The sequence below is a fragment of the Poeciliopsis prolifica genome, unplaced genomic scaffold (genome assembly GCF_027474105.1).
Source record: "Poeciliopsis prolifica strain line A6 unplaced genomic scaffold, Auburn_PproV2 SCAFFOLD035, whole genome shotgun sequence".
Classification (NCBI taxonomy): domain Eukaryota; kingdom Metazoa; phylum Chordata; class Actinopteri; order Cyprinodontiformes; family Poeciliidae; genus Poeciliopsis; species Poeciliopsis prolifica.
The window spans coordinates 1263190-1378313 of record NW_026562410.1 but is presented as its reverse complement, the minus strand read 5'-3'; the positions used below and the strand labels follow the sequence as shown (position 1 = coordinate 1378313).

At 39.2% G+C, this 115124-nt stretch overlaps 5 protein-coding genes across 13 annotated transcripts; 2 read left to right on the top strand and 3 right to left on the bottom strand.

Moving 5' to 3' along the window:
• Nucleotides 1-28413: 28413 nt before the first annotated feature.
• LOC129374327 (beta-1,3-galactosyltransferase 9) lies at nucleotides 28414-30049 on the bottom strand. Its single transcript, XM_055052697.1, has 2 exons — nucleotides 29987-30049; nucleotides 28414-29892 (listed from the first exon to the last, which is right to left on the bottom strand). The coding sequence occupies exons 1-2, from the start codon at nucleotides 30020-30022 to the stop codon at nucleotides 28798-28800; spliced, it is 1131 nt and encodes a 376-aa protein (XP_054908672.1). The 5' UTR covers nucleotides 30023-30049; the 3' UTR covers nucleotides 28414-28797.
• A 1627-nt stretch (nucleotides 30050-31676) lies between these two features.
• Nucleotides 31677-35891, top strand: psmd5 (proteasome 26S subunit, non-ATPase 5). Its single transcript, XM_055052251.1, has 10 exons — nucleotides 31677-31875; nucleotides 32739-32883; nucleotides 32959-33072; nucleotides 33164-33292; nucleotides 33509-33618; nucleotides 33735-33877; nucleotides 34087-34278; nucleotides 34687-34796; nucleotides 34913-35053; nucleotides 35158-35891. Exons 1-10 carry the CDS (start codon nucleotides 31703-31705, stop codon nucleotides 35413-35415), a joined length of 1515 nt encoding a protein of 504 aa, XP_054908226.1. The 5' UTR covers nucleotides 31677-31702; the 3' UTR covers nucleotides 35416-35891.
• A 3450-nt stretch (nucleotides 35892-39341) lies between these two features.
• kcnt1a (potassium sodium-activated channel subfamily T member 1a) lies at nucleotides 39342-69113 on the top strand. Its single transcript, XM_055052668.1, is given in 33 exon segments — nucleotides 39342-39355; nucleotides 39431-39461; nucleotides 39464-39633; nucleotides 41621-41785; nucleotides 48118-48197; nucleotides 48340-48487; nucleotides 48848-48895; nucleotides 49903-49951; nucleotides 50071-50130; nucleotides 50462-50536; nucleotides 51239-51322; nucleotides 51575-51669; nucleotides 53147-53327; nucleotides 53405-53569; nucleotides 53654-53790; nucleotides 55351-55414; nucleotides 55538-55646; nucleotides 57607-57715; nucleotides 58547-58696; nucleotides 59181-59410; nucleotides 59514-59730; nucleotides 61100-61205; nucleotides 61339-61511; nucleotides 63590-63661; nucleotides 63800-63934; nucleotides 64085-64196; nucleotides 64281-64382; nucleotides 64645-64728; nucleotides 65483-65611; nucleotides 65702-65996; nucleotides 66090-66152; nucleotides 66230-66314; nucleotides 67487-69113. Coding segments are annotated over 33 exon segments (3855 nt in total). The 3' UTR covers nucleotides 67605-69113.
• Nucleotides 69114-70312: 1199 nt separating this feature from the next.
• camsap1a (calmodulin regulated spectrin-associated protein 1a) lies at nucleotides 70313-88190 on the bottom strand. Of its 8 annotated transcripts, none has more exons than XM_055052502.1 (22): nucleotides 87973-88190; nucleotides 87752-87869; nucleotides 87546-87648; nucleotides 87208-87404; nucleotides 81942-82204; nucleotides 81179-81340; nucleotides 81014-81094; nucleotides 80364-80396; nucleotides 79677-79818; nucleotides 78765-78904; nucleotides 78001-78097; nucleotides 77705-77831; nucleotides 77235-77317; nucleotides 76732-76816; nucleotides 74355-76587; nucleotides 73510-73646; nucleotides 73191-73399; nucleotides 72984-73046; nucleotides 72665-72752; nucleotides 72449-72570; nucleotides 71785-71903; nucleotides 70313-71656 (listed from the first exon to the last, which is right to left on the bottom strand). In XM_055052502.1, exons 4-22 carry the CDS (start codon nucleotides 87401-87403, stop codon nucleotides 71366-71368), a joined length of 4671 nt encoding a protein of 1556 aa, XP_054908477.1. In that variant the 5' UTR covers nucleotide 87404; nucleotides 87546-87648; nucleotides 87752-87869; nucleotides 87973-88190; the 3' UTR covers nucleotides 70313-71365. The 8 variants fall into 8 exon arrangements, with proteins under 8 accessions (XP_054908477.1, XP_054908478.1, XP_054908473.1 ...); XM_055052503.1 differs by having other exon boundaries at nucleotides 87495-87648; nucleotides 87785-87869; XM_055052498.1 differs by having other exon boundaries at nucleotides 87785-87869.
• A 1232-nt stretch (nucleotides 88191-89422) lies between these two features.
• On the bottom strand, nucleotides 89423-114760 carry notch1a (notch receptor 1a). 2 transcript variants are annotated; one of them, XM_055052567.1, is made up of 34 exons: nucleotides 114532-114760; nucleotides 113392-113473; nucleotides 106089-106351; nucleotides 105669-106007; nucleotides 103816-103938; nucleotides 103474-103707; nucleotides 103228-103383; nucleotides 102945-103130; nucleotides 102547-102660; nucleotides 101818-101931; nucleotides 100886-101119; nucleotides 100683-100793; nucleotides 99183-99375; nucleotides 98944-99089; nucleotides 98725-98838; nucleotides 98019-98138; nucleotides 97757-97909; nucleotides 97441-97669; nucleotides 97145-97346; nucleotides 96667-96820; nucleotides 96372-96556; nucleotides 96127-96259; nucleotides 95772-96029; nucleotides 95565-95677; nucleotides 94888-95459; nucleotides 94362-94802; nucleotides 94125-94270; nucleotides 93799-94012; nucleotides 93633-93717; nucleotides 93357-93519; nucleotides 92947-93245; nucleotides 92695-92842; nucleotides 92493-92590; nucleotides 89423-91899 (listed from the first exon to the last, which is right to left on the bottom strand). In XM_055052567.1, exons 1-34 carry the CDS (start codon nucleotides 114587-114589, stop codon nucleotides 90643-90645), a joined length of 7437 nt encoding a protein of 2478 aa, XP_054908542.1. In that variant the 5' UTR covers nucleotides 114590-114760; the 3' UTR covers nucleotides 89423-90642. The 2 variants fall into 2 exon arrangements, with proteins under 2 accessions (XP_054908542.1, XP_054908543.1); XM_055052568.1 differs by lacking the exon at nucleotides 98725-98838.
• Nucleotides 114761-115124: the final 364 nt, after the last annotated feature.

Here is a 115124-nt window from a genome sequence, read left to right as displayed (position 1 = left end):
ATTTCTAGAGAATTGGGATTCCAGAGAACCACATTGAGAACCATTATCCACAAATGGAGAAAGCAAGAGGTGGTGATGAAGCTCCCTGGAAGTGGCCAGCCAACCAAAAGAGGACGTCAGCCACTCATCTGGGAGGTCACAAAAAAAACAATGAGCATCTAAAGGCCCGAAGCCCTGCTTATGATGAATGTGTGTGACTCAACAATAAGAAAGAGACCAGACAAAAATGGCATTCATTGGAATTACCAAGATTATATTTATTGTTGACTACAAATAAACATAAGCACTTGTCTGTTAGATGTTTGGTTTACACTGTTCTGTATTTGAGCTTCTTGGTTTTAGAGTTGTACTCTTTAGTCTTCTGTTTCTTGGTATCTGTTTTATTTTACCTACGTTCATGATCACCTCTTTTTTTAAAAGTTAATGATCTGGTCCATTAACTTGCTTCTGCTTGACTTTGCTGTCTGTTGGTCTACTTTTTATGCCCATGTTTTCTTATTTTATTTCCCTCCCTGTCGCCTTTTTTTGGTCTTTGGACTCTGGACTTTTAATTGGAAGTTTTGGTTTCACTTCTCAAACATCCTTACTGCATCCACCATCACATCCCGTATCTGCATTTGATCCACCACACTATAGCATGACAATGTGCTTTTAAAACATTGCCTTGATATTTCCCAATATTTGGGGGGGAAATATTTTGCGGACTGATGAGCCAAAGACACACTTTTTGGACCATGTGTGTGTTAATCGCTTAAAAACCACAACTAAAACTCTAAATATATTTTTTAAAATATACTTTTTTGTAAATAGTAAAGGGACAGCAGATGCAAATTAGTTAATGCTATAATCTGGTATAGATCATGACATTTATGTTTGAGTTGTACATTGTCCCTTTTTAGATTAAGTTTATCATTAACATCAAACAAGATTCATGTGAAAGTCAAAGATGGCGGTGGTATTGCCAGTGTCTGGGGCTCGTTTGCTTCCTCAGACTTGCAATAATTGGTGGAGTCCCAAAAAGTGCAGAGAGAATATGTTGAATTATGCTCCAGAACAATGGGTCATTGCATGTGGCTCGTGCCATATGCAATGCTATGTTTAGCATAATGCTATATTTAAGGGGCAGGTTGATGTGGATAGCTTTTTTCCCCTTTAAAATATTAATTTGAATGTGCGCATGCACACCCAGTGGCAAATACTCCTTCAATAAACTATATTTTTCAAGCATATATTTCTGCAAATTTTTGCTGAATATAGAAAAATTGATCTACTGAAAATTTTTCATGTACTCATTTTTCTCTGAACAGTGGACAGTATTAGACTCTCCACAGGAACTGCTTGAACGCTTTAGGTCAGTTTTGCTGGCCACTCAAACACAGAGACACCATCAGTGAATAATGTGGCTTTCCAAATCATCACTGACTGTGGAAGTTTCCCTCTGGACTTCCCAGAAAGTCAGATGCTGTGTCTCTCCACTTTTCCTTTTAAGACTCCAGGATCTTGATTTCCAAATGATAGGCAAAATTTACCTTCATCGTTATCCTTTCCCCAGCTACGAGATTTCTGATGCAGTTTCTGATTCAGGAGGAGATAAACTCAAGGGACTGACACATGATGTGCACTGACTCCCCTCCACATCTTATTAATCTCCCCAAAGTGGAGCTGTATCTTTTTTTCATCAAATCTTCAGGATAGTTTTCATTCAGCATACGGAAAAGTTGAACGACTTTGGGTTAGTTATGCTTAAATGACAGAATAAATGCAAACAATAACTTCTAAAGGAGATATTAAAAATGTCAATTAGGAAATAGATTCACAAAAATATTAAAATAGAGAGAATAACCTATTCACAGCTACTTACATAGGCTATTTTCTAATTGGAGGAAAGATATTATGTAAGTATTGAATATAACTAAATATTTAAAATGATTCAATATATCAATAACACAATGAGTTTACCTTTTTGTGAAACTTCATCAAATGGGAAGCATTTTTAAGAAACACATATTTGATTGGGCTCCACCAAATCACAAATAAGCCCAAGTCAAGATCTACGTAGACGGTAATTTGATCAAAGAGATTAAATTGGAATGACGCCTAGATAGGGAGGAATTAAAGTTTAACTCTGTCTAAATGTTAGCGCTCCGAGTCTGTTATTACAGCAAAGACCCAGATGAAGGGTGTATTCTCCAAAATTAGTGGATAAATAGCAAAAGAGGTGACGCGTACGCACGTCCTGCTTACTATTTGAGCTGACTGGCTGCAGGTATTTTGAACTGAAAGGTTGTCTTCAGTGACACAGTGAAGGTGAGGCTGTCAGGCTGACTCAGTGTTGGTGATCTTCACTCGTTTCGACCTCAGGGCTGCTGGCCAACCAGCCACAAGGGTGGGTGATAATGGACACAAGTCATTAACATTTAGTTTACAGGCCTTCACACCCACGCACACACACACACTGGGCTTTGTGCTTCAGTACTGGGTGCCACCTGACCCTCCCATGCTCTTCCAATGAGCCACTTTGCCTCCATCTTCAAAATTACAAACTCTGTGCTTGCTAGTGCGCTCACTGCCACCCCTTAAAGCAGCTTAATTATGGTCATTGGCACCAAGTATGAAAGCTCCCTTTATCCCCCCCACGCTCCCGAAATAGGTCCTCATCGAAGCTCACAGGCAGCCCAGATCAAACGCTCCCCATAGGGAAGGGGTCATTACTGGTACGCAGGGCGGACACAACCCAATGGGTGCCGGGCCACGCCTTGAGCCCAAATTGCAGCCTGGGCCTGGTGAGGACACAAGCCTCTTCTTTGATGAATGACAAGAGTAACAGCAACACAGCCTGTTTGGATACCACTGTTTACAGTCGACTATGTGCTGTACATACAGATAAACATCCAATAAAGTGTTTTGCGGATTTGAAGCAAAGAAAACTAAACGCTGGGCTTGGTCGGGTGTTCACAAGTTTCTCATGGTTTATATTTATCTAAATGCTGGTGCTGTTTTAAATAAGTACCGTGCCCAGTTCAGATGTTGAGCGGATGTCTCCTCGATGGGAAGTAGTCAGGTCCATCCTGAGGCCTGATCTGAGAGGAAGTATCAGATCTGTCTGTGTATGAGTGATGCCTATTTACAGTTATATGTTGTAGAAAGTGTGCATGGATTTGAGGTGGGCGGATTGATCCAAAATACTGATACCAAATCGGTATCAGTATCGGATTGATACTTTAGTTTAAGTGTTTCCTCTTGAAATTTTGTTTTATTTTTGTATTGTAGTTTCTCAACTATACTGCAAAAATTTAGTTGTGATTTGCTATCAAATTATGAGTTTTTGCATTTGGTTTATTTATTTTAAAAAAAGAAATCACACAATTAAAATATTCTGTAGACACCTATAAACTTTGTCCAAATTCTGTCCTACATTTGAACAAAATAATTTACAGAAAAAAACACAAAAAAAAAACTAGTAAGCTCAAACTTACTGAAGGTCAGAAGTTTGATGATATATCAAACTTAAGTAACAAATATCAGTGTTAGTATTGGTATTGCTGCATGTTACTTGGTATCAGATCAATACCAAAATATGCATTAATGCACATCTCTAGTTTAGGCTTTGCAAAGGACGCTGAAAGAATGATTTTTGTGTATTAGGATTTCAGGTGATAGATAAATCCGTACTCTTACACGTATAACAGTTGTAAAATGAATGAAAAATGATGAATGCTTTTAACTATTATCTATGAATAAAAATATAGGTGTGCCACGTATTTGTCCAACTCTGAGAATGCTTCCCTCACCTGCTGAAGAACGGTGTTTGTGTTCAAGGTCAGGGACACGGTCACTTTGCATGAAATGCACACCAATCTCCAGATCTTTTTTTGCAATAATATTTTCCTTTTCATACATAAATAAATAAATTGCAAGACTCCCAGTAAATAAGTCTGTAAATGAATTGAAAACTTTTACAAGGCTTTGTAAATATGAAAGACACGTTCTTTTAAATACTGTTTTTTTTACTTGGGTATAGAAAGTACACAAAATTACATATGTAATAAGTCATATTATTTTTGTTCATATTATTATCTTTAACCAACTTATTTTAAGTCCAGTTGCATATCAAAATAGTGTAATGCCACCCAACAAATAAACATCGTATAAATACAGCCCCCTCTGTGTACATGGATTTCCATGGTGGGCATTTGCAGAGGTTACCAAGGTGGCGGCACGAACCCAGACAGTGCTGTCTCTCTCAGCTTCATGGAGCACAAGAAGACTGTTCATACAAGGAATGAGTGTGAAACTGACAGTTTGGAAAGCACGCAGACGTGTGTGTGGAGTGTCTCAGTGGTTTGTATTTTTCCCTTTACAGGTGGTTCAGTCCGTTTGCTTGTGTTCCTGGTTTTGTCTCCTTCCTGTGGATGGTTTGATGACACACTGCGGTGTGGAAAATGGTCAGACACACAAATAATCACAGTCACACCAAGCTGCATCGACTTATCCTACATCTACTTCTCTTTTCTTTACTGTTTAATCTTTCATTATATTCCTCACACTAACTTTTGTCTACAAAAGTCACTCACAGCTTCTTTCTCCCTCATTATGTTTATCTTTCTTCCTTTTGCTGGCATTTCTTCAACAAAACATTCCCACTGTTGGCATGATGAAGAAGATAGCCACCCCGAAAATCTTCGCCACAACCATAATGAGCACGTTGACCTCTCATAATAACACCAGAATAACCTGTAGGGGGGAGGAAAGCTCTTGTGGGGTAGGCTTGGAGACTGGACTGGCCTGGACTGTCAGCACTGTGCACAACAGCAATTGCTGAAGTGTGAAATATGTTCCCGAACATTGTTGTTTTTCTTAGTTTGAATTCTGCAGTGTTGCAATCTTCCTACTTTTTGGCAGAATATGTTGCAAGGATCTAAGTTGAGCAGCGTTGTAGGTGATATGCTGCCAGCTTTATGTGGAGGTGAGGGAGTCTTCATAAAAGGGAGGGCTGCTCAATGCAGGATAATGTAAACTTATTGAGTAACATTTAACTTTGATCTTTGTCAACCTGCATCTGCTTGTTAACAGAAGCAGAAAATCTGACAAACGACTGCATACATACATAAACTTTTACATCAATTTTGACAAAACTAAATGTAATCAGCCACATTTTTCAAGTAAGCAAACACCATTTTGATTGTTTATTTAACACAATGCTCCATGTATGCAAACTGAACCAGTTAAATATAACATTTTGTAGTTTTAAAAATTGAAAAGCTGAAACGTTACATTTGCACAGAATAGTGAACCAGACACTTTGAGATGTGGTGCATTCAATTTCTGTCAGCTACTTCCAGGTTTTCCTGCCCTGACTGTCCATCCTTTGACTCCCTTAAAAAAGGAACACATAGCAGTGCTGTGAGTTTTATGGTTTATTTAAAATGGGAGAAAAGGGGAGACACAGTGTGGTGTGGCAGTTTTATCTCAGCTGAAAAATGATCTGGCTTACTAAAGGTGAGAATATACTAGAAGCTTTTTTTTTCTTCATTGGGCAAAGTTTGAACCAGTCTGCACTAGTTGGGGCCAGTTGGCATTGGAACAAAAATCTGTTAGTTTGTGAGAGGAACATACCAAACCCATCCTTATTTGAATTTTTAAAAGTCAAATCTGGATGTAGTCGACCAGTGTGGACGAATCACTTACTCAGCTGTAAAACTTGCTGCCAACAGCCAATGAAAAGAAAGAGAGGGGTATAAAATGAATTAGGCCAGTTTTTTTTTTATCTTGACGTATTTTTGCCAAAGTCTCACAAATGTTTATCTTGAAAAAGAACAAAACAAAAACCTGAAATATTAACAAATGTATTCATGTCATGTTAAAGAAAGTACTGAAAAGCCCAGATAGTGTCATGTGAACTTCTTCTACTGCACAAAGTTTTATTGGCTGTTGGCAAGCAACAAATTGGTGCATTACTGCAACAACTGGTATGTTCTTATAACTACCTTGTTGCTGAAATGTGGTATACAAATAAACTTGACTTGACTTGACCTAAACTATGTGTCTGCAACCTGTGGTTCCTGAGCCTCAAGTGGATCTTTGGACCTTCACCTTCTTAATAACTTCCACTAGAAATGATGAAGAACTAGGTAGTAGTGTAGCTATTACAGTAAACAGAGGTTTTGGTAATTTTTTATGAAAAAAATAGTAAAAAAAAAATAAAATAACATAAAAAGAAAATCGCATTAAATTTTCACAATATAGTAATACTAAAAGTACCAATAATATTTGTTTAGAGCCATGCTTCTTGTCATTTGTTTAAAAATGTTGGTCTTTTTTCTTTACATAATTTTTCACAAATATCAGCAACCTAGAAAAATCCAACCCCTAATGACAAAAGTTTAGTTTTTCTGCATTTTAAAACTTAAAATATAAACAAAAAAATTATGATTCTTAGAAAAGGACACACATTTCCTATTGCTGATGTCAGACGTTCTCCTTTCCAGAAAGCCATGCAAAATATGTGACTCTAAACCAATTTTATTTAGCTAAATACAGGGCAAAACACCTGCCTTAAACTATCACTATCCAGAGTTTGCATGAAAGTCTTATGCTTTAATTGGTGAAAGCTGAATTAAATTGTGTAGTCTGATGTAAAAACGGTGTGCTAGTGAATTCTTTAAGGCTTCTTTAAAATCAGAAAACCTGTGTTTCTTTTGTGTGCCGTGTTCCCACTTGCAGAAATTCACAATATATTAACAAGTTATTGGCTCCGACATCCCACAAGGTTGTTTGACACACGTTTGAACTCCAGCATACTGTATAAACACATTCAAATGATTTACTTTGAAATTAAAACTTTAAAATTGAACTCCTGAAACTGCTCCTCCCTCTATTAACAGGACACACTATGACTGTGTTCAGTGAAAAAAGACCCTGGTTTAGTTTAGGTAACCTTCTGTGGAGTCTATTGTATAATTCTCACTTCATCTGCTGACAAAATACACATTTATTTGACAGTTTTTCGAATGCACTCATCATATGTCAAACAGAGCCAGAATTCATTCTTATTCTGAAGTTAAGGTTCTATATTCAATTTGCTCTGGGCCGCTGGGGAACAGGGTAGTTGAAACAGCAGAGCCCAGTGAAACCTGCTCTCCCTGGCATAAAATCAGTGTCCAGATTCCAGTGATGCCTTCTGTAAAAGGACTTCATTATGCTCTCAGAATATGAACTACACAAATATTTGGCTTGGTCATTATGATGCTCTGTCCACACCTCCATGGTTCTCCAGGTCTTACACCAGGTCCAGTGTTTCTGCATCGCAGAAGCCGCCACGAAATGCCTCCATTATTTCCTCTTGAGTCAAATGAGAAATACAAAACAAAGAAAGACAACAATTTATTTTTTTGTTTCAGCAAAGTCAATAATCGATTGTGGAAAGGATTTGTTTGAGGATTTCAATCTATTTTATTATTTCTGAGTAAAAATTTTATGACAATGTACTTAATAATAACTTATCCCAAGCCTTTGCTCTCTCCGTCCTGTCTGTGCAAGCGAACAATTTTATTTTCATAGCTTCACAAGACACTGTATCTTGTATTTTTGCAAATTATATATTTTACCACGTGCAGCTGCCTAACGTTAAGCAGGTCTGTCCTTTGCCATCAAAACAGTCATGATGTCTAATGATATGTCAGGAGATCAAGGGATCTCCTGCCAATGGACGGGTTTCTTCAAATATCATCAAGCCTGGAGATTTTGTAAATTGAATATGCCCAACGAAATATATAGCTAAAGGTTTTCTGCAGTGATCTGAGTTATCACTCTTTTTTGTAACGTGCAAATACATTCTTTTTCACCATCCAAAAACATATGCACATTTTAAATGTCATTATGGTTCTAATAGTTTGTTTTTATTTCTGTGCCCTAATGTATTGGGTTCTTTTTTCTGAACAGATCCATGTCATATTGTCATTTTGTGTGAACCTTCAGAAGAACTGATCTTAATCTGGAAACACCTTGTCTTCTTAATGAATCCTCGCTGTGACAGTATTATTTTCAGCTGCGGAGCAGTGGAATTATTATCTGACTTACTGCGCCGCAGAGACTGCAGGAAATTGTGAGACTTTTGCTATAGGCCAAGTGATGAGTTTTTTGACCTGGTGTCCTGTCACTGAAAATACATTTTCCTCTTCTGACATTAGTCATAAGTATGAGCAAGGCCCAAGTGGGTTATGCTTCTTATTGAAGAGACTTTCTTGGAGCCTTACATTCTTACTCAGCAAAATGCGGCTTACTGAGGCTAACTTAGCTCTGAAGCGCTCATATTATTATAATAAATCTACATGCATGAATCTACTTTTTTGGCAGAAACTTGGCTTAACTTAGTTATTTTCAATTCATCTGTTTATTTACATATCATTAATATGGAGTAGGGAGCTAAAAGGAAATAAAGCTTTGAACATGTTCAGAATTTATCCAGTGGAATGAAAGCCTCCAGGCAAAGAGCTGGTTAAGTTTTATTTGCAGCAAAGTTATCCAAGGTGTATCAACTGGCTTGGTCTAAGAACTTGTTTTAAACATTTTCATGCCATCCACCTCCACCAGTGCTTTTGCAAAAGACTGACGATGCAACATGTATTCCACCATTTAAGGCACTGCAAAGGTTGACTTAAAGATTGGAATCTTGATGATCAAATGCAACTAAGACATAGACAAAATCAGACTCAAACGGACGTAATTTAAAAATTGCGAAGAGCAGTAGATCTAAATAGATTCTGTAGGACGTGCAGCATTTGTGTGAAACAAGGATAATTAAAAAAAAGCGGACCATAATGAAGGACAGTGTAGTTCTGTGTGAATCATCCTTTGATAGGATTATTTGCAAAAGACAAATTTTCCTTCTCGAGATAAGACTACAACTACATTGGTTTGTGTAACTAGAAAAAGATGCAGAGTTTTAAACATGATCTGTAAAACTCTCTATATACCTAACTATGTATGCCAGCCATAATGCTCCTAAAAGGACATGTTTTAAGGCTTGAATGACAGTTTTTGAAGAAATCCATCCATTGGCAGGCGATCCCTTGATCTCCTGACATATCATTAGACATCATAACTGTTTTGATGGAAAAGGACAGACCTGCTTAACGTTAGGCTTATATTGTTTGAAAAGGGAAAATTTGGGGCATGAACATGACTGATCTACTGCTGTGCTCTAATCCACTACAGCATTGCTATCGGATGAGTGCAACCCAAGCCTGACTGATATGGAGTTAAGCTCAAATCACAGTAAACACCATAAATAAAAATGACTCAATAGTGGTCAGGGATGTAATACTATAAAGAACACTAGCAAACAGTTTGTGTCAAAGCCAGGATCTACTACTGCATCAACACAACAAGTTTTTCATGACAAAGCATTCTGCCGAGTTAGCAAATTAAACCTTTTTATTCTTTGGAGCCCAGCCTCTCTAAAACAAACAAAAAAAAAAAATGCACCACTATACATGGATGAACATGTGGCGTATTTAAAAGCAGAGCATGAGTTCCCACAACCACAAAACCTTTTCTTTCCCAAAACAGCCATTCTAATGGAAATACGGCAAATGGATCGGTGCCCAACACTAAACATTCAACCTGTTTGTGACTAATTTCATTCACAGTTTAGATTATGACAAGACTGAAATTGCTTCTCTAAGAGAAGAAAAAACAAGCCTAAACAGAAGTAGGAGCCCACAACAGAGGCCAGGCCGCAACGTTGACAGATAGCTCGAGTGTACTTGAACCACAATTGAATGTGCAATTGAACCACCAAAGTGATGGTAAGGGACATGTTGGTTGTGGGGAAGGCCAATAATTTTTGGGGCAAGAAAATGCAGTGTTTCTCAAGAGAGTTTACATGTAACACGTCCTGTGCCAGTACTAAACATCTCCTTTAACCTGTTGCATTGCTCAACTTTATAACCTCTAACTTAAGTTTAGTTCTACAATATAATTTAATAGTTAGTTGTAGGAGTTTATTTGTATTTAAGTGTTTTTACAGCACTTTCAGCCCTTGCATGTGCACTATTAACTTGGAGTCAGAAAACATGGTGTAAGAAAACTACAGTCAAATAGGGCAATTTTACATATTCTTCTTAGGCACATAGTGGCATTTTATTGCACACTAAAGCAACTATGTTACCTTCAGTTGTTACAAACATGACTTTAAAAAAATTACTTTAGAATTGGATGCTTCTGTACCCTAATTGGACATTTTTAATAACTGCTTTATTTCAGGTACATTTTCTGTTCTACATGTTGTAATTGTTATCGCTGCCTTAATTCACCAATGAGTTTTGGGAATCTAAATTTCCACTGAGTGAATTTAAGATCAGCATTCTATTCAGGCCTCAATCTTTATCCTGTCTTGCTGCTCTTTCATTGTAATTTCTGTGACCCTGCCTCGACCTCACGTCTCTTCGGTTCCACAGGAGGAAGCCAAATTTAGAGGCTACGAATTGAAAACCTGTCCTTTCTTTAAGGCAACCAAAATTCTCTGCTAAAGCCCCTCAGTTACACAATAAACATTTCATTTCCTCTGGCAAGTATTTCCTCTGGGTAGGCTTACATGATGTAAAAATTCAGAAATGGCCAACACAAAATTGTTGTCATTCACTACTTTTTTTGGGGTGGTTGGCGAGAGTCTTTCTTGGACCATAAAGCCTAAATCTATTAATGAGGATTTGATTCATATTGCAAAAAGGATATAAATGCTTTATTATAAATAGATCATGCAAAAAAAAAAGAATGTTTTATTCAAAGAAGGAGGCAACAAAGAGTAACTCTGGAGGAAATAAGGGATATATCTGGTTAAATCCAGACCAACACTCTTGCTTTGGGACATGTTTTGATTTTATGAATAAATGCACAATCAGTTCAAACAGATGTGTTTAGAAAAACAATGCAACAAAGCAGATGTGATAGCATGCCTTCCAACCAACTGATTGTAGATGACTAATGGTTGTGACGAAGCTTATTGTGCATGGAGAGAAGATAAAACTTTCCAGGATAGTCTGTCCAGTTTCTGTTCTTTTCCATTTCAGGTGTAGAAATGGGTTGGCTTAACTAAATAGCTCTTCACCATGTACTTGATTCTTGATGTTTGAAAATCAACACACTTTTGACTTTTATATCAGCATATGTTTTTTTTTTTTTTTTTTTGATTTTTCCAATTTCAGAAAGGCTTAAAACATTGGCATCTGTGTCTTGTCATATTTATACTTCAAGGACACAGGAAATCAAATCATAGCATGCAACACACATAGGTTCACTAGAGGCATAAACCTATTATCACCAATATCGCTTTAATAAAGCAGGTCATTAATTGACGGTTTTCTTTTTCTCTGGCTAGACAAGCGCAGAGCCTCTCAGTGCCAGACTGCCAATTACTCTAACAGACTGTTACATCCAACCTATGCTACCATATTGGAGCCAAAGATAAATACGGCCAAAGTAGGTTTTCTGCAGGAGGATGTCGTCTGTTCATGAATGAAACACACTAATCTTCCATGTCGCTCTTAAATTGTCATCCAGTCCAGTGAACAGTTGCAGGATGAAAGGAGGAAAATGGGATAATCTGTTTATTTTTCTGAAGAAATGGGCACCTGTTCCTGTTCCTGTTCACACCCCTTTGTTCATTCTAATCAAAACTCTTTGCGCTTGCTTTCTAATCCACGTTCAGGGTTTGATTGCTGACTTAGGTCGCCTCTATGTCTAAAGCCTTGTGTTTTGGTTTACAGACTATGTTTCAGTCACGAAGTCGGCATAGCTTTGAGGTCAGAAGCCTCTGTCTGCTCGTCACCGGACGAACAGACACACCTTCAACCCACCAAGCCAGATTTATGGATTTCCTTACGACTCTGGAAAAAGTTGGAGTCAATAATAAAAGTCTCCAGGTTTTAAATGATCATCTCTTTCCTACATGTTGGACTAATGTCATAGGAACATATCAAATCCTTTGTCAAAGAGACAAACAGCATTAAAATGCAGAAAGGGGGCAAGAAGTCAAACCTGCTGACTTGGAGAAGGTTTTCCTGAAATAGTATCCTGGAGGAGATGAGCTGGCTTTCTCCCAAACCCTGAAAAACGTCCTTACGTGAGCTTGAATGACGCTGCAGCTTTGGTGCCTATTCTTGGAAAAGAATTAGTTTTGGCAGTTCTTGGCGGTATATTGGAGAAGCGAGATTCAGCAAAAACCATGGAGACAATTTGCTGAAACTTACCTGGCTATTATTTAGCAGTGCAAAAAATAAATTGCTTAGAATGAGAGAAACCCAAATTTTATTTCACAAAGCCAAAAGTGTGAAGCCAAGTCTTCTCAGCTTTGCACATTTCTTTAATACCATTTCTGTTTTATGAACTTCAACTTGGGGCATGCCAGAGGAATGGATAGCTTGAGAAATAAAAAAAAAGAGAAAGAATAATAATGTCAATGATGTCAGACATCCTCAAAGTGAGTCACCTTCTTGTGTGAGAAAACCCAGGATTTTCTCACTTTCAGCAGAAGATATTATAGTTACTCATACTTTTTCTTGATAACACCTCCTCTTACTTTTTCCAAATGGAAATTTGGGGAATTTTTATTTAAAAAAAAAAAAAAAAAAAAACTAGGCCAGTGTCTTGGTGAATTTAGTTTTGATAAAAAACATTTTTGCAGTCTAGAAGTTAACAAAAACACATTGCATTTTTAAAATATACTTCATAAACATGATTTGCAATGTGTCATGTGAATGTATGGAGGAGGCAGTTAAATATGCTATTGGCTTGCCACTAAGGCCTATATTTGCCATTTTGTCAAAATTCGCAATTTCTAATCATTTCTTGGCAGACCCAGAAGGTGGCGCTATGTCAGACCCAGCATTTTACCCAGCAGAATGGTTGCCATGGGAGATTGAATGAAGTTAACACCCTAGGTATGTTTTTGATGTGAGAGAATAACATTATAACATGATGTAAAGCTCAAAACGTTAATTTTACATAATATTGCCTCTTTAAAAATTTCTATACCAGATATATATTTTTGAATCCCTAATCAGCTTCCGTGCTCAGTTCCTTCAGACTAGTCAGCAGAAATGAGCAAACATCGGGTGAAATTGTGCATCTGCTGAGCTCATTATATGAGCTGCTTCTCACTGAATCGCTGGCAATAAAGTTGTTCCTGAAGACAGGGTTTCAGAAACAGCAGGAGATTTTAAAGAGACAGAGGCCCAATTTCAAGTTAGTAAATCAGGAAGTAAAATTTCTTTCAAGCTATAAAGCATTTGTTTAACAAATAAGGGTAATATAGTCACCTGATCATGCTATAAAATGGCACCAAATGTCTGGAAAACACATAATACTGTACCTTAAAAACAACTCTAATTTGAATTATTCAGATTTTATTTTTTTTCTGTACTGTGTCTTTTCATAGTGAAAGAATGACGTCCACGGGCATGCAGTCAAAATCTGCAACTCCCAAAAAATTTTTATGTGGAACATTTATTCATTAATTTTTGCTATAAAATTGTTTGGATACTGTATGGTCAGTCTCTGCAACATTCCCTTTGGCAAAAAATAACTTGTAAATAATTTTTTTCTGGCCCTTCAGGGGATTCTTTATTTGTTTTTGGGGAAGCTTTTGCCCATTCTTTCAGCAGCAGGTGCCAGGTTCTGAGACTCTTGGCCTTTCTTTTTTGCAACTAATGACAGAAACTTTAGCTTTAGGCTTCTAGGTGGGATTTGGATCATAATCCAGAAGAATCAGCAAATCACCTCTGTGATCTTACCTCAAAATATATAATTGCTTTGAAAGCATTGTATAGGTCTGCTCATCATAGTTGCAAATTAGAACATTGTGATTTTTTTTTCAAAATCTATCATTCAAGATTTTATCAAGTTCTCTCATTCCAGATATCAGCATCCTACAAACACTACATCCCTAACGTTTTAAAGTACAGATAGTTAAAAAAAGAAAAGAAAAAACAAAGAACTGAAATGAAATGATTTGTGTAATAAAATTTTTTTTGAGAGTTTATTTCTACATTTTGTGACTCATTCATTTAGGTTTTCTGTGGGGATGTTTAATCATCCCCACAGAAAAGTTCATCTAACTTCTGGAATATTTCAAAAGACATTTCAGAGGTTTGAGCTTGCCTGTTCTTGCACAACGCTATCTGCAGTTTAGCAGTAAAATACGCATCATGTAAGAAGACATATCTAGACGTATCTCCTCTACAAATATTAATATGTACACTGTAGGAGCAGTAGTCCACTGTTGGCCTGGATCCATCTCCACTCCCTTTCCTCTAATTTGATATTAAAAACTCCAAAATCAACCGAGCCTCATTTTCCCAATTCGTTGCCATTTTGCCATGATGACAAACGGCTGATTTTCTCTCAAACAAACAATCGCTCAACACTCACAACTCACTTTGTGCTGAACTGGACCCCCTCTGTATACAGAGCCATGCTAATCTGGTGCTCAACCACACATGAGCGAATATAGCGGGAGTGACTTGTACTTATGTTGAATACCGGCTCTATGTGCCTCTGTTATTCCAATGGGAGGGAGCTGAGGAGAGGGACAGGCCATTCCAGTGGCATTTCCAGCAGCAGTCAACAAACGCTTGTCCTCTCAGAGCTTGTCCTCTCAAGGCTCGCAGCTCCTTGCGTGTACAAGTAAACACTTGCTTTTGGTCAAGGGCCCCTCAAAGGGTCAACACACTGTTGCATCAGAAAAGCTGTATTCATGCGTCGAGGAGATGCTAACTCTTTTGTCCTCTTCCTCAAAACTACATTTTTGTCTTCTTACTTAAGCTTACCATTAGCTACGTGCCTGTAATCTCCCACTCTCTCTAATTACTCGCCTTTTCTTTCATTTTATATTCATGGTGTCTATAATTCAAGCTAATTCTACATGAACTCCCTCACTCCTCCTTTTTCCACCTTTGTTTAAAACGTTGCGCTACCCTTTCACTATTGTGTCTTCAGCGTTTCTAGGATTAAAGTAAATGAATGTTCTGAGAGAGTGTGAGGTGATTATAGCCACTGGCTCAACTTGACACAAATGCTCAAACTCTTTTCTCAGGTGAGAAACTGGATGTGTCAACCTGAAGCAAATAAGTTTCTACAATTTTGTTTCCGACATGTGTCTCAACTGTGGAAAAAAAATAAAAATAAATTTCAGATAGATAATACATAAAAGCAAATGCTTTTCAAGTTTAATTAACTAAGTTTTCATATGAAGCCACTGAGATCTGGGAGCAATGCTACCTCTGGTGGTTGTTTGTGCATAATGCATGCTGCAGAAAATAGTCCTGTTGGTCCTGTTAGGTCTCTGAATTTGAAAAATTGGACAGAATCGGTTTAATAAAATTGATAGACTTTAATGATCCATGGATGTAATTTAAACAAGGGCTGTATAAATGATGGAAAAAATAAAAAACAGTAAAAAACAATAAAAAACAGTTATAAAAATGATAAAATTTTCATGAATTCCTTTCATCACTCGCTATACATGATGAAGTTTCTCAAACTTCTGCTAATGAACTGTCATTTGATTCAGGCCTATTGGACCAGAGAAAGAGCTAAAATATACAGAATAACAGCACTGGAGGAATAAATTTTGGCACCGCTGGCTTTGCTCAAGGCCTTTTGATGTGTTAAAGCCCTGAGACCTTAGTTAAATAGTGAATCTGTGTCGAGACTTGAAAATTAACTCCACATACACTTTTTATTCACACTCGATGAGCTCAAGCAGATTAAGAGTAACTCCAGTCTGGTGGAGACACACCCACTAGAACTTCAGTAAAAGTAAGTTCCACACAGTATTGGCTCAGAAAGTCTGAGCAAAAACGCATGACACACTTTCATTTTTTTTTGTTCTTTTACAGACAAATATATTCTTTTGCATTATAATGTAAAATTTCTCAGCATAATTATTGCAATTTAGAGAAGCAATATATGCAATACAATGGCAAGTTTTAGAAATGCCAACTTAGTAAGTTGGCACACAACACAAGATTTTATTGTTTTTTTTAACTTGAAATCATGTGTAAATATGGTTCATATTTGATAATACTGTGCTGTATGAATAGATGTAATCCAATGAATGTCCCGCATAGCCCCTTAAAAGAGCCAAAAGATCAGCTTCTGGTAGTTATGTGCATCATAGCAGATCTGCAGGTTTACTGGAACTGGACTCTTTCAATGGCTAATGATTTACTCAATATTGGGAACAGTTTTAAAATGTTGCAGTCCTTCAGATTATATTAGTGTATTTTCATGGTGTATTGTGTATTGTAAAAGAGATGCAAGACAGAACAAGGAAAAGTTGGCAACATATCTGCAACAAGGACTGACTAAACAAATCCAATCCCATAATCTGACTTTACAAGGAGAGGGCTTGTTACTTAAAATCTAATAGTCAAGAGAGAGAAAGAAAATTAGTAGCTAGCTCCAGCCAACTATATTTTTCTTTGAGCATATACAATAATTAACTTTATATATATGTTCCCAGACCCGGTCCTTAGCCATCCCCAGCTGTGTATTTTTGGTGCCAGCAACCAGGCTGAGGCCACTGTCATTTCCCAACAAGGATTCAGTCTTATGCCGTCTCGTCTCATATGAAGCCTACTGGCTTTAAACCACCACACTTGTCTCAGTAAACCAAACCTTAATGACAGGATTGTCTAAACTTGGAAACTGTAAAAATGTCTCTGGGTACTTCCATTTGTCTCTGTCTATTTCCTATATCTATTTTTCTGAGTTTAAGTGTACTTTTGTTTTATATGTGTGGTTTATGCTTCTGACTATGAAAGAAAATGTTATTTCAGCTTTCAGTTGAAAAAAAGAATGGTACTAGTACAATCTTGCAACTCTGCTGCCTCCTGCAACTGGATTAAAAGACAAATGTGAAACTGATACAATTTAAATTCTTTCCTTCCTTGTTTTTTTGCAGGAGCACACAGGATGCCAGTTCAAGTGAAATCACAGGGAAGCTCTGTTTTTCATCTTTCTTTCTACTTTGAATGGAGTCCTTCAACAAAACTCATTAATATCATAGCAGTCACACCTATATTGGCTTGCTGAACTTCCTGCAGAAATCCAAACAGGGTATGAGGAGAAGAAGGAGGCAGATTGACTTGAGAATTTCTCATATTTGCCTCCTGTGCAGAGCCAGTGCCTTGCTTTATGAAGGGCGCTCACTAAGGCATCACTGTGACTCATTTCACAGAAATCATCCATCAAAGGGCTTCATTTAACTAGATCTGAAAGGTGAGCCTTTTAACTCCTTCCTCTACCTGAAACCCAGCCTGGCCTGTCATCTGTTTATGTTCCGATGCACAAACATGGAAAGCACCTCTGAGGCTCCTTCCTTCATGATTAGTGTTAGTCTGCAAGGTGCCATATTTCCTACAATACAACCCCCCCCCAAAAAAAAAAAAAAAAAAAAAACACTACAGTCATTCTAGAACCAAATCCTTTGTTTTTGCACAACCCCGCATAAGAATAGCAGCATAATTGCCAGAAATATTGCTTCAACGCAAAATTAAACTTGAATAGTTTAACATTAACAAGATGTCGACTCCCCCATTGAAGCTATAATAGTTTTAATGCTTCTGGAAAGGCTTTTGAGATAGTTGTAGAAGTGAAGACTTGTTCCAGATGTTCATTTTTGACTGCATTAGACAAAACTGTCTGGTTTGTCTTCTTGACTTTGATTTTTCCCAACAGTGTTCTCTCTGGTTCTGGTTCAAGCTCTGTGCAGATCAATTTTTTATTTTTTTTTTACAACAAACTCACCCATTCAAGACTTAAGTACACCCTAATCCCACAGCAACTCTCTGCAGCAACTCCACACTTGACACAGTAAATTTAGGCAAATGCCAACAGACTCGTCACTGGCAGAAAGAGAGAGATGATTCATCACTCCACAGAACATCTCCACAGCTCTGCAGTCCAGGGATAGAGTACCTTACACCACTATTTCCAAGCTGTGCATTGCACAGGGTAAAGTGAGGCTTAAATACAGATGGTTGTCCATGGAGAACCATGCTCTCTTCACACTGTGGTTGAGTTAATTTGAAGGCCACATGAAGTTTGGTGCACAGCGCATGGTATGCACCTCAGTATGTGCTGACCGTGTGCTGTCACTGAGTTGCCATCTATGCCAATCACAGCCAATCATGCAGCCTGACGTAAAAACATTTTGCTAGACGATGTCAAACATTGACAAGTTTTAATTATTGTTATCAAATGTTATCAAAAATGGCATTTTGAAGACAAAAATACCTCAGAAATATACAGACACAAACATGAGAATGAACTCATTTAAAATTTAAACTCAGTTTCACACAAACACAAATACCCTAGCATAAATGAGGGAACGTTGCAGGTTTCTATCAAGCTAATTTTCTGTAAGCAGCTCTACAAATCTTTTACATTACATAACATTGCCAAGGCACATTAAAACAAACCTTTATCTTGGCTTTTTTCTACTCCTCCTCTTTCTTTTCTCCCTTCCTGAAGAATAAGTCTTTTTCTGAGACATTGTTTTGCTGACTTAACTTCTGCCTGGAGCTTAACTTCTGCACGCCGCACGGCAGCTCATGTTACTGTTTTATTTGTTTTCTTTGTATCAATAAAATAATAATTTCTACACACATCACCAAATATATATATTGTAAAAATAAATCAGTTCATAGTGAAGTTGTGTATTTTTGATATTATAATGACAGAAATTATTACTTAAAAAAATAAAAAATAAGCTCCACTGAGGGAGCCCCTTAGTGGCATTGGGATCCTAAGCGGCTGCTTAGTTTGCTATGCTTTGGGCCGGCCCTGTTCACTATTACTTTGTTTGTGGCATCCACACATTGCCAATAATTGTAGATGTATAGAATTCCTTTAATGCAGTCTGCTCTAACTACAATCTTTTGCAAGGTCTACATTCAATAATTAATCATTATGATTTTGCAGAGATGTCACAACTGTCATCAGCTATAAGTCATGTCTGCTATTTAGGATTTAACCAATCTATTTTTGCTTTTCTATTTTCTGAAAGTGATAGTCATCAGATAAAGACCTAAACTTTTGAACAACAGCAATAAATAGTGTATTTTTTAAACCTACTCCACCCAACAATTTTGCTAGAACAAAATTATTGGAAAGGAAAAAAAAAATTGTATGTTCTGCTCATTCATCAAGTTACTGTTACAAAGAAACTCCATGACATGCAGTAAAGCAAGCACAGCTTGTAACATCTTCATAAAGCGATGTGCCCCTCCCACTAGTTAAAAGACCACTGAGAGGCTGCCACAGGATTTCAAGGAGTGGCTCTGCGTGTGTTCAAGGAATTATGTACTGTACAACACATATTGCAAACATGTAGCACATGAAAGGAAAGTGCTGTGCTGCTACAAAAGATGCACAGTACTGATTATAAATGCATACACTGCAAAAAAAGAAAAAGAAATGAAAAGACAGTTTCAAGACAGAGAAAAAACAGCAAAGGGGAACAAGAGGAATGAGCCATGCACAAAGCTCTTCAACAAATGAATGTTCTGGAAAAGATGCGTGGATGATCCTGGTCTGAACAGACAACGAATGTGCCACTTTTTTCCCTCTTTTATTCTATGTTTGTATTGGATGTTATTGTGGTAATGAACTTCATGATGGAACATAAAGCATTGGTGCGTTTTCAAACAGTTTGCATAAAAATGTCAGGGAGATTAACTTTTCCAGGATCGGATTATTATTATTATTAATTACTTTCTCTTTGTTCTTTATTTGTTCCTTTTCTTATTGCCTCCTCTGGTCTATTAGGCTCAACTTGACTGTAGGAGAACAGATAGACAAGACAGACGCCAAATAAAAAAGCACCTTTGAGAATTAATGGTTTGGGTTGTAGACAAGCAATACCAGAAACGTCAAGTCAATCAAACAGGATTGTTTTATACAGAGGAAAAAATCATGTTGTTTATCCACAGGTATCTTTTCAGAATAGTTATTCTTCTCATTAGGAAACAATAGAGGCATTGATTATAACAGAAGAAGATTCCTAAAATATAAAATTATGATTACAGATTTTTTTTAAAAACAACACAGATTTATTTTAGGCTTCAAGCCTAAAACAACTAAAAAGTGCCATGAAATTCACTGTGATATATTGCAGAGGCAGGCTGCATCTTAAAACTCAACCTGCTGAGGAGCTGAACCTACAAATGCTGCAATAAAATCTCTCCTTCACACCAAAAGCTGCTTACTGCACTGTGTCTTGTGTATGACTGGTAGAAAGTCATACACTGTAAAACAAAACCCTATTCAGTTCAGATTAAGATCACTTTCTGGAGGAGCACAATGGGACCTTTGACTTGAGTTAGTGGTAATAGAGAAGTCTGCAATGTTGTCTTAATCATCAGAAAGCCCGCCTACCACCAACTGTTACATTCGCAAGGTAATTGAAGAATAATCATTAGATCACTTTAATAATAGTTTGAAGGTAATAGTTAATGTGGACCCTACATATTTTTGTAAAAACTTTGTACAGTGCATTAAAGCAGAAATTTTCCATCTAAAAAGATGGAGGTCTCTGTACTCCAGCTTTGCATTATATTAAAGCAAAAGCTAACGTAAAATAAATAAAATCAAGCTTTATATGTGACAGACCAACACAAAGTATCACCGGGAAGTGAAAGAAAGGCATACACATTCAAAAATGTCAATGAGTAATGATCTAAAAAGTTTTATTTTACATTTTTATTAAGCGCCCTTTTACCCTGATGCCCCAAAGAAAAGTCCAATGTAATAGTCACTTTCAGAACTGAATAGTAATTAAAGTTCAGGTGTGTGTTATAGGATCAGCTGAAAGATTGAGTGGAAGAGAAGTGCAAAATTGCATTGACAATGGAAAGAGAATGGCACAACTCCAAATCATACTAAGCTATGGTTAGAGCTGATATGCTGCATGTTTTAATTCTCTTCCTGGTGCAATATTAAAAATAGTAAAGATGATGCTTCCAGTCCAAATTGTCCTAGACTGTTTTAATTTTGACCCCGAGCCACGTCTGTTGACTTTCTGACATCAGAGAGATGAATCCACGGGTGGATTGGATGAAAATGGGCATTTGCAGAATTACCATTTGTCTGTAGGGTTACCTGTGTGAATACAGCAAAACAACATTTAATACTCCACCTGGTTCAACACACCTGGCTGAAATGACGGCTTATTACCAGATCTCTGCAGAACATCCCATTGTCGAGGAGGTGGTTACTAACACCAGAGAGAAAACTAAAACATGGAGGATCCTCACCCTTGACGACAAACTTTGGGCTCCTTTGATCTAAGCCAACAGGGCAGTAAAGGAGAGTATTAATGCCAGATGCAGCAACCCTAACCCTAATCTACGGATCTGGCATTTTTGGAAATGTAATAAAACCATTATCATAAGAAAGCAATAAGAAGCACCAGTTTGCCATAAGTAATTTGGGAGCCAAGGCTCATATATCTAAAAAGGGTCAGTGGTTAGATGAATCCAACGTAAAACCTTTTGTTCAACACACAAAATACTTAGGAAAATGGAAAACTAAGGCTGCATATCACCCCTTCCACCAGAGCCACTACTTTATTGTTTCTGTTTAAGTTATGAATAATAACCGAAAGTACATCTATACATTTAATGACATTCTTGACTATTTAGGTTTTTATTGTTTGTTCTTGATCCTTACTAGGTACGGACCTAACTGTTGTCTCCTTACAAATTAATTGAAGAATTTCACCATTCTAAATATAATACATAAATCTATTTACCATGTTTCCTCACTAATCTGCACAGTTGTGTTTGCACAGTTCCTCATGCTAAATAATACTGACAAATTCTGGCTTTGCCTGCCATAGTATTTGCTGAATTAGACAACCTGGGCAAGATTTTGCAGTAATGTCTAATCGTAAGAATATTATGTATTTGTTTTGTTTTGGTTTTTTTTTTTTGCTTAAACTTTTGTTAAATTCTCAATAAAAACGGGTCTCTCTATTCTGTGTTTTGGTGAGTAGGGTTTTGTTGCAATTATTTTTCTCTCACTATAAAGACAAAATCACAAAGAATAAACTAAGAAACTAAGCTTAAAGAAATTAAAATATGTAGAGAACACCTTTTAAACAATGATACATTCAGGGAACTGAACAAAATAGGACAAGACTTAAGGGGATCTAAAGAAACAAATTAAAAATGGTCAAAATTCAAACAGAAGAAAACCAAAACCTAAATAACCCTGGATGGTGAAACTCTGTTTTTAATTTCTAAAAATTACTGTTTTACAAATGACTGTATGAAAAGTGCTCTCTAAATGAAGTTTGATTACTGTAATTTGTGTTTAAAACACAGATAAAATGTTAGCTGCAGCACAGTGGAAAAACAGTGACTAGAATATTTCTGTTCCTATTGGGGCTTCATACAGCTTACAAAGATTATAACTTCAGTTACAAATGTTCTCCAAAAACTATTAATTATTTGACGTTTCAAATTTGGTTAACAGGACTCAAATAACTTCAGAGCAGAAACAACATGGGTGACACCAGACCAGAACATGGTTGGAAATGTACCAAAGCAAGCTGGAGGAAAATATGTATTTTTAAACGTGGTGGTAACTTTCCACTTGGACAGGAAAGAAGTTTTCTTGAAAAAGGGCCCACAGAAAACATTTGTTGTGAATTGAACTACATAAATAAAGCGAATTAAATGTTACAAACAGACCAGTAATTGAAGCTGACAACTTCTTTTTTTAAATCTGAGACTGAGCCTGACGCAGTGATTTGTAACTTGTTGCCCGAAGCAAGATGAACAGGATCTCCTGAGGGAAATAAAATAGGCATATTTAGCTCTGAGCAGAAAAAAAAAAGGTTTTAAATCTGTGGTCATTGTTGTGCTGGATTCCTAAACCTCAACCACAATAGTTTGGTTTACTTAGATACATGAAATACACAAATCCTTACAATCTCATAACTCATAGTCAGTTACTATAAGCTTTTCAGGCAGATACTGTAATGAGTTGAGTTGCATTTCTTGGAAAGCCACTGTTTGCAATGACTATTATTAGAAATCAGGTCTCTCTTTAAAACACTGTCATTATTTCCTGTCCAGCTTGACCACTAAACCTCCGCTCCTTTACTGTGGTCAACAAGCTATAAGGAGGGAAGCTGGAGGATGTCCCATAGGACATGCCACACAAAACCCAGTACAGTAAAAAAAAAAGGACCATGACTGACTAATCTGGAATACTTTCTTATATAACACAACCCCAACCACTAAGATGAAGGCTTAATCAGGATCAATATATTAGAGAAAAATACAGCTGAAATTCTCAGTTTATTTTTTTTTCAACCTTTGCAAGACCTCAGTCTTTTAAATTTTGTTGTGCTTTCTTTCTTGCACAATGACTATAAGAGGAATTTTGATTCTTGTGAAAGCAGCAACCAGGAGCAGCAAAAACAGGACGGTTATTCATCAATCTAAGTAGCTTGTTCTAATTTATGTACTATGAGTGTTCAAAATTTCACCTTTTGCTGCCCAAACCTAGATTTATTTATTTCTTAAATTATCACAAACATAGATTTATTTTTTATACAATGCAATAAAAAAAGACTTCATACATTTAGAAAAAATAGATCTTAAAAGATTGACTGATTCACAACAAAGACTTTTCATGCCACACCCTACACATGATTCCAATGCACCAATGTAAAAAGCCCACAACCTTAGGCCCTTTTACTTAACCATAAATACATATTAAGGGCATGGAGTGCCAGTCTGTGCTGCTGATATAATGATGTTTACACTAGGTAAAAGTACTTTGTAGTTGAAGCAAAGTTGGGGAGACTGATTCTGCACTGCAATCCAGAAACCATCAACAAATTCAAAAAGGCCTGTAATAATATGTGATCTGATATGCTCCATTACAGACTGAGTCTCCACCCAGTGCTGCCTCTGACAGATGTGAGTGAGGAGCTCTTTGATAAATCCTCCAGTGCCTCGGTGCTTTGACAGGCTTCCCCAATTGTAGCCAGTAAACCAGCCATGTGTTCCCTTCAAACTGATATGCTTCAACCACGAAAGGGAACTTGTTTTATACCAGGAATGGTTTCTGTTTTTTCCTTTTTCTTGCACAAAAACGCTTTGGATTATAGATTGTTTGATATATGACAAAGATGAAGTTTTTTACTTCTATTAATTATAAATCAGTAAAGAAAAAGAGCTGTCAATGCCATGCTTTCAATAGTTAAACATGAGCCAGACCTATTTACCAGACCCATCAAATCAAGGAATCATTTACATAGAATCATTTCTATGTAACAGATACTTAATGTTACATGTCTATGTGGGATGAAATATTCTACAAGGACTCAAACACCAATCCTGATCAAAAGAGGTTCAAGAAGAAAAATGAGACAAAGTCACTGACATTTGTCTCAATGGGAAACGGTTGCAAAGTCACTTCAGAGGCTTTGGGACTCCAGCTGAAAAGAGTGAGAGCCAGCAAAAGGAGAAAACGAGGAACAGCGGTAAACCTTACTACAAGTGGCTGGCCAAAAGATACTCCAAAAACACATCAGTGACTCATCCATAGAGAACTGCAGGCTTCACTTGTCCACAATAACATCACTGTTCACGATCCAGCAGTAAGAAAGAGATTGGACAAAATGGCATCCCTGAAAGAGGTCCAGGATAAAAAAAAACAGACTGAAATTCAAAGCCATTTTTCACATTTGGAAAAAAAAAAAAAGACATCTTCAAAATTCCTAAAAAGCATTTGTCAAAACATTTTGTTGACAGAAAATGACAAACCATTAAATTTTGGAAGGTATGGTTGCTTTTATACCTTTTCAAAGTTGACACACCTTTTAATTTTAATTGGACACAATGCACAGAAATTAATGAGATGCATTACATTTTATGTGACAAAATGAGAAGTAAGATAGTTTGCAGCAATGCATTGTTACATAATGCAAATGTTTTCAGCTTTGTTCATACTCACTTGTTGAGCTGTTATATACAGAAGCACAGAGTAGTCTTTTATGATTAATGCATACAATTTTCTCCAGATGGAGTGGTTTTTGAGGAGAAAGCAAGTCAAAACCTATAGAATCCATAATTAAAACTCAAGAAGTCAAAAGCAGCTGCACAGAAAGGCACCAGCTTCTGGCATGGGAAAGCTACCAAAACCTCAAAGCATGGATTATGGAGTTTGCAAAAAGGGAAAGCACCAGAAACCACAGATGTCGTCAAAACGAGGGTTTATCCTTGAGGTTACAGCTTCTGCGTAAATGGTCTTGGGTTAGAGGGCCACATGAACACTGACCCTCAACTCCCGACATAAATCTCACAATCAGGTTTGTGTGCATAAAATGAAACTGCACGTTCTCTTGAATAGGACACATGCATAAAGTTGACAAATATTTCTTTCTTAAGCACTTGCATTAATTCCCTCTGACCGTCCCCTCAAATAGTCGACCATGCTATGGAGTCTCAGACGTCTTTCTTTAGTGTAAACACTCTAAATAAAACAGTCTTTTCTGGTTTGATGAGTCCCTCCCATCAGAGAGTGTTCTCTCTGAGGAGAGCTATTCATTAGAGCACACCACCCACATGCAGTGTGCCATTTCCTTCAACCTCACATGAACAATCTTTGCAGGCTGTCTCATGGGTGGATGTGTGCAACTGTGTGTTCATGCCTACAATCAGGTCTGCATATGGTTTGAAGAGGTGGTTTGTATTTTTCCCCCCATTTCCCTTTCCCTGATTCCACTTTCTCTTGGAAAATTCGACCAAACCTCAACAATGTCTGGAACTAGTAGTTTGTATTGCTGACTTTGACTATAGAACAACTCACATATGGCAATGTCTTGGATACCTTAATGACCAAATATTTGAATAGTTTCATGATTTACATTTTGAAATTTTTTGCATATAAAAGAATAGGCCAAACTTATTGGAGCCCTTGTAATTCTCTGTACAACAATGTCATGATCTTGGAGCAGAGGAATGAATCTTTGACAATCTCGCTTTTGTAAAAAAGATCTCTTGGCCATCCGAGTCATGAGAGCTCTATTTTGTTTGGGCGGAATACAATTTATTACATTTCCAAAACCCAACAGGAGGCTGGAATAATGCAAGAAATGGATCGAGGCCTGCAGCCAACCACATGTCTAGTTGAATGAAGCTGTGATCCACGGCAACTACCACATGTTCGTCTGTACAAAGGTATCTGGTATGTATCGCTAAATTTTTTGTCATTATGACACTTATTGATAGTCAAAGGATCAGTAAGTGAAGGTAGTTATGCTTGAATTTTTGTGTACAGTGCACAATATACAAATGTCTGCTTGGAGCAATATGGCTCATGAAGTTTGTGAGTGTCTTAAACAAGAAATACCATCTAATGTAGTTTGTCTTTAGAAGCTGTTTGTCAGCTCATTTTTGGTCTGAAAGAACCCTGGAAATATAACATTATATTTTACTTTTGGAAGCAATTTTTGAACTGAAAACAGCAAAAGAAAAATAAATTAAAAAACCAAAAATATAAAAAAAATAAAGGTAATTTTTATGTGCTGAATAAAAAGAAAAAGAAAAGCTTGGATAGTGACCTGCAGAGGTGAATTACATCTGGAGAAATTTGTCCATCATTTCACTGTGATGGCATCCAAATCCAACCGTTGACATGACTAATCATCCGCGAGAGCTACCTTTGACATGCTGACGTGTTATCCTTTGAAGTGTTTTGGCTTTGAGACAGAAAGCTTAGCAGACACAGTGGAACTGTGCCAAAGTGGAATGGAGTGTTGCAGCGTGAACTACAGCCAAGAGTTTTGTTTGGGTAGTTCATGGCACCAGCGCAGGAGCCAAACGTTCCAGTGGTGGAATTCAAAATGAAGTTTAAAAACAACATATACGGACACAAATTTGTTCTTCTTGATTTACATGTTTAGCTGGTTATAAACTTACTGGTGGTGAAAATGTAAATCAGGCTGTCTCAAAGAAAGACAGGACAACAGCTAATAGGCCACAAATGCAATGTCTAAGCTGACTTGAATGTTATTTCAGATCAAATAAAACTCCCACTGTAACTCAGACAGTAAAAACTGTTCTGTCCGTTTTTGTGTCAGAATAAAGGACATAATATACTCAGCAACTCCAGCGTTGTTTGGCTAACACTCAAGCTAACCACCAGATGTCCTCATTAACACAAAAAAACCTGCGTTCTCTGGCAGAGGTGGAGGGAAACCATCAAAGTTGAAAAACTGCACAATGCCATGAAAAGGTTGTTATACACCTTGAAGTTTATCACATTTTACAGTATAACTTCAGAGCATTTTATATGGAGTTTATACTTCAGATCAACACAGAGTGGCACACAATTGTAAGATGATAGAGCAGCACAGAGCACATATTTGAAAGAGGAATAAAATATACATTATTTTCTATATGTTCCCATTCTTCACACTATGTGCAAAAAAAAACAAAACAAAATATATATATATAACCAGCTACCTTAAAAGACAGCCCACCTGTTTGTATTGTTACCTCTGAATGCCACTGAACAACCAGCATGGTGGTGGCAGCATCATGCTGTGGCAACACTTTCTTCAACTGGAAGGGATAAAGTTATGAAGAATTCTAAAATAAAATTAAGCTTAGGAAAACTATCTCAAGTTCTAAACATCTTACAGAGCCGTGCCAAATGCATAGTCAAAATGTAAAAAACAAGCTTACATTTTAACCTTATTTTAACATTTGAAAATGAGTTTACAATGTAGAATAATCAAGATACCCATTCAAACTGGCATGCATGGTATGGAAAGCATTGATCAGAGAAGCAGCCACAATATTTATGAGAATCTGCTAATAGGACAACTAGTACGCCATAAATCTGGCATCTGAGCAGATAGCTTGAAGTCCTGACTGGAATCCAACAAGAAAGCATGTGGAAGAAGTTCATCTATAAATTGGATGAGGTCAAAATTGAACATTTTAGCTTGAAAGTAACATGCTTTCTTAGAGGGAACTGTTGTACATCACCCTAAGCACCACATCTCCACCATGAACAATGGTGACCGCTTCAGTGGGAATGGATGGAGAAAATTGAATGTCTAGAGCTTAATCCGGTTTGGAGTCTGCAGAAAGACTTTGCAGTCTGTTCAACTGTTCCACTGGCTGAGCTTAAATTAAATTGCATTAATCAATAGGCAACGTTTTTAGTCTCTCGAGTCTGGACATGCAAGTGGTAAAGATACACTAGCAAATATTTATAGATGTAAATGCTGCACAGTTTTGTCCAACAAACTTTTCAGATTTTTATTAAAAAAATAAAAACCATACTACATTTTCTTTCCACTTTACAATTGTGCACAGAGTCATCCTGCTATGTCAAATAGCATATTTATGAAATAAAGCTTGTTGCTGGGATTTAGCAGTCCAATACATATTGCTAAATACTTTCCAGATTTCAGGTTTCAAGCAAGTGAACCTAACAATTAATAATAGGTGAAAACCAGAAAAAGTATGAAATTCACTGGGCCAAACTAGGTACTCACAGATCACAAAGTAATCAAGAACTTTTTTTTAAAATAATTAGTTTCCATCTAATTCATCCATTGAATACTCAGAGGCTAATCTTTTCAGATGTCAAATCTACACTTCAGCTGATTTAGATTTTTGTTGTAACACTTTAGAGTGGACAAAAGGAAACTAACAGAAATACTCTGAACACAGTGTTATGCCATTTTAATTAATACAGTCAAGTCTGCTCTTTTGAGTTTTGTAATAACATTTTATCCAAATATGTGCGGACTTTGCAGGCCACAAGGCCAGAGTATGTCTTAAGCAGGGAACATTTTCCACCTCTCTGTTCAAGGTCTTGCCACACTCTTTCTAGGTCTCGGCTCCCCATTCCTGCTGAGCTGAACAGATGTCGATAGCAGCAGGCATTGTAGTGGATGTGTCTCTCTCCTGAGAACCTGGCACTGTGAGTTGGTGTGACACCGGCTTTCTGAGCACAGAAACCTACAAAAACGTCAACCGGGATGGGGGTAAGGACTGTCGACGATGCAACGTAGACTTTACGGACCACATCCTGCGACAAAATGTAAGCAGTTCCTTCACAGTATTCTGGTAGATACTTGTGAGGGTAGAGAACGCGGGACAGGTAGCGTGGACTGTTGGGGTTCCTGTCAGGGGACTCTTTCTGGATCACTCTGCCTAGATACAAGTCTTCTGAATTCCTGTGAAGCCCCCGCAGGTAGCTTCCAATGGCAGGAAGGTTTATGAACACAGAGTCCTCAGTCAAAAGAACCAAACTTGCCCGAGGACAGAACGTGATTACCCAACGCAGAGCCAGCAGTGTGTTCTCCTTTGCTCCGTAGAGGGATGACGCATCTACGACACGGCTTTGGATCAAATCACCATGAAGTTCAGACTCCTTGATGAGATCCTGTTGGGTGGTAGAAGATTCAGTCGATGCTGTAAAGAAGAGTACCTTAATGGGAGATTCTTGAATTAGTGTTTGGTTTGCCCACGTTCTCCTCACTGCATTTCTTTGGGTGATATTTGCTGGAGAGCTGAAGACCAGAGCGAGGAGGAAGAGGTCAGGTTTTCTGCAGGCATCGGGATTAGAAATAATGTAATCCCTGGATACATTCTGCCTGATGGTGCTCAAGTCCAGTTTTCTTGCTCTCTCCCTCACATCTGCAACCATACCATCAGTGTAAACCACAGGGGACGGCTGCAGGAGGTACTCCTCAACGAAATCTGCCCCGAACAGCAATGCATGGAACAGCAAGATGTTGAACAGGAGGAAACACCACTGATGGGTACGCAGTTTACACAAACAGCACTGCAGTGTCAAAAAAAGCATGAATTATTCTAAATGCAGTATATGAAACTTTAACAATTTTTAAATTCATGAGTTCAAAAGACATAGTTTGTACCTGCATGACAGCTGCTGCAAAAGCCTCGTTGCTCATCTGTTTATTAGCTACAAGTGATGATTGGACCCGCCACGGCAGAAGGCTCTACAACAATAACAGCTGATCACACAGGGTTTCCACTTTCATGAAACCCAAGGCGCATGTAACTGTGCACCCTGTTCCCGACTGAGATCTTGATTTCGAGGAGTCCATCTTACATTATGCATACTAATTCAGTGACATGTAGAAAGAGTAGATGATTAAAGGCAAAAGATTGTTGAAGATTCACTATTCACCATGAACTACTGAAGCAAATGAAGGACATTTTTTAAAAGTTAATACCATTTTTTCACATTTCAGTAACCATGCCTAGATATGCTTGTGTCTCTACCAAGTTGGGTTTTAATTCATGTGACCATAGGAGTTTAAAATATATCAAGAGCATTGAAGATGAAAAGAGTAAGGCACAAATGAAAACCCAGTAGGACTGATATATTGTGCAAAGGCATCAGTAATCAAAGAAGCAGCCAAATGAACTATTGTACCTGGAGGAGCTGCTACATGCATGCGCATAAGAAAAACTTGTGAAAGAAGATACACTGATCAAATGAGACCAAAATTTAACATTTTGGCCTACAAAACAGGCTGTAGGATGGTTTTAAGAAACATGTAACTCTGCACCCTGTGGTCACATCCTCATTTAGAAGAGTGTATCTAATTTAGTGATCCAAAAGGTGAACCTTTCTTAAAATTTTATTGACCAGCTTGACATATTAGGTAACACGTAAGTGACATTATTTTAATAAAATTCCCTTTCTGGACTCTTATTAACTTTGCAAGTAATATGTTGCAGATGTTAAAATAAAAATATAGGCCCTGGAAAAGAGTACAATTATTAGAAAAGCCGTGACTTATAAAACTTTATTAATGAAACTTTGGAGAAATGTGAAAAGATGACAAGTTTTACAAGTTCAGTGGAATGTTTTTTCTGGCCGAATGCAAAACGCAGTTGATGGGTCTTTAAAGCCATTTATTGAGAATCCATGTGAAAGTTGTAACTGGTGCAAATTTTGCACTCAATCTAATGCTGATACAGCAATACTTCCACAGGCCATGATTTCTTAAGTATTTTAAGTTTGTAAATTAATAGTCAACTGCGTTGATGTGGTGATTAACACTGTTGATTTATGGAACATATCCTAACTAAATCTTAGAGTTGAGTGTTTACTTGCAACAGCTTTGCCAAATTCATGACTTCCTCCCATTGCGGCAAAACATCGATTGCAGTGAGTTTTAAATCAGAAGATCTGTGCCCATGATAGTCTCTCACTCTGTAATGGTAAATGTTATACAAGCTATCAGTAGGATGAATGGATAGCACAGAAAATATAAGTTTATATGTACTTCTTTTTATCTCTATCTATGCTTGTAAGTAGTTTTGAAATAAGTAATTTCAAAAGTGATTAATGCAGGAGTGAGTGAAAAAATTATTTTCAGTAACTTTGTTTGCTTTATTTGAGTTATATTTGTTTAAACAAAGCCAAAGACAAACTTAAAAGCATAAAATTGTGGTTGGTGTTATATGATGCAATAATGTCCCTGTCGAGCAAGGTAAAGTAATCAAAGGTGTTTTATTCCCACTTTGTCCACCAGGTGGTGGTAATGCGCTCCTGGTTGTGCGAGACTAATGTGACATGAAGAAGAAGCGGAAGTCGTGGATTCCAAACAGAAATAGTCATGGCAGCCACCATTCAAAGTTTGCTGGAAGAAATATCCGGAGTTGAAGACCCAATTGAAGAGTTGCAGAGCTTAAAAACTGCTATGTTGTCTCTACCAGTCAGCGCCCTGAGAGACGTGCTGAGCGGACAGCGTTTCGATGTGATTTTCTCTCTGCTGAACACTAAAGAAAGGTTGGTTTGTGTGTCTCAGTCTTGTTTACACTCTGTTGAACTCAACATTTATTGCTGAGTCAGAGGGCGTGTTGCTCAGCTCTGTGGCTGCTTGAACAACTAATGGGTCAGTATTACCATAAGGATAACGACAGGAGAGGCTAGCTAACCTCTCCTGTGTCCTAGCATGCAGCTAAGATTTGTTAGCATGCTAAGTGACCACAATGCTGCACTACTTCAGTTCATCTTCAGCCATGCTCTCTGAAACTAAAATGTTGTTCTTTTTTAACAATAGCCGCCCTGTTTCACTCATTGAAATATTTTTAAGTAATATGCATAAACATTTTTATATATGTTTTTTACATTCCAACATTTTCCAGCTATACCTTAAATGGAGCAACAGCAAGAACACAAATAACATTTCTATTAAAATGAAACTATGATAGTTTGGTCTAACTTTCCTATTAGAGATAAATTAGAATAATATCATACTGAAGATGCTGAAGATCACATATAATAGTGAGGTGGGGGTGGATATTTAATTTACTTTTAAATGTAATTCAGTGATGCCCATCATAGGTGTTAACCTTGCAACTTCAGACTTACTGCAAGTCTGCCTCTCAGCATTAGATCTATTTGCACAAACATTTACTGTACAGACTAAATGTTTGCTGGAAGAAATATATAAGGAATTGAAGGAGCAGTAAATTGCATAGTATTTGAAACATCCATTAAGAAATACAATGAATAAAAAGCTATTGAATACACCAATACGTTACGATGACTTTGAAAAGATAAAGTGGATTTAATAACAAACTGTTAGTTGCTGATGTAAACCATTTGTTACAGAGGTTTTGAATTATTAATATATTCTGTGTTCACAGGGAGCAGGTTGATCTGTGTGTGGACATTCTCGAACGCATCCTAATAGCCCTCAGTCCTTTGCATTTGGTGCAGAACTACAGAGAAAAGCTGCAAGAGGGATTGAGCCATCCTAACGACACAGTGAAGATACTGGCCTTGACACAGGTAGGGAGTTCGGACACATACAGTAGATAGCAGCCAGTAAAACAAATATTACATTAGCCTTTGTTTTTCTTTCAGATTGGCAGGGTGGTGGAGCACCCAGAGGCTGTTACGCAAATCCTCAACAATCATGACATTTTACGGGCGGTGATCCTTTGCATCGGTGAGGAGAAAATTGCTGTGGCAAAACAGGTGAAAATTTTAGACACTGAAAGGATTTTGTTCCAGTTCGTCCAACCTACATGGTGTATAATAACTGTTGTGTTTTCTCTTCTTCTTCCAGGCAATTCAGTCCCTTTCTAAAATAAGTCACTCTAAGCCTGGATTAGACAAGTTATTTCAGAGTGATCTCCTTGAAGTCATGAAGGAAGTGATGGGCAAAAACGACATAATAAGATACAGAATACATGAGGTGATATAAATTTCCTCATTTTTTTTCTGAAAATACTAGATGAATGTTTCATTGTTTATTGACTTTTACTTTTACTTGTTCGCATGAAAATAATTTGCTTACCAAGTAAACATGATTGCTGCAAAATAAGTGTCCTCCACTTTGTTTAATTTTTGTTTTTGTTTTTCAAAAACCCGTCATAAGACCAGTTCCTCTCGTTCTTCTTTCTGCTTGCAGCTGGTGGTTGAAATTTCATCTTTTTCTCCAATTTCTCTCGGTTACTGTGCCAACAGCGGCCTCATTTCCCAGCTGCTCAGCGAGCTGACTGGAGACGATGTCCTAATCAGGTAGCGACGGTTTTGTATCAGTGAAAACAAAGACATATCATGTTTGTTTATCTTCTTTCTGACAGGGTTCCCATGCTTTTCGTAGAGACTATTTTTATTCATGTCTTTCCCATCAGGGCCACATCGATTGAGATGGTGACCACTCTGGCTCACAGTCAGCATGGTCGCCAGTATTTGGCCCAGCAGGGCATAATGGATAAGATTTCCAACATGATCAGAGGAGCTGATATGGACCCGTTTTCCTCCCTCTACCTTCCAGGTGAATACGTTTTCAAAACTACTTTCACGATTCAGTACCAGCAACTAAATGATGGTTTTGCTTTTTTTTTTTTTTTTTTTTTTGTCCTTGTTGTTATTATCTGAAAAAAAAATTGTTGATTTAATAAGGGCACTCTCAAACTTGTTTTTACTTTTCAGGAAATGTTAATCAGAACTGTGGCCCTTTCTATATGTATGCTGCTGGTTTAGGTTTGGTGAAATTCTTTGGGAATCTGGCCATCATGGACAGCCCCCAGCAGGTTTGTGAATCCTACCCGATCTTCCTAAACAAGGTGTTTGACATGGCCATGGATTGGGACCCCGTCAAGGTTGGAGTGGCCCTGGACACTTTGGGATTACTTGGTTCTACAGTCGAGGGGAAACAGGTTCTCCAGAAGACGGGTAGGTATGATTTCTGTAGGTCTGGATTTTTGTGTCTTTCTCCATAGTTTCAAAGAACAAACGTGTGCCAAAATCACTCATGGGAGTGGGCCAAGGGAATTCAGTAAATTATTGTTTGAATAACAACTCTTATTAGCAGGACAAAACTAAATGTAAATACACCGACTTGCAGAGAATAAAAAGGCTTTACAATAAATGTTTGGTGTCAAAAGAAATATAAGGCCTGAAATACAAGAACCAGTTTCTGTAATGTTTACATACATTTTTATAATTTTCTGTTATTTACACTTAGTGATTTTTTTGGGAGGTTTTCTGGTCATCTGAGATCACATCTAAGTCAAGTATTCAGTCATAACCATCTTTTGTTGTCTATAAAGTTCTTAATTATTCAGTTTTGTTTGTAATCAGGAGAAAACTTCAAGTCTGTGTTTTTGAGAATCAGCCAACTTGCCAGTTCTGGAGCTACTGAGCTCAGAGTTCGAAGCTTGGACGCCATATCACAGCTGCTCACCCTTCAGGTATTTAAAGAAACAATCTGGTGAAACTTTACTGTGATACTGTTGAATACACAAAATTAATCAATTCAACTTTGACATTTTTACGAGTTTCTACCTTTTTTTTTTCTTTTTTACAGCCAGAGCATCAAACAGAAGACCTTCTGTCCCTGACGGAGTCCTGGTTCCACCTTCTGTCTAACCAGCCAATGGATATGATTCGCAACATCAGCACTCAGCCTTTTCCAGAGCTGCACTGTGGGGCTTTGAGGATCTTCTCTGTAAGTACAGACCCATTCATCACCTTTAAAACCGAAGAACTATACCATTGTTACCCAAAAGCAGAAGTGATAATTAATACCATCTTTGTGTGTGTATTTCTTAGGCCATTGCAAGCCAGCCGTGGGGTCAGAAGATGATGGTTAACACTCCTGGTTTCATGGAGTTCATTTTGGATCGCTCAACTGGTCAATCAAAGGAGGCGAAAGATGCCAAATTTGAACTGGTGGGATCTCTTCTGGGCTCGTCTACAGCATCAGAAATACTGGGCAGTCAAAACTACATCCGCCTGAAGACGTATCTGAGTGAAGGACCCTACTATGTATCAGCTGTGGCCTCCGTCAGCACAGAAGGAGCAGACTAATTCCTCAGCATACATACTAGTCTTTATTGTTTAAGTATTTGTGAATTCATTGTTAACAAAACACCTATTTGATACCTATTTGGTTTAAAAATAACTGATTCTTTGGCTTAAATTGGCAGACATACCATGAATCCCGAGAAAATAACATATAAATAAAAGTCTTATTAGTCATTGAAGCTGTTTGGATACTTTTAGAGAAATAATTGGAATAAAAGTACTTCAATGACTTTATAAATTTGAAATGATAATAGCAGGGAAGCAAAAAGCAGGTTTTCACATTTTTAAAAACTTAGTTAAGCAATAAACTCTAAAATATGTCAGATATTACAAGATTTCCATCCAGACATGGTTCAGTTTTTTTCTACTCTGTAAACTTTGAACTTATAACAACAACACTGCTCTTCAAAGTTATGTTTCTTTTTGTGTCATTGATTTTTTTTTCTGTATTTTTTTTTAAATAAATGTTTACAAATATATATTTCTTTACCTTTCCTGTATAGAAAAACAAACCAAGAACAAATAAAGTTGGTTTGGGGGATTCAAAATAACATTCTTTGACATTCAATTTTAAGATGAGACATAACTTTATTAATTTAATCCCCCAATGGGGGGAAATTACAGAATTGAATTGATTTAAAGCTAAATTATTTATATTTGTACTTCTAAATTAAAATGGAAATCCTTACAAAATGGAAGCATATAGTACAATAGCAGTTTCTTCTATTTTAAACCTTTGTTCAAAATTTAATTATGCTATATTTCAGAAATACTGCAGCTTCCAGCAATCCCACTATCAAGATGTATTTTCCTGTTGAGTTTTCAGTGACTTAATATCAAATATAAAATATTATTTTAATATTTTAGTTGAGATGGAGATATTAAAATGGAGAAAATCCATAGTTGTGTCAAGCTGCTCAAATCAACTGTCTTCGTTTGTGTGTAAATTACACATTATTTGCTGCAAGTGCAATGATACGGTAATGTTTTGAGACGCTTTATATATTCTCCTCAAATGTTAGGCTAAGAAACAAGTACATTAAATATTTTTTATGTACCATCAACGCAAATCAATTAAATATTTGGTATGCAGTAAAATGATTCTCAGGACGCGGAAAACGGACGAAGTGCAAAATCTTCGTCCTTTTATGCAAAATGTGTAATGAAAAATAATTCATTATAGGGGAACAATTTAAATGGTTCGATAAAAGGACTTTATTGAAGTTCAGCACTAAGTCCTATTTTAATTAACTGTAGCTTCTGGAGGCGCCCAAGAAGCTGCAGTCTGGCCATTAATCATGGCTGCAATTTGCAGTAGTGGAGCATTCCTTCACTATATCAGCCAAAGAATTTGATACTAAATATTGATACTAAATGCTTTTTATGGTAAGTAACTGATGGTTACATCTTATCAGTTGGCTTAGAGTAATTTGATGGGGTTGAATCCTTTTTGGTGCAATTATTAACATTTATATAGGTTTAGAAGTTATTCTTGTAATTTTCTGAAAATTATTCCTTAAGCAGTTCAAGCAAAATCTTAAACTATGCATCATCATCAGCAAAATGGTGGAATTTTAAAAGTAATGTCTAAAAGTTGCTTAACATTACTTTTTGTTTTGCATTATTAATAAAGTAGAAAGGATATAGTGTGACAGTTTGCTTACAGTTCTGGAAAAAGCTAAGGCCCTCTGCACTGAACCCCATTGAAAACATCATAATTTTTCCACCAAATATTGATTTCTGAACTCTTCCTAAGTTAAAAGAATAGTATTGTTGTTTCTAAATGAATACAAACTTGTTTTCTTTGCATGATTTGAGGTCTGAAAGCATGTTTTTTGGTTATTTTGACCATTATTTGTTTTCTACAAAAATAAAATTTCCGCTTGCAATTTCTAAGACATGTCAGTAGTTCATAGAATAAAAGAACAATGTTCATTTCACTCAAAAAATATACATATGAAAAGTAAAATCAGAGAAACTGATCATTTAAAGTGCTCTCTTAATTTTTCTCCAGAGCTGTATATCTAAATATCTAAACCTTCCAGGCACTTTAATGTTGTCTTTTCTGTGACATAAATAATATATTTATAGCGTTTTGAATTCTATATCATTTTAAAATGCAATTAGTGTATTCTGTTGAGTCATTCTAAGTGCAAAATGGCTCCAACATCCATTGGTCACAGGTGGAGTATCACATCCTTCCATCGCCACAGCAATAAAACAACAACAAAAACACTTTTCTCCTGTGAGCTCTGACTCAACCTCAAGCATCCATAATAAGCTTGAAACTCATGAGCACCCTCACGTCACCGTGTCCCCTGTGACTCATCAGTTCACCCACGTCTTCTCCTCCGTGTGCCATTGGATCATCGGAAAAAAAATATCCCGTCAGTCTTTTCACTTGATATTTGATTTCTGACATTCGCTTCATAAAAGGCAGAACGGGGACGAAAAGAAAAAGAACAAACCGCAGGATGCTTTTTCTTTGTGCTTTCTTGCCAGGGTCACAGTGTCCCCCCCTGTAATTAAATCTGTTCTCATCATGTAAAAGCAAAAACTTTGGAATTTTTCTTGCTTCAGAGTGTCTTGTTAAACTTCTGCGATGCTGCAGATGTTTCTACGAGTTGATTTTTTTCACGGTGAACAGTTCTTACACTAGCTTCACATTTTCCAAAGGTTGGAGGATCTGAGATTGACAAGATGCAGAAAGTAGGAGGAAATGTGAAATTGCTTCCATGATGAATCAGCCCTCCATCATCAATTAGGTTGTGTCAATCACATGGGTTCAACAGCAGGTTTGTGTTGCTGTAATGTCTGCATTTTTCAGCTCTTATTAGGCACTTGAACCACCATTTCATAGACTTCATTGTCGTCTAATGCCTGAACCCATTTCCACGCATTTCGTAAGTGCTTGGTTTAATGTGATTTCAGAACAACTTTGCAGTAATACAGCTGAGCAAAGTACCCATCATTACAATTTGCAGAACAGATCACGTTTTGGGGAATAGATAAATGCCTTGCAAAAAGCTTTTAACTCTTTCAAATTTTGGCACTTATTCTATATATTTGATTCAAATTCAATGTGATAAACCAGCAAAAAGCAGTATATAATTGTGAAGAGAAAAAAGTTATTAGTAAAAAATGTAAAGAGGGAATTGTGCTGTTGTACTTGGTCTATTCAGCTGTTATTTCTCTACCAGCTTTTTTTTATTATTACATCGATTTATACAATTTTTTTATTGTTCTTTGCAAAATAGTTGAACTTCAGTCTGAATGGACGACAATTGTCTACGTAACATAAATTTTCACATTTTGTCACATAATCTCATTATGACTTGTTCTGAATTTTGCCCTTCTGGCTAATGAATATGCTTCTTCCTAAATCTGGGCGAATCATTTGAGTAGTGGATTTCTGCAGCTCCTCCAAAGTTACCATGCATAATTTGCTCTAATTTCTCTGTAGGTTTAGGTGGCGATTCAATGACATGGTAGGAAACCCAGACTTAAATCAAAACACATTTTGCTAAGTAGACAGGTGAAGGTAGGTGATGCAAATCCAACATTAAAAATCAATAATAATATAAACAGTTTTTATAAGTGAGAAAATGTGCAATTATTCATTCACGACTATTGTATTTTACCTGAATGTTTTATGTGGTAGTACACATAAAGTCCACCAGATGGTGCTGCTCTCCCTTTCGCCTTTTGCTGAAGCAGGAGGACCCTGTCATGTCCACCGCTGCAGACCTGTCTCTCCTGCGCGTCTCGCCCCCCCTCTGACGCTGCCATGCTCGGTTTCTGCCTCCCGTTCAATAGTCCCACCTCCATCCTTCAGTTTGTCAGTTTTATAACCTCGTTACTCAGTCCTCACTTTGGCCTGCAGCCTCCCAGGTGCGTAGGTGGAGAAAACAAAACACTCTCCCTCCAAAATGCACCTGCATAGGTGAGAGGCGCGAGCGCAAGGAAGGGATAACTTTTGTTTGGCAAGAGCGTCTTTTATTTATTTCATTAGTTTTAGTTCGTGGGTACGCTTCTACCTGGCAGATCGCAACCTCCGATGCAATTAACCCAGGAAGACGAGTTTGTGCAGGACCCCACGCCGACCACCGCAGCCCCCCAGTCGGACAGAAGCGCCGGATCTCCGGCCAAGATGTGCAGCGAGTGCTACGTGAATCAGTCATTTGTGAACGACGATGGGACCGTGAGCGCCCATAAGCAACGGTGAGGGAGACACAGACAGAAGTTCAGGCTTCCTGTGACTTTTTTTCTTCCTTTCTTTTTTGTTGTCGTTTTTAATTCATAATTAAAAGTTACACTCAAATTAAAAAGCTGTGTGGTTTTTAGAAGTTTTTTTTATGTCAAATATGAAAAGTGACTATGTGATATGTGCGCTGTTTGTTTGTCCATCCATCCATCCACACACATGACGCACTCACCTGTTCCCTCTGTCATTTGTTCAGCTGCCCAATGCCTCAGCCTGCAGCTACACTTTACAGTACTGCTCCAGAAATTGCACGTTTGAAACTGAAGAACGTCACCCTGATGTCCCTGTTGATAACATTTGTTATATTTCAGCAATAAATTCAGAGAAAAAACAGCAGAAACATTTGTTCAACATCGTGCTATTGTTTTTATATGCTTGGAGAAGTTTTATTGCTTTTTTCTTTTCTTTCTTTTTTTAATTCTCTATTTTCTGTATTCTAAACTATTTAGCCAACACTGGTTATTTTCTGAGATGAATAAAGTATTCTGATTCTGATTCTTACACACACACAAATACAAATCCAGTCTTCGCTTTGATGCTTAAATCATCTATGAAGTCATCTATGAAACCCAAGAGGCACGAGTCTTTCCTGATGATTTGTTTAGCAAAGTGCATTTTACAAAACCACAGCGAAAACACATACCACTCATCAATTATAAAACACCTCTGACAAGCTAAATGCAGAGTTGCAGCCAACAGCCCTCGATGGAGACACGATGTGAGTTTCAAGGTGTTTTTCTCTCTGTGTGTTTCTCTCCATCCAGTCTGTTTTGTGAATGATGCAGACTGCGTTTCTAGGAGACTGAATGCAGCACCAATCTTCACAGCGACCATCAGCACTTCTCTCATTAAGCCAATTTAAATATACAAAAAAAGATACCATATTTTTTAAATTCATTTATTTATTTATTTATTTTTGCTGCCGCTGGCTATTTAACAAGTATGAAAAGTAACCCATTCATCTGTAAGAGACTCCCATTCATGCTGGCAAAGCCAAATACATCAATAAATCCATTTTAATCTGCTCCTTGAATTAATAGACATCCGTTTTTATTTCAAAATCTCTTCCAGCAGGACAACGCCTCTAACCACACAGGGCTACAATGGGAGGGTTTAGATCAAAATGCATCTATGTATATATATTTGGTAACACTTTATTTGTGAATAAGACTGTCATGACACTGTCATAAACATGACATAACACCTGTCATGAACATGAGTAAGTCTTCATGAATATTTATGACTATTGTCATAAAGTGTCATTCGGTAAATCATGACACTTTTAATACAAAGTTGACATTATTCAAAATGTCTTTTATGACAATTCATGATCTGACATAAATTTGCCAGAAAAGTATTACTGATTCAACTTTAGCTTTAATAACATAAAGCTACATAATTTTTAAAGTCATGACAGTCTTATTCACAACCCATCAAATAAAGTGTTAGCTTGTGGTTTAATGGCCCAGTCAAAGTTCGGTCCTAAAGGCTGTTGAATCAATCAATTAAATGCTGTACACTACCTGTGTCTAACAGCTTATTGATAGAGATGCTGTACTTGTCTGAAATATTGTTGTAACATCTGTTAAAATGAAGCAGAAACCCTTCTTTGGGACTCCCAGAACACATTCATATTCTGCTTCTTATGTTAAATGATCCGTGTTAAGTTGCAGTCTTTTATTGCATCTGCCCCATTTGTGTCAAGTAGTTTGTATGCATAATAGCTTGAAGAAACATTTGTCAGTTGCTTGTTTTCTGATCTTTTGTAAACCATACTTGTGTGCATTTCTGTAAAACTTGACCATTTTGCACTTTTCCACTCCCTTTCTGCGCTTCTTTCATCATTCCCTCTCCATCCATTCCAGCTCCCTCCATTTGTACAAAGCCCTTTTTTCCGCCCTGCCCTTTTTATTTTCCTTCTGCCTCTTTACTTGTCTCTTCTAGCTCTTCCCCTGCTCCACTTCCGACCAGCAGCGGCCGCAGCAGTGGAGTTATCCTCGACATCTCCTCGCTGAAGATGGAGCAGTTGGAGAGCGAAGTGCCTCCGCTGCCGCCCCGCTTCCGCTTCAGAGACCTGCTGGGGGACCAGAACTTCCAGAACGACGACAGGTAGGCAGAGAAAGAGACTCCAGAGCAGAGACTCTGCCGCAGTCTTACCCAATATTACCAATGTCAGCTGGAAAGGGTTCTGTAAGCAAATAGTTTTTGAAGCAAATGGATAGAAAATCTCACAGTCTTGTTCATAAATTGAAAATAATCTTTTTGTTACATTAATTAAACTTAAACTCCCGATTAAATAGTTTACCAGAGTTTACAATGCAGCAGCAGCAGCAGCAGCAGCAGCAGCAGCAGTTCCTTCAGGTATTTTAAAGGAGGATTTGAAACAAATACTTTTGAATTCACTTACAGCATCAGTTTTTGTGGTTGTTGATCTTATTTATTTTACTACTGAGCTGGAATCCATTTTCATCCCCAACAATTACTTCATCATCACCAAACCTGCTTTCGGTTGATAGAATTGCAAAAAGGTTTTTCCAAATATTGGCCTTCAAAGCCAGTGGATCCTGCTGGTGCTTGTGTTCTCCGTGGTGCTGAAATTTCATTGTAAACTGTGAGATTTACATACAGTTTACTACAGAGATTGTGTTTATTTCAGTTGGAGCACTTTTTAGTCGTTTAGCAATCAAAAGTATATTTTGAAATGTACTGCATTCACGTGTTAGTGTCTTAAATTTTGGGGGGTGCCGCACATAAACTTCTTTACTTCAGTTGTTCTCTTTCAACCGGTCTATTTGTTGCACTCGTAAACAGCTGTGTTTTTCATTCAATTCATATTAGAGTTAATTTAGATCTAGAATTTGATGCTTGGATGGTTTGGATGATGCTTCCTGTGCTGACCATGGTGCTGAAATTGAAGAATGCACCTAAACTCCCATATTTGACTAAGGTTTTTTTTTCCATCTTCTTGTATTTAAAGCTAGAAGCGATGGCATTTCATATTGCAAATACGTTATATTTAGTTGTCTTTGTCTCATATTTTTCCCCATATGTCTGCCTTGTTGTTTCTGATCAGGCAATCTATAAGTCTTCCAAAAACGATAAAATCAAAACTGTGTATTTTAATTCAGTTATTTTATGGCAAAAATAATTGGCATTGAAATAATCAGAGACAGATCACTTTTTCCAGCTATAATGGAGGAAAAACTCCTGTCATTAATCTATAGAGAAAAGTTATACTTCAACTTCTAAAAAAAACAATAATCACAACCTTATTGACTGACAGGATATCTGGGCCCCAACAAGACAGTTGTTGGGAACATTGCTGAAGAAAATAATGTTGGAGGACCAACGATAGCATCAGGTTTTAAATATAAAACAAGTTAAGTTTACAATAAAAAATACACAAGAAAGGATATTAAAAAAAAAACAGAAACAGGAGCCAATGTTGTGAAAAAATGTTGTCCAAATACAGAAAAACATTTAGTAAACCATTGCTAATACCAAACCACAACATAAGGGGGTTGAGGAAAAGCATTCAGGGTCAAACAAACCCGCTGTTCATCCTCATTGATAATGACATCGTGCTGGATGTCAGGAAAAGGAGCAGAGCGGCTCAATGTTCATATACTCTGCAATCACTCAATATTTGGAAAAACCTTTCTGCAATTCTATCAACTGAAAGCAGGTCTGGTGATGATGAAGTAATTCTCGGGGATGAAAATGGACTCCAGCTCAACAAAAAGTCTTTGGCTTTATCATTTGCAGATATTTATGACAGAGACAATGACAAAGCTCCATCATCAGTCACCTGGTTTTGAATCTGCTTAACATGAGTCACTGGCTAAATGAATGGATGATTGGTTGAATCAGTACAGCTGATGAGCTCTCAGTCTCAGTGATGAGTGTATTTTACGTTCCTTTTATTGTTGATGGTTCACTTCTAGCTGTCTCCCATGGCACCATCCTGCTTGCTAATCTGCCCGAAAAGCTAAATGTTTTAGATAGGCTTCAACAAATAATCCAAGCCATAAAAACAGAAAAACAAATGCAGTTTTGGCTTTATTACATATTTTACATCTGAAAAGGGTGAAAAGTGCAGCAGTGAAAACGATATACCTGTTTCAGGTGTCTTTAGAAAGCTTGACTATTCAGCGGCTAAGAAATTGTTTTCTACTATTGTTATCTGTTTTGTTTTTTTTTATTAAAAAAATCAACAGAAACACTGACTGAGCAACATCTATGATCAGGGATTTCTTTCTTTTCATCAGGTTTTATACTTCTGCTCCTGCTATATTGTTCCCCTGTTTCTCAGACAGTCAAAATATTGTTGAGAAAAGCTTTTCCAGTGAAGCCAAAGTCCAGCATCTTGAAAATAGAAATCTTTTTTCCTTTTGTGACACATATTTTTAGGAGTGTAGCAACAACTACATGTGATTTTGCATGTAGTGATAGAAAAAAAAAGCCTTGAGAGTAGATTGCTGTCAATGTTAAGTGAAAACTGCCTCTGAGCTGAGCTTTTATTCCAAGATGACCTTTAACCTGGGTGTCCTTGCAGGAATAATTGTTTTCTTTTTGATGAAGAAGACCACATTGTGAGGTCTCATTATCGTTTTTCAGCTCTGGCCCTTTCAAGGAACCCGTCTCCCGTTCCCAGTCGATAATGTAGGAGCTGAATGATGCTTCAGGTTATATTTGCAATGGTCATCAGTAAACAAATGTCACTGGTCACATCTTAACAGGGATCGTCCATCGTTTAAATGTTCCTTTCTTAAAGGTGAACGCATGCTACAGAAAAACACGTCGATACATACAAAGAGAAACATTAAAACTCCATCCTCAATTGGCAGTGCTGCAGATTTTTTTCCCCATTTTAAGTGCTTTCATTATCTTGTTACCAAGGGGAAGCCTCTCGGATCTAAATATAGCGACAGAAAATGTCACATATTTTGCCGGCACAAGTCACAGGACGGCGCGAAGTGCCCACATGTAACTTGAAAAGCCACGTTAAATGGATGTACCTGTGTGGGCGAGAGGAGGTTCAAGTGGAACCTCCTCATCCGGTGTTTTCAAAAGCACTGACTCATGGAGGAGGTCATCTATAAATCAGCGCTTCAGACTTTCCCGCCTCCCAAACTCTGCTATTCGGTGGAGACGGAAAGAAAAATACGGGGAGAAACTAGAGAGAAGCCGTCTCGTTCGTTGATTCTTTGATCTTTTGCAGGCTCTGCAGGTGTCATTTCTCACCAAACCATTCACATCATTAGAGCATGAAGAGCCCCAAGTCAACAGCGCAGCCAAACACTTCGCTTCCTTTCTGTTTATCGAAGAACAAATACCCAAAAAGAAAGGAAATTAGGAAATATTGACTTACAACAACATATATACTTGCAATAATGATGATTTTGACCTTCATTTTATTATCATTAGCAAGACAAAGCACATAAAAAGAAATGATAAAAAAACGTGTTTCTGAGTTTTATTGGCCAAGTTGCAATAATCAACATGCCATCACAGTTTGCACACAATCCGATCAAGCATACACAAGTGTCTCTCTTTGTCCTTCAACTGCTAATGTTTGCAGTGTCTCCAGGTGTTGCAGTGTCACTGGAGAGGTCCATGCTGCAGCACCATCACATACGCTTATTCCTATCATGGTAGTGTTGCTGTGGCAACAGGTTCGCACACAAGCTGGGCGGGAAAAGACTGTATACAACTCTAAAAATATTCCCATTCCGCAAAATAAAAATGATCAGACGCAGCGCAGGCGAAATTCTCTCCCTGTAGCTCTAATCAGTGTGTGTGCGGTGCGTGTGTGTGTTTTTTTTTTTTTTTTTTTTGTTCCTCAAAAAGCTCAACAGTGATCATTTTCCAGCAGAGACAAGCTATGTTACTACAAATCTGCATGGGAGTGCATTAATCAGCATGGCTTAGTGCAGGAGTTCAGGCTTTCTGCACGACGCAGCAGCAGGTGTCCCTACGCGATGGACTCAGAAGCCATCGTCCACACCTGGATCAGTCCTTCCGTGGGAATTTGGAGGTCGGACGTTTTCGGTAGTGATGCTGGCCAGAGGTAGGATCTTTGATGTCATAAAAAATAGTGGAGGTGAGCTCTGTGGACTGACACTGTGGGGTGTCCATGTTGTTTTTCACTATCACTGTGTGATAGATTACACAGCCGCTTATGGGATTGGTCGTTAAGGAATGATGAAAACAAATAAAATGTGATGAACAAGTTCATGCTCAAAATCCGTTAGGATGAGTTTCCAGATGCTTATGTGTTGTTATGAATCATAACCTTAAATCAATCTATTTATCTCGTTTGTTAACATGCCCAGTGCAATTAGCGCTGCATCTCAGTACTGGTATAATTATTGCTACAGGATAATTATATCAACTTTATCCCATAAGCTGAAATACACAGTGCCAGCCGCATTTAGTGTTTTGGAAACCCTCATAAAGATGCTATGAAAAGGCTCAAAATACATTAATGTTTTATTGCGAAACTTCCCCACTATGGCAATTTAAGAAAAATCCAGCCTATATTTTTATTGAGAGGAGGGAAACTTCATGTTGAGAAACCATCTTTTTCATAGTAATGCAATAGAATTACTATTGATGCCCCTGCTGTCAATATTCTGCACAACATTTAAAATGTTACTTTTCCTGTAACGTTTTACAAGGTTGGAGCAAACCGCAAGATGGATCACTGACCTTTTCCAGAGTCACTTCAACTTTAGTAATGGATTCAGGTCGAGGTTCTCTATTGGCTGTGTAAAAAAAAAGAAAAGACAGATTTTTAATTAATCCATATTTACTGTTCTGGTCATATGTTCCCATTATTATTCACTTATTTGTTCATTTTCAGTTTCATGGATGATCCCAGAATACTCTTATTAAAGCTCTCCTTGTAGTTCTTCTGTTATCCAGTCAATTAAAAAAAAAAAATCATTTTATATCATTCATTTGTTGTCTTTCATTTGACTAGCTGGTTAATTGACCAGCTAAACATGAGGTATATATTTATTGATTAATGCATATCTCTCTGTAAGCTTGTCTGTTTTAGTGCTTTTCCCCTGAAACACCGAAGTGACTCCACAGCGCGATTGATGTCAGGGCTGCTTCAGCTTCGTAATTGGAATGGGAGCTAGTAAAGGGGCATTCCGTACATGTGCCCATGTGTGGGCAGAGGAATGAGACACACAGAGATCAGTCTGTAGGACTCTCTGCAGCTCTCTGGGTTTCTGCTCATCTCAGTCGAGATGGTTTTGCTGTTTTTACACGTTCATTCAGTCCTTCAATCTTTGTTGGACTTTTTCTGCACTCTTAAGCAGAGTTTAACCCTCAAGCACTATTCTCCCTGTCCATGACAGTCATTTTAAGCTCAAACTTTAGATAAGTAGCAGACTCTGCATACACACACGCGCACACACACGCTTCTAAATCACTTCTAATCTCTTAGGTTTGCACTTTGCCTTTTCCCCTCATGCAAATTCTCTCCTAAGAGAAAAGTTTTGAAGATTATTTATTAATTCTGCAAGAATTCACCTTTTGTTTCTGAGCTGCATGGCAGTGTGGCTCTTCTTGTCTCTTTTTGCTTTGCTTGTGTGTTCTCTGACAAAATTCCGATTAAACAACACTAACTTCATTGTAATTTGTGAGTATTTCATATGATAGGGCATTGCAAAGTGGCACATAATTGTGAAAAGGAAGGCATGATGATGCAGAAGTATACATTCATGTTGTATTTATGTCTTTGGCAAAAAATTACATTTTTAGGGATTTGACATATCACGTTTTAGAAAATTTAGCATTAGATTTAGACTGTAAGTATACAGTGGTGCATACAATGGAATGGTCTATATTAAATCAGCAACCTGTTATTTCCTTCTTGTCCATATAAGCACTTTATTTATATTTGCCTTTCACATAAAATCCCAATACTTTTAGAAAGCACTGTTTTCATCAACTATACATATATTGTAAGAATGCAATTAAATACTTGTGTAAAATCATTGCAATTTTCTGACATCTGTAGATGTAGATTTTGTTTTGAATGACTATCTAAGCAAAACGGGTTATAGTTTCTGATTTACCAAACTCAAGAAGTATTGACAAATTAAGTGGTTGCATAATAAAACAATTAGTCTTTTTTTTTCTTTTCTTTTTAATTTCCTTCAGGCTAAATCCTTCCTCTGAGTTGCAACAGCTGCTCTTTGATGGCATCTTTCAAATTGCATGATCTGCAGTTACCTCGCCTTTTAATTGGGAAGAAAATAAGACACGGATAATTAGCTAACTCTCCTAAGGCAAGATGATTAGAAAAGCAGCAGGATGAATATTCAAGCCGTTTTCCCATCTCTGTTTAGTAAAACCATCTGTGTGCCTTGTATTTTTTTTTAGCCGATTTTCTTCTGATAGTTGTCACTGATGTTTCCTGTTAGGGTGCAGGTGGAGTTTTATGTGAATGAAAACACTTTCAAGGAGCGCCTGAAGCTTTTTTTCATCAAAAACCAAAGATCAAGTAAGTGGTCCAGAGCAGTGGGGCATCTGAAATGTTTCTTAGTGTATTAAAATTGACCATTTTGGGCTAAAACTGTTCAACTGCGAGCATTTGCAGAAGCCGCATCGAGGAGAAACTACTCTGATTTCTCTCTCGTCTTCAGGCCTCAGGATTCGTGTGTTCAACTTCTGCCTGAAGCTGCTAACATGTCTGCTGTACATCATCAGAGTGATGACGGACCGACCCGGTCAGGGCACAAGCGGCAGCCACAGCTCAGTGCAACAAAACTCTCCAAATGGCAACAACAAATGGTTAGTTCACACCAAGAGACGGGTCTCAGTTGGGTTAAACGCAGTAGTACCGCACACATTTCTCTATATGTGCACACTTTATGAAATTCAGAGCCAGTAAAAAGAGAATAATGTTTCTTAAATGATAATAAAGTGCAAATATGTGACTGAACTAAGTGGCTTGAGGGTCAATATAATGAAGGAAAGATCAAATTATTTAACTAAACAATGTTGAAGAATGTTACTTTAGGTGACATTTATGAAACTGGTGCATTTGCCTCACTAATGTACCTTAACTTCAGTGCGGCATACATCCCCTTCTCAGCTTCTGTTTCCATTGTGTTTTCATTTCTCTTCATGACCGTCGTTGTTGCGTTGCAGTGTCGACTGCCAGTGGAATGGATCAGTGCAAGACAGAGAAATTAATTGGTGAGCTTGCATCTGCTATCCAACTTGTAGCAGTTATTTTATTGGTTAATTTGGTGCAATGTATTTTAATTTCTGATAAAGTGTCAGCTATGCTTTTTGGCAGCCCTGGCAAAGGTCTGTAAAAACTCTAAGTGCACTTATTTTGAAGTACAAAACAAATTCCCACATTAAAAAAACTATAGTTTGTAACAGAGGAAGTGGTACAGCTCCCATTTCACTTTTCAGTTTCCTTTCACTTCATATAATATGACACTGTTTTTCATAGCCACTCTTTAAAACTGGAAAGAATAAGATAAATTCATGTTAAGAACATGTGTGGTAATATTCATATGTCCAGAAATAACCAGAGAGAAATAACTAATGACCTAAACTTGTCTCCATCAGAAAAAATCCTACTTTAACACAACTAGGACTGTAACAAATGAGATCTGAGAACCCAAATTATCTTGCCACCACGCAAACATAGTAGCAGGATATGCGACGTAAAAAAAATAAATAAATAACTTCAAAGTTTTCTGCTAAAATATTGCAGCAATAAGTGGAATCTTGTGGTCAGCAATTCTCCATAACAACCAGTCGAGTTTATCTACATGGCAATGAAGTTTGGGAGGGATTGCAGAAAAAGAAATAGTTTCTGTTCTGCTGTCGTAAACAGGTTTTGCTAAATACTACATTTACTGATGTGTCACAGATTGAGCCTTTCAGCAACAGACTCTCCAGGTGGGCTCTTGTGTAATTGATATGTACAAAAGCATTACTATTGGTAGGTTTGGTGGAGGATATGTCATGCTTTAGGGTTGCAGAGTCATTGGGAATCTTCTTAGATGCTGAAATGTGAGGATATTCTAAACTTTGAAGCTGTTTTTGCACATCTTTGCAAAGGGATGCCAAAGAGCATTGGGGGTTAAATAAAAGCTCAATCTTTTATTCAACTCATATCTTGTCATTTTGAGTACTGAATTTAAAAATGGAGGATGTTGCACTCTCTCTCTCTCTCTCTTTGTTAGGGACTTGATCTTCTGGGTGGAGAGGAAAGCTCCAGTCTGGGCCATTCAAGTGAGTCACAACAAAATCAAGAGCAAAGAGCGTTACGCCTGATCAGTGCTTGTATCTAATATGCTGCTGCTGCTGCTGTTATGAATTTAGCAGCTATGTTTATTCTTTGCTTTGTTTAGGTGATTGTGGCCATCATCAGTTTCCTGGAGACCATGTTGCTTATGTATCTGAGCTACAAGGTGAGCAAGAGACACAACTGAATAAAAACGCACTTGGCGGTCCTGCATGATTAAGGCATTCTGTACAATTAATCGCTTTCGCAGCATAAGACTGACAATCTGTAAGTGGTGCAATTAGCCCCAGTCATTTGTCACAGCAACAGTAAGGATCTGTGCTAATTACAGGATCTGATTGAGGTGAGAAAGTAAGTGGTTGATGAGGATGACAGACTGTGATGGGGAAGAAAAAAATGAATCTGTGCTGTGACTCACTCCTTTGTGTGGTTGCAGATGAAAAACTGAAAGTGCCTGTGCATGTTTTATTTATTTATTATTCTTTTTTTTTATCTAGGGGAACATTTGGGAGCAGATATTTCAGGTTTCCTTTCTTCTGGAGATGATCAACACAGTTCCTTTCATCATTACAGTAAGGATTTTTGCTATTCCTAAAATACTCATTATCTGTCCTGTCAGAGGGTATCACTGCTGTTACTTGTCTGCTTTGATGAGTCATTGTCTGTATAGATATTTATCACTATGAATGAACAAGAAAAATGTGTGGGATTAGGAAGGCTCGCTGCATCTTGCCTACCAATAATCATCTTTGACAATGCCCTGATATTCAACATAAAAAAAATATTTTCATGTCCTAAATTTAAACACAAGAGATTCATTTTAATATTGGTTATGAAAATAGGTCATAATTAAACCCAAGTTTATTCTGATTCCTGAAAGATCAAAGTTTTGCTGTAATATTTCAATTTTGCCAACATTTTTCTATGACTAGAAGAAATATTAATGTCTCCATTTGAATCTGATGGAGAACCTAAGGAAGAGATTAAACATTAGGGTGATGGCAAAGAGTCCTTCCAACTTCCAACACTCAGAGTCCTTCCAACTTCCAATAATAAATTATAGAAACATATAAACAAAATGTATACTTCTTTGTTCAAGTAGAATTCTGATTGCAGTCAGAAAATTGTGTATTTTCGCCTGAGCAATGTGGTGGAAAAGGAAAAGTGCTGGAATCAAAGTAGAAAAATGGGAAATTATTTTAAATTTCTCTCAGTTGTGTTGTTTTTATTGCACAATAAAACCATCTTGTTGAACTGTTAAACTATCTTTTTAGATCTTCTGGCCTTCAATAAAGGACATCTTCATTCCTGTGTTTCTCAACTGCTGGCTGGCTAAGTGTGCATTAGAGAACATGATTGTGAGTGGAATCCATATTCTTAAATGTGTCGGATGATGACTGTTTTGCTAAGAGGATCGGCGTTTTACTGCAATGTTATCACTTCATGCTCATGTTAATTCGCAAGTAAGAGATCTTTTCTCTTACTTCTCCTGACTTGTGTGTACAGTGAGAAATGACACACGGGGATTTTTCCCTGCAGCGTGCATTACTTACATAAGATAGTCAGATACGATACCAGTTCTTCATCTGATGTTGTTCATTGTGATGCAGAATGATGTCCACAGAGCGATCCAGAGGACAAACTCGGCCATGTTCAACCAGGTCATTGTTCTCATCTGCACCCTGCTGTGCCTCGTCTTCACTGGGTAAGGCTTGTTAGCGCGCGCTGTTGGAAATGTAGAAATAGGTGCAGAACGTGAAGTAAACACAAATGAATCAAAGAAAGTAATGAGAGGGAGAAAAAAAACAGTTGGGTAAAAAGTTGCTGTGCCTCTTTTTAATTAAAATTTTTGAGCTTGTGTTATTTTACTGACTGACTGTGGGTCAGTCGGGAAGAAAGAAAGTTTCCTAAAGCAGTATTCTACTTTTACATTATTACTGAACAAATTCAATATGTTTACATGGTGCAGCTCTTTTCCTTGAGATTTCCCAGAAAATCACCACTAAACCCATATAATGCATTTTCTCTTAACAGGGTGATGCGATTGATTTTCAAGCCGCTATTAAAAAGCTTTGTAATGAGTAGATCAGCTAGAGAGCTACTGTGATGTTCTGTAAACATGAAATAAAGCTGTCAAAAACATTCATATTCACTCACATGCTGGTGTTTCGCTGCATAGTCTGAAAAAACAAAGTTCACTTTCAGTAAAGAGCTGCGCTTACAAAGTCTAACTTTAACTAACTACTACTTTATCAAATCTAAAAACATAACTTTGCATGTAAAGGCCAAAGATCACTTAAGTACACTCTATAGCCGACACTCAACCATTTCTTTTTAGCCAATACTAAATTAGTTTCCTGTTTAGGCTCATTAGGATTAGCAAAAATTATTTAGATAAAGTTACTTTTTTACTGTAATATAAAGTTTGATTTGGGAAAAAAAGTCTTTCTGGTGAAACTTGTGGTTATTTTAATGCAGCAGAAGAAAGGGACAAAGTGATCCACTGTACTAAAACTTATAACTGTGAAACTTCTCAAGTGAGAGTTTCACAAACAAGTTAGTCAACCGAGCTTAAAAAAATAACTCTGACATGAAGACTTGTTTTCGAGGTTAGCAGACATATGAATCTCTCTTCTTTTTGGTTTTTGTAATGTATTTTCACCTCAGATATATCTGTGTTTTCATTGAGTCAGAGTGAAAACATTTCACGTTCTCATTAAGTTAACGTACAAGTAACTTTTCAGTAAAATATGGGAGCTTGGTTTAAGTAAATTCCTTAGTATTGATAAAGACAATTCTTGTCTCACTGGCAGATTATTTTATTTAAAACAACAGACAATTCCCATGTTATAAGTGAAATAATCTGTAATATTACTCATACTTTTTCATCAGTTTTAAGAAGCTATTTACGTAAAACATGCTCTTGCATCTTGGTGAACAGTTACTTATAAGTTAACTTAGTCTTATTTGAAGTGTAGATACTTGCTCTTGAAATTTAACCAAAAATATTTTACAAGATTTTATCTTTCTGCAGTCGTAAAATAACCTTTCTTGTGAAACTGTGGCACAAATACAGCGAGTAGTGGCTGCAACACGTGTGCAGAGCGCTCTGTACAACTTTGTAAATCCTTCCTTGAGTATTTGAGTTAACTTGCTCACCTGCTGTCACCTGTTTGTCTCAGCACATGTGGGATTCAGCACCTGGAGCGAGCGGGTCAGAACCTCTCCCTCTTCAATTCCTTCTACTTCTGCATCGTCACCTTCTCCACCGTCGGCTTTGGAGACGTGACTCCACGCATCTGGCCTTCTCAGCTGCTGGTCGTCATCATGATTTGTGTGGCTCTTGTAGTGCTTCCTCTCCAGGTAAGCAAGTTTTGAACTTTCATACTTTATGTAAGTGCTTTTGTTTTTACATAGAAATCTACATGTTCTTCTTCCAGTTTGAGGAGCTGATCTACTTGTGGATGGAGAGGCAGAAGTCAGGAGGGAACTACAGCCGCCACAGAGCCCAGACAGAGAAGCATGTAGTTTTATGTGTCAGCACGCTTAAAATAGACCTGCTCATGGACTTTCTCAACGAATTCTATGCACATCCCAGACTGCAGGTGCCCACTAGCTTCCATGTATGTACCTAATGCGCTGCCATGCAGACCATCTCACGATTCTTTGAAAATCTTTAAATCTTTAAGGACTACTATGTGGTGATCCTGTGCCCGAGTGAAATGGACCTCCAGGTGCGAAGGGTGCTGCAGATTCCCCTGTGGTCTCAGAGGGTCATCTACCTGCAAGGGTCGGTCCTCAAAGACCAGGATCTGCTGCGTGCAAAGTAAGTGGCACCTTTTGAAAAGTGTGGACGGATTCTAACAGCTGCAACGTAAGAACGTTTTGTCATAGAAACACAGAACAGATACAAACAAATATCAAATGTAGGTGGGTAAACATTTTGGTTGGCCAATAAATTCCCTGGCTGTACTAACTTTAAATATTATGACTCCCAGCTCTTTTTTTGTACCACTGATACGTTGATGATTTTTCAAATTTATATCTATACATTTTCTAAATTTTGGATGCCCTTCCCTTTTTGATAAAATGGGAGATAAAAGTGATCTGAATGGAGGACCCAAGTGCAGGCAAAAGGGATGTGGAGTTCAATAAAATAGCGTTCACGAACCTTAATAGTTTTTCAAGCCATGAAAATAAAAAACAGCCATGATTTTTTTAAATATTGAAAGATTGGACCAACAACTATTAAAAGCTGAGTTTTGTCAGCGACTCTGATACCGATTGTTCTGAAAAAATCTTTCCATGCAGGACAGAGGCAAAGGGGATGAAAGAGAGGTCAAAGGTCATCTATTACTAGGCCTGTTGGTCTGCTGCAGTGGTTGAGTTCAAAAAAATTAAAAAGATCGTTTTATCTCAAAGGTTTTGAGATGAATTGTGTTTGAAATATTCAAAAGGATGGCTTTAAAAAACCATTCTTTTATAACGTGGTAAATCATTTTAGATATCACTTGGCTTATTCTATCATTCCATTTTTCAGATAAAAGCTTGTCAGAGCTATTGTGTGGCTTAATACAATGACAACACTGTAATTGTTCTTTAAAGCTTTTTGACTTGGCTGGTAAAATGACTCCTCCTCAAAAGGTTAACGTTATCTTTGTCATATTTTTATCCTGGAGGTCTAATAAATGGTACTTGGAGAAAAGAATGACTAAAGCGGAAGAAAAGCATGTCTAGCCAAATTTCTTTCTGCAGCAACAAACTTCATCTGTGGAATCCAGTTCAAGTAAACACAAGATTGTAAACCGCTTTCAGATTTTCTTTGCAGACCTTCAGCCGGCCATAAATAACCTGATTTTGCAGATCATTACACTCAGTTTAGGTCTTTTCTGCGGTTATGGCAGCTACAGACGTATGTGGCTTAATGTGGCTCTGTAACGTTACCATTTCTTTGACAAGGTTAATTGTAGCAGAGTTATTTACAGCACTGCATCAGGTACATCATTCAAAACGACTGGAGCGTATTGCATAACTCCACTGTATACATTTGTCATGGTTTTAGCAGAGCAATTAGAAGCAAAGGATTGGGTGTGTGTCGTGCTTACATCCTTCCTCTGGCAGTTTTTCAAATCCTCCCACACTTGTTTTGCATTCTGCACTCCTCTGGCTGTGTTAATCGTATGCAAAAACAGTTCTACAGCCGCTGAACACTCAATATACGGCACGTATCAGCTTGTTTGTGTCTCTGCTTATACACAGTCGATGCAAAATGGAATATTGAATCGGTCAAATCTAATGAGAATATTGTGTGGCAAAAGTTGTATTATTTTTTTGCTTGCTGACATTTCAACAAAGATCTTTTCATGTCTTTATCAAAATGCTGCAGAATGGACGACGCAGAGGCTTGTTTCATTCTGAGCAGTCGCAACGAGGTTGATCGTATGGCCGCGGTAGGATAAATTGTAGTTATTGTACTCTGCTCAAACTTTTTTTTTCTTTTTTTTTTTTTTTACATTTAAAAGTTATATTTCTTGAAAATGGTCTAATAAAAAATTTGCAATATTTTCTTATAGGACCACCAGACCATCCTGAGAGCTTGGGCTGTGAAAGACTTTGCCCCTAACTGTCCTCTTTATGTCCAAATACTCAAACCTGAAAACAAGTTTCATGTTAAATTTGCAGGTGGGACTTTTAAAAAAAAAAAACTTTCTGACCGTCGCTTGTATAAAAAGCTAAAAAAATTAGACTCTTACAAGTACATATTAAGGTACAGTCTCTTGGAAAAGTTATTATGCCCCTTTTTTCAGTTTGTAAACTCAAAGTGGAAGTAAAGAAAAATTACACTTTACAAATAGAAATCTCAAAAGACAGGCATGTATTTGAACTCTACCCCATTACTTTGATGACCCTAAATACAGTTCTGTTCAGCTAAAAACTCACAGGTCACCAAAGTAGTTTTTACACAGTGTTCTAAATTATTATGCAAATTGGATTAAAGTGTCATAAAGATTAAACTTTTTGTTGTGCTATTAAATTTATAGATGGTATTGTGTGTCAGGGCTCTTTGAATCACTATAATTAATTTCAGAGAGCTGGGTTGACAAGTTTATCTGGTGAGCCCAATTAAAGGAAAGCTACTTAAGAAGGATGTTCCACATTATTAAACAGGCCACAGGTTGCAAGCAATATGGGAAAGAGAAAGGATCTCTCTGCTGACGAAAATCATCAGATAGTGTAGTGCATTATGACAAGATATAAAAACATTAAATATTTAACAAAAACTGATGCGTTATCGTACTGTGACGAGATTTGTGGCTAATTCAAAACAAAGATGGATTTGTACAGATGAAGGCATAATGAGGAAGGCTTCTGTTCGACAAATTCATCGAATTAAGAGAGCAGCTGTTAAAATGCTCTTACAAAGCAGCAAACAGTAATTTGAAGCCACTGGTGTCTCTGGAGCCTCAACGTGGAGGATCCCTCAGAGGCTTGTGGAGCATGAATCTACTATTCAGCCCCCTAACCAACTCATAAGCAGAAACGGTGGTGGACCAAGCAGTAGTTGATTGGTGGTGGACGGCCACCACATCCCAACACGGCTGTGAAGTCAGCAAGGAAGTCATGCTTTGGGCTGAAATTATGAGGAGAGAGCTGGTCGGCCCCTTCAGAGTCCCTGAAGGTGTGAAAATGACTGATCACTTTCTTTCATGGTTCAAAAAGAAGAGCCGTACCTTCAGTAGCAAAATCATCTTTATGCATCACAATGCACCATCTCATGCTGCAAGGAATAACACTGTGTCACTGGCTGCTATGGGCAAAAAAGGAAGAAAATAATGATGTTGTCGCCATCCTCCTCTGAACTCAATCCTATTGAGAACCTTTGGAGTTTCCTGAGGATGGGATGCAGTTCATATCAAAACAGCAGCTCTGGGAAGGTTTTCTGACATCCTGCAAAGAAATTTAAGCAGAAACTTTCCACAAACTCACAAGTTCAATGGATGCAAGAATTGTGCAGGTGATATCAAAGAAGGGGTCCTATGTTGAAATGTAACTCTGTCTGTTGAGATGTTTTTGATTGAAATTAGCAGCTCTTTATAATCCATACAATGTTTAGAAAATCTGCTGTGCATAATAATTTGGAACATTTTGAGTTTTATATTTTTGAAAAAAATACTTTTCTCATGGGGAACTTTGTTCAGTAAAATTTGATTTATACTGTATTAGTTCATGACTTGAAAATTATACTGACCATCATTAGCATTGACCATTTAAGAAAATCTGACAAAATATCACTTGCATAATAATTTGGAACACAGTGTAGAGTCCATGTTTGTATTCAACCCTCCTAATTTAACTTTGTGGTGTGATAATTTTACACTTACCATTAGAAAAACTTACCTTAAACTTACTCACCATTCCTGATAAGTAAATAAAAATATTTTTAAAGGTCAGAAATAATTGCTCATAATTTACGCGTTAAACTGTCAATTATTGTCTCACAAAAGTGAACATTAAATTGTGACGTAATGTGTGGAAAAGTTAAAAGGACATGAATATTTTTGCATACCATCGTATATTTTTCATTCCACAGCCATATTAGTTTATTATTGTTACACACTTCTAACATGTCGTCCAATTCTAGATCAAGTCGTGTGCGAGGAGGAATTCAAGTACGCCATGCTGGCTCTCAACTGTGTGTGTCCTGCCACTTCCACCTTGGTCACACTCCTAGTTCACACCTCCCGCGGACGGTAGGTAATCTCTGATAAGCCATTTTATTTCTCCCTGTATGACTGAAAAGTTCAACTTCTTCGCATGTTCACGTCCACTGACGTTGGATGAAAGCTCCAAGGAAAAGCCAGAGCACAGAAGAAAAATCTTGGGTACTGTGCAACACAGCAGGACATGAAAAAAATTCAGCACAAGAGAGAACAGCAGCAAGCTATATCGCTGTTTCTTTTTCTTTTCTTTGTTGGATATATATTTTTGTCAAGAGTTCTTTGTAAGGCAGTTTGAAAAGCTCTCCAGAGGCAAATGATTTTTCACAGCACGCAGACTTACAGCAGAAGTGTCGTTGGCTGATGGAGCGAGTCTCTACAAACAAGATACTCACCTCTACAGCAAAAACAGATGACTCTAATCCTATCCTCTAACCCTAACCCATAAGATAATATTTCCTAATTAACATTTTACATTAATTTATAGTTTTAAGTTTGAAAACACAGTCCTTCCCAGATGTTTCAGTGCACACTCATGTGTGGCTGATGTCAATTTAAAAACAAATTTTGCTTTCTACAATAAGATGGATGAAGTCAAGGAAAAAAATTCAGTTTAAAAGTCACCTTAACTTTGACTCACCACTTTATCCTCATTGCATTATTATTGGTGGTTGAGTTGAAAAAAAAAAGGCAAAGCGAACTGACTGACAAAGATAGATCAACCACATCCTGAATAAAGTCATACATTTTTACTGTTGATCTTCTTATCAGAGGGGTTTAGACCATGTCTTCTCTGTCAGTATGTTTGATGGAGAAGATGTTTGGTTTATGGATCCATCCGTATTTTCTCTTAATTAATTGCAGAGAAGGACAGCAATCTCCGGAGCAGTGGCAGAGGATGTATGGATGTTGCTCCGGCAACGAGGTCTACCACATCCGACTGTGCGACAGCAAGTTCTTTGGAGAGTACAATGGCAAAAGCTTCACGTACGCCTCGTTTCATGCTCACAAGAAGTGAGTTGACGTGTGAGCTATAATGTCCCCCTCAGCAGGCTGGCTAGTTCAGGTTTTACAGATTCTGTATTGGTTCATTGTTTCTTTATTTTACTTTTATGAAACACGACAGGAAAAAAATATTTATACTGAGACTTAGTGGCTGAAAATGAGAAATAATTTTTTGTGAGTTTTTTTTTTTTTTTTATAAATTTTGTCAGAATGATAGGAAATCTCATCAGGAAGACGAGGGATGAAAATTTTGCAGTATCAATGTATGTGGCTCTAGTCAAGCTTTTATTCACCAGGGTGATGTGAACCAAGATATCCAAGCAGACACCCCGAGCATCACTTTCCTTCAGGTTGATTTTGCAACCAATCTAGATCATCATCCTGCTCTCCACATACATCTGCTCACTTGTCGCCATATATTTTCAACGCTTTGCAGGTGTTATTGTAATAAATGCATTCTCTTCTTCACAAACGATGGATTTGTTGTCTCCAGGTACGGCGTGTGTCTCATCGGGATAAAAAGGGAGGAGAACAAGAGCATCCTGCTGAATCCTGGTCCACACCACATCATGGCTTCCACAGACACCTGCTACTACATCAACATCACCAAAGAGGAGAACTCCGCCTTCATCTTCAACCAGGAGGAGAGGAAGGGCCGTCCTGCTGGAGGAATCTATGACGGGCCCTCACAGCTTCCTGTGCACAGCATCATCGCAAGCATGGGTGAGAGATGCTTGCATGTTTTAGAGCATTTGAAGTGCAAACATTTGGATAGGTGAAGGCAATCCGTGCAGTGAGGTCTGAGGCACAATGCTTGCGTTTGCAGGAACTGTTGCCATAGATCTTCAGAATACAAGTCCGCCCAACATTTCAGGGGGCAAACTGGTCCCGCCCACCGTGAATGGGACAAGCAGCCGCCGACCCAGTATCGCACCAGTCCAAGAAATAGCCGACTCTGCCGCAATCCTGCCGTGTGACCTCCTGAGCGATCAGTCAGAAGATGACACTGTTTTTACAGATGAAAAGAGAAGCTCGTCCACTGAGTAAGGATTTCGTTTTTCCCAGTGACTCCCAAACCTTACATATAATGAACAAAATCAGATCTACAACAAAAAGCTTTAATCTGATGTAGAAGTGAAAATAGAAATTGTTAAAGAGCTCAAGTTTAGTTATTTTTTATTTCAAATATACTTTTTGTATCAAATGGGCGAGTTAAATGTACTTAAGGATTCAGACCAAAGATGCTACACTGGGATACACTGTGTTCTTTAAGTTTGTCTTTAAAGTTGGGATTAGTACTTTTTCTGCTTTGCAATATTTTCCTTAGATGGTAATTATTATCAATAATTTAAATTTACATTATGAGACAGCAGCTTAGAGCAGAAATGTAGGGAGTTCAAGTTCTGATGTGAGTTTTGTCTGCAACAGGAAGTTGTCGCAGAGTGAGCAGATGTATGTGGAGAGCAGGATGATGATCTAGACTGGATTTTTTTTTTATTTTTCAGATTTTCTGTGTCAGTATGTTATTGCATCACTTTTACCATAGTTACAACCACAAGTCATTTGTGGTGTGCTTCTGCCAGCTTTGTACATCTCGTCAATGATTCGTCTTTGCAACATAGCTCAATCAGGCTGGATGGAAAGTGCTTGAACTGCAATTTTCAACACAGATTATTGATTGGATCTAGAGTTTTTCTGGGTCATTCTCATCGACTAACAGGTTTTGATTTAAGACATTTAATTGCTGCTTTGGCTGTAGGGTTGTTGTTCTGGTAGCAGGTCGCCCTACTCTGTCTTCTGCAGCCTATAACAGCTGTTCTTGTATTGTCTCACCCCAGTGTCTCCTTTCTGACTTAATTTTTTTTCACACTTTATTTCATTACATGCACTATAAGTAGCATTGGTGGGAGAACATTGGTGTAATATTGTCATACTTTATTACATAAATTTGTCCAAGAACTGCAGGTGGAAATTAGCATTTGTTTTACTATAACCTGATACTATCTGTCTCTCCTTTTAAAGGGTATAATTACATAGAAAATAATGTATATTGGAGCTTTTGCAAAGAAATAAAATATATAAACAGGGTGGGATACTTGACTCATATTATTATTGTTTATTGTTTTAGGATTAGATTAGATTATGCAAGTCTAATGGATGCTGATATTTTTGAATAGGAAAAACAATCTTACGGCTTTAAACATTCAAAATGCACGTAACCAGGGTTAGCATGTTTAGCATTATGTTATAGCTATTATAAAAATTTAACTAAATTGATTTTTTTTACATGTCACAGATGTTTTTCTTAGTATTCTGCAGTCATAGGTTGAGTTTTTGTTAAAATAAAGTACATTAAAGCATATTTTTTATTTGACAAAGTGCATCATTCATCCCTTCTGGATCTGTTGTCAGGTATGTTAAAGGTTATCCTCCCAACTCGCCGTACATTGGGAGCTCGCCCACCTTATGCCATCTGTTGGCTGAAAAAGCACCATTTTGCTGCCTACGACTAGACCAGGTGGGCAGTCGCTTTTCCTTCCACTTAGTCACTCAATTACAGGCCGCCTCAATCGTTCCCTCTCGTCTCTCTCTGTCCTTCACATCATAAAAGCATACCTAAAATGCCACTCTGTGTTCCACTCCTCTTGCAGGGCTGCATGCACAACAGCTTTGAGGATGCAAAGGCTTACGGCTTCAAGAACAAGCTCATCATTGTGTCGGCTGAGACGGCGGGGAACGGTCTTTATAACTTCATAGTGCCTCTCAGAGCTTATTACAGACCCAGGAAAGAGCTGAACCCCATTGTCTTACTGCTGGATAACCCGTGAGTTCTTAACACACGCGTACCGCAGCACATTGTTCCTCCGCTTTTCGCTTCACTCAGACTTCCTCCGTGTCATGCTGGGAAAGATTCTGACCGCTGAAAGGCGCACGTCAGCAAGCACTTACGACAAGGCTGTGGAGGTGGGACTCCATTGTTAATTCTGATGTTAGATTACCGGTGTTACTCTGTGTTTTTAGTGACAAAGTAAAATAAAAAAATAAAAAACCCGGTACAGTAACCAGACAGTAACCATGGAAACTTGCTCTACCTTGAACTTGGGTGATATATATTGCCACAAGGGGAGAAAATGATTTCTTTTGAGAGCTCTAACTTCCATCAAGAGCCCTGATGCGTCGCCTTTTCAGCCCCCACATGCCGACTGAAAGATCCCTCATAGAAGCACACACACACAACAATAAATGCTCCCTGCGTGCTGCTGCTTTCGGTGCCACCCTCCCTGTCCCCCTCTCTCCATCACTGTTGCACACACAAATGCAAACACCCACGCTTTTGGAATTCAATCACTTACAACAGCCTTGGGTCTCGTGTCAGCAGGATTGGGAACATGTAAAAAGTAATGCAATGTCAAAGGAGGTGCAGGCAGACACTAATAAAGTGTCTGAATCTCTCTCTGAGTGCGTTCGGCACCAGATGGACTCGTCCCTCTGCCTGAAGACACTCTGACCAATGAGATAACTACTACACAGAGGCTCCCAAGAGTCTGGTGCAGGCTGTTGGAAATAGAAATAGACTCATTTCTGAAGCAGCTTTGAAAGGATGGATTCATTTGGTGCATATCAGGCCCCAAAATGTTTGATTAATTTGTATTTTTGGTGTATAGCACCTTGAAAAATTATTCATGAAACATTTCTTATTTGGTCAGATTACATTACATGAACTTCAGTGCTTTGCAAAAAGTGTTTTTGTCTGGTTTCTTGTGCAAATATATTGGTACACTTGAAATAAGACCAAACTAATTTGCCAGTAACTGTTCAGCAAGATGTAGCAGCTTGTTTTATGTCAATAAATCCTTAATTAGTGATAATAAGTACAAGTTCCCTTGACAGTTTTTTTTCACTTACACTAAGATATTTTCCCCTTGTTATTAGTTTAAAAATCTGCCAATCAAATCAACCTAGTACTTTCTATTACTTTGTAATATTAATTAGTAATTTACTTAAAATAATCTTGCTTTAAAGTTAATGGCAAGTTAGTTCACTGTAATTAGAAAAATCCAAGTTAATCGTGCACAAAGGATTTCTCAAAATGTTGCTCATTACTTCATTGATGTTTACCTGCATTTATAAGTATTAGCCACTGTTGGGTATTCACCTGTGACTTTAAATTGCATTTATTTAATTCAGTGTCTCTTTTGGCTGTGGTCCAGTCAGGGAACAAAGCCAAACCCCTTAAAACACGTATGTCAAACTCATTTTCATTTTGGGCCGCATCGAAATCATGAATTTCCTCAAAGAGCTACTTGCATGTGAATGCATTGATAAAATCCATTAACAAATTGTTAAAATATTAATAGATAGCTCTCTCTGCATTTGATGAGTGATTTTTTAAAATTAAATAATATCAAACCTCTTTTCACATTGATGTAATTTGGCACTACAAAAATAAAAACTGATTTGATTCGATGGTTGAAATGCCATTTAATCATACAACTGTTTTTTCAAAAGTTCTTTTGAAAATACAATCGTACACAAAGTCCTAGCCAAAGAGCTTTGCAGTCGATGCACAAAACAGACAGTACATCACCAACAACAAGGTGAGTTTTGCTTTTTACTGCAGCATATTTTTTTTAGGAATTTCTTTCTAAAAGCCGAAAACAAAACAAATGACTGATGGAGAAAGAAACTGCACTGAACCGTAGCAGGGACAAACAGAGGAAACAAAGGACAAATCCTTTTGTGCAAAACTGCTTTGTTGAGGCTTTTTCTGACTTTGTAACATACTAAATGTTTCACTGATTGCATACCAAACTCACAGTTTTGGCGCGGAGTCTTTTGTTTGAGAAATGTCAAGAGCAAACAGAACGGCATTGACTTTCATTATGATTTTTCTTCCCGCAGTCCTGATAATCACTTCCTGGAGGCCATTTGTTGTTTCCCAATGGTGTACTACATGGGTGGGTCGATAGACAAGTAAGGCCATTGCATAATCTTTGTTTTTATTTTATTAAAATTGTTTTACTCTTAAATTATTTAAAGAAGATACCTACTTTTATTTTTTCAAGTGTTCGGTGGTATTGTTGTCAAATGATCTTTTTGTGTGTGTTGCAGTCTGGACAGCTTGCTCCAGTGTGGGATTATCTATGCTGATAACTTAGTTGTGGTGGATAAAGAGAGTACGATGAGCGCAGAGGAAGACTACATGGCGGATGCCAAAACTATTGTCAATGTACAAACAATGTTCAGGTAAATTAAACGTTTTAGTTGAATGCTAAAGTAATAACTTTATGACAGTAAATTGAGTGTGCGATCCTTTGCTTGGATGATTAATCTTGTCCACTTAACTTGTTTGGGTTTTTTTTGCCCATTTTCTCCCCTTTCCAAAAAACAACGCAGGTTGTTTCCAAGTCTCAGTATAATCACCGAGCTCACACATCCATCCAACATGAGGTTCATGCAGTTTAGAGCGAAGGACTGCTATTCGCTGGCTCTGTCCAAGCTAGAGAAGGTCAGTTGATACCTGGGGACCAGAGGTTGGAACCGCATGCTGAACTATGGGTAAATGACTTTCTGACCATCTCATGTCGCGCAGAAAGAGAGAGACAAAGGCTCCAACTTGGCCTTCATGTTCCGCTTGCCCTTCGCTGCAGGCCGAGTGTTCAGCATCAGCATGTTGGACACCCTCCTCTATCAGGTTGGTAGACATCCACAGCAAACCCAGCAGCCTCAGGTGACTTTATTCAGCATCAGGTATGTGAGTGTGTCTCACATCAGCAGAGAAACAGTTGCCTCTTACGCAGCGCTGGCTTCAGAAGGCAGAGCTGCCCTCTTGTGCTCAGCCACTAACGCATCGCTCGTTCTTTCTTTCTTTTCTTTGTCGTAAGCTTTTTATTTTGTTAGATGTAATCAAGGTTTTGAAGTGATTTTGAAGTGTTTTACATGTGCTACTTTTTCAGTCTTTCGTAAAGGACTACATGATTCTTATTGCTAGACTGCTCTTGGGACTGGACACCACCCCTGGATCAGGATTCCTCTGTGCTGTGAGTCACATACAATGCCAAAAAGTAGTGCACAAAGTTGGGCATAATTGTGAAGTGGAAGTAATATGACACATACCTTTTTTGTTTGTTTGTTTTTACAATTTTATTTTATAAAAATAAAAGTCTGGAAAAGTGGCTTGCATTTGTAATTAGCCTTCATACGTTAATATTTGCAGAGACACCCTCTGCTGTAAATATCACACAGGGACTGTGCGGTATTTTTTCTTTCAGTTTTTCATGTCAGGAAACCAGAGAAGTTGCCAGATATTTTTTTGCAGAATAGTTCAAGCTGAATCAAATTGGGTGGAACATTTTTGTGAATCTCAATTCTGAAATATTACGACAGCTTCTGATTTGAACACATGAACTTGATGCTGCTAAAAGCTGAAGCGATGTACCAAGTCTTTTCTCTCTGGAAAGTTTCCTTTTACGATTGCCCTGTGTGGCGTGTTCGTCTTTGCTGTGTTCCTTACAGGCTTGTAGAAAACTACAAATGGGACTTTTAGTTCCATAAAGTCCTTTATAGTAAGGCCATCTGTTCCTTTTTCTTCCACTTCAAACACTTGCAACACTTTGTGTAGCATTACTATCTTATAATTTATACAGATTTTTGTGATTGGGACATGGTCATTGAACTTCCATTAAAAGTGAAAGGTCACAGAGTTAGAATAATTTTAAAGATGCCTTTGTGGAAGAGAAAATGGTTAAACTGACCAAGCCACTTTTCAAATCAACATCCTTTCCTCTTATTTAGATGAAGATAAAAGAGGAAGATATATGGATCGGCACCTACGGGAGACTGTTCCAAAAACTTTGCTCCTCCAGTGCAGAAATTCCCATCGGCATCTATCGCACAGAGTCTCACATTTTCACCACTTCAGAGGTGAGATTGTGAACATTAATGCATCAAAACTGACATATAATCACAGTCTGGGATCACGAGGAAAACACAAACACTTCCGTCCTAATTAAGTCCCAGGTGTCCATGAGTGTTGACTACTGCGAAGACACAAAAGACAGAGGGGACGAGCCTCGCAGCAACGAGCAGTCGGATCACCCCCTGCTGAGGAAGAAGAGCATGCAGTGGGCGCGACGTCTCAGTAAGAAAAGCGTGAGGTGGCAGGGGGGAAGCCGGGACTCGAGTAAAGACCACGCCCAGCGCATAGCCCAGCAGCGTCTCAACCTCTACAGACGCTCCGAGAGGGAAGAGCTGTCCGAGCTGGTCCGGAACCGCATGAGGCATCTGGGCCTTCCCACCTCAGGATACGGTAACCATGGACATTCCCGCTCTCTGATAGCATTGCTGTAACTTTAATGCACTACTTGATTTCACTCATGTCTCTTCCCTATCTAACATGAAGATGATCTGACGAATCTGACAGCCAGTGATGTCATGAACAGAGTCAATTTGGGATACTTACAAGGTAAAACATTTTAAACTTTTTATGTACAGTTAAGAGCATTGGCCAGGTTTTAGGCTGATTGTGTTTGTTTGTTTCAGACGAACAGAATGATCACCAGAACACTTTGTCTTACGTCCTCATTAACCCTTCACATGATACCAGGCTAGAGATCAACGACATTGTGTAAGTAAAACGACTTCATGATCCATGTGACCACAACATGTATCATTTTTTGATGGCACCAATATGCAGATTCGTTCTCACTATGATAAGTTGAAAAAGTATTAAATATTATTGAACTTCTTCAGATTTCATCATATTGTAACCACAAAATTTTATATATAAACTATTGGTATTTCATGTGACCTACTAACATAAATTAGAACATCATGATGTGAAGGAGTTAGTTATACCTGGTTTTAATGTTCTTTGCAAGAAAAAATCTGTGAATCTTGGTGAGTGATTTTATTTACCATCTTGCATTATTACCTTTTACTGCAGTTACATCTGAGCATCTTTTAGAATATTTCTTTACCAGTTGTGCTCATCAGTAGATGGAAATTGTTGCGTATTATTCTTGAGAGCGCCGGTTATCAACAGTTTGTAATCACTGGTTCTCAGTTGCTTAAGGTCCGTACTTTGCCTGGGCAATTCTAACACATGAATATGCTTTGATCGAAACTATTCCTCTGTAACTCTGCCTGCATGTTCAGGTCCTGCTGGAAGACTTACCTAAACCTCAGACTTAAGTTTCCTTCAGCCTCAAACGAAAGGTTTTTTTCCAACATGAGCCCATACTTACCTTACCATCTCCCCATAAACTGACTTTAACTTTTTTTTTTTAATTTTAGTTATGTAAAAATGTGAAAATAATGTATTTTTTTTCACTTCTCAATCATGCACCACATTGTGTTGATTTGTCACACAAAGTCTAATGAAAATCCACTGATTTGTGGTTGCTACATGTTTAAATGGTACAATGGTTACTACATTCTGCCATGGTTCAAATGGTATGATTACTTTTGCAAGCACTGGTGTAAATACACAGTAGAGTAGTGAATATACAGTAAAAATCTGTTCCTTTGGCTCCTCCTAGTGTCTTGTGTAAAATGTGTAAAAATAAAACCACAATAGGAACTAAAGAAGCAAGAAATGTGCCAGTTGTGATTATCATCGTCAGAACAGCAATATTTCATCATACCAGAAAGCATTTGATTTACCAGCAGTTCAAGTAAATATATATTTTATGGATTTCAACAGAGATCTTCAGCTCTCTGTGCTTTTTCAGAAACAATTATGAGGTTAAAGCAGCTTAGGGAAATGTTTTTAGCACTGACATCTTTGTTCCCTCACAGATACTTAATTCGTTCTGACCCTCTGGCTCACGTTCCCGAGGAGCCCCCCGTCTACAGCAGCAGCCTGAAAGAGAGACACGAGTCCAGCATAGACACCAAAGAGGACACCCCGCTCTGACGCAGCGCTGGCCTTTAACTGGATCGGCCCCCCTCACAGCTGGGTTTTAGCTCTCCACGTGCTGAAGCCCACAAATGTATAATGTCAGTGCCTACTGCCTGCCTGATCACATTGAATATAATGTTTGCCATTTTCATCATCTTGTTGCAAATGCTGTACATATGAAAACTGCATCACTCTCTTTTCAGCTCTTTAAATATGCAGGGATTTCATGAAGGCTTTTCCTACTTGCTGTTGTGTTTAGTTAGAATTACAATAAACTTCTGGGATTTGTATCTTCACTTTATCCAACAATTCCTAAGTTAATTCAACTTAAATCTGATTTTCATATATTTGGTAATGAAGTTAGAGGCTTTATTCCCCTTTTTAAGTCTCTTGGTGGAAACAAAGAGAACAACAGACGGATGATTAACTTATCAGGTTTCACACATCTGAACGTTTACAACTCTGCTAAAATCGTGCAGCTACAATTAAAAAGCCCCAAGTGACTTAAGCTAAATGTGTGCATTAATCTTTCAGAGTCATATTTTATAGATAAATCCTTGAGGTATTCATTAGTGCCACTAAGACCTACGTCAATGATTCATGTACAAATAATGACGGTTATTCATATATTTGTCAGAGCAGATCATTGCTTTGTTTTTAAATTTTCACTTAAAAAACTTAAAAACTCAAAAATGATTCAATTCAGTTCTATAAACTAATGACTAGGTACGCTTGGCGACAACAGGTGATGTGAAACTTTTTGACAACTGGCAATGAGTTTTTTCCATCACTGTTGAGAAATTGCATCCCAGTCTTCTTTGCAGAATTGTTTTAATTCTGCCAAACAGTCAGAAACTAATAATTGTATCCCTCTGGTTTTCGTGGTGGACAGCAGATCGCATGGTTTATCAATTGTGGAAAGACGCTCAGGTCGTCCATTTATCTCTGTACAATGCAATGCTAGTCAGCCAGCTGAATGAAGCTTCCTACCTTTCAAGAGAGAAAAATCCACCTAGAAGTCCCTTAAATAACAGGTTAAGCTGCTGGCTACCTGAGCAGTGAGGCTGACTGATTAACCACCTAATTTCAAATTGTTGAGCAAAACTGGGTGGAAAAAAGTATAATATTTAGCACCATTAGCACTTAAAAACTTTCATAACCTAAGTGGGTTTCTATCAAAACTTTCCTGATGCCTTTGTACATATATCAAATTTATATATATGACTTACAACATCAATATATTTATAACAACTTACATGGTATGTTGTTTCAGTCACACCAGTGACACAGATTAGCAGACAGTTCAGACAGTTCGGTTCATGCCTATTTGTATCACATCAGGAATTAGAGAATGTCGTGTTGCTCCATGAAGGCATCGCTTACTAATTGTTTGACTGTTGAGCCGGGTGTGTACCTCTTCTATCTTTTTGCATTTAGGTCTGACTTTGTACCAATTTCAGTGTTTACAATATTTGTACTGGATCAGTTTTATGTGCACATTAAAGTGCTCTGAAATACATAAAATCACTTTGAGTTGTGTGATCCTTTCTTTCTATGTAAATTTTGGACCCAATCTATTATAAATGATTTGTGAAGGGCTTTTGGTGACTTTAATATAAAATGTAAAATTCCCTACAATTACAATTGTTACACAGACATGTCTGCATGCAAGCATAGTTTTAAAAGGTAACATCTGCCTTAATTCTTGAATTACTGACATTTCAGGTTCACATTTACTTATTTACTTTTGAGATTTGCATAGATTAACAGCGAACTATAGTTAAGTTTAGTGACTGGTTATTTTACCCTTCATGGATTCTCTTTATTTAATGGAAATTGCTTAAACATCACTTCAACTTTTATCAAAAATGGGCGCTTGAGGAAACAAGTTCTATTAGTCTGATTTTATGAAAGAGCAGCAAGAAGAAATAAATTGTTGGAAGAAAACTACATGATGCTTTATCTGCCATGGTTAGGTACAAGCCGTAGAGCAAACATGTGGCAGAAGGTGCTTTGGTCAAATTAATTTCTCGGCAAAATGCTACATGCAGGAGAAAAGGAGCAATGAACACCACCCTGAAAATATCATCCTCATGATATACAGTGGCGCCATCATCAGGCCAATACCAATACAGGTTAATCTTAGGCAACCTGCCAAAGGGTGCAAAAGACCTGAGACTTGGACAAACTTTAGGCAATAAAAATTCATCATATCTGTTTGAAAAAATCAGTTTCAGTCTACAGACATGTGAGGTTCATAAAACTCAGAAAGGTCATTGCAGAAAAAGGAATTGACTCAGTGTGGCTAAATAAAAATGCTCAACAATTTGTTCTGATTTTTATTTGTAAAAGAAAAAAAAATAATAATTTTCCTTCCACCTCATATTATGCACTACTGCATGTTGGTCTTACATAATGGATGTATTATGACAACACAGGGACAGGTTTAAAGGGTTATGAACAGTTTGTCAAGGCACTTTATAAACGACCGAAAGCTTGTTTGTTCTTTGTCTTGATTTGACTTCTCCCTTCTACCTGCTGTTTGAATTGTGTCACATGTTCGTAATCAAAGCGATATCACAAACACAACCATTACTACCATTACATGTAGTTAGGATTGAATAGGTGTTATTAGACTCAGAGTGAGAGATCTGTATCATAGAAATAATGTTTCTGTTTTTATAAGAAACAGATACAATCTGGTCCAATTTTAGCAAGAAAAATGTACCTAGTTGCACTTTATTACATATCCTCAAAATAAATAAACACAAAATATATAACTAAAATCCGACATAACATCTCTTTAACATAATAAACTTTAAAATAGTGCCTACTTTTTTTTTTTAGTAAGCAGAACTTATACGTAATGTACAGAAAATACTGTTCAAAAATGTACAAAATGCAGCAAACAAATATATCAAGTATAGTGCAGGTTTTTTTCCAAACAGTATTCCAATACTGACAACTGGTCATTAGCAGGTAATAGCATTGCCATGTAATAACATGTAATAACAAAGTATGAGCAGCAAACAGTTTTGTGACATAACTTAGTTGTTTTGATTAATGAATTATCACACACAAATGTTATAGTGAAGTCCAAAAAATACTATATGTGTAGGATGAATAGTAGAATGTTTCCCTTACTGTGGAACCAATATTTCTGGTTCTGTTCTCTTGTGTGACAACAGCAAACAGGTCCAAAATTAAAAGAAAAAATAAAAATAAATAAATTAATAGTTAAGATTTAAAGCATAATCATCAGAACGATGAACCCTATCCCACCAGTCACTCACACCTGCAAACACACTAAACTGGACGAATACTACCACCATTTATCCTCTACATACACTGAAAGTATCGTCAAAGTTCCTTCTTCATAAAAGCAGATACAGTCTCGCGGAATCTCAGTAGATTTTTTATTTTGCTTTTTTTTTTTTATGCGAAGCTAAGCCAGCAAACTTTGATGACTTGCCTCGGTTCATCACAGCCTGCCGTAAGCTGCACTTTGTGTCAGTAGCATGTTTGCTTCTGGAAGGAGACTCAGCAGGATAAGATTTGGTGACTTCAGGTTATGATGAAATTAAATTATTGAAGCGTGACATGCATAAGAACCGGGTAACAAAATGAAAACAGCGAGTACAGCGGGTCAGTGAGTTGGTACTCACACTGCCACAGACCATCTAGCTCTCTCTAATCCTGCCAGTCTTCTCCAAGATGTTTGGGTCCTGCCCAACTGTAGCTTATTAAACACAGACAGTAAACTGTGCGAGTCCTGTTCATTTTCTGCGAGCGCTCCCTGGTCTCTTGATTTGCCAGAGATGATTGTGGATGGTCAGAGCGTCCACGCTAACGGACACAGTCTTGGCGGGGATCACGGTGAACTGCTTGCGGTCTGAGTTGTACTTGTACAGTTTGTCGATCATCTTTTGAGTGATGCTGCGCGGCCCAATGCCCGTGTACTTGATGATCACCTCGGTGTCTGGTGAGTACGTGTAAATGGCGCGGAACTGACACCCGCCGTCACGGAAGAGGATGAACAGGTGGTTGGATTCACACTTTTCCAGCTCCTGGGAAACAAACAACAGTTTTAGTCTGGGGGTATAACAACAAAATTGTTTGGAACGCAACAAAATGCATGAAGATGACAAAAGTTTTATGTGTGCAGCTTGGATTGATTCCAGGAGATTTCACTGACCTCGAGTGTGACATTTTTCTGGACCTCGTTAACTTTTCCAGCTAGGCAGCAATGGGCGATGGCATTGATGATGATTGGCTTGTTGGATTTTGAGCTAGGCTCCTTGAAGAGTTTAGGACCTTTAAGCACACAAAATGTTATTACATTTTTTTTTAAAGTTTATACTTCTAAATGTCCTCAATCATTTGAATCAGACATTTGATATAAGTGTAACTTTTGTTTTTGAGTTTGTAAAGCTAGCTGTGCTAATTGGGTAAATCGCAAAGAAAAACTCCTAAAGTCAGATTTCAACACGCGTAATTATTTTTGTAGGGCTAAAATACTAGATGAGTCCAATTTTCCAGTGACTTCTCTCTAATAGCAGTGTGATATAACGTATGCAACTGGAAGCCTACCAAAAATTGCTCCTTTCACATTTTGTTCCATCAACTCATTATTGGGACAAAAAACTTCGCTGAGAATACATTTAAATCTTCTATTCATTGTGACCTTATGTACCAGGTAATGTCCAGTCAACATGTAAGAGGGATGTTGGATGGTGCTCATTGCAACCATCTCTCACCAGTAGAATCACAAGTAATGAATAATTACTTTTCAGGAATCTTATGCGTCTTTTCTTTTACTTATCAGTATAATCCTTCTGAATTTCCACACTTCTGCTCACCGTTGTACTCCACTGAAGTGACGGATGAGGCTATGGAGCCGATCTCCCAGTCCCGATCCATGTTCCTGCTGGAAGCTCTGCTCATCATGGGGAACGAATCCACAGAGCACACAGATGCAGCCCTTGATGACACGTTAAACACAAGTCAATTGGATAAGCATAAAGATACGCAAAATTTTGAATCTGATTAGTGAATTTTCAAGCACAAGTTCTTACCTGTTTGATTCTGCCCCGCCAGAGATAACACTGTCTGCTTCCGTTGCCAGTGAAAGCGTTGATCCACGATGACTGAAGCTTAAATCCGCTAAAAAGAACGAGAGAAGGTAGCATCAGTGCATGTTACAGTTCACATTTGATTGCCCCCATTCTGATCCTGAACTACGGTACAGTTAGAACAAGTAGTCACTTTATATATAGCATATATACATATATGAACACATAGTTTATATATTTTGTTTTTTTGTTTTGGTCATTTTCGCTTAATAAGTTGTACATGCTTGTTTGACATTATGCAGAGCAGGTTAGAGACGTTCACCTCCCCTGCTGGCTGCTCCTGAATTCTGGTTTTTCATTAACATAGACACCTTCAGAGAATCACCTGTGTGACACACATGCACACATTTACATGAGGACACACAGGACAGCGCACAGGACACTAAAGCCAACCAAGTCATAATTAAACAAACATGTAAACAATTCAAAACAACATACAACACTCTGTAAGCCCCAATGATGGTCTTACGTGTGGTGGACCCTTTAGGAAGGCTGCTGGAATATCCCCGGTGCATTGATTTGGGTCTGTTCCCGCGGGGTTTGGTCTTGGTGCGGGGCTTGACCAGACCCTGCTCTTCCATTAGGGCTTCCTGCTTCCGCCGCAGATACTCCTGTTTAATAAGCTCTCGACGAGCCTTCTCCTCTTCCTTACGGATGCGCTCCTCTTCTGCCTTACGCCTTGAATAAACATCATAACAGTTAAGGCTTACTATTTTAGCTTTGTTTGTGAAAACAGTCCAAGGACAGGCTATGTTATTTTTTGTGCACGAGTCTCGCCCAGCACATACCGTGCCTCGTCACGTTTGATCTCGCTCTCTGCTTCTTGCTGCTGTTTTCGGAGTCTCGCCTCCTCAGCTTTGCGCTGCTGTTTGAGGAGGAAGGCAGCGCGGCGTTTTGCCATTTCATCCTCTGCTTTCTCATCGTCCTGTATTGTAAATAGATCACCGTGCCTTGAGAAAGTATCATTTATCTTTTTTCTCTTGAACCTTTCCCCATTTTATCATGTTACAAAGAGAAATGATTTATGTAATAGAACAATTCAAAATAGCTCTGGAAATGGAAAGTAAATGACACAGTTTTAGCAATTGTTTGAGTATGAAAGTTAAAAGTATGATGTGCATTTGTATTCATTTGTATTTTGTCTATACATCCACTGTACTTAAAATGTAGTGCAACTAACAGACTTCAGATGTGAGCTAATAAGGCATTTGCCTAGTAATTTATTTTCAGCATAAAATCATCTACATTTGTTGGCCTATTCAAAGGCCATGGCCTAAATTAAGAATGAAAAGAAGAAAAATTAAGTCTGAGTGTACAGACACGCTTCAAAACACTTGTAGTCAAGTATACCTCGACCCAGTATTAGCTCATGGTAACTAAATATAAATGCACACAACTCATTCAAAGTTTATTTTTGAAAACCTTGCTTCCTACTCTTTCTACATCACATGCCTTACATGATGGTTTATCACCAATATACTGCAATAATGCAATATATACTGCAATAATGCAATGCGAGTTTGTGGTTACAAATTTACAAATAGTAAAAAGGGAGATGTAAATGGCTGTGACGATGAGGCTCTTTACATGTCATCGCACCAGACAAACAACAGCAATAACATTTTGGATTTACCTTAAAGAAGAAGCCCAGCATTCCTTTCTGCTCTCCTTCTGCTGTGCCGTCTGTGATATCTGCACCGCCATCCTCCACTGGATCTTTGAGCTCTGACAGGTCCACCTTGATCAGCTGACTCCTGGTCCTACCGCTCTCATCGACGTCAACACTTTGTTTGCTGTAGTTGGTGGTTTGTTCTTCCTCTTGCTCTGCATCCCATGTTGCAGATTCAGATGTCTTGGTAATAACTGGTGGGTCTTGCGATTTCAGTTTATCTAATAAGTACACATCTCCATCCCCGTTGCTTTCATGGACTCTGAAGGTAGAGTTCCTCTGAACCTTCTGAACTCCAGCTGTCTCCAGTTCTCCATCATTACATTCTCTTGAAGAAGTGTTACTACCTGGGAATGGGTCAGTAGACTTGGTTAGGGAAGACTTGTTATTTTCTTTATTTTGTTTGCGGTCTGCCGCTTTGCTGCGTTGGCTGGAGGTGAGTTTGGGGGGACGCCGAAAAGGCATCGGAGCGGTGCCGCCAATATCTACAAAGTGAACTGCAAAGGACCTTGAGTCTGAAGTAGAGGATAAGGTTTGGGGTGTGTTGGGGTCTATCCCAGAATCTGTGCTTTTCTCTGTTTGTGCATGGTCTGGTGGTGAGACAACACTTTGCTTCATTAGAAAATCTTGCTGAAGGGAAAGCTGCATCATTTGTTTCTGGATGGAGCTAATAGCTTGATTGAGCATGTCTATGGAGTTTGAACATTCATTGAAATCCGGTTCAGAGCTATTATCATGGCTAAGGGTGTTCCAGCTATCATCTCTTGTCATTGTCCACCCGTCTGTTTGACTTGTCAGAGAATCGAGACAGGAATCGTCTTTACAAGCTTGGGTCTTTGCTTTCTTCCTCTCTGCAGCTGTTGGTCCAGAAGATTCAAGGGAGTGTTTCATAGGTAAAGGAAGTGTGTCGCTCCTCCCTCCACTCTTTTTAACAATGTTCAAAAATGCGGCTTTCCCAAGCTTTAGTCTCTGCTTTGCATTCAGGGCTTCCATCTTCTTCTTCTGATATTCTATTGCACGCCTCTGCTCTTCCAACTGCATGTGAAGTTGTAGCAGCTCCGAAGGCACAACCGGACCAGTCATTATATTTTTCCCCAACATGGTGCTAGGCTCCTTCGCCTGCCACTGAGGGGGAATCTCAGAACCATCCGGCGTAGACTTTTGGGAGCTGCTCGTACTTGAGTATCCATCACGAAGGCCAAGTTTAAGCAGCTTTCTCTCTGCAAAGCTGGTCATCTTGATTCCCGCGCTGCCTGAAGCACTGCAGCTGCTTGCCCACGACACAGTGCTGGGACAAGGACTTGAACGTCCGCTTGCATCTTCCTTATCCTCATGCTCGCTTACCTTCAAGTCTTCTCGAAGCTTTGCTGACTCGATTTCTCCGTCTCCGAATTCTGCAATGTAGCCCTCGACTAAACAATTCCCCCTCAGCGTCTTCTCCAACTCTCTCTGATCATCCTCATCATCTTCCTCGAGGTCTGCAATATCTGAATCAGAGTCATGTCCTGCCTCTATCACTGAGGTGTGTGGCGTCTTCTCTGGTTCGACAGCCAGGTGAAGAAAAAAGCCTGAAGACTCTGAGCTACCAACTGACCCGTCTGTACAGGGTTTGGAAGAACTGAGAACTGAACCAACCACATGCAGTTTCTTTTTTGAGGAGAAAGGGACGTGTGCAGTTCTTGTTTTGACAGCTTCTGCCCTGCTGCGACTCTCTCCACTTTCCTCCTGCTTGTTCAGCGATATACCCTTCTCCTTGGCTGGCTTAGCAATAGTTGGCATCAAAGGCTCCAGATAGTAGCTGTCTCTCTGACAATCGAGAGCCAATGGACTTGCATCATGACGGAAAACATGAGAGCCATCGGAAGCCCTGGTGGACGATGCTAGTTTCTGCGGTTCCAGCTCATCCTGCTCCATGTCCCTGCCGATTCGGTGTCGAGAAAAAGCCGATGGGTGAATAACAGAAACCAGTTCCTCTTCCTCAATTTCCTCCTCTTCGTCTTCTATGCGCATGTGACTGAGTAAACTTTGGCCACTGAGTCGGTGCTGAGGCAGACTGGACCCCAGCATGTGTTTTGGGGTTATGCTCAAGATGTTAGAGGCCAAGCTGTCCCTGCTTATGGTGCGAGCGAGGCTAATGCTGTCTTCATCGTCCTCCTTGGCAAAATGCATAGCATATGGCACTGGCTGGGACAAAGGTCTAACAGAGAAAAGGGACACCATGAGTTTTACAGACTAAAATAAGGCAGTTGTTGAACGGTTGAATTTGTACACCCACTTCTACTGCTGCCACGAACTGAGAACTGCTTTTATCAGCGATAAACAGAAGTAATCATAACCTCACCCTGTCCTTCTTTCTGGCCATGCCACTATTGAGTCCTGGCGTTGTCCATCTGTTCGCGCCATTGAGTTTGACCTTTTTCTCAAATCTGTGAGGAGCAAATATTAATCATATTCAAGAACAAATTTGAAAAATCACTAGCAAGTAATTTTAATTTCAAGTCTGGAAGCTTCAAACAAACTCAAGTCACTTTTTTATACATGTAGTAATTAATGAGCAGTAAATACAGAGGAACAGAAGAAAGATACATTGAAGACAATCAGGGTCTGATGACCCTCGTTTGTTCACACTCAGGAGCAAAACCAAGATGCAGTTCCTTCATAAAATATTATGACCACCAGAATTTTTTTCTGTTTATCACCTTGCAACCAAAACATTTAATATACTTTGATAGGGTTGTATGAGAAGGATCAATGCTAAGTAGCGGACAATTGCAAAGCAGAAAAGAAAGATGCTGTTATTAGAATATGGGGGAGCAGAATGTGCACCAATCTGATTTGTACTACCTGAAGTGCTCTTCTCAACCAAATGTTGTTGTCTCTGTCTCAGTGGCAGTAATGAATGAGATGGGCTAGAGGTTGATGTGGCGCTGAGACAGAAAAACAAAGAAAATATTTAAAATTATTTTAAATATAAGTTGCCTTATACACATTTCTGCAGCCATATTCCTACTAATGCAACATCTGTTTACAAACGGACTTTTGGTTCAGTTGTATTTATTGGTATATTCCTGTCCTGAATAGTAGGCAGTTGCTTAGTTATGTAGTGTGTGGATAAAAAGCAGTTACTGAATATGTATACTACATATTCAGTACAAATTTGAAAGCCTATTTTCAGCAATAATTAATGATGTCACAATTTAGACAAGTACATGCAAACATCCAAATGGTCCAATTCTAGTGGAATTTCCTATCCAAAAAAATCCACAGAATGATACTAAATAATATTTGTTACTTCAGCATTTTTGGCTTAATACCTTTGGTCATTTGTGGCAGTTGTGGTCAAGATGTCCACTGAGTTTGATGAAGGCATGAAGCTTCGTTTAGTGACATTTGAGACGGCCACATAGGACCGAGAATGTTTGGGCTGCAGCAGCACTCTCACTAAAACATAACACATAAGGGAAAAAAACAAACAAAAAAAAAACAAACACAAAGAGCAGCTGTTTGTGTCAGGATTAATAACAAAAATAAAATTCTTTGTGTTGCTTTAACCTAAATTAATTTAGTTACATAATCCTAAGAAACTCTGTTATGTAAAAAAATATTTTACCATCTTTGACATCCTGAAGGTCTCTGGGATGTACAAAGTCAGGCTTCACATTTTCAAACCACCAGAAAAGCTCAGCAATGAAGACCATGACATTGTTCTGAATGACAAAAAACATACAATGTGATTAATTTTAAGAGATATAAATGGCTAAGAGTCTCAGAATTGCTACCTTTAAATGTAGCTGTTCATATTTTGTTGAAGACAGTGACAAACTAATCTTGTGCTCACTGCTTAAGATTTTTACCAATATCAGATCAGTGGACCAAAAGCAGGTGGGACATTGTAATAGGCAAGAAATAACTGCAAGACATGTTCTTTTGTGATAAACAGCTTATAGGGAGAGCAGCAAAGTCTTAAGAAGACATATTTAATATTTGAAAAACAAATATTTATTTAACTAGCTACGACTTGCATCCTTTTTACATTACACAACTAAAAATGACTGCATCCATCCATTTTTTATGTGACCAATGACAGGGAGATTTCTTTCCAGAAGTCAAGAAATTAAAAGTGGGAAAAATCCAGTTTTTTTTTTTTTTTTTTTTTTCAATAAGTACAACACAGAGATGCACAGCACATACAACAATGTCCACATACACAAATCTAAAGCTAGTGTCAAGAGGCCAGTCAATCTAGTGAACCCTCACATGCACATGGAAAACATAGAAACTATAAACTGGAAGGACTCAGTAAGGATTCAACAGTGCCAACATCTGTGTGTCAGTGCAGCCCAAAACAGCTCCAAAGAAACATTTTCTGTTTACCTTCAACACAGGTGGCGAGTAGAGCAGATCCTCCGGGTTCAGGAAGAAGCAGTTGTTCAGATACTCATTACAAAACTCCTTCAGCAGCTGGATATTGTACATGCTGTCGGCTATGGAGGGAACTTCCTTCAAGCAGATATCTGCACCCAACACAACAATAATTGTTCATCTCAAATAGCCTATTTATTAAGTCAATGTTTCTGTTTTTTTATTTCAGACATTTGCATTTTGGAAGATGCTCTTACATCTGGTGAGTGTCATCATTTTGGAGTTTTTTGGGGGGGTTTCTTTTGTGCTTGAATTTTGAACATTTTCTTATGGTTTATGCTCAATAACTCTTAGCATATTCAGTTAATGTCCTTGTGTTCATTGATGTTAGTGTGTGAGTATGGAAGTTGGTACTGAGTGAAGAGGATTCAAAGTTAGATAACAGCTATAAATTAACTATAAAATCAAAGTAGAGGAAGAAAAGCTATTTATAAGGAAACTGTTTCATATGAGCATGTTGGATGTTTATTAGGTGTTCTGCAACACAAAGCTAATATTCAGTGGACGCCTGGTCATTTCACTGTTTTGATAATTTTGCAGTTCTGTGTCCGATTTTCCATCAACTCTTAATCATTTTATTTTTATTTTAAATTAATGATGGCATGTTTTACAGCGACTCTTTTCTCACATGGCGTGATGACACCTCTGCTAATAAACAAATTAGTTTATCACTGTTCATAGCAGAAGAACTAAAATCAGAAAAAAAATATATTTCATAGGTTTAAAAGAGAAATTATAATCAACTCTAATCAGTATCAGCAGAACATCAGCTATAAAGCTTCATTCTACAGGAAAAATTTTCACTCTTGTTTCTAATCAAGAAAAGAAAAACTATTAAAAAATAAATAAAACAACCCGTCTAACCTTCGAGTTTAATAACTTCTGGGCAATAGAAGTGGATCACGGCAAGCAGGGCTGTGCCATCGCTCACATCCTTCAATATGTCTTCCACCAAGGGAAAGTGCTGAAGAGTGCGACCTGAAAGATGATCTCTGCGATACCGCACCTACGGAGCAGGACAGCATCCAAGTTTACAAAATGAACACAAGCTTATTTGATCAAACGGAAAACCACATACACACTTGTCACACACAGACAAGAAATAATTTGGTGGACGTTAACAATGGAATGAAACATGCAGTGAGTGGACATGTGGAGCCATCTGAAAGTGTGCTTTATGCATGCTGCTTGACAGTATCGACGTGTTTGAAGTGAACTGAAGTGAATTCTCTGAATATTTTAATGGGGGCAGATGACTGTAGAAGGAAAACGCTACAGAGCTTCAAAATGAAAGCTAACCAACAGGGAAAGCAGTTTCATGCATTGGTTGTTTCTTGTTTTGCCACTAGGTGGCACTAGATATTTTTCCCTGTGCATAAGTGTTTCTATAACAAGGTGTTTTACTCATTGTGCTTTCCTCTTCTTAACTCTCATCAAAGTTTATTTTAATACAACTTTCCTAGCATGTGTCCAAGTGTGAAACATACGTACACAACAGCATTCCACTCAGACACACATACAAACACAAGGATAGCAAACATTTACACTTACAGGTACAAGCTTCCAGTACCATTTGGAGGGAGACTAGTTTCCGAGAGGCACACAAGGAGGAAGGTTAATGGGACACAAATGGGGAGAGCAGCAGACAAGTAAAGGATCAGAAACAGCGACACCGAATCAGAATTACCTCCTGTTAGACAGGAGATAGGTCTGATAGGAATGGGTATGGAAAAGGATTAGAATGAAACATATCACAAACAATGTCATTTTAAGCACAGTTAACAACAAATATTGCATCAATTCTCAACAAACTAGAAAAAAATGCACAACTTAGTTAATTTCTGTAATTCAAAACTCTGGAATAGTTCAAGTTCAGTTCGTGACAGATTTTAAGTGTTTATAAACCAGCAGCTAATCTCAAATTCAATTTCGCTTGTATGCTGAAAGTATTTTATAGAAAATGGCTAAGTGTGGCATATGGGATTTTGTCATAAAGGAACACACAAGAAAAACAGAGAATAAAAACACAAAAGGGGATCACACACTGACACAAGTGGCCACAAATCATCTATGACAGTTTCACAAAGTCAACAAGACCACTATATCCAACGAGCATAACTACATTTCCAAACAATAACACTATTTAACACACCGAGCCTTTGAATTGTTTCAGTGAGATGAAAGCACAGAGAGCCGAGTACCTTGTGGTGGCTAGGTGACTCCAGTAAGTGCTGCTTCATTTTACACTCTTTTTCTATTAACTCCCTCATTTTTATGGTGATCTAATGGGAAGACAAAAAAAATATTAGTTGAAATAATTTAAAACATTCAAAAATAAAAAGAGAACAGATCCGATTGATTAAAACCTTGTTAATCCAAAGGATCATAGCCTCTTCCAGGTCGTAAGGAAGCTCTTTGGAGGCACTGATGTTTGAAAAGCGTTTGACACACGACACCACCTTCTCTACGCTGATCATTTCCACTGTGTAGGCCATCATCAGAGCATCAATGAGGTTGATGTGGGCACTCTAGGAAAAGAAAGAGATTTGGAATTTGTTTTACTTTAAAATTATTGAGAATATGAAGTAGAATGACAAAATTTTTATTTGTTTCAACTTCTAATGGCTGCCTCAGAGTCTTAAGTGCCTCTTTTGGAGAACAAACACATCAATTTACTGAGCAAACATTATTCTCAGGGTTTGTTTCTCAACCAACTTAGATGACTGTGTTTTCGCAACTGTGGGGGATATAACTAACATCTCTGTGGAAAGGATTCCCATGAAATAAACATGTTGAACATTGTGACTCTTAAATATTCTTGTGCACTCTAAATCCAACTAAACTGTCACGTCAGATATTCAATTATTTACTGCAACATTCTAAGCTTGTATTTGTATAATGAAAGGAGCTAAATGGGAAATTTTAAAATCCAGATTCTCTCCAGGGCTCCTACTTTTGTGCCAAACTTAGCTCTGTCATTGATTAAAACGTGTCTGGACAAGTTAAGTTTATAAAACAAATTCTAAAACGCTCATAGCAAACAAATAATTTCTAATTCAGACACGTCAGGCCATTTTCTCAGGCTTATTGTATATGTCTCAGCTTTTTGTTTCAGAAGGAGGCACTGACCATTTTAATGGGAGATGAGCTGAGATCTCTGTCAGACACTGGTGTGCTGTTGGTCTCCAGGACATAGATCCCTTTTCTGGACAGGGCCTGTAGGACAGACTGGTGGCCTTGGAGGTAGGCGGCCTGTTCAGCGGGAAGGATGAGTCCGCACACACGACCGTAGAGCTCTCCAGACAGCAGCAGGTGAATGATGGGGGGCTTGATGTGCTCCTGCTCATACTGGTCGGTATAGAATGGGTCTCGAAGATCTGAAGGGATGTGATCTGGAAAACAGTCACGATGAGATGACACTTAAATTTCTCCTGTTTTTCTTGCCTCATTTATCACCGTCATTCATGCAGCTTTTTTTTTTCTTGACACGTGTTTTACTAGTTGCTCGTGTTACATAACCACAAAGCTTTCAGTGGACAGACTATCAAGGTATTAGACGATCTGAAGGGGAAAAAAAAAAACCACAACCCTAGGACAAACTCAGATGCTGAACAACACGTCAGCGAGGCATGCTGTGAACCAGAGGCTTTAAGTCAATGAGTTAACTGACTTAGAGGTGATGTTTAAGCTGCTGTTTTCCTGCTTGTGGTCACAGACATGGTGGCAGTTATTTTTATATGCCTCTGACTTGTTAATCCAGATTTAAAGCCTGCAGGACTCGCGACATTTAGCTTCCAGCACGTTCAGGGCTGATGCAGACAGGTGGTGCCAAGAGCAGGGTTGTTTTATGTTTATAATTATTTACATTGCAAAGAAATAGAGACAAACCCATTTCTGTTATTAAAGATGCATTTAATTTACCCAGTGGATCAAATGAGATGACCAACAGGACTCTCTCATTCAATGTTAAATTAAAGTTCCAATAATTGTTAATGGAAAACTAGCTAAAAACAGTAATTTCACAAATTAAAACAACAAATAAAGTAAACAAAAAAGCTTAACACTGGAAAACAGGGTTGAAAGGGGGTTCACAAAGTGATCCAATTCTCATTTTGTGAACCACATTCACAATGATTCCACATGATGATGCAATCACTCCTCCCATAAAATCCACCAGATAAAAGTATTTTGCAGAGATTTGTCCCATCTTGTTGGCTATCTTTAGTTGTATAAAGCTTTATGCAAAGCTTTAACAAGCGCTTCCAGTTTATGTTAGTAGCATATTGGCACAAAAGTGTACTTTGAGAATTAGAAAGACATACAAACTCTATTTTAAGACATTTGATGTATGCAAATTTCTTTGTATGTTTGCCACAGTGGTTGCACATGAATAATTTTCTCTTTTGACTGGTATTATATATATATATATATATATATATATATTATATTTATTTTTTTTTTATGTATATATTATCCCTTTTCTAAACTTCCTTGTTGTTTTGTTTAACCAAAAGCCTATGAACAAGCATGGCATAGTTAGGCTCTGTATGAAGAAAATGGATAATATTTGGTAATACTCAACACTTGCCTCTACACAAACTAAATAACCAAAAGAGGGCAAAGCCTTTTGAAAAGTAAATAAACAGCAAGATAGGATCTGAACAGCAGAACTCAGTGAAGACTCAGCTGTGCTTTTCACAGCCTGCTGCATGTTTGACATGGTCTATGCCACAATTTCTTTCTCACTCAGTGCTGTGTGCGTGAGCATCCGAGATCATGTGTGAAACTGCTCTTTGCACACTACATCAGGTCGAATTAAATCTGTCTAGTCTTGCTCCCGCTCCTTCTAAAACCCGCACCGCTCTCTGTCCTGACTCTCCCTCTGCCTCAGCTGCCTTGAATGTCCCCTTGTCCTTCCTGGTTGCCGTGGTGATGGGTGATGAGACGGGAAATGCCAGCATGGCCAATCGTGGGGGCTGGGATGCTGTCCCATCTCCTGTTCGTTTGATCATGCTGTAGTATATGTGTATGTGCGTGTGTGGCAAGAGGAACTATGAAAGTTGAGGGAGGAGCTCCTCTGTAATCCTTGCTGCTAATACTCTGTCAATAGTATCCACCTGATCTAAGCATCACAGCCCACCCTGGTGAGCATGTGTGAGAGTGTGAGGGGAATTAAGAAAGGTTGTCTGTGTGTGGGTTTATACAGGGAAAGGCTTTGTTCCTATTCAGGCACTCTGTCAGACAGGACACATGGATCTTGCTGACAGACGATGCAGGGCTTTCAGACTCTGGGCAATGCAGCAGAAAGATGCATCTCTTCGATTCCAGTAAGAACGCTATAAGGGAGATATTTCCTGAAGAGTTCAAGCTGAGAAAACAGAATCTTTACGATGCACGCATGAGTGCACCTGTCTTACCTAAAAGAAAACAATGGAAGGTGTAAAGTCAGGCTGGCAGCTTTTTTCAGTTTGGATCAAGATTTCAGTATAGCTCAGGACAAATGTGTTTTTTATTCCAAAAAGTATTCAGTTAGTAGCTCTGGTACACTATGTCTGCTTTTCTGCTTCTTTTATGTTCAAAATAAATAAATCTGAATCTGAATTTGATATCGTCATTGTACTCTTACTTAAAAACAGCATGAACTGACTGCTGGATAATAAAAGTTTCATTCAAAAACTATGAATAAAAAAACAATAGAATAGATAGATTAAAAAAAATATGTTTATTTTACATTTTTGGACAAAATCTAGTAAAATAAGTCTCCATTGGTCTCGAATTAGCACGATATGAGTCTAAACAAGACGTCTTTGTTGAGCAGAACACAAGCCTTCAGGTCCAATCCCATTAAACACTTAAGCATGTGACTGGCTGACTCTGACTTTCACACCAGCTGAAAGACAACACCATCCTCCCAGCACCACTGTGTTTCTGTGCAAGTTTGCATTTAAAGCTGCTCAAAGTGTTTTTGGTCTTCTGTCCTAAATGCGACCTTAAGAGACCAGACACATTTGCACTTTTGTTCAAATTGAACAAAGTCAGTGGGGTTTACTTTGTTGATACTTGTTATATAACTGGCACTGCAATGCTGCTTTGCCGAGAAGAGATAAGTTATGTTATGAAATACAAAAACATTTCTCTGTTATGAGATTCAGAAAACAGCTTATATACCAAAAATGAACCTCTGTGAAGCCTGCCTTGGTGAGAAATTATTCTAAAAATGACAACAACAAAAAAAAGCCAGAACACCGTTTGCAAATGCAGTCAGGAACAAAATAATTAGCTCGTGAAGACTCAACCCATTTAGGGTTTTGTCTCCTTCTCTGTGTCAAGTTGCTGAGCTGTGCAAAGCAGAACTCCTGGAGGAAAGCCCCTCATCTAGTACTGCTGAGTCACAAACTGAATGTCATAACAACAACTGTTCTGCAACTTGAGGTTTGCCCCAGTAGCTGCTTCCAAATCCATCATTGTCTCGCCGGGGTCCGTGAACAGCACCATTCACTTCCTGCTCAGACTCCACAGAGAGCAGACAGCGAGTGGCACAGAAACCCACATTAAAGGAGTCATTTCCTGACATTTACTAACCAATGTGGCCTTGTGGTCATTTTTAATATTTTAATAGACCTTAATCTGAGCCAGCAATATTAATGACCTCTGCAGAAAAGAAGCAGTCTGAGTTTCCGGTCCCTATTGGGGGTCATAAAAGCCACATTCTTGGTATTAAAGTTTATTGCTTGAAAAACTGGCTCCTCATTTCATGGAAAAACAAAAACAAAATTAAATCACACCCAACTATGAGTTATGAAAAGGTGCATTAACACTTTACTTTATTGAAAAAGCAAGCCTGAGAAGCCTTAAAAATTGCAACATGACCTTTTCTGTTTTTGAAGACCTTTATCATTAAAAATAAAAGGGGCCTGGAATCAGCTGACACAGAGGTACAGTTCGGATAGGTCAGCAGTCCTTCACGGGGCAAAAACACAGAGAGACGAGTGTCTACATTCACAGTAAGAGAAGACATCGATTCACAGATTAACCTATCTAGCCGTGGGAGGAAATCTGAGTACACAGTGAGCGTACGGACGCTGGAAAACCAGTACAAGTCTCACCAGCAGATTCATATGTGGAACACAGAAATATATATTTCTAAGATTTAAAAATCTCCACATAGAAACAGCACATTGTTAGTGGCTTTCGGTAGTGGCTAAAGTTAGCCACAAGCTAATAAACAAATCCTTAGGTACAATTTGATTTAAAGTCTGCTTAACCATCACTTCTTTTCCTGTTTTTATTTACTAATTAGTATTGTAGCCTGTCCTTGATTTGAGAAGTTTCGAAAATGTCAAGTTTGTGATTTTTGTCCAAAAAAAACCCAATAAATAACCCATCAAAATGGCAAAAGGTTTTTATAGAAAAGCGTAGCAGCAGAGGAAGTATACTCTCCTATAGGTTTAGAGATTCTGTTTACTTAAATTCTCATCCCATATGAATGTTTCTTTTCATTTTAAAGTATCTACAAACAACAAACTACTGCATAGATAGAACAAAGTTTTCAAATAGCGTGAAGCATAATTGTTTGTCGATAGCAAACTGCCGTGTACCTTAATAATAGTCGATGAAAAATGTGATGGAATTTATTTGCCAGGCTTACAAATAATAGCAATCAGTTGCTGGTGCGTTTTTTTGTTTTTTTGTTTTTAATCGTTCACTTAAACCTCTTTATATTTTGCCATGTAACTTACAACCACAAACTGCAGTGTACTTTATTGGACATCTGTGTTTGATAAATGTACAAAAGGCACTTTATACATTTGAAGTTAAATTAAGATTTTCCTTTTTTCCTTCTTTTTTTTTATGAATCTGAAAACTGTGGCATGCATTAGTGCAACCACTTCTCGCTGCACTTACAGCCGCACATCTTTTCAGATACTTCTGTAACAGATTTTCAGATAGGGTGACTGATATGTTTGCCCATTTTTTTGTTTATTTTTTTTGAAAAAATGTTTTATTTCAATCAGATCAAACAAGGAGATTGTGAAAACATTACGCTTAAAGTCTCAATTGGATTTAAGTCTTGACTTTAACTTGGGAATTCTAGCGTAAACACATGCTTTGATCAAGCCTATTCATTTGTTGTTTTACATACGTGTCAAGGGTCATTCTTTTGCTGAAAGGTTAAGATTTTGCAGCCACTACTTCCCTGAACTTAGCTCCAATCATCTTCCTGTCAATCTTTAGCCAGTCTCTAAAACCATGTGTGAAAAAAAAAAAAATAGTATTCCCACAGGCTGGAAAGCCAGACTTTTTACATACATTTCTGAAATATACTCTCTTAAACAGACATATGATTGATTTAATAAGCACCTCTCAGTAAGAAAAGAATAAGAGAGAACCTTACCTTGGCCATAGGCTTTGGCAAACAACCAGCGGAGATTTGCTTCTATTTTGGCCCTGGCGCAGTCATAGAGCTTCATCTGTACAACCTGAGCCTCCATGCTCTCTCCTCCTCCGCCTCCATCCTCCTCATCCTCATCTGCTGCTGCTCCTGCTGTTGTTCTCCTCCAGGTGCTGTCCCTGCCAGCACTCACATCCATCCTGCAGGAAGAGACACAAAGATGTCCCTGCTAGTGGAGGCAAAGAGCATTACATCATCGAAGAACAAAACAAGGAGGGCCCACGGTTCACCTGCTTTTGGCGATGGAGCCAAATAAAACACACCGGTTCACCCAGTCTCACCTGGTCTCTCTGTCAAGTCACTTTATTCCCCCTGAGCCTTTTTAATTCCGACTCTAAAGCAGTTTCTACCAATACGGGGTGGTGATGTGTCTGGCTGGAAAGTCTACAAATGAGTGACAGTTTTCGTTTGCAACCGATTACTTTTGAAAAAACACAACAAACGGTACTTTCAACGCTGGAAACGGTAACAGATGAACGATCCGCACCATAATAAGCTCAGAGTTGACAGGGCGGCTAACCTGCGATCACAGTCGTTCTTAAGCAGCATTTCGCATGAAGAAAGACACTTCTACCAGCACATTCGCGTCCCGTTCGCAGCCTGAGCTTTTCGGACAGGTGTAATGTTAAAACATTGTCATGCTGGGCCTGGCTCCTCCAGTTTAACGGTGGAATAACGGGAGACTCCTCCCTGCTCAGCGGTACAAACCTCCGGCCTGTGGCTGGCAGTGGATGGCCGTTAATCCAGTAATCAAAAAATCTGCGTGGGAACCATTCGGGCGTCCGTCTTCGAGGAAAATTGAAAGCGTGAACAGTGGCCGCTTCATTTTGGAGCTGTCATCGCTCCGGGCAGAGGAGTAACGGGTCCACCGGTGCACGGGCAGCCCTGTTTGTAGGAGGCTGTCTCTATGGGGACGGGTTTTTACCGTCAGGCTGCCTGCAATGCACTGACTCACCAGGCGGGGGCGCTGTTGTTTTACATACAGTGACCGCTCATAAAGACAGTCGTACCTCATTTAGCGGCGATGTGACTAAGTGCAGGTGTTATTTGGGAAATGTTCCTACCACGTCTGCAACTTTAAAGACTGGCTATAGATTATGAACAGGATTTAGGTCGGACTTTGACTAGACCATTCTATTAAACACTTCCGCTTTCGTCCAACTCGTCCAGTTCTCCTGAGTAGAGGTGCTCTGCTTATCTTTCGGGTGTTTTTCAGACTCCAGCAGGCTTTCACACAAGACTGTAGGTGAAGAAGTTATCTTTCTTCTTATTTAGAGGTTTCTGAGAAAAGAAGGACTAATTACACTTGCACATACCAGTTTTATGTTTTATATTTCTAATAAAATTAAAAACAATGGTTCCTTTTTCCTCAGAACTTTGTGCTGTTGCACCATGACACTTGCCAAGACACTTGCCAATTGTTAATTTTGTCAATTTTGCACTCACAGTTTAATATACAATAACAGATTTATGAAATTACTGTCAGATCAGTTTGAATATTCTTCTATCAAACTGACTTGCCTTATTGCTTTGTTTAAGACTTTACCTGAGCCAAATGCAAACATATTGTTTCCTTTAAATTATCAACATTGTGACACAATTTATCAGATCATTAAAGTTTGAAATTTTTATTATTCCATTTGGAAACTTGTATTTAAACGTAAAAGTAAAATGTTTCTTTGAATCAAAGGCAATCATTCCCAAATTTATGTGTAGAGGAATAGATGTATATGTTTGGATAATTTCAGCATTTCTAGTGTGGAACTAGAAATGCAAAGTTATTTTAGCAAGAAATGGAAGAATTGTTGTGTTGAAGTTAGATGTTTGTGCTTAAAAGAGACAACCAGAAGGTGGCGACATTTCTGCATTTACAGATAAATCTGGGCTCCAACACTATACTATAGTTGGTGTTTCTGGCTATTACACCTGTGATGTTATTTGTTAAAATTAAATAAAATTCTAAAAAAAAATAAATAAATAAAAATAATGAACTGTGATGTTCCTCATAAAGTGAGTCTGAGGGCTATGACTTCGAATGATAATTCAGAAAAACAAGGTCCAAACAAATGACCCAGGAAACTACAGTTGCCGTGCAGATGTCTACTTACTTTTAATTCAATAACACACATTTAATAAAAAGAAAAATGCATACTTTTTTTGTTTTAGTCATACCTTTTTATTCAATCACGACAAATTTACAACATTTTTAATCTGGAAATATTTCTTCTTATCAAACTACAACTGTGCATGAAGATTCAGTTACATTTATTCATCTTAAAAACATCTTTACCTCTGTATTAGTTTATAAAACATGACATGTAGACACCATAGAACACACTCCTTACTAAAGAGCAGGCGATGTCAATAAACACACAAAAGGTCCCATTTACTTTTACAAACAATTTTTCCTCTTTAAAAACAGTTTTCCAAGAAATCTCAAAAAGTACTTTGCTTTTCGTAAGAAAAACGAATAAAAAAATCACACTGGCACTTTTTAAAATAGTGGCAAATGTAACATTTTGACATTCTACTTTAGGTCTGCAATTTTAACACTTGACAGGTTAAACACGGTAACCATAATCAATGATTCATAAAACAATATGAGACAAAGAGGCAATCCTTGCATCATACGTGATCACAAATCAATAACTTAGCACCAGCTCAGACCAATATTGAATAAAAAGTAAGCTCAGAGTCTTTCAATCACTAAGAAATATTAGTTTTCTTGCTTAAAAAGGTCCAAAAAAATCTCAAAATCCTCTTAGGTCTATTACTCTGCCTCTTACTTTCCGCTTCAGATAAGACAGTGTAACAAGCTTTTAAGGGAAGGTGACACTTAATATAAATATATTAAATTGATGTCTAACTCAGACTCAGTGATAAGACTTATCAAAATGCAGTTCAGTAGCAAAACAAGTAACCGAAAAAAGGCAAAAGAAGGTTAAAATGTATATAATTAACACTGAACATTTAACAAAATTCTATAAAAGTTGGTGAGAAAGGCCTGTACAAACATAAAACATACCATTACCCACAAATAAAATTTGCTTGAGTAAAACTGTTGAAAGGCATAAAAATAAATCCAGTGAATATATCTACGTAAAACAAATAAATAACCAGTGTACATATCAAGGAGGTTTTCTCTCTGATATACACTCCTTTCTGACTGTTTTTAATGTTCTCATACATAGAAAAAAAAAAAAAAACATAAATAGAAAATCTTTTCTTTTAGGTCAAAAAGCACATAAATAAATACAAAAATAACTCAAACTTATCCTATTAGTTCAAAAACTGATGAAAAAGAGTTTTCAGTCTTGAGAAATGTTTATCATTGTCTTTCTGGCAGAATCTGTTTCTTTTTCTATTTGCTGTGCATGACTATTTAAATTGGTCTGGAATTAGGTTCATTTGAGAGTGAATACTTGTTGGTGGGCTCGAGATGCCCTCTGACCAGTCGGACAAGTTGGAATGTGGGGATGAACTGGACCACTGGTCAGGGGACCCAGGGGAAGGGGTTAGAAATGGGTGGTCGGGCACCTGAAGCTGGTGGTTAGGTGTGTTGTCCATAGGTCCTGTATAGCTATGTTGGGAGGGAGGAGTTGGAAACTGGGTGCCGAGCATCTGTGTTTCCTGCGGCAACACGGTGTGGATGGGAACCGAGCGGCCAGAGCCACCGTTTGGCTGCATGTCAGCCCCATTCAGCTCAACGTTCGGGAAGCTCTGGCTCATGCTTTGACTGACGGTGGTGGAGTTGGAGTTCTGGTGCTGCAGCTGCCTGGAGCGAGGTTGCTGCATCATGTGCACGGTTGAGCCCAGATGGCTGGTTGGTAAATTCTGGTAACCCATGATCTGCGACAAAGTGGCAGTACTGACACCATGCAGGGCACCCATCATGTTGTGTGTAATCGGCGGCCCCTGGGTGAAGCTTCCCTGCTGGCTCACACCCGGGTGCATCCTGGTCAGCCAGTCGCAGTGGCCTCCTCTGCTGCCACCCACAGACGTTGTGGCCTGGCTACTGGGGCTGGACACAGGCAAGTGGGTGAGGCGGGGGGGATCAAATGACATGCAACTCATATCCTTACCTATGCTAATCTGGCCTGTGTGGGAGTCCCCGTTGCCTTGTAGGTGATTTAAGGACATAGGCGGCGACTGCTGGAAAGGTGATGGCATAGGAGGAGAGGCCACATCGGACAGGTAGCCATGGGGTGACTCAAGTGACTCAACAGGAGACAGAACAGCTGTTGTGTCTAATAAGTTACTCTTCCCATCCATTGGCTTCTTCTTCTTTACCCTTATATCTTTACCTCCATCCTTCCCTCCTTTCCCACCAGAGCTCGGCTTTCGAGCTTTTTTCCCAGAGGGGGTTGGCTTGAGGTTGCTGATGTAGTCATTGGGGGAGCAGAGAGGAGGGGAGAGGGTAGAGGTGCTCAAGGTGGCGCTATGCAGCCCAGGACTCCGAACCACGTTGTACTCATCTAGCAGGCGGACTATGTCGTGATGCATGCGCTCTTGGGCGATGTCTCGTGGCAGTTGGTCGAGGTGGTCAGTGATTTCACGGTTGGCAAAGTGCTCCAGAAGAACTTTAGCTGTCTCATAACTGCCTTCACGGGCGGCGAGAAACAGCGGCGTCTCCTCCTAAAAACAACCAGAAACTTCAGTTAGAAACAATCAATAATATAAACAGATAGTACAGTGCCTCACAAGTGTTCATAGCCCCAAATTATTTTTAGTTTGTTGCACTGCACCAATAAAACTTTGTATTTTATTGGAATATTAAGTGGATGTATAAGTAGTGCCTGATTGCCAAGTGTTTTGTTTCAAACATCTTGCCATCAACTATGATGACTTTTTCTTTCTCTGACGAACAAACCAGCCAGTATATTTCACCAAAGGACAGCTATGCAAAGGCTGGATGGCACAAGTTTTCTCCTAGTCATAGCCTTTCCTTTTGCAAACAGACACTTTCTTTTTTTCTCTTCTTTCAATAATCACTTTTTTGAGACTCTTGCACCCAAGTAAAATCTGGTTACAGGAAGGGAGTTAGTTGCATTAATTCCCTTCTGACTGCCTTTTATTTAAGGCAGTCAGAGAAAAGGGAGCTGAATACAAATCAATTTGACCCTTTTCAGATTTTTATTTGTGAGAAAAAAATTGAAGACCGTGTCCAAAAGTTGTTCCACTTCACTGTGATGTGCTACTTGTAAATGGTTTCCCTCGTTTGCCTGTACCTTGTTGTCCTGCATGTCTTTGTTGGCACCATTTTTCAGTAGCACCACAGCAGCCTCCATGTTGTTTACAGCGGCAGCCCAGTGCAAGGCAGATTTTCCTGCAAAAATTTTACATTACAATAGTTTATCATAATAACTCCCAAACACAATCGGGCATATATAAAGGTTTGTGCAGATTACAAGATGATAAAACTTTAGCTACCAGAATCATCAGTGGCATTAGCATCAGCATGACAGTTGATAAGTTCTTCGACCATGCCCTCAACAGCCAATCGTGCGGCCAGAATCAGAGGTGTTGTTCCGTCATGCATGCGGGCATCAAGATCGGTGGCTCGATTTCGGATTAAAATCTGCGCAGAGACACATTTTTTTAGTAAAGGAATTTCAGCTGCTAGACTGTCAATTAAGTGAAAGCCCAAAGCTATGTGGGGCTGTGGACGAATGAGCAAGCTACCTGAAAAACTCCCTGCGCATCTGCAGCCACGGCAGCGTGCAGTGGGGTGCGGCCCATGTTGTCTTGTACATTGGCGTTTGCACTGGACTCCAGGAGGCGCTTGGCGGCGTCTGAGCGGGCATAACGGGCGGCCAAGTGGAGGGCGGTTTCACCCGTGCGATCAGTCTGGTTATGGAGGTTGGCTCCATGGTAAATGAAGTCTGTGATTATTTCTGCTGACGGATCCTCTTCCTCTTCACTGTTGCCGGTATCCAGTCCTCCACCACTGCAGGAGGCAATCATCAGGGGCGTGAAACCATCTGAAAATGAATGTAGAATTCGACATTTGAGTAAAACGATGCAAAACCCTGAAATTGTAGTATTTTTACTCAATTTGATCATACTATGTGTTTTCACTTTTGCAAACATACCTGGTCCTCTAACATTGACATCCATGCAGTCATTCTCAATTTCTCCCTGAGGAGGTGTGGGTGCAATGGATGTTATCCGGAGGTCAGCTGCATCCAGGTGTTGCTGGGTCCATTTCCTCTGGTCTGTATGATCACTTAAATCCAACATTGCCTGCTCCTCGTACTGAGGAATGTAAAGATCATCGTAGCATTAATATCAGTACCACACGTGATTAAAGGAAGAAAGTTTGTTTAATAAATATAAAACTGCAAACATAAACTAACTGTTCGTCTTACCCTGAAGTGCCTGCATTCTGGATCATCATCTCCCCATTCAGTTTGATTGTCATCTATAAGGTTGCTGTCTGAGTTCTTCATAGGTCTTTAAAATAAAATAAAAGAGATTAAATCACCTGTAAATCAATATTGTGTTGATATGCAGCAACATATAAAATCCACTTACTTCAGCCCAACAGAGTCCTCTCCCAATGGCTCCCTGCGTTTCTTTTTGCTGGGCTCCGATACTTTAAATCCCTCAGGCATCCAGAGCTGGCCATGCTCTCGACGCCGCTTCTGAAGCACTATCACACCGAGGCATATCAAACCCAAAATAGCCAACACCAGGAATACCAAATACATGGAGAAATACTCTGTAGTAGTAGGAGTAGGTTTCACACCTAGAGAGATAGAAATAATTCAACATGTTGGATTTTGATGTAGTAGTCATTTTGTATTGAATTACATATGTTATTACAAAAAAAAATTGATTCTGTAAATATTAAGACATACTTGTTACAGCTTCAATATAAGGAACATTGAGGTTCCCACTCGTAGCCAGTGCTCCGAGAAAGGCAGCCACATCTGTTGCGCTCTGGAAGCATTCAGTAGACTGCTGGTAGCACTGACGATTGTCTATCTCCAGATATACAATCGATCTGTGAGCAGAAGTGGGTTGAAATATTAGCACTGACTACTTTTCAAAATCCCAACTCGTTCTAGTATTTGTTAAAACTGTTGTCTTCCTACCCTTTGACTTGCATTGGATCCAGCTCTCTCCGTTTCCGCTGACTGACCATGGGGGACACACTTTCCTTCACCTGACCCAAAACATTGGATGGCACTGAAGTCCACTCAGGCCAACCTTCTGCAGAGCGTTTCAGCACATTGTGTTTCACCAGGTCTTGTTCATTGCCATAGTAAGGAAAGATCATTGGTTCTCCTTTTGCATCACGGCGGAACACTACATTAGTGTGGAGAACATTGCTCAGCTCTCTAAGGAAGGCTGAAGAGCGGTTCTTAAGCAGCTCTGGGGGAATTTGGATGACCAGAACTAAATGTCCATCTGCTAGCTTCTCTGGCATGTTGTTAGCACAGTCCAGGCCGTCCCACTCGCATTCTGCATTGTTGCAACCTTGGTCACAATGGCCATCAGCATAGTGATCCTTACAATACTGATCATAAAGAGGGCTGAAAAACATAGAAAAAAAGTTTGATTTTTCACAACCATTTTCTATGACTCATTCTCAAAAACAGTTTTTATTTTCAGACTTACTTGCACTGCCCTTCCTGTCCTTGACAATCAAAGCCATCATAGAGACACCCTGGGCTGTTACATTGACCATCACACTTGCCATTGTTGAAATATCGCCAGCACTGCAGAGCAGCCGAGCAGTTTTGCCAGGGATCGTCAAAATTGAGCGAGCAGTCACCTCCGTCCCAGCCACAGGCATGGTTGTTACACAGCGAGTCACAGATGTGGTTACCAGCCCACTCATCACACTGAGGAATCTCACAGCTCACCTCCACTTCTGGAGGTGGTGTGATGTCCCGGCCAAACCCCCCAACAAAGGAGTAGTCCAGTATGTGGCAAAGTAGGCCATTGAAGTTACTGGGACAACTGCACTGGAAAAAGGGAGCATCAGGGGTGATCTGGCAGGTGCCTCCATTGTAGCAGGGATTTGAGATGCAGAGGCTGTCGGTAGGAGTCAGACACTCAGGCCCGGTGAAGGTTGAGGGACACAAGCAACGTGGACCCAGGTGGCCGGACACACATGTACCACCATTCCTGCAACTCAGACTGCCACAGGAGCGAGAATCATACTCGCAAGAAGATCCAGTGAAGCCCTATAAGAAAATATTATAATATTAAGAGTTTATCATTTGTATCATTATCACTGGTTAGGATTTGTATAAGAAGCAACTGTAATGAGAAGTTGCAGTCGAACTTACAGGTGGACATTTACAGATAAATCCATGAGGCGTGTTACTGGCAACAGCACATGTTCCTCCATTCCTGCAGGGTCTTCCCTTGCAGCCATCAAATACCTTGTCACAGCGTTGCCCTGTAAAGCAGAAACATTAGAAATTCATCAACTGTTCTTTTGGACATCTACACAATCAGTTTCCAAGGGCACAAAAATCGATGGTCATTGGTACCTGTATATCCGGTTCTACATTCACAGCGGTAGCTGTTGGGAAGCTGGATGCAGTTGTATGACCCTCGGGGGTCACAAGGGTTAGACAGGCATTCATTGACGTCCCCCTCACAGCGTTCCCCTACATAACCTGGCGGACACAAGCACTGGTAGCCACCAATGCGATCTACACACTTTCCGTTGTTGAAGCATTTGGGCTCATTCGTCAGTGGGTCGCTGGGAGGGTTGCAGTCATCCAAATTAATCTCACAGTGGACACCTGCAGATAGATGCATTGTTTTAGAAAATATATCTATTACTCTTGTTAAGCCTTTGCATATCTGAAAAGCATTTGATTTTAATTTGCAGATGTGTACCTTGTGTCCCTCTAGGACAGGAGCATTTGTAGGTGTTAATGAGATCGATGCAGGTCCCTCCATTCTGGCAGGGTTGAGACTGACATTCATTGATTTCTTTTGAACAGTTCACACCATGGTAACCAGGGACACACTAATAAAAAGCAGAAGAACATTTGGTTAATTAAATCAAGTACAGTGCAATAAACCCTGGTAAGATTGCCCACAGTTTATACTGTTTTATTCTTTAAAGGTATTTCCTTTACCTCACAACTGTAACCTCCAAGATAATCATTGCAGGTTGCTCCATTCTGGCAAGGATTAGGTGAACATTCATCCACCTGTTCCTGGCAGTAACTCCCAGTGTAGCCAGCCTGGCAGCGGCAGTAATGTGTGTTTCCAGCATCCAGACACTGGCCCGAGTTCCTACACAGTTGAGACACCTCCACACCTGGAACCAAGAAAAGTAGAAATGACTTAAGGAACTTGTCAATTACTCCTGGCTTTAGACTTAATAAAGTAGAAGATTAGAGCAGTGGCACATGATATGAATTATCATACCTTGCCGTTTGGCAGCAACTTCACATGACACACTTGGGATATCACAGTAGAGGCCAGTAAATTCAGTCTGACACTGGCAGGTATACGAGGCTCCCTGCTGCCAGCAAGAACCTCCATTTTTACAAGGGGAGGAGTCACACCAGCGCACAAGACTCTGAAAAATGACATTTTTTTAGAATGCATTTTAGAAACTATTTCAATATAGACTGCAAGTATCCAGAATATTCAGAAATTAATTTCTATAACACTGAATTGCTTCAGTTTTTATACTTAAAAACTGAAGCAATAAGTTTTATACTTAAGCTTAATTTAATGCCCAAATATGTAATTGTTGTAATTATCAGAAGATTTACTTCAGTTTGCAAAGAACTTATAAGCTGAATGTTCATTGTGTTAACTTGCAATTTGAGTCCAGATCTAAGACTCAACTTGCCATTTGTCGTAAGCATTACATCATCTTTGTACCATTTTAGCCTACCTGACAATTGACTCCCGTGTAGCCATGAGGACACGTGCACTTGTAAGTCCCGTAACCATCAAGACAGGTGCCTCCATTGAGGCATGGTTTGGAGTCACACTCATTGATGTCGTATTGGCAGTAGCTTCCAGTGAATCCAGTTAGACACAGACAGGTGAAGGTGTTAATCCCATCCACACAAGTTCCACCATTGAAGCAAGAGCTGCACAACAGGTGAGGAAAACCCAATCAGATTATTAGTAAAACTACATTTCAGTAGATTAAGTTAGATGGGATCACTAAATTAGGCACACTACCTGTCGGTGCAGTCATTGGTGTTGATCTCACAATTGATGCCACTGAAGCCCGGTGGGCAGGTGCAGGTGTAGCTATTAACACAGTCTGTGCAATTAGCCCCGTTTTTACAAGGGTTGCTCTCACACTCGTTTATGTCATGCTCACACCGGCTGCCACGAAACCCGGGCAGGCAGGTACAAGTAAACTTGTTGACACTATCGCGGCAAAGCCCTCCATTACTGCATGGATCTGAAACGCACCAGAGTGGACGTTAGGCAAAGTTTTTACTTTCAACTCAAAGAAGGGAAGTTTTTATGCTTCAGCTTAGTAGCTTACTTGGTTTGCAGTCGTCAATATCCGTCTCACACCGTTGACCGGTGTAACCTGGCTGGCACTTGCACTGAAAGCCACCCATGGTGTTGAGGCACACAGCACCGTTACGGCAAGGGCTCTTCACGCATTCATTGATGTCAATTTCACAAGTCTGACCTTTTGTTAAAAAACACATCAATGGGATATGCATAAGGAAAACAATGAACTGAGAGATAAACAAACAGCCACACACATACTGTACACACAAATGCTATTAGATGCAAACCTTGCCATCCTTCAGGGCAGATGCAAGAAAAGCTCTGATAGTCTTCAGCCTCCTTACATATTCCTTTGTTTTTACATGGCCTGGGGCTGCAAGGGGCCTGGAGAGTCTCACAATTTTCACCTGGAAACAAAACAAACATCACATTAGCAATAGCTAACAATATGCAGCAATTACTTCATCCATACATCAATGTCTAACTCCAAATGGTAAAAAATACCATGTTTTCTACATATCCTCCATGATGTGTAGAGTAAAAAACTTTAGTTCCTAAGTTCCATTTTCCATTCCACTTCCTTATCCTTTTCCATGACAACTTAGCCAAACAGGAAGAGCCTTCCTGTTTCCTGCTATTGTTTGATCTTAGACAAGAAACAGGACGTGGCAGAAGAGAGACCAAAGCTTGAAGCGCACGTCTGCTGCTGAAACTAGCTGCTTTGTTGTTCCAAAACACATTCCCTGTGTTATCCCTGCCAAACGGACAAGCACATTTTTCCACGCACAGACGCCAAAAACAGGCATCCCTGTTTTTAGTTGGTGTTTTCTTAGACAACACAGGATACGATAGGACAAAACCTCTGTGAGGAAGCTGAAAGACTATCTTTATGCTTTCAGACCTGCATGCAAAGCTGAGACAGCAATTCATGACGTTAAAAAGCCAGGAAATAGTCTGACCCCAGAGTGAAAGATAAGCCCCTCTATGCCATACCAGTATAAGGCAGTAAACAGTTGCACTTGTATCCAGCCACATCATCAATGCAGGTTCCCTGGTTGAGGCAGGGATTGGAAGCACACTCATTGATGTTAGTTTGGCAATTAGGTCCTACAGTGACAGGATTATAAAAAATATACTTGGGTTAGATTTTCACCAGATTAGCCACCACTTGCCACCAGTGAAAAGCAAGTGGAAAGAAAGGTTAAAACTGACCGGTGAAGCCAACTCTGCATGTGCAGTGGTACCCGCTGGTCATGTCCTTGCATATTCCTCCGTTCATGCAGGGGTTGGACTCGCACTCGTTGTTATTAATATTGCAGTTGTGGCCGCTCCAGCCCGAGTCGCAGGTACATTTATAGCTTCACGAGACATCAAATGAAAAGTAAGTTTTGCTTTCTCTTTGGTGTTATTGATTTTTTTTCTCTCTCTCTTAAAACTTCATATCCACTCACCCATTAATGAGGTCCTGACATCGGCCGTGGATGCAAGGGTTACTGGCGCACTCATTCACCTCTGACAAACAGGTGACATCATGGTAGCCCTCAGGGCAGATGCATGTGAAGCTGTTGACGCCATCAATGCACGTCCCACCATTGTGACAGGGGTTGATGACACAGTCGTCTATGTTGATGTTGCACATTGTGCCTGAAAAGTAATACAGCAGGATTTAAAGATAGGATGACAAGTGTGTTTCCTTTTTCTTTCTTTCAAGAAACCCTTTATTTATGCGCTAATTTGTATGGATCCATCTCAGAACTCCAACAAGAATAGGTTAAATATTTTTGGTTGTAACTTGACAAAATATCTAAATCCCCAAGTAATCCCCAAGGATCATTAAAGAAGGCGAGAATACCACTCCTTTCAGGTGTGGTATCCTTTAAATCTTGCATAACATGCTGGTCAGTACAGCTTTTGGATGACAGGAAAATAAAATCTCCTTTTTGGCATTTAGTAAGCAGAAGCACAGCAGCTCCAGTCTGTACCCAACCTCGTGGCCCCTGGAGGCCTTTTTACTTCTACCCATTGATTAAATGGGGCCATGCTGAATAGGAAGAAGCTGGATCTGAAAGAGGGAGGTGCTGCCAAGAGAGTGGGAGTGTGCATTTGTGTGTATGTGGCAGGGGCAAGGCCTCTCACCCTATTCTCATTCATGTCAATCCCCCCACCCCCATTTCATGAAGAAATAACCTAAACCAGGACTGTTTACGAGGACAGAAGGCCAGACCCATTTAAAACATGGCCAAGTAACAATTAACCACCCTCCTTCCCCACCACCTCTGATCTCCCATTCCTGGCCTACCACCCCTCCTCCTTTGCTCTTCATCAATCAGGAGAGGAGGGCCCAACTGCCTGATATTTGGTCACAATAGACCTCTGTCCCTCTGTGTCTCAGTCCTGCTGTTCCCTCCACACTCACCCTGTGAGTACACAAAGATGGTGGAGAGGATGGGGAGGGGGCATGCACAGCAGCCTGCACACACACACACACACGCGCGCGCGCGTGCGCACACACACGTTACCTCCTTGTTGCTTCTTTTGTGAGATAATCACAAAGCAGCTACCAGCCAGAACCAGCAAAAGGAATACAGACAAGTCGCGTACTTACTTTGGTGAAACCTTATGTGTAAATGACTGGAAATGCACTTTTACACTAACAAGCATCTGATATGTGATTAAAAGCCAGTCTCTTTTGTTTTTGTAGGATCACTTTACAGACTCTTTCCATGCTTAACATCACAGTCTTTTCAGAAGGCAAACAAAGTTAGAGCTTTGTGTGTATGGATCAGGTTCGGGGGGTAGTCTTCCCTTTCTCTCTGGCTGTCTGTCCCACACAAGCAACCTGACACCATTGTTCCACAGCAGCGGACCCGGCAGCCACCTGTCGAACCTGCCCCTCCCTAAGCTCAGGGAACCCTGCCCCCTGCACCTGTACACTCCATCCAGCCACTCACCTGTGTAACCCGGCTCACACGCACACTCGTAGCCATTGATCTTGTCAATGCACCTCCCATAGTCGCAGGGCTGACTCTTGCAGTCATCCAGGTTCACCTCGCAGTTGGACCCTGGTGTGTGACGAAACAAGTTGGAAAGGGCATGAAAAACCTACAGACATTTTCTCTGACATAATATGAGAAAATTCATCTGGTTTTCTCACCAGCAGTGCCTTTGGGGCAGGAACAGAAGTATGAGTTTTCCCTGTCCTGGCAAGTGCCTCCATTCTTACATGGCTGGCTGAGACACTCGTTGATGTTGGTTTCGCACAGGCGGCCAGTGTAGCCAGGGTGGCAATAGCAGGTGAAGGAGGCCAGGCCATCTTCACATGTGCCATAGTGGCAAGGATCAGAGTAGCACTCGTTGATGTCAATCTCACAGTGCTGCCCTGTGTAACCTGAAAGAGAAAGGTAAATTATTTAACCAAAAACAAATGAAAATAAAATACTTTTAAAATAAAATAATTTTAAAAGTATTTTATTTGTTTATTTTTATTTCTATATTACATATATTATATACTTTTAATAATATGCCAACATAAGAAATTAATTATTTAACAAGTGCTGCTTCTAAACAACAAATCAACAAAACACATATGAAATACTATACTACAAATTGCACAGACACTATGCTTTATGATGTACTATAGAAATGTAACAATAATTAAACTTATACTGAATTAACTTTAAAAGAAAATTGCTGAATAATGTCATAGTCTATGTCTGTTTTTATTACATTACATTTTCAGCTTATTTTATTTTGCCTTTTATCTAATTAATTTAAATTATATTTCATAATATTTTAATTAAATAAAATATAACTCAAACAATTTAACAAGTACTTGCCATATTTATTTATTTGTTTATCTCAAGTTTAAGTACAGACTATTATAAGAATTTAGGAAGTATTTTAAGTGCTTGATTTAGTTCAACAGAACACAAAAATATGTAATGATATTTTGTGGAAATATTTATATTCTGGATTATTTTTTACTTCAAACATCATGTAGAAATGTTATTTTATTAATTTTCCAAGAAATGATTAAGTATTGCATTTATATCAGCAGGACACAAAATGCTATTTTGAAGAAAGTACCTTCGGCACAATCACATGTGTACTTATTGGGTCCATCAGTACATTTGGCTCCATTTTTGCAGGGTGTGCTGGCACACTCGTCAATATCCACCTGACACAGATTTCCAGAAAATCCTGTAATTGTATTTAAAAAGACAGAAAATTCAGTGTTTGGTTCCAAAACTCAGTACAGGTATGTGAAACCAAGAGAAGCATATTTTTACAATATTTTCAGCTAACAATAAAATATGCAAAAATGTAAAATAAAAAAGCTACACAGCCAAGTTAATTTGCATTTGAAGTAGGTCTGCAGGAGGCTGAAGGTCTTTACAAACCATTCCACAATGCTAACTCCACTCTACCCCCTCCTCTTCCCAGCTTTTACTGTGCAGGGAAATCTTTAGTTTAAGTCACAGTACAATGGCCCCCAGCTCACCAGCTTTAAACCAATCCCTGCCCCCCAATTTTGGCGCCAAGCATTGCCCGCCAAATATGCTAATGTTCATGCAGCTTGGTCCACATTGTCCAGTCTCCCCACAAAGTATTCAGAGGCACCATTAGAAGAAGTAAATCATTAACATTCAGTCAGTATAGCAATGTGTGCTACACTCATTGACAGATTGGTTAATGATACCGTCTTTTATTACTCATTTTTGTTTCTAAAGGGTTTAAATAAGTTCAGTTTAATTTCACATGAGTTCTAACAGCCTTTTTGGACAAAGTTGTACAGATTCTCTTCTGTCATCTCACCTTTGGGACACTCGCAGTGGAATGAGTTGATCTTGTCTATGCATTTTCCATTGTTAAGACAAGGCTGGCTGGCACATTCATCCGTGTTAATGTGGCAAAACACACCCTCATATCCTGAAACCATAAAATAAGCAGTCAAACTTCCTTCCTTTGATAATGTCTAAAAACATGCAGAGGACAATTATATGGTTTGGATATGTAATTTCCATTTCTAGTATAAAACTGGATTTAACATTTATAATGTAGTCAACAGACCGCAACAGAAAGTGTCACTTTCTAGACGCTTATTGAACCGCTTCATTTGTCTGTAAAGTTCTGCTTCCCGATTTTAATTAAGTCACCTTTTCAACAATTTTAATGATCAACACAAGAAAAAGAAACAGATTAAATAGTTTCACCTGGCATACAGATGCAGTGAAAACCTCCAATCTGGTCTAGACAGGTGGCATCATTTTGGCAGGGATTAGATATGCACTCGTTAATATCCATCTCACATCGAGGTCCCTCATATCCTTGAAGACACTTGCACTGGAAAGAGCCTAATGTGTTGAGGCAGCGGCCGCCATGCTCACAAGGGTTGGCACCTACAAAATGCAAGAGACAAGAATTAATTTACCCCGTGCTACCCCCATGCAACAACAGAGAAAAATTTACATTTGTGAAATAAGCTTTATAACTTACCGAGGGAGCATTCATCTATGTCCAGGTTGCAGGCTGATCCTGCGTAACCTGGGGGACAGGTGCATATCGCCTTGCCATTTACCGGGTTGGTGTCACAATTAGAGCCCTTTTGACAAGGATTGCTGATGCAGGCGTCATCAAGGTGGCACAGCAAACCTGTGTGACCAAATGCACCACATTTAATCTCTTTTTATTAAAGCTTGTGTTCAGAGTGAGTTCTTGAAGCAGCACTGGCAGCAGTCTTACCTGTGCGCCCATGTGGACACTCGCAGAAGAAGGAGGCCACGCGGTCATGGCAGGTGGCGCCGTTGTAGCAGGCTGCGCTGGCACAGTCATCAATGTTCTCGCTGCAGTCGTCACCCGTCCAGCCGTTGACGCACACACAGTGGTAGCTGCCGTGCGTGTCGTGGCATGTTCCTCCATTTTGGCAGGCATTGGGCATCAGTTCACACTCATCCACGTTTTCAGTACAATACTGACCTGATTGGGTCATTAAAGCAGAATATAAGAACTTTGTATTTTACAGTAGCGAATTCTAATTCAACTACAAAGGTGGGCATTCAAAAATAATATAAAGAGTGAGATAACCTGTGTAATGAGGTGGGCACTGGCAGTTGTAGGTGTTGACTCCATCCACACACACACCGCCGTTCTGACAGCTGTGTCCCGGGCAGTCATCAATATTGTGCTCACAGTGCTGGCCTGTAAAGCCTGAAAAGATAGAGACACAACCAAAAGCGCCTTAACAAAGTGGAGGATGGCGAAGACAGACTTGACCACTTCGATGTGGTTAATAATCACACTACCTTCCTATCCTTATCACAGAAAACATAAAGCAATAAGCTGTCCATATCCTCATGGCACACTGTTTTAAAGCCTTTGAGTTGACAGTACAGCCTGTGTCCTCCTCAAACATCAAAGCCTTGAGTGAGTGTTTTACAGTCTGATTAACAATCAACCCACAGCTCTGCAGGTGCTCGTGCAGCTTCGCAATCTAAACGCATTCCAGCGCGGGCCCCCCAACGGGACACACACAGTACGGATTAAACTTTAACACACAACAACCCCTCGATATCCCTCATTCATCTGCTTATCTAAATAGCGTGTCCTGTGCTGATCACCAGAAGGCAAGAAGATTTAAAAAGCTGAATGTTTCAAGGAATGCGCAAGTCAAGTAAATGCAGAAAGAGAAAAATTCAATTTGGGTCAAGGGACCACGCTAACCTAACTGCAACAACACTAACCACAATGTTGTAACAGCTTTGAGCACCCAAACAATAAAGATGGCAGACAGATTGGTTTGAATAGGGTGAAAAACAAGGTATTGTTTTCCATATGTGACCTAATCAATGGGGTGTGTATATCTACAGGTAGTGTGATGTACTGCTTTGTGGGCTCGTTGCTCATTATCAGAAGGAAACGTCTGCATGACTATATCCTGCCAGTGGAGGTTGGTAGAAAGTGTGGTAACCCAAAGATTACGCACCCCTCCCAATAGATCTTATCACAACACATTGCTTTGCAGGTCACATATTTTTTTAAAGGAAAAACAAACATTCAAACTAAAATGCAAAGCCGATGAGTTCAAACAAGACAGATAGATTCACTTGTAAGCACGTCTGCTAATGGTGGAACAATGGACAAAACTGAGCCTTTTATAAGATGACATTTAAACAGAATTTGTTTGTTTTTACAAACAGAGAAGTGATTTCACAAACTTTAAGTTTTATTTCAAAGCAGGAATAATCACTGCAGAATATTTAAGTGAACGTTTCACTAGTACATTCGTTTTTAAACTTGCCCAATTCCATTTCAAAGGTGGTGCTACTGTCAAAAAAATAATAATAATAATTGAAATATTATTTTATTTCATGGTTTTTGCAAATAGAAAGAAATACTTTATAATTATCTAATTTTAGGGAATCTCTGGATAGTGCACTGTCATTGGTTGGTTAAACCTGTCCAAACCTTTGATATATTGATATACATAATATAACCACTAAGTAGTTTGTGTGTAAGGTTGGATGTCAGAATCACAACAAGATTTAGGGTTGGGACATGAAAGCAAAAACAGTTTGAATCAGAAATGGCCTGAGACTAGTAGGATCTAAGAATTACAGAGTCTGAGATAATTCTTTCATTAGCAGCAATGGTTAGCCAGGGTATTTTCACAGTGTATCTACATCTAGTCACATTTTTTTATATCCAAACCGCTGCATGATTTAAAGGTGATAGGGACTTCTTTAATGGATTCTCTGACAGAGAGGTATTGATTAGCACCATCATTAGTTGATGGTTCCTTACTTCCTCATCAGACTAGATTTAATTTACTCAGAGTGAAATTATATCCATGCAATGACTGGGTAACGGCTCATGAGACAACCTCCACTTTGACACAAAAAATGTGGCATTTTAATGTTGTGAGACCTCAATACACCTACCTAGGAGACAGCTACAGTCATAGGTGGTTTCTCCCTTCTGGACACATGTCCCTCCATTCTGGCATGGTGAGGGGCTGCAGGGGGAGTAAAGGGTCTCACAGTGTTGACCAGTAAACTCCTGAGGACAGCGGCAGTGGTAAGAGCCAACTTCGTTGACACAGAAGCCGCCATTGAGGCATGGAGAGGGATTGATGGCACACTCGTTAATGTCCTGCTTGCAGGTTTGACCTTGGAAGTTGGCAGGGCAGGTGCACTTGAAGTTGGAATCTAAAGAAGAGCACTGGCCACCATTTGCACATGGATTGGAAGCACATGGGTTTGGAGTCTGGCAGGTTTTACCTGGGCAAAAAAAACAAAAGAGGTGAGTAAATTATGAGAGTTTAAAGTGAGATAGGATAGAAACTGATGTTCGCCACATACCTGACCATCCTGGCGGGCAGCGGCAGCGGAAACTGCTGAGGCTGATAAGGTCACACGTTCCTCCATTGCGACAGGGGGAGCTCATGCAAGCATGGTTCCTGGGAGTCAGACACAGTCTATCGGTGAAACCCAGGCGGCATACGCAGTGGAAATCAAACGTGTTGCCATGGGAGACAGCGTGGCATTCGCCGCCGTTGCGACAGGGGGACGGGCTGCAGGGGCTTGGGTGTTGGCACCGATCCCCTACGTAGTCACTGGGACACCTGTGAAAAGACAGGGAGGAGGCGGTGAAGATTATACAACTGGGATCTTTTTCTGACAAAATCATGGGAACAAACAGCCAAACAAAAGGAGATTTTCAGAAGGGCAGAAGTGGGGGGAGATAAAAGTTTTTCTCCCCAACCTGGACTGAACATGGACGACATGTTGTTCTAGTGAGTCTCTCCGGATTAGGCCCTCTCAGAACCTTGAAAACACATTCTACTGGTACAACAGACACTGCTAAATAGTCCAGCCATAACTGCTTGTTCCCATCTACCTTTTACCCCACGCTGTCCAAATTCATCTCGAATGACTGTAGAGATCAAGGCGACTGTGCCGCCTATGCATGTCCCCCATGCAGCGCTGCATTCAGGCCCTAAGCTCTCTAATATTTCCATCTGATCCAGTCACGAACAATTACTCCATCAGTCTCATGGCCCTCTCTGAGAGATCATTGAAATAAAGACACCGAGGTCCCAGCAGTAATGACAAATATTCACACCTCTTGGCAGATTGCAAGAAACAGATTCCACAAATGAACAGGCATCAAACAATTTGTTAACTTTGATTTCACACTTACAAAATCCTTCCATGTTTTACATGCTGCTTATATAGACGTAAGCTCCCATCTGTCACGTGAAGCAAAATTTAAAGTCAGCGGGAAAAAAACGTGTTTATGTTTGAATTGGAGCTTGTGCGACAGTGTGCAGTTGTGCACACGAGCGTGCGTGTTTATGTGTAAGAAAGGGCATCTGTTGGCCTCCGAGTGTCTCCACAGGGAGCAGGTGCGCATGTTAATGAAGGCAGCTGTTGGACAGGGTTCCTCCTCCTCCCATTTTCCTTTCTCCTCCCCCTCGCCCTCCTGTCCCCTTATCCCCTCAAAGCCCCCCTCCTCCTGTCCTCTTCTGAGACGAGGGGACTGAAAAGCCAACCTCGCCTCCAGGGACATAAAGAGCCCATGTGAAGTCAGCTGTTGCAACTTCTGTCGCTTCAACTCCCTTAAACCACGCAATCCAGTCCTAATTCCTCTCTTGCCTACCTGTTCTTCTTTCATTTGACCCAACATCCTCTTTCCCTCTAGTTTGGTTACTACCTCAGCATCAACTTGCATCTTGACTTCTTTCCTGCAGGGATTCCTTTATAGGTCCCAGCAGTTTGTTTGTGCACGAAGGACTGTTAAACCCCCTCGACTGGTCTCACCTCGCTAAGTCAACAACCAGAGTTTTAGCAGTCTGGTGTGACATAAGGAAAGAGTTGTAAAAGCAGAGAGTCCAGACAGTTGCAATTGTCAGACCACTGTAAAAGTATTTGAGGTTGCTTTGAGGTTTCCTGCTTCTTTTTTTGTGTTTCACTATCAAAACATCCTGGATACTCAGGAGAGAAGTTGAGAAGTTTTGGTGTAAGAATTCTCACTCAGCAGAATGCAGCAGACTTCCTTTAAAGCAGAATGTTTGCATTCCGTTTTTTTTTGCATCAGCACACAGCAAATAGCTGTAACAGATCCTCTTTGTCGTGAAGTCACCCCATTCAGAGATAAAGATCCACCCACAGGCTGAGCAGACTAGCAGCGCACACCAGGGCAACAGGTCTCTCTCGGCGATGCAATGTCCCCTCAGGCCGGAGCAGATGCTTCCCCAACCTCTGACCCTAAGCACTTTTGTGAGTGTGGGACGGCCTCTTTGCCTTCTCTCCCCTCTCTGCTCTTGTCCCACTGGGCCTGATCTGCCATCTGTCACTTCTGGGGGTGACTTTATCATACGACACAAAACCAGCCCAACTGTGCAGTGGAAATGCCACTGCTGTGGAAAAAATGCGCAGGGAGGTCGAGGGCAACATACAGAAAGCGTACACGTGTGAACTTCCTGTACTTTTTTGCCTGGTGCTTATGAAATATTTTCGTCAAACCTCTCTCCAGTATTGAAGGGGCCCTGATGTTTTGTTTTTTCTTTTTTTATGTAACTAATCATTCGCCAAGATCTGACCCCTGTGGTGCACATCTGTGTAAGCCAAACCAAATTAATAATGTGGTTTGGCTATAGAAATGTAGAAATGAACTGATTATGGAACGCTTTGAACTCTTAACTGGAATACTTAATACAAAATATTAAAACCAAAGGATGGGAAGCTGCATCATTAAGATTAGAGATGTGACAAAAATGACATCATCAAACCTCAAATAGCCAGCTCATATCATACCCAGCTGTGGTCGAGAGTGTACAGACATACTGCAGCTTAGCATGGGGCTTCAGCTGCAAAATTACAGACAAAAGCACATTGCATGTGATAGTGAGAGGAGCTGAGAAAGCGTAGTGTCCCTACGCTATCTGCTTGGTTTCGAACAGCGACTTTCTTGTTTTATTTAATTACCTTTTCTTAAGTGACCCGTTGTTTTAGAGAAGTGATATCTTATATGTTGTAGGCAAACAGATTCTATTCAAAATACATGTCTTTGCTGCAAATAAAAATAAATAAATAGACTAAATTATACAATTTAGTCGCTTAGCTAATGTGTAAGTGCATTGAACTTTGTTTTTCTCACAGCACATTATTGACTTGGCTGTGCCCTTTCACCAACCTCTGATCTCAGAGTGAAATCGGTGAAAACAGCTGGCTATTATCAGATTACTTCTAACCTACACAGTATTGTTCTGATTAAGATCAATCAGGTAGGTATATTACAGCTCCACATCCTCAGCGCTGAGCCATTTTAACATGTCTTTATAGTCACTTTGTGTCTTTTCGCACAGTCAGCCCCAGCCATAAACAAAATAAGCTGCAGCTAAGGACCACCAGACCACCAGAGGGCCCCCTAAAATACTTGAAAACAAGTTTAAAAAAATCTTTTTTCCCAAGTTGAACGTTTTATCATTTAAATTAAATTCTACGTTTTATTAGCATATTTCAAATGGGTTTACTTAAAAATGACTGCTTTAGTAAAACCATTACTTAATGATCCAAGTCAGAAAGTAAGGCATTGCACGTCAGCTGACAAATAAGTTGTGAAGCTAATAGCATTTAAATGCACAATGAGCAGGTGATCAAGCAGGGATCATTTAAAAATAAAGTTGTTCATTCTGTAGTGTTGGGTGATGAGTTGAACTAAAGGTGGCCACTGACACAATCAAATTGCATACAAGATTTTCCCAGCTCTGATGTAAGGGGAACAAAGAAATGTACTCTTGCTCAATCTATGTAGCAGTTCTCCTTTTACAATAGATATATAAGGTGGCATGTCTAGAATCAGTAGGCAACATGCAGTTTAAAGATTTTTACAAATGTCTTTTTGCTAAGCTGACTTAACTCTAGTTCAACTTGTTAGTAGTCTTTATAAGCTTAAATTAAAGAAGGCACACTTCTATTAATGCTAAACAAATACGTATTAATCTCAAAATGGTCATTGACAACTCAAAGTAAATATTTAAAAGATCTTCCAGTAAACACAGAGATCTATTGATTAATAAGTAAAATAATCTCTGAGTCCATTGAAGCAAAACTTAAAGAAAATAAAGGAGTGACCAAGGACTTGCCCAAGGTTGAGTGTATTTTGGAGGTGTCATTTCTACTTCTGACAGCCTCAGCTGGCGAATGTGAGCTTTCAGAACCCACTTGAATGAAATAGCTTCTTATCTATGTCTTCTGACAGCACCGCTTTGATTGCTCTGCTCTGAGGAAATCCAGAGTAGTCCACTTAAAAGCCACACCAACAATAAATATGGGAAACATTACTCGTGTTAAATATTTCAGCGTAACAGAGACTGGTTCTTTCTCCGCTGGGCACCCCAAACCCTTCATTTCGTCTGCATTCGAGGGGTTCCTGGCATCCCGGGAATGGAACTGACAGAAAGGAGTGGCAGGCTTGAAGCCTTAAACCCAATAAAAGCCCAACATCAGTCACCACATTTAACCCCGTCATGCACTCCCATGCTCCAAAGCTGAGCCTTCACAGAGACCTGCTTGGTAATCCTATAGGAGGACAAATGAAGAGCAGCATTCCTGGTGAAAGGGCATATTATCTCTTGAGCGGTGAGGAACTCATTCAAGGTGGTGTTCTTAAGTGAGATGTGCTATCATTGATACACAGCACCAGCCAAAGTCGCCTAAGTTCATCACACTAACCCTACACAGTCTGGCTGTTATTTCCTGCTTTCAAATGTGTTTAAAGCACCAAAACAGTTTCTTCCTCCTAAGCAGTGCAAGTTACACAAGGGTGAGTTTTGGGGTCATAACCCTTTTAGCCTCTCCATGTCCCTGTCACTGTCCCACAAATGGAAACTAAATTTGAGTCACAAAACGCTGTGCCCTTCATCTTGTGCTTTCACACAACCTACAGAGGCAGACAGCTACCAAGCACCATGAGAAACAGGAAGCCCCAGACCTTCAAATAACCTCTTGAATCTCAGAGTCACAACCTCGTATGTTATAGATGTTTCACTGCAGTTAAGTCACACCGAGCTGTTTTTTTTTTGTGCCACATAGAGAACCATTGTTAGGTTTTAACCAAAAGCTGAACATTTTCTTTTTGTTTAGTTAAAAACCCAAGAAACGCCTTTGTCCAGCAACAATCATAATTTCTGCAAAAAAAGGAGGAACTACCCCAGTTAGAAAGTGCAGAGTCTGACAGTGGTGAAATTCATGATTTGTTGTGGTTAAGTCACATGTTTACATGCATCACATGACCCAGCCATGCCCAAAAAGCAATATGGTTTCCATTTGTGACTATGGCATTGCCAAATGCCTAGAAAACTTCAGCATCTTTGTCGCACAGAGGCAGGAAACAAGAGTACTTACAAACAAAAGCTGAACATGATCTGAATCAGACACATTTATATACAACAAAGCACTAAGTCCAGCTTGGTTTAAAGAATTACGCATGTCCACAAAAAGAGAGAGCTATTTTTACAACTAGGACGTGAGGAAAACATCCTTTTTTCGTGGCTCTCAGAGGTATTCACACTCCATTTATGAGTTAGGAAACTTCTAGATTTTATTTGCCCTTTATTATTGGACACCTGTAAAAATAAAGGTAAAATAAAATATAAATAATCTTTGTTGGACTATCACTGAAACCTCAAAGAATATAAATAAGTTTGTGGATATTATGTGAAAAAGATTTTTAAAAACGATTTAGCTCAACAATTTTAAAATCAAAAGAAAATAGAATAAATAGAATAGAAATCTGATGATTTCTATTCTATTTTCCAAATCTCTCAACCGTGGGAACTGTGCTGGAGGAGGATTTAGGTCTATCTCAGCACACAAATCTGTGTCATCAAATGCACACAAAGAGCAGCAAAAACCACAAAATGCAATGGGTGTCTTGCATGTGTTGGTGGAATGGGTGGCATGTGAAGTCGTTTTTAAACTTTTTTTCTTTCATTTAATCCATTTTGTCGGTAACTTGATTTCAATGTGCGGACACGTCTCAGTTTCACTAACCACAGGTGGACTTTCCAACCTTCCACACGGTAACTGGGTGAATCTGCCATCGCTGATGAGGCAGCAGAGTTTGCGAGTGTGACTTGAAAATGATGACAGCTGGAAACCCCTTTGGTGCGTCGATGCCACGCTCTTACCCATGATTCTTTAAGTGCATCCCAGGACTGATCGCTGCTTGGCTTTGTCTGGGGATGGATGATTAATGAAAGCAGCCAGGAAAGAGAGAGTGCTGGTTGGTGAAGTGATGCCCTCATCCTGCCTGTTTTTAATTAGACCGAGCAGAGACGGTGGCCACAATAGGAGCTTTGTAGGGGTGGAGGGAGAGTTTCGGTGTGCCAGGGAGTGCACACGTGCGGAGGTCTATGTGTGTGTGTGTGGAGCGTGCAGATTGGACGTTGTGAATTGGTGGCCCCAGGCTAGCAGTGCAGGCTCTTCTATAGCTCCCTGTTGTCCCCACAGAGCAGAGAAGTGCCCGCTGTGAGCACATGCCCAAAGGGCAAATCGGGCCACCTCTGAGCTTCTTTCAAGCTATAACACTGCTGGGCATGACAATGGAAATAACTATTTTTATTTTTTAAATGCACCTGTTCTGGCTAAAAAACTGCAAACTAACATCCTTCCTTACTTGTTTGTCACATAAAATCTCCAGGATTCAAACTTTGAGCTTTGACTGATTCGGTGACTGTAAAAGCAGCATATAGCCATGTTAGGTGACACATCAGCAAATTAATAAAATCATTCCACAGTAAACAAACAAGTCCCAATCTGCCACTATGCTCCTCTTCCCACTTGTTTGCTCTTAAATTTCTGCACTTTATTCCAATTAATCTCACTCTCTTGACATCCAATCCAATTACATTTCACAGCCATCTGGCTTTCAAAGGGAGATCACAAGCACTGAGCTGGGGCGAGGGGGGGCTTTCCATTCGAAATGATGGAGACAAGCCTTTTTTGGGAAGGTTGGGGGAGTGGGCAGTGGGAGTTTGGTGTGTCTGGGGTGGCTATGGCATGATGGGAAGCCCCACTCAGATTAGTCACACAGCATTATTCTGACTGCGGTGACAATGGAGTGACGGGCGGCGTGCGAGCCCCAGCTGTCGCCCGTGAAAGAGCAGAACAACAAGATTTAGGGCTGGACGCGTCCTCTCACTCTGCTGCTGTGGGGGTCTTGCATTCATTAATGGGCTGCTGTGGAGGGGGGGGAGGAGAGTGGTGGACTGCTTTTGTCCTCATTCTGAACATTGTGGGTCTACTCTCTTTTGATTTCTTCACTTCTCCAAAGTTTTTCTCATTTTTTGAGAGAATGAGTGTGTGTAAGGAGCTGTGGAAGAAAAAGAAAAGAACTGGACGAGGAATACAGGAGTGGAGCGAAACTTCTGAGAAGAGCCTCTACGGTTGCTGGGCACAGCACTCGCTCAAAGGCTGGAATGGAAAGGGGGGAACCTGCGGCCCCTTTTTATTTCCAACTGAAGTCCACTTTCCAGGACCACACAAATGTAAAGAAATGCATACACAATAACAATAGCTGCGTGTAGGTATGTTTTGGAGTGTCACATCTGGAACATCACTTTTTCTCTCTCTCTCTAGGAGTCTTCCCATCACTTACTTGCACTCTCCATTTCCATTTGTGGTGGCTTCACATCTTCCTCCATTTAGGCACGTCTCAGTAGGCAGGGAGCATTTTAAACCTGTAGAGAGCATGAAAAAAGAGGCTTAAAGTAAACTCTAAATGCACAAAATTCATAAAAATTAAACTTTATAAACATCTGAAGTCACATTTTTTGCTTAAAATCCCAAGTCACACTTGCGTCCCCTTATATATTAATTGATTTATCACGAGTGTCCTTGGGGGATGCTTTGGGGGAGCCTGCAGAGGACACCGGTGAGGCCAGAGGAGCGCGTGGTGAGTGGTGCGTGGCTTTTGGGAGGGGGCGAGGTAGAAGGTTGGGGGCTGGGTGGGGGGCATTTGGGAAGGGGGGCGTGAAGGGTGAGGGGGGGGGGGGGGGCACGCTTTTTTTTGCGGCAGGAGGAGGAAGAGCGCGCGGCAGCTGCGGGGCTCAGATGCGCAACAAAAGAAATCAGAGTCCAGCACGAGCCATAAAACACTCTCCCCCGGCATTGTTTACCAGCAGACGGGATAACAGTGAACCCCTCACCTCCCTCAGCAACCCCCACCACCCGGCACTCACAACACTCTCCCACACTTGCAGACAAAAGGTGCACCCCTTCTGCCCCCCCTCAGCCTCGTAGCTCCTTTAGCGTCCGGCCCCCCCAACTCCAGCACACGCACCAACTTCTATCTTCTCTCATGTGGTTTATAACCAACTCTCAAACCTAATCACGCAGGTGTTAAGTTTTATTGGAACAGTCGAGATGAAATATTTTCAAAAGTTATGATGTGGCTGAGTTAGACATCATTAAACTAATTGTGCACCAATCTTTGTTGCGGTGCACACAAGTTTAATTGCTCTGATTCATTGGAGAAGACCGGGAAAGTCAGCGGCGACCGCAGCGCAGACTGCAGCAGCCCGCACAGAACCTCTTCCCACGCTTAATGAAATGATCATAATAAGATAATAATTCTCATTATTCGACATGCAATAATCTAACAGTCTCATTTCCTGAATATAATAAACAGAAAAGAGTTATTTGGCAACTTATAACGCACTTCTAATCGTTTTTGTAACTTCCTCACGGTCTCTCTGCTGAATCTGAACAGGATACCACTTTTATTTTTGAAGCTTACCTTGTGAGAAGACGATTGCTGGAATTAGAAATGTCAGTTTCACTAAGAAACGATACATTCCTCCTCTTCAGCTTCACAAACGTGCAGGAGTCCCGCGTTGGGTTCGCATAGATCCGCAGTGTGGGGCTCCAGATGTTGCGTCAAAATGAATATCCTCAGTCTGAGACGGAAAGGTAAATCCCAACAGGTAAGAGTGAAAGTCTTCACCACGGCTCAGATCATAGGTGTTGACCGGCTGCACTCCGAGTTCTCAATGAAATCTACGAGCAACTTCACCAGTTCCTCTTACTCCTTCTCCTCCGCCCCTTCTAAACTCTCCTCCTCCTCCTCGGCCTGTGGCCAAATCAGAGTTGCCCCCTCCCCTCCACATGCTCCAGGAAACATGTCCCTCGGTCTACACAAACTGTTAATAATAGAAAGTTGTGTAAAATGATAACTTTATGTTTGTGAAGCTCTTAGAGGCATCTATAGAGGAATTTACTTTTATCTAGTCATATATTACATTTGACTTGTACTTTTACACAGTCTATCACATCGCAACTCCGATTTGCATCATTGGGACTTGATGAGACAAGGTCAACTCAAGGGGCACA

What these genes read in the sequence shown, in the direction of transcription:
- LOC129374327 (XM_055052697.1), bottom strand. Translation starts at nt 30,022, where the DNA reads ATGAGCAACGAGGCTTTTGCAGCAGCTGTCATGCAG. An exon ending in TTGCAGCAGCTGTCATGCAG is followed by an intron (nt 29,893 to 29,986) that starts GTACAAACTATG and finishes TTGACACTGCAG; the next exon opens with TGCTGTTTGTGTAAACTGCG.
- notch1a (XM_055052567.1), bottom strand. Translation starts at nt 114,589, where the DNA reads ATGTATCGTTTCTTAGTGAAACTGACATTTCTAATTCCAGCAATCGTC. An exon ending in GTGCCCACCTCATTACACAG is followed by an intron (nt 103,708 to 103,815) that starts GTTATCTCACTC and finishes TGACCCAATCAG; the next exon opens with GTCAGTATTGTACTGAAAAC. An exon ending in CTGCCCCAAAGGCACTGCTG is followed by an intron (nt 100,794 to 100,885) that starts GTGAGAAAACCA and finishes GTCACACACCAG; the next exon opens with GGTCCAACTGCGAGGTGAAC.
- camsap1a (XM_055052502.1), bottom strand. Translation starts at nt 87,403, where the DNA reads ATGGATGTGAGTGCTGGCAGGGACAGCACCTGGAGGAGAACAACAGCA. An exon ending in TGCCAAAGCCTATGGCCAAG is followed by an intron (nt 82,205 to 87,207) that starts GTAAGGTTCTCT and finishes ACTGTTTTCCAG; the next exon opens with ATCACATCCCTTCAGATCTT. An exon ending in AGTCACCTAGCCACCACAAG is followed by an intron (nt 80,397 to 81,013) that starts GTACTCGGCTCT and finishes CTCGGAAACTAG; the next exon opens with TCTCCCTCCAAATGGTACTG.
- psmd5 (XM_055052251.1), top strand. Translation starts at nt 31,703, where the DNA reads ATGGCAGCCACCATTCAAAGTTTGCTGGAAGAAATATCCGGAGTTGAA. An exon ending in GGAGACGATGTCCTAATCAG is followed by an intron (nt 33,619 to 33,734) that starts GTAGCGACGGTT and finishes CTTTCCCATCAG; the next exon opens with GGCCACATCGATTGAGATGG. An exon ending in GGGCTTTGAGGATCTTCTCT is followed by an intron (nt 35,054 to 35,157) that starts GTAAGTACAGAC and finishes TGTATTTCTTAG; the next exon opens with GCCATTGCAAGCCAGCCGTG.